Genomic DNA, 144,179 nt, shown 5'->3' on the forward strand with positions numbered 1-144,179 from the left:
CCGACAGCTTGTTTTGTGGTTGCTAAGTAGAAGGCTCTCCTGGTTATATTTAAACTGAATCACAGAACTGTAATGTTAAGAAAAATATAGGGGAGTTTCTTCAGTGTGCAATAAATTACAAGTTTCTAAAAATAAAAGCACTTTATTGTTACAGTGGTTCTTGCTAAACCTCTACATCTAAATAGGACATGGTGTGTAAATGGTAGTGGAAACCTCTCTTTAGTTCTTTTGATCATGAAAAACTTTGAATGTTAAAAACAATCTGAAACATCGTGTTTTCAAAATACTCCCCAGAATCTCTGCTAAAACCAGTATGGTGTTTAGAGTGATAGAGTTATACCTGTAAACTAGAATTCTGAATGCATAAGAATTATTTTATCCTGAATTAGCGTATTTTTGGAGTATAAGACACATCTTTTTCCCCCCAAAAGAGGGTGAAAATCTGGGTGTTATTTATCCACTGAATACAGCATTTTTAGCTTCCTGAAACCTTGCTCCGTGCATCCCATTTTTAGTAAAAATGGAGGCGCAGAGGGTTTGGGAGGCCTGTAGAGTTAAGGGGACTGGGGAGGGCAAAAACGAGTGAAAAAGGACCCATTTTTCACAAAAACAGTGTTTTTGCCCTCCCCAGCCCACAAGTGTGCTGTAGAGCACTCTATAGGCTTCCCAAATCCTCTGCACACTCTGTTTGTGCGAAAAACAGGCCCATTTTTCACCTCCAAAACCCCCCACTGGAGCTTATTTTGGAAGCAAGGTGACAAATGGTTCATAGATTTTTCTGGGTCACACATTAACTCAGTTTTAAAAAATATATTATTTTGTATGGCTGGTCACACAGCCAGCCAGGTTTTTAGAATGGATGTAGCATTTTAATCCACCTTTCAAGTTGTTCCCCGGGATGTGGGATAGGCAGATGTTGTTTGATGGTATTAAAGGTATTGTTGCAGGATGCAAGCTGTTCCAAATAAGGAATTTCTCTGCTGCCTACAGATACTGCACCGTCTTTCTGATCCACAGTGTATGAGTTTGGGTTGTTAGTGCAGCAGGTGTTATCTGTTCAATTTCTAAAGTGGCAGAGACTTTTTAGCTTTTTCATTTTTTATTACTTTGCTTGCAAGCAATTGGTATTAACATGCAAATATTCCAATGCAACATTGTTACTACTTTGTCGTGCCATTGTTGTCTGTGCAATCTTCTTGAAGCAGCTAAATAGATGGTCAATTGTTTCTTCAAATTATTAACATTTCAGAAACAGAAGACAGATGAACAAAGGCATCTGCTACTGTAAGTGACCTAAGTCACTTAGTGTCTAAGCCATTACTGTCAATTAAAGGGAGAGAAACTAAGAAACCACCCATTAATTTAGAAGTATAATGTGAATTTGATTATATAACAAGTTTAGGGTGTTTATCACAGACTTAAGTGTGGTCCATGGTCAAAAGAAATTTGAGTTTCCTAAAGATAGATAAAGTGGAAATGTACCTTTATAATTTTCATCCAAGAGAAAGCCTACATCAGAGGTGTCAAACTCGATTTCATTGAGGGCCACATCAGGGTTGCGTTTGACCCTGGGGGGGCTGGGGTGAGCATGGCCAGCTCGATGTCACTTGTGTTGGGGGCGCCTGGTGGCCCAAGCGCTCTGCCAGCAAAAATGGGCTCCCAAGCTCTGTTTTTGACTGCCATGGCCTCCTGCAACCCTCTCTCAGCGAAGAGAGAGCTTGGGAGGGCCGCCCGCAGTCCTCCCAAGCTCCGTTTTCACTGGCAGAGGCACTGTGAGCCAGTCCTTCCAGGTTTCCAGGTTGGCCCCGCGGGCCAGATCTAAGCACCCCACGGGCCAGATCCTCCCCTGGGCTTTGAGTTTGACACCCCTGGCCTACATTATATGACAGATCCATGAATCTATCCTTAAGGTAAGAAATGTAACCAAAATTGATATAAAGTGAAATGTCCTGATGTAAACCTGGACTCAGTTTAATGTAAATTGGAAAGCCTAAGCTGATTGTTGCCACCTAGTGGGAAGTTAAACTACATGATCTGCAGTTCCTCTCCTTATAAAGTTGGGGAAAAGAAAATAAGATTATATTACAATACATATTATAATTTTTATAAGGTTTTTTTTAAAATAAAACCCAGGTTAAAGAGTTAATCACTTCTGCTCTATCTGGCCTATAACCCACTGAGCTAAAAGACTGTTGACTGGTATGTTACTGAATGAACCTAGACCAGGGGTCTCCAGCCTTGGCAACTTTAACAATTGTGGACTTCAACTCCCAGAATTCCTTAGCCAGCAAAGCTGGCTTGAAGAATTGAACACAAGTATTAAAGCTGCCACAGTTGGAGACCCCTGACCTCAGGGCCGGATTTAGATGAAAAGAGGCCCTAGGATATTCCACTTATGGGGCCCTTTCACCTCCCATTTTTAAGTTTGTAAATTACATGAGAGATAATAAAATACATCATTACTGTGATATATATCAATATATTAAATGAAACATGTTGTAATTGGTACTAACCTTTATAAAAAATGTGGCACGGATAATAAATAAAAATAAAAGGCCCCTCTTGATCTTGAGGCCCGCCTAGGCTGAAGCCTAGTTAGCCTATAGGAAAATCTGGCCCTGCCTGACCTAGACAATTAATTTGCTAAACTTGATCAGAAGGTAGCATATTGTGAAAATCCACCATGACCTCAGAACAAGGATAAAATTCAGCAGGTTCTGACAGGTTCTGGAGAACTGGTAGCGGACATTTTGAGTAGTTTGGAGAACTGGCCAATACCATCTCTGGTTGGCCCCAGAGTGGGGAGGGAATGGAGATTTTGCGGTATCCTTCCCCTGCCACGCCCACCAAGCCAAGCCCACAGAACTAGTAGTAAAAAAAATTGAATTTCACCACTGCCTCAGAGACAAATGGAAGCTTAAAGGTTAGAATGCCTCCCATGAAAATACGTAGTAACAATTTTACTGATAGAGGGGGAGGAAAGTAAGAAAAAGCCAAATACCGTATTCTTCCTGGTGACTAATTGTCTTTGTGCAAAGAATTTACAACATGATGAAATGACGTGAATGCCACATCATTTCAATCAGTGTTTGAGATTCATGGTTTTTATCAGTGCTGTGGACTTCTTTTATTTATTAAATACTTAGTAAATTCAACTGACCTTGGGCTGTGCTTGAATTTTCTACCCTTTTTTTGTGATCTTTTAAGAAACCCAACAAAGTTCTTTCAACTGCTTCCTAAGCAAATTGCTGTTCATGATAAATTTTTCATACATGGCAATATAGGAACCTTCAACATAAATAAATATCTATATCACATGAAAAGATTTGATGGGAGATCTTTGCAGCAGTATGTGTCTTTCAGAAGGTAAAAAGAAACACAATGAATTCAAAAAGGAGTTCCAATCAAATCAAGTTGTGTTTTTTTTTTTTTTGAGTATTTTCTTCTGCTCAATAGCAGCACAGGAATATCTTTGTTCATACTGATTTAAAGTCTAGTTCTTTAAGTTGATAAAAATTTGATCACTTACCAATCAAATCTACAAAGAGTTAGCTCTCCCTCAACTAGTTGGTGCTTATTATGAGCCGAGGTGGCACAGTGGTTAGAGTGCAGTATGGCAGCCTACTTCAGCTGACTGCTAACTGCAGTTTGGCAGTTCAAATCTCACTGGCTCAAGGTTGACTCAGCCTTCCATCCAGGGGTGAAATGCTACTGGTTCAGACTGGTTCGCCCGAACCAGTAGTAAAAAATGCTACCAGTTCGCCCAGATCAGTAGTAAAAAAAATGCTGCTGGTTCAGGCAAATTGGTATTTCCAACAATCAGCTGTGATGCATGATTTGTATTAGAAAGAATCATAAGATTTCCTGCTTTCTAGCTAATCTAGATTGCATGGCACAGCAGATTTTCCCACCCCCCTCGCTGTTCTATTTACCTTTGCAGACTCAGAAGGCTTGAAAATGTTCCTTTTGCACCTCAGGCGCACGCTCAGTAGCAGATTCCGAACCGGTAGCAGACTTCAGAGGATTTCACCGCTGCTTCCATCCTTCTGAGGTGGGTAAAATGAGGACCCAGATTGTTGGGGACAATATGCTGACTCTGCAAACCCCTTAGATCAGGGGTGTCCAAACTTGGGAACTTTAAGACTTATGGACTTCAACTCCCAGAATTCCCCAGCCAGCATGTTCCCAAGTTTGGACACCCCTGCCTTAGATAGTGCTATAAAAGCACTATGAAGAGGTATAGAAGTCTGCTATTACTATTAGAAATGTTGGAATGGCTACTTAAAGAATTCCAAATCAGAATTCTGAAAGCTCAACCAACACATCTAGAGGGTCAGATTAGTGAACCATTGTTGCAATAGCCCCACAGTCACTTGATCAAGATTTGGGTGCCTGCCAATTGGATTGTCTTTACGATGGTTGCAGCATCCTGGGGTCACATGATCTGCAACCATGCTGTTATAAGTGGGACCACTACAGTCTTGTGGAATCTAGATAATCTGGCTTTTAAACCGTGAAGAAAGCTCTTTAGACTGTCATGCTCCTGGGCAATTTATTATTATATGGCATATATTAAATAATATACCCAAGTACATTGACAGTGGACATTCTTATGAGCAAGTCTGTAATATTGGATAGACTCAAGATCTTTTATATCATGAGGAACTGAGCACAGGTAGCCCTCGAGCTATGACCATAATTGAGCTCAAAAATTCTGTTAAGCGAGGTGTTTGTTGAGTTTTGTTCATTTTACGACCTTTCTTGCCACAGTATATAAGTGAATCACTGCAGTTGCAAAGTTAGTACTACCTGATTGTAAAGTGAACCTGGCTTCCCCATTGACTTTGCTTGTCAGAAGGTCATGAAAGGGTCACCTGACCTTGGGACACAGTAGCAGTCATAAATATGAACCAGTCGCCCAGCATCTGAATTTTGTTCACATGATCAGGAGGATGCTGTAAAGGTAACTGAAAAAGGGACATAAGTCACCTTTTTCAGTGCCATTGTAACTTTGGAAGCTACTAAACAAACAGTTGTAAGTCGAGGACTACCTGTAATATTTTCTGCCTCTTCTTACCTGGCTTAGGCTTCTTTTAATGTGGAAAACTGATTCTCCCCCCCCCCCCACTACATTGTAGGAAATCTCAGGAGCTGGGTCATCCTATTTGAAACAATAAACTTCATCCACCATAAATGCAACGGCGATGTTTCTTTGTAATCCTGTCCTTGCATAAGTGGATGGGAGATTCAAATGCAGACAATTGGAGCTGTGAAATCAGGGGGATAAAATGATACCCAAACAACAGCCCACGTTTTCCTGCTTCATTGAGATTAACATGCAAGACCTATCGTTTAATATCTTTTCCAGCTGTTAATGCAAAGCTTGCAATAATTCAGAAAGGATTGTGTGGGGCATGCCTGTGCATTCATAAACACATACACACAGGTGTCTGTTGAAATATATATAAACACCTTCCAATGCCCGCACACATATATAAACACTCCAACAGATACCCTTGTGTGTCTCGCCGTGTGCTGTGCAGGGGGAGTGTGTGTGGGGGGAGGCCATTCTTAGGCCATTGAATGAATGCCTCTGCTTAGCAGCTATTTCAGCACGCAGCAAGTTGGCTGACTTCATGTGAAAGGAAACTTTGGCTACTTTTCACGTCTTTGAAACCAGCGGGGACCAGAAGAAGCTCAGCATGGAAGCAGGGACTGGAGGAAAGATAAAGGGATGTGGGAGAAAGCAGAGGCATTGATGTTTCAGCCCCAGGACAGCCCAGTGAACAGTAGATCACTGGCAAGCTAAATGTTTAACTGAAGAACAGTAGGTAAAAACTGCAGGGGGACTTAATTCTTGCCTTCAGCCCCCTCTTTTAAAGCAGAAGCAATAGAGTCTTCCTTATCCTTTCAGATCGCTAGTTGCTACAATTCCAGCGTCCTGGAACAGGGTTACAACCCCCTGCTCTTGGGTCCGTGTGACCAATGGTGGGCACAACATCTGTTTTGTATGCACAGCTGCCAAACAGTTGGTGATATGCTCATTATTTGCTACATGCTTGCGTGGGGAAGCTTCCTGTGTGCATCTCCTAAATGTGTGCATTAAAAGCAGTTGCATTTTTTGCCTTGGTATATTTTTCTCTCATACGGGGAGCTAATTAATTAATTCAGTCTATACCACAGAACTTAATAAATGAACATAGGTCTTTATAATCTGTTGCAAGAGTGCTAGTTTCTGATTTCTGTCTTCTCCAATAAATGTGACAGCACAACGCAATTAAGACACCTCCAATGAACATAAACCTGTTGTGCTTATTTCAGCAAACTACATTTAAAGAATCTCTGTCTTATTACAAAATGTGAATTAAACTCACAGGTTATTTTACAAGTGGTTATTCTGACAGGAAGAACTTTAGAGAAGAGAAGTAATAGTAGGAATGAAGTTAGTGATACATTTGCAAGGTCAGTGTGGGTCTGAATTGCTGTAGAGCAGTGTTTCAATTTTAGCCATTTTAAGATGTGTGGACTTCAATTCTCCAGCCAGAATTGGCAAAGATTGAGAAAGACCCTGTGGAGGCAGAGTTGGCCAGAAGTTATTATCCCAAGAAAATACATTAAGAATTTTATCTAATATTCCATCTCAAAGTTTAAGTTTCTTTTTTAATAACAGAAATAAAATCCATGAACAGAGATATAGAATCCATTAACAGAGGGGTAGAATTACAACTTTATAATGCCTTGGTACTAAGGCTACACTTGGAATATTGCATCTAATTTTGGCCACCACGATGTAACAAAGATGTTGAGACTCTAGAAAGAGTGCAGAAAAGAGCAACAAAGATGATTTGAGGATTGGAGGCTGAAACATACAAAGAACAGTTGTTGGAACTGAGCTTGTTAGTTTAATGAAAAGAAGGACTAGGGGAGACATGATAGCAGTGTTCCAATATCTCAGGGGTTGCCACAAAGAAGAGGGAGTCAAACTATTCTCCAAAGCACTTGAGGGTAGAACAAGAAGCAATGGGGGAAACTAATCAAGGAGAGAAGCAACTTAGAACCATGGAGAAATTTCCTGACAGTTAGAACAATCAATCTGTGGAACAACTTGCTTCCCAAACTTGTGATTAGCTCCAACACTGTAAGTTTCTAAGAAGTGATTGGACAATCATTTGTCTGAAATGGTATAGGGCTTCCTGCCTGAGCAGAGGATTGGATTAGGAAGACCTCCAAGGTCCCTTCCAACTCTGCTATTCTATTCTATTCTGTTCTGTTCTGTCCTGTCCTGTCCTATCCTATCCTATCCTATCCTATCCTATCCTATCCTATCCTATTCTAATAACTACAATGTTGGAGCATTATTTCAGAGGCATTTTAAGTGTGTCAACCCCATTAGGCAGATGGGACCGAAACATAAACTCCACAGAAAGACTATAGTAATGGGAACTTGCAAATCTAATTTTGCTATACCTCCTCCTTCTTGTAGCTCAATGAATTAGGGAGGAGTCAGCCTGAAGCACATCCAAATGTTATCTCACTATTCTGGACTTTAAAATGCTTAGCTCATTAACCTACCACAGGAATACAGAATAACAGAGTTGTTATTATGTCATCTTTTACTGAGTTATTATTAGGTCATCTTTTACTGAGGGGTTTGGCTCATTGCCAGCAGGACACAGAAACTGTTCCTTGATCTGCTTTGCAACTTTGATGTTGGATATTCCTCCTTGTGGCTCCTATTGGAGATGTGTTCACAGATGCTATCCTCATTCTGGGGCAGTGCACAAATGCAGAGGCTCCGTGATGCCGACGAAGACCAAAAAGCAGCCATCTTGAACCTGTTTTGTGGCTCCAAGGATGCCAATTGCAGAGATGTTGCCCAACTTGGCTATTTCTTCTGTTCAGCTCAACTCTGCTTACTCTACTGCAGTCATCGCCTTTTTACAGCTTCCATGTCAAAAGTGGAGAGGACTGAAAAAACCAGAGGCTACAACTTAGCTTAGACACAGAAGTCCATCCAATGATGTAGCAAAATCCCAGGAAAGGGCGAGAAGGAACATCTTGTTTTTGGTCCTTTTGTTCTATTTTAAGAATGGAAACAGGAAGCCACCAGGAGGCAAGTACCTTTAACTTTTCATCTCTAGAAATATTGATATGATTTTGGATCATTTTGGGCTGCTAAGAGACAGAATTAACTTCAACCCCACTTTTCATTTTGATGTTTTCACAAAAAATGAAGCAGTTTTTGTATTACTGAAATGTGGCTTTTTTTACACAAATTTGAAGTGCAACAATGGAATTCTGGGAGGAGCACACACCCACCAATAAAAAAAGGAATGCACAACTGTTTCTAAGCCAAGGGCACACCCATATCTAGAGGGCACACATCTAAAAAACAGATTATGGCAAGAAAATGTATTTAGTTGCAGTTTTGTTCATATTTCATTTCAGATTGTCAGCAAAACCTGCCTCCAATAGACACATAGAGATAAACTATATTTACACACCATTCAAAAGAGACAACGCTGCTCAGATTCCCATTTAGTGAGATAGGCTGCTAGAAAAATTTGCTAAATAAACAATTTTAAAAGCTGGCAGGACAAGCTCACAGCAAACCCCATATTCACCTGCATTGACGATGCCACCAAATTGGGTACTGAAATGTCTACAACTAAATAACCAAGCTCAAAGTGTAGGATGGACTCCACAGTTCTACCCTCGGCTACAGATGTTTTCTATTGAAACCTTAAAAATTATCATAGGATAGTAACCTCCAAAGATCTTGAAGAGCTCTGCTCTGCATCTAGGCTCAATTTCAAGACTTCTGTTCTATAGAATGCACCTTGCATCTGGGCTCTGCTGCTTCCAGTAAGTTTACAGAACACAACTTGAGAAGGAAAAGAAATCAACCATCAGGCATTTGACAAAGTTTAATCAAAGGTTAATCACACCGGAACACAAGGATGGATAGGATCCCTTCCCCTTCTCTTTCCAAACATTTCTTGACTTTGCCCTCATGTCTACTCTTGTCCTAAAAAGGATTCCAGGTGGTGAAGCAGTCACTGATTTTCCTCAGAGGGCTGAAGTAAGTGAAGTAAGTAAGTGGGTTGTGCAGCCAGGTGGGAGCCTCCAGGGTTGAGAACATAAACATGAAAATGTGTTTGATCAGAGGAAGCTGTGTTAGCTAATACAGGGATCTAAAGTCTGCATCTGCTGCAGGGCGGTTGGACGACATCTTGCTCTTCCATCTTCTTCTGATTATTTACCAGTTGGATGGGACTTTAAAGAAGTCATTAAAAGAAAACTCACCATCCTCCCTTCTTGTGCATGCTTTTATGACTAATCAAAACCATTGTAAACACTATAATTGAAGAGAAACATAAGAGTTGGAATGATTTATTACTAGGAGTATCAAGATTACTGAAAAATTGGTCTTACATGGTGATTTCTATGGGAAATTAATCCGCTAGGCCCTCGTGTGAGATTCAAATCAATTATTACATTTAGTTATGGATTTGAATCAATATATAGATTAGCAAGCAAAATTATTTCCATATCTGTGTCTTATAAATATCAAATCTTTACATACACAGCCTCTGATTCCAGATGTTTTGTGTAACACATTATTAGTCTGTCTGTTATTGCCTACAAAATCATACTGGAAATTATATCTTGAATTTAATTGAAAATTAAATGAAAACTGAAAGTTAAATGAAAACCAAAAGAAACCCTAATCTACTTTATCTTTTTTATTTATCAATCATAGCAAATGAACAGGGCATTTATACACACACAACGGTATAAGAATTAAAAATGTACTGCAGTGTTAGTCACCGTAACATCTTGCATTCTTGATTCTTCTTAAATACCTCCATCACCATACTTCTGAGCTTGAAATTCTTGGAAATCTTCTGGGATTGTATCTGAAATCAAGAAAGGAGATAGAATCACTGCCCAATGTAGTTATGGAACTGGTGAGGTTTTTTGTTTATTTTTAAATTGCGGGTTATGAAATGGTAGAGATAGCTATAACACTTTTTAAAAAATTATATGACTAATCAAATATGAACGTAAGGATGTCATTCCTTGTCTTCCAAACTATAATTCTGCTAAAAAGAGAGAGCAAGCTTCAATTGGAAGCAGTGGAAACTTTCCCCAAGGCTACACTGATGATTTCTCAGATTAGAATAGTCAAAACCTCCATGTACTTATTCTATGATCCCATTGAAAATTAAGAGCAGAAATGCACCTCTAATTAAATACTAATTTGAAAAAGAATTAAATCAACAGAATAATACTTCTTTGCATTTATATCCTGCCTTTTGCTTTTCTCTGAGCAGTTAAGCTTTCCCTTAATTTTATCCTCCAGTTTATTTGACCTGGGAAAATGATTGACCCAAAGTCACTTGATCATCCACAATGGTCAACTCAGACTTGAACTTTGGTTTTCCTGCTCCATGTTCAGTACCTGAATCACTCTGGTTCACCAGTTACAATGTGGTGAATGACAGACTTAGTTTAAGCCTCCAGCAATCATTTAGTACAGAGGTGGGTTCCTACCGGTTCGACCCAGTTCAGCCAAACCGGTAGTGGTATGGTGGCCTGGGTCACTGGAAACGGCAGCGACCCAGGCCTGCCACGCCCCCAAACCGGTTCCCTGGTCGCCGTCGCCACAATCTTGTTTTTGAGTTCTGCACATGCACCGAACAATTTTAATTAAACTGCGCATCCAGCACGCACGCGCAAAGCCCTCGTACGAGCAAACCGGCAGTAAAGCCGGCCAGAGCCCACCCTGATTTAGTGGCTATTGCAGCGTCCACACTATATACTCACTTCTAGGAAAGGCCAATGAGAAACAGAGTTGGCAGAGGTTGTCCTTTGAATCTATATGGAAAGCTTTGAACCAATAATGACCCATCTGCCTTCCTCTTTCCAAAGAAAGAAAGACACTGTTGCTTGGCCTGTTTGCTGCCAAAGAATCCCAACTTTGGAGCTGAGGAGTTGGGCAATATCGCTATGCAACTGCAAGATTGATCTGCTGTTTCAGGACTGGAAAGTGTTTTTTTTTAAAGATTATTTTAATTAAAATAAATAAAGCATCTTTTTTTAAAAAAAATAAGGAAACTCCTGGAACTCACAATGGCACCATATGCATTTTTACAAATAAAAAACAGTGGGTTGGTGTAGTCCAGTGTTAGTGTAAAAGGGTGACTAAAGATGTAGTTATTTGTGTAACCATACTAAAGGAGTTAGCCTTTGTTCAGTTGGTTTCTGATTATGTAAGAAAACGGATGGAAGAAAAATGCTACCGTTACAACGATATTTCAGATTGGACCAAATAATATTTTCCTGAGAGAAGCAGAAAACACCAAGTCTTCCTCCACGCATGGTTGTGTCTATGGTTACTCCAGAATCTGCTACCAGTTCAGATCCTTCATAAAATCTTGCCCTTTTGAAATAGAAACAAAATTAAGTTTAAAATGTCAGCGACTTTATTCTCTGTGCAGCAAGTGTCATTATATCAATAGCACTTCAACTTATATACCCCTCCATAATGCTTTATAGCACTGTCTGAGCAGTTTACAAATATCAGGACCTGGGTATGTTTAGCTTAAGAGAAAGAAGGACTAGGGGAGACATGATAGCAGCGTTCCAATATCTCAGGGGTTGCCACAAAGAAGAAGGAGTCAAACTATTCTCCAAGGCACCTGAGGGTAGAACAAGAAGCAATGGGTGGAAACTAATCAAGGAGAGAAGCAACTTAGAACTGAGGAGAAATTTCCTGACAGTTAGAACAATTAATCAATGGAACAGCTTGCCTCCAGAAGTTGTAAATGCCCCAACACTGGAGGTCTTTAAGAAGATGTTGGATAGCCATTTGTCTGAAACAGTATAGGGTTTCCTGCCTAGGCAGGGGGTTGGACTAGAAGACTTCCAAGGTCCCTTCCAACTCTACTATTGTATTGTATTGTATTATATCAGCGTATTGCCCCCAATAATCTGGATCCTCATTTTACCAACTTTGTTCATTATGTTCAATGAAGCTTAACACACAGGACGTTATATCTAAATTTTAATTTATGCACCTTTTTTGTTATTATATCTATGAGAGGGTTATAAATCAAGCACACTTCAAATTAGTTTAATCCCTTCAATTTTGTAATTTGCTTCAAAATATTGAATTGATTCAGCATAATCAATTTAAGCTAAAGAGAGATTTTCTGACCCTCAGAATAAGAGAAATTCACTTGTTAAATCAACATTCTTTCTAGATGGGCTTTTTACATAAAACAGAAAAAAATAAGATATATAGTTTTGATGATTAGACAGGCTAGATTATAGAAAGAAGTGAGTCATGGTGTAACTTTAAAGAAAGAGGTAAATTTATAAGTGTACATGTAACTGCTGAAAAGAAGAATGGAAGCCATCTCTTTGTATCTTCTTTCTTTTCTATTTTTCTTTTTCTTTTTTTGTTGAACGTTAAAGGTTTCTCTTTTATATATTTTTTCCTCCCATAGTTTATATTAGTTTGTTTTTTGTTTTTACCTCTGCTTTAAAAACTTTTAATAAAACTACAAAAAAAACCCACCGCAAAATATTGAATTGATTGAAATCTTTCAAACTTTGAAGATTACATTTGATTAAAGTGTATGCAGGCATGTGCAAAAGGTCCCCTCGCCTACCAGTTTAGTAGTACGAAGACCTATATTCAATTCAGCAAATCTAACCCAGCTGTTGGTATGTGTATGGGTACTAATACTAATGGGTACTAATACATGGGTACTAATTTGTGGATGGGTAAATATAAACACTGTACATGTTAGTCAATACCATGAAAATGGATATAAAACAATAAGGCCCTTCTTGCTCAAAGCTTTACCTAATATATCCAACCTGAGGTCTGTGTTGTAGGAACCAGCGATAGGAAACTTTATCTTTCCAGCCAACATTTCGTGGATCTTTCCATAGCAATCGGACTTGATCATTAGTGTCTCCAGTGTGCCAAAGTGAATTTCTGAGGTGTTCTCCAGGCCCAGTCTTTGACTTAACAGCCTACACATAGACAAGTTAAAAAGAAGAAATTTCCATCAACCCTTTTTCTTCCATATTCTAAGGAATGCCAACATCTGTAATGGCCTTTCCAGTCTGTAAAACACTCCCAATAAAGTAATGTTATACAACACAGATGTCGGCAATTCTCTCTGAACATATTGTTAGATGAAAGCCTTTATCATTTTGCTTAAGCCGGTACCTTCAGCTGAATCCCAGGTTCTGCAACTGCTCGAAATGGAGTGGCTTGCCAATAGGTTTGCTCCGTCTGTTTCCACATTACCACATAAAAACTGGAGCTGTCTTGATAACCAAAAATGAAGCCTGCATAGTCATCATCTGTTACTGTGTTCACATGGAAAGTGCCTTCAAAATCAACTCCATTGAAAGCTGTATAACCTATTCAATAGATGTAAACGGATGCATGAAATCCAAACCATCTGCAATTACCGAATCTGATTCACTGATAAGATGAATTCCCCCAATCTGGAGTTTTCCAACATGCCTTGGGACAATTCCCAGAATTGTTCGCTGGTGTGGACGATAGATGGAAAACTATGGGAATTACAATTCTAAACATATGAAGAACATCCCCACTGGAAATACCATTGCAAGTGACTGCTGGGTCTTTTGGATCCAAGAGCCCCAATCCACCAGCACCAGGAAGACTTATCAACAAATACCAACTGTTTTATGCTGAGTCTCATGGTTGGCAATCACATCCACCACTGTCCACTTTTATTGACAATAGCAATAGCACTTAGATTTATATACCGCTTCACAGTGCTTTCACAGCCCTCTCTAAGCAGTTTACAGAGTCAGCCTATTGCCCCCCAACAATGTGGGTCCTCATTTTACCAACCTTGGAAGGATGGAAGGCTGAGTCAACCTTGAGCCAGTGAGACTCAAACTGCCAAATTGCAGGCAGCTGGCAGTCAGCAGAAGTAGGCTGTGGTACTACATTCAATCACTGTCCCACCGCGGCTCAGTGAGGCTCAATAGCACTTCAAAGCGCAAACAAGGATTTTTCCAAGTCCTGGTTTTCTTAGCCTTTAACCAGATGTGAAAGAATTAAAGTTTTCCCTTTATATATGCTTTACAAGAGACTGGTGCTCCTGCCTCTTATTCATTCTTCATTAGACTTTCTGTGATGAGCACTTCCTGTTAAGTAGAGTGACGAAAGATGGGAAGGAGAGACGCAATGAACATTCCTATGGTAAATTCAGCTGGCTGAAGAATGGGGAGTGAATTGCATTGTGTAAATTGATTATTCCAAAATATTTGTATGTGTATGGATTTGCAGAGAAATGGGGTACATACCTACAGCAAGTCCAGGATCACTGTTCATAGTTTGCACAATCTCCATACCCTGCAAAATGTAGGTAACACAATGTAGTGAAACAAAGAACAGAAGAAGTTAGATTCTGCTTCCTACAGTAAAATACAAAAATAGCAAACCACTAAGTTCAGAAAGATCTCTTTTGTAAACATACATACACATAATTTTTTGTATGTGTCTTCTAGACCATTTTTTTAAATTTCGGAGAAGTGCCCGGACAAGGTCCTGTAGCAGTGGTGGGTTTTGGATCCTGTTGCAACCGGTACGGTGCAACGGGGCCGGGCGCCCACGCGTGCAGCATGCGTGCATGCATACTTACAGCCCGTGATGCTCCACGATGCCTCCGCAATGCACCAGCTGCTCAGCGGAGCATCGCGCAGGTGCCGTACTCTCCGTGCGTGTATGCGGAAGCCCTGAAAACTTCAAATACCGCTAAGGAGAGCAGGCAGGCGGGTGGGCCCTCCAGAGCACCGTACCGGAATGGTACCTGGTGCTTCCGGCAAGCACCGGTACGCTCGTACTGGGGCGTACCGATCATAATCCACTACTGTCCTGTAGACAAGATTTTCAGAAATGGTTTGCTGTTGCCTCCTTTCACGGGCTGACAGAGAATGACCAACCCAAAGTCACGTGCCTAAACCAGGACTAGAACTCACACTCTCCTGATTTCTAGCCTCATGCCTTAACTACTACACCAAATTGGCTCTCTACACACATACAAGCCTATCATATTATTCCAAATTCTTATTCAGCTTTGCGCCATTTATTTCTAATTATTTAAGTTTTGAAGCTTGTGGTTAAATGAAAAATTCACTGGTCCTTTGGTTTTATTCACAGTCATTGTCTCCACTCACTATCCCCCACTTGGAAGCTTTGGAAAAGTATACTCTCTACCATATTTCAATTCTTATTTATTTGTATTTTATTCTTTTATCTTTCATATTTCTCTGTGTTTTAAAGATATTTAATTAACAGTGTCAACAAAGTGAAAATAAGAATGGTGTGCAAAGATAGAGATTGGTATAAACTAGTCTTGGCACTGAATGGCATTGGTATAAGATAGTATAGTGTTTGTGTAAACTAAATTGAATTAGAATTCAAATTTTTCTCTTATATTCTGCCTTCATTTTGTCTACTTCTATTTTTCTGTGCTTTGCATAATATTACAACTCAAAAGTGAATAATGTGACAAATCTGTGCCTATACTGTACATGCATGAATGTAAAATCAGGAATTCCAGTGTTACATGGTCATTTTTTCTCAATTTCTTCATTTTTTTCCTGTACTACTAATTCTTCAACCGAGTCTTTTCTATAGAATATTATCAAGTCAAGGACAGTTGATCCTCTTGTACTTCCTTCCATTCTCTAAAGAAAAAGTTATTACCAGGACAGATTAGAAATGGAAAGGCCACGATAGAATTTATCTCCCAGCAGATGTTTGGTAATTTAAGTCTCTCACTATGATTCCGTGCCTCTTTGAAAGATTTGCATTTTTAGAAGGCATCATCCACTTTTTTCTGTTTGGTCAGCCAGGCAATAGCAGACACCAACAACAATATCGCTTTTATTTGTTCCTCTCTTTTTTCTTAAGCCAGATGCTTCTAGAGCATTAGCAAGTTCATTCATTTAAGCTTGCATATTCTTAACAGTGTGATTTCTCCTTTTCAATGGATAAGTTCTATCTCATCTACATAAACTGTACCCTTTGGTTCAGGGGTGTCAAACTCGTGTCATCATGTGACGTGACATGACTTTTCCCCCCTTTGCTAAACCGGGCATGGGTGTGGCCATCGCATGACGCATCTGGCCCATAGGCCGCGAGTTTGACAACCCTGTTTTAGTTGTTATATGGGAAGCATCCTAGCATCTCCATTGTATCAGTGAAATAATATTTGTTATTTTGTATTATGAGTTGAACGAGCTCTAAACATTAGTGATCAGAGAACAAAGTTCAAACCCTTTGTAAGCCAATGTTTTGATTTTATTTTGTTATGGCTTAAGGATCTCATTTGTAGTATTCTTGGCTTCAACAATTGTTCTTCCCTTCTGCACTTTAGGAATCCACCACCTGGCAGTTAGAAAAAACACCTGACATCAAAATGGATTGTTATCGTAACAAAGGCTAGTTGCCAACTGTTACTCTTGTCCCAAGCAAAGAATTCTTAGTCTGTAATATAATGCTGGCAGTAGAAAGAGGTACACAAACGTAAACTTGTTTTTTGCAATAAATATGGCCTGTGTTTTATTCTTGGCAGTTGTTAGATTTCTTTTTCAATGGCTTTTCTAGTGCTTGCAATAAACAGACTCTATCATCTGTTCTGAATCATTGACTTTCGGTGTTGGCTAGGTAAAGCCTAACACGTCCTGTAGTTTATTTTTTCTCCCTTGGCCACTCCTGTTTTATCTGCAAAGGCTTGACAGTTGTTTTTGGGTTCCTGCAGGGCCCAGGGTTTTCTAAATCTCTTCTTTCTGGTTATGATTCTCAGCCACTGGGCCTTGCTCTTCTCTTATTCCACAGAGTTGCTTCTAAAGTCAGTTTCTGCTTCTGTGCCTTTTTTTTTAACTTGATTTTTGCCACCAGCTGAACTATGGCCATTGGCTACTTAAATCTTTTAATTTTTTTCAAAGACAGCCACAAGCTTGGTTTTGATACAGATATATGCCTGTTGTTTTTGGGCAGGAAAAGAAACATGCCAGGAGCATTGTATGCTGCAGCTGCAGACTCTTGTACATTGATTTGGATGTTTCAATCTTAGAGCACCCTGAGTAGAATGGCTCTTACTGCTTTTCTTTAAGGTTCTTGTGTTAACTAAGTACTATCTCTTGACTTAGAAGGCAAATTTATTACGGGCTCCCTCCTAACTCTCAAAGCAAATTTCTGCTTAGGTGATTTACTTCTAGCTTGTTTGTAGACAACTCTGAGGTTTTTTTGCTAAACAACAAAGAGTCAGATTGTCCAACTGTTCATTCCTGCCTGCTTTTAGATTTCAAAAAGTATTTACCTGATTCAAAACCACCCAGTTTGGATCAATCTGAGCATCACCTTCTGGATCCAGGACAACAGTCTGATATGCTCTGAAATCAGTCAGGGTGACCTCTGCATTCTCAGGACAAACGTCAATCCGGTCAATCACTGTATCTTGATCATAGTCCGATTCACAAATGTCACCAATCCCATCACCTGCAAACCAAACTTCAGTGTTTCAGGAGCGTCATTTGACAGCTGGAGTTTAAATCGATGCTTGAAATAAGTTCATTTGCCAAAGGATAAGATGCAAAGTGATATGCAAAAAATTACTGATTTGGGAATGGAATGATTCAGAAAATCCAGAATGGTCCTACTGAACCTTCTCCAAGCCAAAGCATTTGATGGTGCCCCAAACAGGACAATCTGGATAAAACAGCCTGTTTCAGAGCTAGACCACAACTGGGACACATCAAACTGCTTCCTATTGGAAAGATCTACTTCCCGAATGGTTAAACTGCCCTGGAACTACAAAGTGTAGAGGAGATTTGGCATGATCTGGAGGGGAGATGGTGAGTTTTGTACCTTCCTTACGTAAAGGAATTAGATGAGAAAATTATGACAAGGACTCATTTTTAATGCCACCTACAGCAAAGAGATGAGGGACACAGTGGCTCAGGGGCTAAGACGCTGTGCTTGTTGATCAGAAGGTCAGCAGAACAGCAGTTCCAATCCCTAGCACCGTGTAATGGAGTGAGCTCCCGTTACTTGTCCCAGCTTCTGCCAACCTAGCAGTTCGAACACACATAAAAAATGCAAGTAGAAAAATAGGAACCATCTTTGGTGGGAAGGTAACAGTGTTTAGTCATGCCGGCCACATGACCACAGAGATGACTTTGGACAGCGCTGGCTCTTCAGCTTTGAAACAGAGATGAGCACTGCCCCCTAGAGTCGGGAACGACTAGCACATATGTGCATGGGGAACCTTTACCTTTACTTTTACAGTAAAGAAGACGACTAGAGAAACCCACGAAAGCCAGAAAAACTCAGGGGAAAGAAGCACTAGGTCACCAATAGTAAATTCAAAAACAAAATCATAAATGAGGACTGAAAAGAAAGAGAATGGCCTTACTGTTCTCATCTTCCTGTCCTGGATTAGGAACCAGCCGGCAATTATCAGGCCCTGGAGGGACGTGGTCAGGAATTCCATCATCATCATCATCGTCATCACACTCATCTCCCAAACCATCTTTATCAGTGTCAAGCTGGGAGCTGTTAATGACTGTGGGGCAGTTATCAGTGCTGTCTTGGTGTCCATCCCCATCACTAGGGTACAGCAAGGTAAGAAAAAAACACACGTACACAATATGCTAATTCCTAGGTCTATGTTCCCAAGCAATCTCTTCCAATCCTTTACTCCCAATTTATTTATCTTGTATCCCACCATCCTAACCAAGGCAGTTGAGATAATACTCCATCCAAGAACTTTGTGAGGTGGGTGAACCAAGAGAGTGTGACTGGCCTAAAGTCACTCCATAATCTTCCCTGACTGAAGAAGGCCTGAGCCTGGTGTTCCAGTCCTAGTGCAACACCTTAATTGCTATACTGCATTGGCTCTTAAACATAATAGGACTACAATTTCCATCATTCCAGCCAGCTCGATTAATAGTGAAGCTGAGTGAAACTAATAGTGAAGCTAAGTCAGAAGGAAGTTATATTATGTCACCAAATGTGGGAAGTCTGTCCCCAAATGTAAGGATATGGGTTATATTCTTATATGAGTAAAAACCATGGCATTGTGTCATCTCACAGAGTGCTAGATACATCTCCATTCATGGTATGCTTGATGATATAGACAGCAGGAGGAATGGCCTGAAGACAAAAGAAAGAGCCACTCCCAAGACTGTTAGGGATGTAACCCTAGGCTTGGCTTGCCAATATATGTAAGCTATGATTACTTTACTGTTACTTTAAATGATTCAGAGATGTAATTGGGTTTATTACCTCAAGCAGCCATAAAAGGGAGCCAGAATGACTGTTAGTCTCTCTCTCTCTTTTGTTAGAAGCTAGTTGGTGTATAGTGAGGTATTGTGGTTTGCAACTGTTATCTACTTTGTGTGTTAAACTGAGACTATTTGATAACTGAATTACTGAACCGTGTATGACTTGGACTGTTAACCGAACTCTGGATATTTCTATATTTCTACATAGTAAACGACTATATTTTTATACTATTCAGTGTCTCTGTATGCTGGTTGGTGCGTGTTATTCCATATCACTCTCATTACGCTTCTCTGCATACTCGCTCTTCTAACAGGGAGCTTAATTACTTAACAAAGACAACAGATAGATAACAGGGATCTGAGTCCAGAACAAGAAAGAAAATATTGTAGATAAGCTCCTCCCTAGTTCACACGAAGATAAAGGGAGGGAAGCACATTCAGACTTGCAAATTTCTGTTACGTAGCTCTATAATAAAAGTAGAACAGAGCCACATGGCATTGGTTTCCTAGTGTGGTCTACCTTAAAGGACTGACAGATGTCAGTAGTAATTGAAGCCACACATGAAGATAATTGCCAGTAAAGTTTAAAACTTTACTTTAAAACTGGGATTCGTTTCTTTAATGCCTTCCATAAACGCCCTTGATAATTACATCATTGTAAATGACATAAATAATGCAAATGCCATAAATTGATACAAGTAAAAAACTGAAACAAAAGGGATAAAGAATAATTTATGTTAGCTGTTGTGGCCCAGCAGGAGCCGTTGGAGCTGCAACCAGACTCCGACAGCGAGGGGCCTTATGAGTCGGCTCTGGAAGATGTGGAGGACCCTGGACAGGGTTCCGACTCCGAGCAGGGATCAAAGAGGCTGGTTGGCCCCCAGGAGGCGCCTGAGGCATGGAGCAGTGGTGAAAGTGTGCTCCTGAAGTCATGCCTTGGAGCAGTGGGGAGGAGACAAGGGAGTTGGTCCTGGACGCCTGGCAACAGAGGGCTGATAGATGTAGAGAACAACTACACAAATACAGAAGATAATTGGACCCAGGTGGTTGTAATTAGGCTCCTCTCAAGATAGTATATAAGGAGTGACTTTCCTGGAGGCTGGTTGCAGGATTCAACTTAATTACCAACGCTGGAGAAGCTCTCGTGTCTGTTTCTTATCTTGGAAGTCTGGATTGCTGCCAAGGTCTAGTCAGTGTGTTAATTTACTGTGAATAAATCGTCTAGCAGTATTCTTGTCTTGGAGTGCTTTGGTGTACGAAGAGGGGGGCAGAACAATTATCTATTGACATAATTATTCAAATGGTGCAGATGATGAGTGAGAACTCTCTAATTTAATAATATAGGTTAATTTATACACTCCTTCCTTCCATTTAGTCATTAACTAACCCTACTTTAACTTGAGGCATCCACAAAAGAAGGAGTGCCAGGGCAGTTATATAAACACTGAACGAGAAGAAGGGTGAGAAAGTTAATCATCTTGAGTCTCTTTGGTATAAGAGGGAAGAGCAAAATACTCTGTCAGACTTTCAAGATTCAGTTATTATACAATGCAACAATAGAATTTTAATAGGTTTTAAAGGAGACTGTTTCCTGACCAGGCTAACCTTGAAAGGCTGACACACAGCAAGCCTTCTGTCCAGCTCCACCCATTTCATACCGGTACTTGTGTGCAACATAACACAAGTACAAAAAAGGCAGTGTTTACACAACAACATGGTGATGCACATTTAGAATAAAATAACAGAGTTGGAAGGGACCTTGAAGGTCTTCTCGTCCAACCCCCTGCTTAGACAGGAAACTCTACACCACTTCAGACAAATGGTTATCCAACATCTTCTTAAAAATGTCTAATGTTGGAGCATTCACAACTTCTGGAGGCAAGTTGTTCCACTGATTAATTGTTTTAACTGTCAAGAAATTTGTCCTTAGTTCTAAGTGGCTTCTCTCCTTGATTAGTTTCCCCCCCATTGCTTCTTGTCCTACCCTCAGGTCCTTTGGAGAATAGCTTGACTCCCTCTTCTTTGTGGCAGCCCCTGAGATATTGGAACACTGCTATCATGTCATCCCTAGTCCTTCTTTTCATCAGACTAGACATACCCAGTTCCTGCAACCGTTCTTCATATGTTTTAGCCTCCAGTCCCCTAATCATCTTTGTTGCTCTTCTCTGCACTCTTTCTAGAGTTTCCACATCTTTCTTACATCGTGGTGACCAAAACTGGATGCAGTATTCCAAGTGTGGCTTTATCAAGGCATTATAAAATGCTATTAACACTTCACGTGATCTTGATTCTATCCCTTTGTTTATGTAGCCTAGAAGTGTGTTGGCTGTTTTGGCAGCTGCTGCACACTGCTGGCTCATATTTAATATTTCATTATCTGCTCCTCTGCCCTCTCAGATGCTCATGACTTTAGTATCCTTTTTTATTTTACTTTTTGCACAAAATTAAAGCAGAGTGGTTTTTGTGTTCTGTTTGCTTCCTTCTTTTTTGGCATCTTCTTAGTGGGTGATTCTATTTTCTACATGAAGCAGAACAAATAGTATGCTTCTTCCACTGAAAAAAATATTGAAAATGTTTGTTGCTGTTCTGAGCCCTCAGAAGCTTCCCCTAACATGAATCCAGAATCTGCTTTCCTGAATCATAATTCTGCATTGTATATTCTGTGATGAGAGAAAAAAATATCCCTAAAGTACTACCTTATCCTTCTTCAATAGATTTCCGGCATGGCTAAACCACCCAATTTCTATTTATTTCCCTGTAGAATTTATTTTCCAGTCCCCAATTGTCTCAGATGCCCTACATTGGGCCCTTTTCAGTTTAGGAACCCTTCTTAAAATGTAGTCAAGTGAAGAAGAGACATGACTTAGAGTGGGTTGTGACCAATGCTAAGTAGAGCAGAAATGTTATTTCCTGTAATTGTAATTATACTTGAATATTTGTCCCATTGGGAAACCTTTAAAAAAAAATCAAAGAGATAACAATTCCAGTCATGGATTTGGACAACTTCATTTCACTTTGCTCGAAGACAAACATTTTGTAGGAAAAAATGTTAATGTACATTCCAAGAACAGTTCATACAACAGAACCAATTAGACATACATAGAGCGGATGTCTCTTTATTGGGTTTGTTCAAATGGAAACTAGACAGTCGTCTTCTGGGAATTTTAATTTGTTTTCCTGCTCTGAGTGAAGTAGATTCAGTGATTTGCATGGCTCCTTCCAACTCCCTGATTTTGTGATTCAAAATTGTGATTCTGGGATTTGAAGTTCACACATCTTAAATTTGCTGAGGTTGAGAAACACAATACTTATGCATAGTAAACTTTAACTTACCTGTCTTGGTTGGTGTCACAGGAATCTCCAACCAGATCATTGTCAGAGTCTGACTGTAAAACCCAATAATAATAATAATAATTAAAAAATTACATTATATAAGATGAAAGGTTATGAATACTGTATACTACCTTGTAGAAAAAACTGCCATATAGTTCTTCGAATAATATATATGTGTATAGAATTAAGAAAACTCAAAAGAATATGAAAGAAGCTATGTACTCAAGATGCCATTTTCATTTAAAGCTCTCAGGTAGAAATTCTAAGAAAGATTGAAAAACTTGAAATATGTTTGTTTGTTTGTTTATTGGATTTATATGCCGCCCTTCTCCCAAAGGACTCAGGGCGGCGTACATTAAAAAAAAACACATATTACAAAAGTTAAAAAGGAAATTAGATAGAGTATCCAAAAACAAACCCAATTAATATTAACAATAACATTTTAAAAATTAGATTAAAATTAACAATTAAATCAATCATTTATTTTATTTTGTTCTGGCCAGGCCGGCTTGCTGGAAAAGCCAACTTTTTAGGGTGCGTCGGAAGGACCGGAGGTCAGGGATTATGCGGAGCGCCGGTGGCAGCTCATTCCAGAGGGAAGGCGCTCCCACAGAGAAGGCTCTCCCCCTGGGGGTCACCAGCCGACACTGTCTGGCTGATGGCACCCTGAGGAGGCCAACTCTGTGGGATCGCACTGGACGGTGGGAGGCTACTGGTGGCAGTAGGTGGTCTCGCAGGTACCCTGGGCCTAAGCCATGGAGCGCTTTAAAGATCATAATTAGTACCTTGAATCGCACCCGGAAAACAACCGTCAACCAGTGCAGGCCACCTAAAAGGGGTGTAACATGGGAGCACCTAGGTACCCCCCATGATAACCCGCGCGGCCGCATTCTGGACCAGCTAAAGCCTCCGGGTGCTCTTCAAGGGCAGCCCCATGTAGAGAGCGTTGCAGTAGTCCAGGCGAGAAAGGACGAGGGCATGAGTGACTGTATAACATACTAAATATGTTACCATTTAAATTAATTCCTATTGAACCACATAGATTCAAAATGGAGTTAATTAGGTAGTTAAAGATTATATTACTATTGTTGCAGTACCCATACCTATATATTGTTTCAAGCTGGTTTTTATATAGTTTTACTGGTGGTGAGCTGCCCAGAGTTATTTTAAGATGGGCAGCCACAGAAATGTTACAATAGCATAACAGAGTTGGAAGGGACCTTGGAGGTCTTCTAGTCCAACCACCTGCTTAGGCAGGAAACCCTATACCATTTCAGACATATGGTTGTCCAATCTCCTCTTAAAAACTTCCAGTGTTGGAGCATTTACAACTCAGCTCCCCTTGAGATGCACCCGAAGACTACAGCTAGTTCAGAATGTGGCCGCGCGGGCCATCATGGGAGGAACAAGATACTCCCATATAACACCACTCCTGCGCGAGCTGCACTGGCTACCTGTGGTTTTTCGGGTGCGTTTCAAGGTGTTGGTTACTATCTTTAAAGCGCTCCATGGCATGGGACCTAGTTACCTGCGGGATCGCATCTCACCTCACACATCTCTACGACCTATCCGCTCTCACAGGGAGGGACTCCTCCAGGTGCCATCCGCCAAGCAGTGCCAACTGGTGGCGCCTAGGAGTAGAGCCTTCTCTGTGATGGGCCCAACCCTCTGGAATGACCTCCCCTCCGATATTAGAACTATTAACGACCTCCGCTCCTTCCGACAGAAGCTTAAGACCCACCTGTTCCAATTAGCTGGCTTAGCCGATTTATAGCTCCATCTTTCACCTCCTGGCAAACATCTTATCGTGGAATTTTTAAGGGAATTTTAATCTTATTTGTATTTTAATTAAATATGGTACAGTATATTTTCTACCTCCTCCGTCTATGTCTATGTTTATCTATATGTATTCTATTTTGATATGTATATGGTTTTTAATAATGACTGTACACCGCCCCGAGTCCTGTTTAGGAAAGGGCGCGGTTTATAAATAAAAGTTTGATTGATTGATTGATTGATTTGAATGCAATTGTAAGATGAAGCAGCAATGGCTTTGAATACATTTTGTAAAATGCTTTTTACAAGCCTGAAGTTATGACTAATCAACATGAAACCTTCTAGCAATTTGCAATTCTCATTTTTAATTCCACTGAAGACCGATGTCTTTGCAGATACACCAGCTATCTGCTCACCTGATTGGGATTGCTGATATCGGGGCAGCTGTCGCATGCATCGCCAACACCATCGTTGTCTTTATCTTTCTGCTCCCAGTTGGCTACTTTCTGACAGTTGTCCAAAACATTCTTAATCCCTGAATAAAATTGCACACATAATTAATGTTACCTTATGATCACCGAAACACCAGAATGGTGGGTCCGGGGGGGGGGAATGTCTCCAAGTGTATTCCCAGACCAGATCACAGAAATTCAAGCGCAATGACCAATTTTTGGCATCATAACTTGGGCTCGGGGTTTCTTTTTCCCCTTGGCGGCAGGGCAAAAATAAGGAAAGATTTTCTTATACCACTGTGATGAGTACTATTTGAATCCATCCATGTAAAAAGAAGGTCGATGGTTTTTTCAGTTTCTGACATGGATAAGTTTTCCCATGGCTGGGAGGGGGCGGGGAGGAAAAATAAATATTGGACATTGCCATAAAAAGATTGTTCACCACTGCTCTACCACATCTTAACGGTTAGGATAGCCTGTTAGATAGAATATAGAATGAATTGACTAGGCAGACGTCTTTCAAATTACTTGACTTGCTTTTTATGTATGTTTATATGCAATGTTATTTTAAATAGAAAGATGGAAAGATATCACTTGTGGATTAGTCTTGGTAGGATCAGTATAAAGGTGGTGTATCCATCCTGGCCCTACTCAGTTTTTGTTACCATCCTTAGGAAAGACCAAATGGTCATGGGTTTTATGTCCTCCTAGATTTAGAACATAAAGCTTCCATTGTTGGTACTGGATGCAATGGCAATTCCCCCAATGGATCCTCATAGTCACAATGACCACCTACTCTTTGAGCAGGAATTAAGAATCTAGGACTCCCAGGTTGGCATGTATCATGTGAAAGAGTATCAATAGAATAGAATAGAATAGAATAGAATAGAATAGAATAGAATAGAATAGAATAGAACAGAATTCTTTATTGGCCAAGTGTGATTGGACACACAAGGAATTTATCTGGTGCATATGCTCTTAGTGTACATAGGAGAATAAAATACATTCATAAAGAATAAAAAGATACAACACTTAGTGATAGTCAAGGTTACTAATAGGCTATCAAATTGTACTAGGAAACAAATAAAAACAACATAAATTGAAAGATACAAGCAACATGGTTATAGTCATAAGTGTGGAGAGATAGATACTAGGAAGGAAGAGAAGAATAATAGTAATATATTCTTAGAAAATTATTGGCAGTGTTGTGGGAATTTGTTGTTAAGCAGTGTGATGGCATTCGGGGGAAAAACTGTCCTTGTGTATCCATCCATCTATCCATGCTTTATATGTCAAAGTATATGCCTGACTCAAAATATATAATAAAATATTCAATAAATATTTAAAATATACGTCAGCATAAAAATAAAAATCAGCAAAAGACATTGCCTACAAACATCTATTTCTGGGAAGATATTTCAGGGGTCACAGGATAATTCAGAGTGCACTTTCTGAAGAAGAAATAAGGAACATCAACCAGAAATCAACCAGAAATCTGATGCCGAAAATCCCCTGCTGCGCACTGACACTGTTTCCAGACATCTGTTCAATATCAAGAAATAGGGAAGCAGAAACATGATGGGGTTTAGGTGAAGGTGTGCTGGAAGAGAGTTTGAATCCAAAGCCTTGCCAACTCTCAATCATGGTTCCAGCCCAAGAGGCAAGGATGAGGTGAAGGCAATTGAACAGGGATGCTTGCAAGCATCAGGAAGAAATTGTTTTTTGTTAGTTAACTGAGTAAAAAAAGAATCTGTCATCTGTGCACCTTCAGTTTTCTGCTGTTGATCTGTCATAGGCATGACTTTATACATTTCAGTGCCTCCAATATCAGAGCAAAGAATGAATGTTGATGGCTCTGCCTGATTTTCAATCTAAGGCTGTGTTCCCATCTTCGGACCATGATGTGGCAATGAGATCACTGCCTATCTGACTCAAAAGTAGCTTTCTGATAAACTGATAGGAGAAAGTAGGTCTGAAATACTTGAAAGCATACAATACAATACAGTTGCCTAAGTGTGATTGTTGATATGCAAACTACAAAGCCCTAAATGCTACATGTAGTTGCCTACATGATTTTTCAATATCTCAGAAATGAAGATTGACCCACCATCTCCATCTATATCTTCATCACAGGCATCTCCTTTGCCGTCTCCATCAGTGTCCCGCTGGTCATTGTTTAATACCATTCGACAGTTATCACAAACATCACCAAAAATATCTTGGTCACTATTCTTCTGGTTAACATTAGAAGTCAAGACACAATTGTCCTGAAATGGAGAGTTAGATAAATCTTTCTTAGAGGTTTAGCCTTAGCCATTGCTTTTGCAAGGTTTTACTCTATCCCCTCTCCCACCTCATCTCTGTGTGAAGCCACTGGCTGAGTCATCTAATGGCCCAGGATTAGATATCATCAGTCCTTACTCCAGGCCAACCAAGTGTTGTTAAGTGAAAGTTGCTAAGTAAAATTACGACTTGCTTGTGAACTTACTTCAGCTTTCCTTTGTTTTCAGGCCTGTAAAAGTTATAATTCCAAATGCAATGAAGCCTTCATGAGACAGGGCCAGATTATTTAGAGGACTGTCCAACTCCAATTATTTCTGCCCCTTCTATGGAGTCCAAAGGAAGGATATACTCTGGGCCCCCTTGATTAAACAATCTCGTCTAATGGAACCTAGGACAGATTCTTTGTCACTTCCCCTGACAGATCCCATTAAAATATGATGGTTCTTTGCAAGCTGTAAAGATTTGCAAATATGTAAACATATTTATGCTCGCTGCAGCCTCCTATATGAATGGATAAGAAAATAAACAAATGATCTGCACCAATTTTGAGTATAGTTGGGAGGCAGGATATTGGTCATCTGAAGCTAAAAAGTATACAAACAGATAAATGGATAAGAGAAATGCACTAAAAAGATGCCATGTTTGTAGGCATTCAGTAGAGCTATGGTGCCATCATAACATCATACAAATGTTGTGAATTATAATTTTTTGTGATTGATGCATATTGCATAATTTGTACAATACAATAATGTATGTGACATCACTTGTCCCCCTTGGCTTTCCTGTGTCAGAGTTTCTCCTTTGTTTGAGAAAACAAGGCTAAATATCAAGAGCATTACCTGTTACCCCGAGCATGGACAGCTGCAGAAGCTTTTACAATTACTGGAAAGTCGAATCTAACACATGTAAATCCTTCCCATCTTATAGCCTCTGAAGATTTTGCATAGTGCTAACTGCAAAAGAATAGGCCCACTGAGAATCGTTCACTTTCTTTAATCAGATTCTTGTGGCCCAATTTTTGTAGCTGCGGGTACCCCACCAAAGAAAAAGTAACGTTTAGTTAAAAAAAATACATTGTGATTTCAGAATAGAAATGCCCTTTTCAAACTTCTTCTTTTTTATTGCAACTTCGGGGGGACAAAATGCTCACTCATCCTCAATTACTCTTACCATGTTTATTAGCTGACATGGTCCATTTATACTATTGCATAAAATGTACTTTTAATCTCCAGAAGTGCCAAAATTGCTGGTACCACAATGATAAAAATCAACATAGAGGTGGACTAATGTTTTGAGACAATGGCCAGTGGTGCAGATTGGTAGCAGTATGGCTTTATTATAGAAAACACGCCAATTGCTAACCAGTACCTGATCATTAGGAATATCATCCCCGTCTGCATCATCATCACAGGCGTCTCCCACACCATCTCCATCAGCATCTTCTTGTCCAGAGTTTGGAACAAACATGCAGTTGTCCTACAAAGTAAACACAATAGAGCATCCTTTTCCAACCAGTGCCATCAGATGAGATGGATTGCAGTGTTGGTAATCACCAAGTAGCACCAATAGGAGGAATACATAGTGCATTTCACTATATCACAAAAGTTTTTCAATTCTCTCTTTTTTTTCCAGCAAGTCTTTGATAAAATTTTGAAACATGAAACAAGCATGAAACATACTCATCTTGTCACCCAGGCCTCTGTCAAACTGCTAACCTTTTTGCAGCTGTCAGCCGAGCACGGAAGCTTTTCATCTGGATAGCCATCAATATCAACATCTTTTCCACACAGAAAGCCATCACCAGCCCAGCCAATGCCACACTGTGAGCAAAAGTATTACAAAATGAAAACAACATTGGAGATGTCTTTGTGGGCACAGTCCTTCCTAGTCTTCCTTTTTTAACCAAAATTCAAAAAGAATTTGATTCCTGTCCTTGTATGTCAGACTTCGCTTTCTGGTGTCTTCTGAATGAGTTTGTAGGCCCTGGAATTTCTACATGCATAGGTAAAGGTAAAGGTTCCCCTCGGACATATGTGCTAATCATTCCCGACTCTAGGAGGTGGTGCTTATCTCTGTTTCAAAGCCGAAGAGCCAGCACTGTCCGAAGACATCTCCATGGTCATGTGGCCAGCATGACTAAATGCTGAAGGCACACGAAGTGCTGTTACCTTCCCATCAAAGGTGATTCCTATTTTTCGACTTGCATTTTTACATGCTTTCGAACTGCTAGGTTGGCAGAATCTGGGATAAGTAACGGGAGCTCACTCCGTTGCATAGTGCTAGTGATTCGAACCGCTGAACTGTCGACCTTCTGATCGACAAGCTCAGAGTCTTAGCCATTGAGCCACCGTGTCTCAATTTCTACATGCATAGTCAATGAATTTCAGGAGCTATATTCCCATAATATCTAAGAATACTAAATTGAGCAAGCTTAGGATCACATTTAGAACATATTCTAGACCTTCTATACACATGCATCTACAGCGTTCCCAGTTCTGAGTTGATTAAAATGAGATATGTCTGAAACTTCCAAAATTCTTAAGCAGGATGAGATGATGACTGATTATATGGCTGACATTCTGCAGCCCCAACGCATCCAAAACAGAGGTTTGTTACTGAACCGGTAGTGGCAGTGGTGGGAGGCTCTGCCCACCCAGATGCTTCTGTGCATGCGGAGAAGTGTTGCGTGTGCGCGCAAGCACTCACACGAGCAAACCGGTAGTAAACCGAGAAAGGTAAACAGACTAAGGCACTTTTTAAAAAAGGTATTAATGTAGAAATCTTTTTGTAAATGTCAAAATTCCAAACAAAACATAGATACAGATCTGCTTCCAAAATACTACTATAGCATATTTAAAAAATAAATTATAAAATATGATTTCTCAAATATATTTTTCTTTTGCTTGCTTTTCTTTTCTTCTTTATCCCTGCTCTAAATTAAGTTTCATATATATTTAATAATGATGGGAAGCGCACGGACTTACAACACACAAAATGTCCCCTTGTCTTATTTCTGAACAATGGGCATGGATGCTACAAGGATTGAGAACACGATTTCTACAGCTTCGTTCAGCCTTGCATCCTCTGACTTGGTCTCCAGTAAATCCTGGTTTGCAAGCACTACAGTGGTAAGAACCCTAAGGAAAAACACATAAATCCGTAAACTAAATCTTGCAACTAAAAGAATGAGTAACTATAAACAACCGCTGTCTAGGTAAGTGGTCCCATTGCTGACTTCTAATGCTCAGTTGGAATCTGTCTTCCTTTATCTTAAAATCATTAATTTGCTGTTATCCAGTCCACCCTTATTAACTTGCTACTAAAAAATTCATAGTTGCTTTGTTGAAATCCATATACATATTAGATCTACAGCATTTCCACAATTTACCAAAGAAGATCTAACAAAAAAATATGAGACTACATTGGGAAGACTTGATCTTTGCCAAATCCATGCTGACTTCTAATTATTGTATTGAGTTCAAGATATTTAACAGATCAATCTTTTTATGATCTGCTTTGGGGTTTTGTGGACATTTTGTCAGACGAAGTGCTCTTATAGTTGCTTGGATTTTCCTTTTACTCCTTTTTGAAGATTAGGCTCAATTTGTGTTCTTCAATCATTTGGCATTTTACTCATTTATCTAAGAAGTCTTAAAGATAATACTTATACATCCAGTTAAACCGGTGTTTCTCAACCTTGGCAAGTTTAAGATGGATGAACTTCAACTCCCAGAATTCTGGATGTTGAAGTCCACCCATCTTAAACTTAGCAAGATAAAGATAATACTTATACATTCAGTTATTAAACTATCAACAACTTCTTTCGATCTTATAAAGCTATTATGAAATAAAATGATACTGTATGCCGCCCAGAGTCCCTCCTTGAGGGAGCTGGGTGATCTAGAAATGAAAAATAGAAATAAATATATCTATAAATAAATGCACACATGCTTGTTTCATGATGGAAATCCCAGCCTTACAGTACATACTTTACAGGCTTCCCAACAGCTGATGCAAGTATAGAACTCCTGGCATTTTTATCAAGATGTACATGTCAACATTTAACACCTCTCCCTACTCAGAAACAAATGTCCATGTCTTGGATGCAATTCATCTAGCCTTGGAGGTCAAAACTTATTCAAAGGAAGGAAGTACTTTGTGGTCATGCTTCCATCAATATCAAGCTTCCATGTTTTTATGATTTTAGCCATTAATTAGTGACAAGTCAAGGATATAAGAGCCATGGTGGCACAGTGGTTAGAATGCAGTACTGTAGGCTAATTCTGCCGACTTCCAGCAGTTCGATTCTCACTGGCTCACGGTTGACTCAGTCTTCCACCCTTCTGAGGTCGATAAAATGAGGACCCAGATTGTTGGGGGCAATATGCTGACTCTGTAAACCTCTAAGAGAAGGCTGTAAAGCACTTTGAAATGGTATATAAGTGCTATTGCTATAATTAATATGTTTGGTCCTTCTTCTATTCACTGCAAAACAATAATCAGCAAGACAACTTTACTGTTATTTCTGAAACCTAAAGAATGAGTAAATTCAGACAATTGTAAGTAATGCTTACCATGGTGTTTATGCACTTGGAGTTTGGGACACAACCTCCATTTGCTGTATGCTGACATTCATCTATGTCCAAGCAAGCCTAATGTGATTTATAAAAAGCAAGTTGACTCTAACAGATCCACTATTTAAGAATAAAATGTTAACAGCAAGGAATATATATTTTAAAATATAGAAAAAGGAATATTTCGAAAGAATTATATTATTAAACTATAATTGAGTTTTAATGTAGAAGAAAAAGTCAAATCATTCTAATGCATCAGGTGTATTGAGACAATATAAATGAATATATATTTCAAAGGATGGATATATTGGATGAGGAGATACAAAAGAGAAAATTTAGCTATAACTGGGGAACAAATGAAAATGTGCTATTGCAAATAAGCAAAACATTTCACATGTAATTCACTTTAAGTCTATATTCAGTCTTTGTAGAGAAGTCTTTATTTTGAGCTGCTTTATTTTGTAGATAAAAATTATAGGCATTTATTTCCTTAATGTTACAAAAATTGTAAGATCATTTTTTAAAAATCCAATCAAACAAATCAATGTAAGGTCCCAAGATAATGAGTAAACTTTTGAGATATTTCGAACTCTTCATGAGGCAGGACAATAAACATAGCAAAACACAGAGAAAAAAAAAGAAAGAAAGGAAAGTTTAAATCCCAAAATTTCCATTTTGTTATAATCTGATCACAGAACATCAGAGAAAATTGCAGGTCTTTTCACTAAGTCACGGGTATCAAACTTGCCACATAATGTTGCCGTCACATGACATTTCGTGACATTTGCCCCATTCGCGGAGCTGGGGTGGGCATGGCCTGAACATGACATATTCAGCTCGTCAGCCGCCAGTTTGACACCCCTGCACTAAGTCTCAAAAAAAGGAAGGAGTAACTTGAAACCTCAAGGACAACAGCAGACGTCAAATCTCCTTTTTGCAGCTTTCACAGCCTTTTCTGGTCATAAATGCTGAATGGTCATGAATGCAAGCCTTTGAAGTGAGAAGCAGATGAAAATTAAATTAAAGGCAGTTCTTGACTTACAACCACAATTGGGACCGAAATCTCGGTTGTAGAGTGAAACAGTCATTAAGCAAGATGCCCATGACTACTTTACAATGGCCGAAATCCCAGCATTTTCATTGTAGCATTAAGCAATCTTACAACTGGACAGAATCGCAGGTAAAGCCTGAGGGTGCCTCAGAGGAAGTGGGGAGATCCTGTGAAGCTCAGCTCAAGAAAGGGCAAGGATGTAATGTGTCGCATTTCAACAAAGCCAACTAGGAAGAACCTAAGGATACGTGTATTGGACCAGAAAAAAAACAATGACAAAATACATTTTAACTATTACAAAGCCCTTGGAGGCCTTAAAATGAGTGGGCCATCAATTGAAATAAATACTGTAGACTATTAATACCATATTTTGCTGTATATACAGAAATGATGCAGGCATTTGTATAGAGATTATTATTGGATCTTGAAGAAAAATTAGTTCAGCTGTATGACGCAAAATATTTATAGGAACAAGACTGCATTTGGTTGCAAAGAACAGCAATGAGATGACAAACCTGTTTGTTATTTTTGGCAAAGTTTATTCCCATTCCTTGGATGATCTGCCCAACATATCCTGGTGGGCAGGCCTCACATCTGAAACCTGGAGCCATGTTCACACATTGCACTCCTGGGAAGCATGGTTTATATTGGCACTGAAAGACAAAGTTCCAATTTTTACTACATACTAATTATAAGGCATCCAGCCAACCAAGTTAAACATGCAGATATTTGTTAGATGCTCTATTTGACTCACATTCTGAATCCCTAAGTCTAACGTTAGAATTAAAAAGGAGCCCCACAATTTTTTCTTTTTGAAATATGGGTGTTCTAGACATTGAGAAATTATCTTTAGCCAGAGAATAAGACAGCTTGAATTGCATTGATCTTCAGTACTGCATGTTTTTTTCTATGCAGGACCAATTATGCCATTAGGTAAAGGGACACACCTATATGTAATCCTCGACTTTTTGAAGTTACAACAAAAGACCCATTACAACCTGGGTTTGAGGTTCTGACAGCCAGGCTCCCCGGTGGTTATATTACTGTGATTTGTTATGTTTTTGCCAGAAAGTGGCATTTACTTCTAGCTACCAGAAGTTTAAAAAAAAACAGCATAGCAAACAATGAGTTCATTAGCAACAACTGTGTTTGTTTAATGAGAAGAACATTCATTTACAACCACCAAATTTGCTTAAAAATCACCACATAAAAGACAAAAAGTTCAGCCACAGTCACATGGTCACTCACTTAATCATAATCACGACTTAAATTGTGGATTCAATGACAGTGGTAAGTTGAGGACTATCTGTATTATAGGGAAAAAATGCAAAGAGGCAGATGTAGTTATTCTCCTCTGTTTTTTCCCCTCACAGAACAAAGCTGTTTATGCCCGGATAACGAAGCCCCATAAAAATCAATCATCTCATGCCATCTAACTACATACTTAGCAGCTAAGCATAACAACAGATCTCTTTTGATTTAATTGTAAAGTTTTAAACTCACCTGCTACCTTTGGGTGTGCTAGAAAACATGGTTCTCTTTTAAGTTAGCTTCAGCTTCTGCTAACTCCATCTATATCTCTGATAGCAAAATACTGTACCTCAAGCTAGCCCTGAAAAGCACTCAAAGAATAACTCACCTCTTCAATATCTGTGCAAATAATTCCATCTCCAGTGAAGCCTTCAGGACAAGGACCACACTGGTACCCATCTGTTGTGTCTGTGCAGTGTACCCCAGGGAAACAAGTATCGGCTTCACACTTGGGTTTCGGGGGATGTGGGGAAGGAGTGGGGAAACCTCCGATTCCCAACCCTATGATGATAAAGTATAGCATTTTAAATCAAGTAAATCTTGAGAGAGCCAATGAGAATATTCCTGAGTAAGCGAGCAGGTTATTTCTCCCACTGAATGAGAGTAGCTCATTTCTGCAATTATTGTGTGAACAGCAGCATGCATAACACAATTACTGAGTTAGCATGCTTAGGGGGAGGCTATTAAATTAATTGTTACAGCTATCACTTAAGGCTATGTGCATAATTCCACCATTATTTAACGAAGCCCCATAAAAATCAATCATCTCATGCCATCTAACTACATACTTAGCAGCTAAGCATAACAACAGGTCTCTTTTGATTTAATTGTAAAGTTTATAAAAATCCTACTTAAACCCAGGAGATCAAAAGGACCTACCACATGCCTGGCATTCAGCTATAGTATTCCTCAGAAATGCTGTCTCCTTAACCTTGGTTGGACAAATAAAATGTATTAAACAGAGCCATCGACTTCAAATTATTCTGACTTCATTACTTTTTGTCAATAAAAGGCACATTATACAATTAATGCTATAACATAGCTTAGGTTTGCAAATCCTCAGGATGAGATTGATACTAGCGTATTTATTCATGCTGCAGCTGAACGTCTGACAAGTCTGGTCCAAGTAAACAGCCGCCCTTTCATATCTTAGCTCTCTGATGAATTTAGTAGAAGTACATAGAGTAGCTAACACTTAAATCTAAGCTTTAAAACCTACATCTCTCAACCAAAGTATTAATTTAAAATTTACACCTTATCATTTTCATGACTGTCACCTCTATTGAAAGTTCAGCTTGGTTGTTGAATTAAAATTCTGCTTCAGCATCTAAATCTAGTGGGAATTTAAATTCTTAAGTCAGGGGATCAGACATTTCAATACCGTTGGAGTGTAGCCTTAACTATGACACACATTTCTGGCATAATTTCCTTGCTTTCAGCCTAAATAGTCCTAATGTTCATAATTTTGGCAGGTCTAAAAGTGTTTGCATGAATGGGCTCTTTGCTGATAAATAGTATAATAAAATTAGACACAGCTTCCTATTCTGAAACATCATTTTCAATTTTGGGAACAGTAATCCAGCAAATCAAAGAACTGATAACTAAGTTGAAGAAGATTCAACTACCTTTTTGGCATTTTGAACACAATCACTTCCTTTCCTAAAATAATATTATCGTATATATATATTTTTAGCACAAAACAAAGAAGCTGTAACAGAAAGCTCAGAGATACCTGCTGTCTGAGGAGATCTTTCACTTCAACTAGTACCTGGTTCATTTGCAACATGTGACTTAATAATTGCCTGTTAACATCACCTGTAAGAGACATGTATGACAATCAAGCAACTAATAGAAAATAGAGTAAGATCAGAAATCTTAGCAATACAAGCAGTGACACAGTCCTTTCAAACACTAAATGTTTCATATACCGGTAGTTGAATTTGAGTGAAATTCTCATTTAACCATAAGATACTTAGGCATTTACAGGGAACTATTCTTTATTGGAAAGACATTCCAACCCAAGCATGGTTTAAAAATAAAGCAAAGGGAGCATCTCATTGGGGGCCCAAAAGACTCCCTCAGGCAATGATTTTTGAACGCTGGCAGCAGTTTCTGTTAATTAATCAATCAATTAATTAATTAATTCATTACAATGGCCACCCAGTTTAGGAGAGTGGGCAGCTTATAAAATTCAAAATTCAAATACACAATTAAAAGAGTTTAAAACATTTTTAAAAATATATTAAAACAAAACATGACAGCCTGAATTAAAAACAATCACAGCATTACAAGCACAAGAGTCCCACAAATACATTAATTCTGGATCTGGGAGCAAAGCCAAGTATTATGGGCTTCCCAGAACTGCTGGCAAGAAACTCCTGTCTGTATCTCGGAAATGGGGGGTGGGTGGGGAGAGAGGAACTGTTTCAGGGCCGAGACTGAAAAAAAGAAGGCATATTTCCTTGCTACCACAAGATGACAACATTTAACAGAGGGGGACCCAGAGCACATCCACTCCGCCCAAATGTACCAGGTAGGCAGAAACAATTGGAAATAGGCATCCCTCAGATTAAAAAAAGAAAGACAGCCCCCTAAATTTTCCCAACAGAGCCTCGCCCATGTTTCATTATGGTCCCACCCAATTGGCTTTGCTCAACTATTAACCACATGTTAAGGACCATCTTAATGTTGCCCATCCCTGAAATAAAAGGAATGCAAGAGCAGAAAGCCGTGACATTTCCAAGATCTAGAGAAGAAGAGGAGTAAGCAAACAAGCCGCAGTGGGAGTTGTATTGTTTGCTCCCTAATTTTTAGTGATTATTTTCAAATTTGCAGTTAAGCATATAAACTGATATTTTTCAAAAACAGTATTTATGAAAGACCCGTTTTTTTATATTTTACATAATACAGCTAGGGCGCAGGCTTTACGTGGCGTTATTTCTATTCTTTAATTTATCCCAGAAACCTTTGTTTATAGACAATTATGGCATCTGACTTGTATCTAAGTAAACAGAAGATATCAGTCATGTAAAAAACAAACCTGTTCTAATTTAAGGTACTATATAGAACCCTGCATTGAGAAACTGTTTGGTCTAATAATTAGAAGGTTAGAAACTGCGGGACTGTGAGTTTTAATCCCATTTTTGGCATGAAACCTGGCTGGGCGACTTTGGGACAGTCATTGACTTTCAGCCCAACCCACCTAACAGAGTCATTGCTGGGTAGGATATAAATAAATAAATAAACATATAATTATACTATACCTATTTATCATTTATTCCAATTGATACACAAAATATACTAATCTTAACATGTCCATATTCTTTTAGGTTTCATTTGCTAACAAAATAGTTAAAATTATTTTTGATCGTTAAGACTTGCTAAGTCAAGAAATATTAGGAAACATGTCCATTAAGCAAATACATTTCCAATAACATGAACATCTATTGTTAAAGAACTTCTTGAGTGATCCTGCTGCTCTGGAAGTGCATCCAGCAGATGGTCAGCAGATGGTTTGGAGTCTCAGATAAAAATACAGCTGTATGAAGGCTTTAAATAACAGTTTCATGTAGAGTTGTTTAATTTACCTACAATCAAGATATCAACCTTACCTGAATACTGAACTGGTGGCTCTGTCTGTGGGAGAAAACAGTCTTGTAGAGTTTCCACTTGGGACAAGGACCCCCTCACAATCAACTTCAAGTCATCTAAAGTCTCCTGGACAATAAAAAATAAGTTCTATTGCCTTCTTTTTATTGTTTTGATTTTCCCCTTGATTTTCTGACTATTGAGATGCAGTGAACACAGGCACTGAATATATACGAAGCAGCCAAACCTTTCCTTTAGAACCATATTAAATCTACATGGATCAGTGACGTGCAGTCAGGGGAGGCAGGGCCTCACCGCTCTCATCATGAAAATAAAAATAAAAATTGTGAAATTGGCTGGGAGAGGCGCGCGGCTTGGTTTAGCCTCCCTGGACATCTCAGCAGCAGCCCCAAGTGTGCCGATCTCGCCATTTTTTGCATCGAGTGAGCCCGGGATCCTTGCAAGGGGAATGGGACCACGTGTGCAGGCGGCTCCTCAATGCCAGCCTCATATCAGAGCAGCCGCAGTCCCCTTCATGTTGGTTTAGGAAGGAGAGGAATGGGACCACGTGTGCAGGGGAAGGGAATCGTGGCTGTGCTAATCTGAGGCTGTGCGCTGAGGAGCTGCCTGCACACGTGGTCCCATTCCCCTTGCAAGGATCCCGGGCTTGCCTGATGCAAAAAATGCCTAGGTAACATTATCAGTGCTAGAAGGTGGGGGGAAGGAGGAGAAAGGAGAAGTTTCTCTTCTCAGAAATGTCTTCTCAGTGGAGCTGCGGCAGCCTGTCCCTTTCTGACATTTCTGAGAAGAGAAACTTCTCCGTTTCGGCTGCGCCCCTGCGATCGGAGCAACCAAGCAGTTTGATGACGTCACCAGCCTCACCAGTCATAAACCTCACCGCACGTCACTGACATGGATATAGTTTCACCAATAAAATAATTCCATGCTAGGGGAAAACATCCAGCCCAGAAGAAGTTTAGCAACTTCATGAATAGATAATTTTTTTTCATGTAATCTCCGTAGAGTATGGGAGAATAATATAGCTGTTGTTTTTGCTTCTCATGCAGCCAGCATATCTCTGTGTTCCAGTGGTGGGTTTCAAAATTTTTTAGAATCTCTTCTGTAGGTGTGGCCTGCTTTGTGGGAGTGGCTTGCCGGCCATGTGACTGGGTAGGAGTGATTTGCCAGCCATGTGGCTGGATGGGCATAGCCAACTTGCAAAATGTGGTGAAACACACTTAACAACGCTCTTGCTTAGCAACCAAAATGTTGGCTCAGAAACTCTGGCATTTGAAGCACGCAAGTCTTAAAGCTGTCAAGTTACAACACCCTTGCACCCTTAATCCTTTTGGGGGGGGGGGGGGAAACCAGGAGTGTTCAAACTTGACAGCTTTAAGACTTGTGGAACTTCAACTCCCAGAATTCCTCCTCTCGCTCTTCATCTTGATGATGTGCGGACGGTCGGGGGGAGGGAGCTGGAACCGGTTCTAAATGGCACTGTAGATTTGTGGAACCTCTTCTATAGAAGAAGTTAGAACTGGCAGGAACCCACCCCTGCTGTGTTCTATTCTGCATGCTGTGTGCATACGTTCTTCTCCTATGAAAAGGGAACAGAAAAGAAGCAAGCAACGCAACAGAGCTCTTCCAGTTATGAGAGGGACTGCACCTTGCAAAGACCTCACTCAAGTATTATACCAAGGGAGTTGACCTAGTGGATTCCCTCTTCTTGCCTGTACACTCTTCCCATCCCATCCCACCTGTGGTGAGCACATGATCAGAACAAATGCTGTCAACATTTAGGACAGAAGCAGGGCAAAATACAGGTAGTTCTCGACTTACAACCACAACTGAGGTCAAAACCGCTGTGGCTAAACAAGACATGAGTTTTGCCCCATCTTACAACCTTTCTTGCCACAGTTGCTAAGTGAATCATTGGAGCTGTTAAGTGAGTAACACGGTTGTTAAGTGAATCTGGCCTTGCTTGTCAGAAGGCCGCAAAAGGTGATCATGTGATCCCAGGACACTGCAACCGTCATAAATGCATGCCAAATGCCCAAATTTTGATCTTGTGACCAGGGGGATGTTTCAACAGTCGTAAGTATAAAATAAAAGTTATAAGTTACTTTTTCAGTACTATTGTACTGAAAGGTCAATAAATGAATGGTTGCAAGTCAGGGACTGTTCTGACCTAGGCTTTCCAAGAGCATGAAACAAATCCCCTTGTCGGGTTTTGTCCCAACAAAAAACCCTTTTATTAATTGACTGTGAATTCTGCTCATTCAATACAGCCTTTCAAAGGAGGATTTACAGTCACAGACCTTATCTGGTATAGAGAGCTGAGAGGCCGACATCTAAAAAACTTGGCAAGGAGTCACAAGCCAATTAAGCGAACTAATTGTCTCCTGCAACTCCATTCCCCTTTCGCTCCTCTTTCATTTCCTTAGGGCCATTCATCATCCACCTCTGGCGTTACTCCCAGGTCGACCCCTGTTCCCTTCATCGGGCAACTCTGCGCATGCGCACACTGGGAACAGGCTTCAGCTGTTCGTCTGCCTCACTGCTGTCTGACTCTGAAAGCAGCTGATAACTGGCATACAGCTCTGGTCCCCTCTTTGCCTCCGACACAGAGCCCTCATCAGAAACTTCCCCAGACTCCAGGACTGGCCCACATTCCTCCCCAACCTCCTCACTGTCTGAATCTGCTGCCAGTTCCACTGGCCACTGGCAGGCCACAACAAGGACTACCTGTACAGCACAAAGGATAGGCCAAGGTTTAAGCTTAGAAGTTGAACTATTCTACTTTATTAGGGCACAGTAGGCTATTTGGTGGGTTCCTACTGGTTCAGACTGGTTCGGCCGAACCAGGAGTGGTTTGGTGCCTTGGATCACTGGAACCAGCAGCGACCCAGGCCTGCCATGCCCCGAACTGGTTCTCTGGGTGGCGCCCTAGGTGCTGCCATCTTGTTTTTCAGTTCTGTGCATGCGCAGAACAATTTTAATTGCACTGCGCGCACATGAGCGAAATGGCAGTAGTGCCTGCCGGAACCAACCCCTGCAGCAATGCAGTGATTTCACTGGAGGATATTCTCTTCTCTATTTAATGTTGGGGGAGCCAATAATGTTTCTTTTAAAACAAATGAAGCATGCTAAGATAGAAAAATCTTTGTTTTATTACAATAAAAACTCTGAAAATCATACTACTAAAAATTGCCATCTTGCTACCAGATTTCAGTGATGAATTTTGGGAGATTCCACGCATGCAAATATGGGTCAGGAATACATTAGCTCCTGAGCCATTAGCCCTTCCATCACAAACATTTTCCCCTTCCTTCAGTACTCACCTGTGATTTCTTCTGGAGTGTTCGTAATTCTATGGATTCTGAGCTTTGCAGCAGCTCCGAAAAGATTTTAGGCAAAATTTGAACAGAATCCACCTGCACACAGTCCACATACAGTTCAGCTTTACTGTTGCCATGCTGCACTCCACTTAACCGAAGGAGGACTGTATGGCGCTTTCCGTCAGCCAAAGGCACATTGGGGAAGATCACAGCACTTAATTTCCCATCGTTCCTCAAATATCTCAGAGAAACTAACAGAAAATAACATAATGGGAAAATATGAATACAATAAAATTGACAACATATAGTAGAAATAGCAGTCTGTTTGAGAAAGTGAATATAAAATTATAGCACTGTGTGCCTACACAGCTGTTCTTAAGTGAAAATCCTCTGTTGTAGCAATACAGTCCTCTACCTGACTTTACAACTGGATCTATATCTACATTTATATCATATGGAATTATGGTCACTTCCCAGGTGGACTACAGTAATGTGCTGTCCATGGGGCTCTCCTTAAGAATACCCAGAAGCTTCAGCTGGTGCAGAATATGGTGGCACAGATCTCCAGAATGGGGTACATGAGTTGCACAGGTTGCCAGTTTGCTTCCACATCCAATTCAAGGTGCTGATTCTGATCTTTAAATCCCTTCATAGCATGGGCCTGGGTGTAGGACAGAGGCTGGCTGGGCTGGGGAGGGAAGGAAGGAAGGAAGGAAGGAAGGAAGGAAGGAAGGAAGGAAGGAAGGAAGGAAGGAAGGAAGGAAAGAAATGACCTCAGGACTACCTTAAGCAGAGATAAAGTTTTGAGTAAAACTGTCCTCAGCTTTCTTCATGCCTTTTCGGGTATGATGGGGCTACAAGGCTGGATGGGAAGAAATGTACAGAAGAAACTGTTTTCTTGCTCACTGCATTGCAACTTTAGACAGATGAACGAATGCTGGCCTTTGAATCTGGCAGGTCTCCTGCATACGTAAGATCTGGAGCAGAACTACACAGAAAGTTAGCGAGCAAGAAAAAACAGAAAAAGGTAGAAGAGTTGGCAAAGGACCAAGAGACTGGAAAGCCTGAAGGCAGCAGGATTGGATGGAAGATCAAGGCTCATCTGAGGGGGAGGAATCTTGTTTTTGGAGAGAGCTGGAGGGAAATGCTGTCTAGGACCAAAGGCATAATTATATTTAAAACATCTGTGTTTCTGTCCCCTTGTGCTAACAAAAAAAAGAAAGAAAGAATTGCTGGTGCCAATAGACAATGAAGTTGTTTTCAATGTGGGGAACCCAAAAGTCCCTGTTCCGTTTCTGAGAAATAGTGTCATTTGTACAAAATGTAAGATACCAGATATCTCATCACACTGTTGAATGGGTTTCAAAGCATTGTGTTTAACTGAAGTCACATCATTTATAACCATTTTTAAAGGTAAGCCATTTTGTCTCAGGAAGAAGCTACAGATGGTGGTGATACTGAACGGATGGGGAAGCATCTGAAAATATTGCTGCCTACCCAAAAGGGAGCATTTCAATTCCCAGATGCTCCTCTGATTATTTGCTTCATTCATAGGAAATACATTTTACTGTTTTAATCCAGTCAGTTTTTTATGATCTGAAGAAAATGGAGAACTTTAAGACAAACTGCATTTCTCAACCAATTAGATGTTTAACCTATCCCACTTAAATCAATGTATTTTTAATACTGTTCAAAATATGTTGTATTTTGAATGTAACACCTCTAAAGAATAAGGATTTCACTAGGACAATAAAGATACAGGCCATGATGTTATCCCTAATGACTACAGTAGATAAAGCACCCTATCTTAATCTTAGGGTTATACAGGTGAATTCTGTATCAAGATGAGGGCATTATCCACATTCGGCTTCCTTAATTCATAATGTAGGCATACATAAAGGTAAAAGGTTCCTCTATCCCTATCCAGTCATGTCCAACTCTAGAGGGCAATGCTCATTTTTATTATTTTTTTAGCCAAGGGAGCCAGCGTGTCTAAAGACACTTCAATGGTCATGTGACCAGCATGACTATGTCGAGATGGATGGAATTCTGTTACCTTCTCACTGAAGTGGTACCTATTTATCTACTTGCATTTGCATGCTTTCAAAATGCTAGGTGAGCAGGAGCCAGGGCAAGTAACGGGAGCTCACCCCATCAAGCAGCGCTCATGTCCCAAACCTGAACTGTCAGCTTTCCAGCTGACAAGTTCAGTGCCTTTAACCGCAATACAGGTGTAACAGTAATCAATTCCCTAAATGTTGCTGTTCCTTTTATTAGTCAAATGAACAATGAAATAAATCACTGACAATTTTCTGCCTCTTGAAGCATTCTTGTAAGAAAAAAGCTTTTTTTTAAAAAAGAGAAAGAAATCAACCCCTTTTTAAATAAGAATGTTATATCAAGTCAAGCAGATCAGATTATAAGCAAGTTCTGCTTCATTTACATCCATTTAAAACATACAGAACATACGAACAAGAAAGGAAATTTTCTAGACTGGCCAAAATAAAAGAATCAAAAATCTTTTCTTGCAACTACCGTTGTACAGTAGCTATATTCATGTAGACTGCTTTATCCAGGTACAGATTGCTTGTTTAAAACAAATGTCAGATATTAAGTTTTACTTTCAACTTTTAGAGAAAATACAAGGGCTGACAAATTCCAAAAGAAATTCTAGACAAAGTGTTATCTCATAATTACTTGGTCTCATAACATTACGAAAAACAAGGATTGCATTTGCCACCTGTATTATGATTTTATTTATTTATTAAATTTATATGTTTCCTATCAATTTGAGGCAACCCTGACAGCTGTAGCTTTTTGCATTTTCCCACTTCTTTTTTATTTGCAAATAAAGTGTATCAAGGTGGAAAAAGACTGATAAACTATACAATTTTGATTGGTAGTATTAAGAACTAACTATCTCAAAAATATGAAGTTTCTAGAATATGTTTTAAACTGTTAATAACCTATAATTATTTTCTTAAAGCAGCACAATTCTAAGATAATTTATACGAAAATAATATTTTCTATATTTTGAAACTCTTTATCTACACCACCATAATTTGATATAGTTTAAAGCACTTTGTAAACTATATAAATTCCATAAAATATAAATAATATAACAGAGATATACTTGGAACATTGTAAAGAGATCATCTAAAATTATTAATCTAAGAAAACTAATTTTAAAAAGAATAAAAATTACTTGGCAATATGAAAAGAGCAAATATATATTTATAAAAATATATGTTCTGCTTTGTTATTAAATTAAAAGCAAATGCTAATTATTTTCAAGCATGCTCCCCTCTTTAATTCTTGTCCTTGACCTCTGAGAAGTTGTTTCTTTTTTTGATCAAGCAGGTATCTCTCATGATCAGATACCTGAATTTTAACAGTTATGGTTGTATGACTGGTATGATAATAGGCAATATGAGTTATCTTGCACTCAAGATAACAGAATAATTTAAAAAGTTTTGGTTACAAGTGCATCTATTTCAAAGCAGCTATAAAATCATTTAATAAGCAAAAACCCACTAATATCTTCACTACCACTTTTAGATCAACTGAAGAGTCAAAAGACTTTTCCAAGATAGTCTCACATAGAGTTAATTACAATAATCCAATCTAGAAATATTTATGTGGTTGATAGGATAGTGAAGGAGAAGGGATGTCAAAAAATAACGTCATGATAATGGCTACAGCTGCATGATCAAAGCCCTTTTTCTTTTACATGTGTAATGCCCCGGGCTTTGATCACAGTCATGATTACAACACACTCTAAATATAATGAATAAACATTTCCCATAATTCAGTTGAGGAATGATGTTACTTGGTTTGGGTAATGAAACAAAGAAAACAACCAAGCTCAGAGAGCACCAAGGACCCCTCATTTCAACTACAAATATTCTCCTTTATTGGTAAAATGCATCTCTCTCTGTGCACAAATGGCCAAGACTTTGTGTTGGGGTTAATTGACTCTACTTTGAGAATGACTTCCATTCTGATCAAAGGACATCAAAGAAGCTTTTCTCCAATATTAAGATAGATCAAAAGCAAAGGTAGATCAAAAGGTGCCCTTACTGAATCCTTGTTAAATCCCATGGTCTGGGGATTTACAGTAAAACAGTAATATTCCAAGGTTTTTTGGTTCTTCTTTGTTCTGTGGTTATAACAGACCATGATTTTCCCAAGAGATTCTAGAAATGTTTTCACAGATTTTAGAAGCAGGTGTTGTATTTTCATCACTCTTTGAAACCAGACCACATCGTATCTGTTTCTGATCAAAGCTAGGAAACTGGAAAATGTGAAGGCATGTAAATGATGTGGGAAATATACTGAGGGTAGTGAGGGGCACAAAGAAATTAGAAGATGTGAAACAGGAGAGGGAATGAAAGAGCAGCAAAAAAGACTAAAGAAGAGCGACCAAAAGAGAAAGAAACTGTGAGGAAATAGAGTGAAGTGGGCCAGAAGATACAAGTAGAAAAATGAATTGAGTGTCGTTCAAGCTAGAAAAAGAACCAGAAAGAAGAAAAATCTCATATGAGACAATAGGATGGGAAATTCATAGAGAAAGAGACAAGGAAGTCAGCCAGGAAAGCTGTAGATCAAAGGACTCCAAGAAATGCTTTCAGGATATATATATAGAGAAGCAGGAGTCAGTTTCAAGACTGGAGGAAAATAAGCTTAGAAAGCAAATTATACTGCCAAAGCAATCGCTGGAAGGAAAAACGGGAGTACAGAAAACATTTCACTGGAAAGCCTTAGACACAATAGAAAAAGACAAAAGGGAGGGTGGAAATGTGTTCTTCCAATCACATCCTCATGAGGAAATTGAAAAATCCACTGAAAAATCCAGCCAGAACTAAAAATGTTATTCTAATTTATTATTAATAAATTGCAGAAACTGGGTATGTCTAGTTTAATGAAAAGAAGGACTAGGGGAGACATGACAGCAGTGTTCCAATATCTCAGAGGTTGCCACAAAGAAGAGGGAGTCAAACTATTCTCCAAAGCACCTGAGGGTAGAACAAGAAGCAATGTGTGGAAACTAATCAAGGAGAGAAGCAACTTAGAACTGAGGAGAAATTTCCTGACAGTTAGAACAATTAATCAGTGGAACAGCTTGTCTCCAGAAGTTGTGAATGCCCCAACACTGGAAGTCTTTAAGAAGATGTTGGATAGCTATTTGTCTGAAACGGTATAGGGTTTCCTGCCTAGGCAGGGGGTTGGACTAGAAGACCTCCAAGGTCCCTTCCAACTCTACTATTGTATTGTATTGTATTGCATTGCATTGTATTGTATTGTGTTGTATTGTATTAGTTTATCAAAATAAACTAACTACAGAGAAAAATGAAGAGAGTGACAAAGTAGGGGAGGAAAAAGGGAAGAGGAAAAGGATGGAGGGAAAGGGGAAAAAGAAAGACAAGTATTGGCTTTAGCACAGTAGAATAAGATATTAGTATACAGCCCTCAACAATTTATTGTTACATAGAAATATAATGTATATTAGTCATTCCTATAATAAGAAACTTATCTAATCAGCAAAACCCAAGATTTTCATTTATTTCATTTCACCTCAAGCACAAGGTCCAGAAGCAGTTTCCAATTGGGAACAAAGTTAGTTGTATTCTTTTCTTTGATAAAGGCAATCAATTTAGTCTCTGCTAATTCCATCAGTTTCTCCAGCCAGTCATCCATTGTGGGAATTAAAGTCTCTTTCCATTTTTGTGCCTAAAGCATTCTTGCTACTGTCAGCATTTTTAACAAGAAAGTTCCACATTTAAAAATGTTGTTCTGTAACTAAATTCCAGCAACTAAGGTGGAAAAGGATATTTAAGTTCCAAAAGTAGCCTGGTGCCTTAAATGAAACAAGTCTACATGCAATTGTAAAAAGACAGTTATGAAGGCTATAAATGATACAACAAAAAGATTTCTAATCTGGCCTTTTTACTTTAATGCCTTTAGTCCAGTAGTCCCCAACTTTTCTGGCATCAAGGACCGGTTTTGTGAAAGACAACTTTTCCATGGACTTGGGGTTGTTTTAGTTTTGTTTGCTCATTGGTCACCTTCAACTGTGCAGCCAGGTTCAGGTGCTTTGGGGAGCCCTGCTTTAGAGCATAGCTACTATGTTGTCTCTCCCAATGGAAATGAATATCAGGCTATAGGTGTGTTCTCATATCTTTCAAAAATGAGTAGGTCACCCGAGTGGCAACAACTTCTCATTTTTTCTGAAGTAGGTTTTTTTTTTCATTATCACCATTGAATTAAAAAAAATAGATCCAAATGGCTGTCATGAAGTTTATTTTATATATTTTGTTTGCTTAATTTACTTTGGCTAAAATAGATTAAGACTTCCGGGTTGCTCGGAGGGTGGTTTTAAGCATTCCGAAGGCTTCAGGGAAGCCTCCGGACGGTCCCTGAAGCCTCCGGAGGGCCTCCGGGGGGGTGGAGGAGGCTCTTTTCGCCCTTCCCAGGTGACCCCCCTGCGCTCCCCCCACTTGTGGCACGTGAGCCAAAAAAGGTTCGCCATCGCTGGATTAAGCCTTTTCTTATCACATTTTTTTAAACCAAAAGTCAGAACAGGACTAATTTGAAACATTTAAACTGTACCTTCCACACCACTCTAAAATTCCAGTTTTTTAGTCATATGTTTTTATTTTGAAGAAACAGCTCACTAAAAATCCACACAATTCACATACCAATTCTTTATTTCACAGACTTGCCTATAATTTTATTTCATACCAAAACATCAACACAAAAGCTTTAATACCAAGATGTTTTTTCTTCCTTTAAATTTACTACTTTCTAATATGCTAAAATTGCAGGGGCTACTTACAAACCTCAAGCAAAAAAAAACTATTATTTAGTCTTATATGATATATGTCCAACTTATCAAAGCAAGCATCATCCTACTGAAGGCGTTATCTCCTGTTGAGAGAAAATGGTGTTTCATACTTGCATTTTTTTTACTAGTTTATATTCAAAGGAATAGGATAGGAGAGTGATGGTCAACCTTTTTGGCACCGAGTGCCCAAACCAGAACACATGCATGCCAGAAACCTGAAGACCAGCTAGCTGCTGCGCATGCATGCGCCAGCCAACTGGTCTTTGGATTTCCGGAACGCGCATGCACACCAGCCAGCTGGTCTTTGTGGGCACCAGAATGGCATGCGCACCTGGCCAGCTGGTCTTCAAGTTTCCAGTGCTCCGGCACCTGCAAAGACCAGCTGTCTGGCACGCATGTGGGCACCAGAAACCAAGAGAGGGCTCTGTGTGCCATCTCTGGCAGGAATGCTATGGGTTTGCCATCACGGCTATATGGTATAGGACAGTGGTGGTGAACCTTTTTGGCACCGAATGACCAAACTGGTATGTGTCTGTGTGCGCGAGCGAGCGCTGGAGCCCCAGAAACTCGAAGACCAGCTGGCCAGCATGCATGTGGACGTCGGTCAGATGGTCTTTGCACATGCCAGAGCCCTGGAAACCCAGCCACCTGGTCTTTGTGTTTCTACAGTTGGTCTTCAAGTTTCTGGGGCTCCGGCATGTGTGAAGGTCAGCTGGCCGGTGTGCATGCACATGCCAGAAGCCAGAAGAGCAGCTGGGGAGGGTGCGTCTGCCCACAGAGAGGTTCACCATCACGGCAATAGGATTAACATATTAAATTAATTGTATCTAATCCTAAGTGAAGATTATAATTTACATATTCATAAATCTGATCAAGCCTTGTTTTCTTGAATGAGGCTTACTTCTGAATACGTGGACACATAAAAGAGCATTGAATATACAACTCAACAATCATTCTTTAAAAATTAGCAAATATATTAAATATTGTGCGATGGATTTAAGTGCAGTTAAACGGAGTGGTCAGCTTGATTACAATACTAATTAGAAAGTTGATGCACGTTCCTCATTCACTTTCCTCTGGATAACAATTTGCACTTTTTCATATTGTCCATTCAAGAATTTCTATATTGCCATATAGACTCATACAAGAAATTACTTATTCACAAAGCACACAATTCATCTGTGGAATTAGTTATCGTAGGATGTGATGACTTAGATGGCTTTAAAAGCGAAGGAGACGGAGTCTATCTAGGGTTATTAATCTTGACTTGGTGTTACATCCGGTAGTAGTGTGCCTTCAAATGCCAGTTATAGGAAACAGTGGGATAGAAGGGGTATGTCTCCATCTCCTGCTTCCAAGCAACCTGGGAGGATTAGGTTGACAAAAAACTGCTAGGTAGAGATAAGCCTTGTTTGGTCCAGTAGAAGTGTACTTATGTTTCAGATCTGGGACATATCTCTAAAATTCAGTTTAACTAAGCACCCCTTTGCTCTATTGTCTGATTGTAGAAAGCATCTGCACTTTTTCAGTCAGAGCTAAACTCAGGGATCAACTATATCATTTTCTTTTCTTTCATATGCAGAATTCAGCATGTGCACACTATCTATCAAATTCTTCAGTAATTTGAAACAGGATTTTTCAACGGAAAAGAAGAAAAGGGTTTTACTTATTGTCTTTATTGAATTTTAACTGTTTCCATATTTATAATTGTTTTTATGTTCCCATTTTTATTGCATTGTAAGTTGTTTAGTGTCACTCTGGATAGGGAGATATGCATTTAATAAATAAATAATTAAATTGGGGTGGGGTGGAACTCACTTAGCTACTTGTTTGGGATATCTTGTTGGCAAACAGAAGGAATGAACCCTGATAAAGATTGTGTAAATATAGAAACAAAATTTTGCCCTAAACTAATCTCACATTTCCTTGAAAGTAAAAAGCAACGAATACCACAATGAACAATTCAACAAAATCAAAAAGAATTGTGTTCAGACGCCTTGTTTCTTAATCTTAGCCCTATTAAAATTTCTTTAGTCGCATTATAGTAACCCCTATTGATATCACTATTCAAGAAGAATGCCATCACATTTGAAAAAATTAAGAAAAGCTCTAAGGAGCTAACAAAATGAACCAGACATCAGATAACAAAATTATTTTATTTTTATTTTTCTCAATCAGTTCATTCATTTGGGAATGAAACGTTTATTTCTCCTGTGCGCTGCTTGGAGAGTCCAAGCATGGGTTAAATACAGTCTATCTGCCCTAGGACTGAGTAGATTTTTCCTTGACCACGCCTCCTTTGCCTCATTGAGTGCAGTTTAAGAACTCAGTCCGCCAGTCAGGACTAGTTTTGGGGAGCTCTTCAGTCCTTGATAGATAGACTGGAACTCTCCAAGCAATTCACAGTAGATTTAGTATTTTTTTATTTTCCTTAGTGTAGTTATTGAGTTAGAAAATGGTTAGAACCTTACTTTCCTCCCTTTCCCCCCAGATCTGAGATGCTGACATCTGAATAACAAAGAACAAAACAAAATCTCAGAATTTATGTTGTCCTAATTATGGTTTCAATCTCTGTTTAAATGAGCAGTGTCCCAGAGTCAAAGTAAGGAGAAGATTGAAAAGATTAGAAAACCTTCTGTAGCCCCCTCCACAGAACATCTGAATCTAATTGCGTTAATTGAGTCTACAAAAGCCACCCAGAACCTTATGAGTCTTTTTGCCAGAAAACTTGCTAAGCTATATCCTACATTTGTAGAATGGATCTCAAATCAGTTAGCAGATATAAAGTACATAAAATGTTTTCATTGCATACAACTTACCTTTATTTACTCGTCCCATTATTATGAACTCAAAATATTTTTTGTTTTCATTGGAGGAGTATAACCCAAATATAAGGGCTGTACTTTTTGGTTGCAGTCTGAATGTTGAGAGCACATATATTTCATTGACAGTAGGGTCAGCCAGTGCCTGTTGTAAGTAGGACTTTACTAATTTCTGGTTGGGTGTTGAGAGGACATCCAATACTATAAAGAGAGAAAAAGAAAGTTAAAAAGTTGGTGATTACAATTTCCAGAAAAAACCTCCAAGTGACTCATGAAAAAGTGCTTACATACAATTGTAGTATCATTTCAACTTATTTCACACACAGTTTCACATGGCCACCCATGATTCACAATTAAAATTTTAATTTCAATGCCACATTTTACATTTAAACAGCAAATAAACTGTTTATTTGCTGTTTGGCATCTCATCTCCAAAAACAAATGTTTTTGGAAATCTAGAAAAAATTAAATTTGATTAGATTACATTTAAATGCAAATAAAATAGTTAAAGATGACTAACTTCTAATTATATATTTAATATTAAATGTATATGTTTAATTATTTTCGCCTCTCCCACTGTAACTGGGTTACATTTTGAAAAAGATTTGTACTTTTGATTAAATGCACATAGGAAATCTCAATGCATCATGCCTAAATTTATTTCAAACTGTTCTTTCAAAAATAAATTCAACTGACTTTTATTAAGCAACATGAGAACATTTTAACTATTTAATATATCTTTCAAAAATCCTCATCAGTAAGAGGACTCTGGTCATTGTCCCTCAATGGGAATAATCAGATTTCACCTTAAGTTGACTTTGTAAGTCTTCCTCCACTTGGTGACTATATGTTTATCTTTATAGAATACAGTCCTCCCAAAAGTTAAAAATGAAGAGATAGGGGAAGAAATGAAGACTTGAAATTACCCTTCAACTTCAGCAGCAGCAGCAGACTGAGTACTCATAAATTATTTGATCACAGTCTTGCCCACTAACAGGAAACATATTAGATTTCGAGTTATGTTATAGTACTTTAGAGCATAAACAAATCTCTATCTGTTTTTGCCATTCAATCTTCTTCTTTTTTCAATATGTTTCCTCATTTTAGGTGATGTCTGGAAGAAGCAGTGAGAAGTTTTCCAGCAGACTCAAGATTCTATATCATTTTTGGCACCAGAAATACCTGTTTTCTTCAGTGGCTTTTAAGAAAATATGAAATTGATTTTGTTAAACCCTATTGGGTTTTGTCCCTCTTTTTATTTCTACTTTTTACCTCTTTATTCTATTGGATTTTTATTGCTTTGTAGTTCTAGCAAAGTGAGATCTTATTATTTTCTTTTTTTTGTTTTTGTTTTTAATAACAGATAGCACGGTATGATTTTAAATCAATTTGAGATAAACAATATTTTTTACATTTACCCAGAACAACATCACATTGTGATTAACAAGAGCATTCCTTAGTTAACAAATAATTATTTTTCTCATACTGCTTTACACATCATACTTACAAGGGATTAAGTCCCATTGGCACCTTTGACATAGGATGTGCTCTTTCACAGGACTGTCTAATAACAAATGTTTAAATTCTTTTTCTTAGCAATAACCTGAACATACTACTTGGAATCAGAAAAATACATGTATACTAATAGCATTCAAATGAGAGACCCTTGGCACAGAGATCTTTTAAATATATTATTGCTGGCTATTAATAAAAGAGAGAGGAAGATGCGGAGATTAAACAAAAGACAAACAAGTCTATAAGTCTATCTCAAAGTGTCAAACTATGGCAAAGTGTGGCAATCCATGCCCAAGGAACAGAGATCCACAAACCTATGGAAATGATTATTTACGATTTTTATTTAAAGAGAATTTTCTTCTTTAAAAAAACCCATGGAAGAAAAAAGCTGAGGAAGTATCAAAATCTGAATTCGAAAAACAGATTTCTGTAAGAACGCAATTTGAATTCCCCCTTCCCCAAGGTGTACTACTTAAAAACAGCAACTTTGGCACTGGTGATCTCTAAATTAGAATTCTTCCATATTTCCGCAGAACAGAGAGAAAGGAAGGAAAATTATTTAGAGGCTTTTTTTGGTGGTGGGGGGGGAGAATCCTGTAGCTGTCACGTATTGCCCATCAAACTGCCTGCTCAGCAGGAACTCGGGAGTCCAACCTGAACATAACTGCTACTCTGGCTTATCCTTCTCTCTTCCAAAGTCCAGCTGCAGCAACGAGGGGCAAAAACCGAAAACTCCCCTCCCCACGCCTATCCCCCCCCCGTCCCTCAAATCTTCAAGAGGGAGCGCCGTACCTTGAGGGGCGAGCTGAGCGCGAAAAGCGGGAGAAAAGTGCAGCAGAGTCTGCAGCAGGAGAAGGAAAGGACCCGTCCGCTGACTCCTCATCCCGCCCACAGCCCGCTTGCCGCCTCAGTTGCTTTTGCTCTCCTCGAGGCTCCGTTGATCTCTCTGCCTGTACACGTGCGCGGAATGGGGAGGCGAAGCGGCCGGTTCTCCCTTAAGAAAAGGAGAAGCTACCTGATGCCAGGCCCCTCCCTTCCCCCCCCACGCTCGCCCCCCCCCCCCACTCCAACAAGAGCTGGAGAATCGATTTAGCAAAAGGGGCGATCAAAAGGGACCGAGACTGGACTCCAGTGTGTTTCCCGCCGCCAACTACTACTGAAGGAATCTCCAGGCGGGATCTGGAAACTCAACCTCCGGATCATTAATATGTGCGAGTCAAATGAGGGATAAAAAAATGCCCCTAATTTTAGCACGTGTATAGAGTATTACAAAGCTGCCCAGAGCAGTGGTGATAACTTTACCTTTATATTTTTGCCGGTTTAAAATCTCGATTAAAACATGAAGCCAATGGGCTGTTTGTCCCAAATTGGCCTTCTCCACATGGGATGGGCTTTGATTCCCATTTCTGGAAAGCATGTGCATCTGGAAAATGGGAACAGGATGAATGGCTAGAGTTCATAAACAACATAGAGTACACAAAAAGCAATGCCATAGGGTTTTTTTAAATAATTTGTCATTTATGAGGATGTTCAGTTCAGATTTTGAACAATCCTATTTGACTGTGAAATGGAACTTTAATTCTTTATGGTGCAATCCTATGCAAACATAGGATTGCACATATTTTGGAGTAAGTCCCAGGGTTAGGGTTAAATATGCAAAGGATTTGGCATTTGGTTTTTAATTCTTCTTGTAATTTATTTTGTACATTTTATGTGTGAGTTTTATGATTGAATAATCAGCTCTGCACCTCTGAGTGATGTGTCTGTGTGTGTTGAGGTCTATTTCTCTCTGAAAATGCAATAAGAAATCCATCACTGTCTTTTGTAACTTGACATAAACATCCAGCACTCTTAGAAAACATCCATGTAGTTTTCATTAAATGCTATAAGGCTGAATTTTTGTTCAGGAATCATTTATTTTTTAAGGTTTCATAGTAAACTGTGCAGGATGCCATATGATAAGCAGCAGGTTTCAAAAGTTATTCCAAAAATTATGGCTTTGTTAAGAGCATTTTGAAATTCAAAATTACCATAATTAAATATGTGTGGCCCATAGTTCTAAGAATCTATTTCCTCATTTAGTGGGATTATTAGCCACATTATCAGAGCAACGGTATCCATATTCCATGGATGACAACCGACTCAAGCTCAACCCCTCCAAGACGGAGTGGCTGTGGGTACCAGCTCCCCGGTTCAGCCAATTAACTCCATCATTGGCCATTGGGGGCATTCAACTTGCCCCCGTGGAGCGGGTGCGCAATTTGGGCGTCCTCCTGGATGCCCGGCTGTCCATGGATGACCATGTGACAGCCGTGGCAAGGGGGGCGTTCCACCAGGTTCGCCTGGTGCGCCACTTGCGCCCCCTACTGGACCGGGACGCCTTACGCACAGTCACTCATGCGCTGGTGACGTCTCGCTTGGACTACTGTAACGCTCTCTACATGGGGCTTCCCTTGAAATGCACCCGGAGGCTACAGTTGGTCCAGAACGCAGCCGCGCGGGTAATTATGGGGAGTACTAGGTACTCCCATGTGACACCGTTCCTGCGCGAGCTGCACTGGCTTCCTGTGGTCTATCGGGTGCGTTTCAAGGTTTTGATAACAATCTTTAAAGCGCTCCATGGCTCAGGACCTAGTTACTTGCGGGATCGTATTCTGCCCCATACATCCCTGCGACCAATCCGCTCGTACAGAGAGGGCCTCCTCCAGGTGCCGTCCACTAGACAGTGTCGGGGGGCGGCGCCTAGGAGTAGAGCCTTCTCTGTGGCAGGCCCAGCCCTGTGGAATGACCTCCCTCCAGATATTAGGAATACCTCTGACCTCCGCTCCTTTCGTATTAAGCTTAAGACCCACCTATTCCAAGTAGCTGGCCTGGCTCAACTTTGATCTAACCATATCGCTCCTGACGGGTTTTTAATTGGGTATTTTAATTATATTTAATTATTTAGGGGTTTTTTAATCACTGTATTCTAATTGTTTTTTATTCATCAGCCGACCTCCTCCTTGTGTATGTCTCGGTATATGTCTCTGTTATATGTTTGTTTTGTCCACATATTTATTTCATATGTTTCATTGTACGCCGCCCTGAGTCCTTCGGGAGAGGGTGCGGCTAAAAATAAATATTTATTTATTTATTTATTTATTATTTATTTATTTATTCTAGGAAAGGTTTCTAATTGAGTTAATGTATAGGTAAGCAAGTGCTACCTGCTAAAAATGCTATTGGCTATCCAGTCTTTGCCTGTTCAGAATTCCAGCCAATCATTTCCTACAAGGAATATAATTCTATTCTCATCACCCATTTTTCCTGTATTTTTTCTCCTATTCTAAATATATTCCTGTATTTTTCTCATTCTAAACTTTTGGGCTACTGAGCACAGGGTTTTGGTTTTTTGAGAGTTTCTGGGAGTTTTCTTTGCCCCTTTGATTGATCTCAAATCCACTAAAATAAGCCAATTTAGGATTTGGAAAATCCTAAAGTACCCTGAGATTTAAGGAAAAGAAGAAGATAATGACCCTAATTTAAAAGGAATCCAGAATGTAATATTGTACTGTAAGAAGTTAGCACCCAGCCCTCTCCTAGAATAATGAAATATCCTAGGAAATATTAAAAAGGCAGAATATTATGTTTCCCTGGATGAGAAAAGGGAGAAAGATGCCTTAAAAACAAAGTCGCTCCCTGCAGCTTCCTGCCCCCCCCTTTTCAATGGGCTATTAAAGCCTAGGCCAGTCTATTCTATATAACGGAGATCTCTCCCCTTCAGTTCCAGGGTGATGGGATTAAGGCAGTGTTTCTCAAACTTGGCAACTTTAAGTCCTGTGGACTTCAACTCCCAGAATCCCCCAGGGGGAATTCTGGGAGTTGAAGTCCACAGGACTTAAAGTCGCCAAGTTTGAGAAACACTGGATTAAGGCATGATAGTATTAGCCCTTTACCCATCTCACCACAGGGCACCTGGGAAGAAGCAATGCTCAACCAAACTTGGACTTAAAACCCAGCCTACAGAGTTGCCCCTGCATGGGCCCATGGGAGTTTGACAACCAATCAGAATACAAGATCAAAGGCCAGAGAGGGCCTAAAACCAGGGACTTTAAACATCTCGGTCCTTTTTCTTCTTCACCCAACATCTTGAAGCATATGATCCCCCTTTTCTGTTCAGGAGCTCAAACCATGTGATCCTGTCCATCATTAAATCATCTCTCCAAAGCAGTCTCCATGTTTCCAGTATCTTTTTCCCCACTTGGAACTGAACCCAGATGGACGCTTCTCCCAACAGTACATACTAGGTTATTAGTATTTTATATCTATTTATAATGTTTATTTATTTATGCTGTCATAGAATATGATGGAAACAAATGTCTCAATCCATAGATGAATTTTAAAGAGCTTGTTTTAACACCTTGAAATATGAAATTCCACATTTGCATTTAGATATCCGTTTTAATAACTTAGATATTATTTCTACCAATAGGATTATCTGTTTCAAAATGATTTGAAAAAAGTGTTTTAGACCTTGGACAACTACAAACGTAGCATTATTTCCAATTCATTTACCTATCAACCATTTTTCAGGGTTTTGCTTGACCCTGAAAAAAAACAACCAATGCCCCTACTTTATGAGTCCCATGGAGTAAGTTCTTACAGAAGAGAAATCTGTTTAAAATTGGGCTTCTTTAATTTATGGCATAGATGCTATGCTTATGTGAAGTTTAAAGCACTTATTTCATCTGGTTTTAGAAGTGTGTACAACCTTAATGTCTAATATTTTATTTAATAAAGCTAAATTCTTGATACTTTAATCTGTTAATTTATGAAACTGCCAAAACTGAAGACAGATTGCTAATACTTATTAACATGGGGAACATATTTAAATTCATGTGCATTTGTATGTATTCCATTACCTCAATGAACATTCCGCAAATGCCTTGGTTGCAGTTCGTTTCAGGTATTGACTTATTCATTTAGTTCATTTAGTGACTGTTCAAAGTTACAACGGCACTGAAGTCATTTGACTTATGACTTTTTTTCAAACTAATGACCGTTCCAACATCCCCATGGTCATGTGATCAAAATTCAGATGCTTGGCAATTGATTCATATTTATAATAGTTGCAATGTCCCGTGATCATGTGATCACCTTTTGCAACTTTCTGACATACAAAGTCGATGTGAAAGTCATATTCAATTAACAACCGTGTTACTGACTTAACAACTGCAGTGATTTGCTTAACTACTGTGGCAATAAAGCTTATAAAATGGGGCAAAACCCACCTAACAACTGTCTCACTTAGCAACAGAAATTTTGAGCTTGATTATGGTCAGAAGTCGAGGACTACTTATCTTATTTATTTTATTTATATTTCATATTTAACCACCCATCTCCCTCTGAGAGGTTTTTGCTATTATTAAATCCTCATTATTGCTTTGTTCCATTTAAAGGGATTGTTGCCACCGAACTGATTCATGTTAAAATATACTGTATTGATCATCAATAGCAGGGGTAGGTTTTATATATGACTTCAAATTGTGTTTAAGGTTAAAAGGGGAAGATTTCCTGGCTAGACAGTAGACCAGAGTTTTCAACTCCTCAGAACTTGATGGTGATTCCTCAAGAGAATAAGGACAAAAAAACCTCCCCACCTAAATGTATCACTCAAGCAGTTAGTTTTGTATCACTAGATGCTGGCTGGGAAATTCTGGGAACTGAAGTTCACCCATCTTAAAGTTGCTAAGAGTGAGACTCACTGAACTAGAGCTTTACCTCTTGACTAAGAGTCAAAGGTTTTTTTTTAAAAAAAGTAATAGGTTCCACAGCCTGAAAACGTTTAAAAATCTGCTCTAGACAAATAGCCCTAACTAGATACTTGGGACAAGAAAATGTTTATTGTATTTTAAATCTTTAGCTTCTACATGTGAGCTAAAGTATGAGTTTCATCTCAACCTTTACAATGTTTCTTTCCCTTCTGTTAATATAATCGCAAATTTCTATGTGCCTCTTAGGCACATAGAAAATGGATCTGGTTGTGCTGGTTTTATTTAAGAAAATGTCAGTGTTATGAGAGCACTGAGTAATTGATTAAGACAAGTTCTAAATCTGATTCTTAGAATAGAACAAAAGAATCTTTATCTTTTCTTTCAAATGGTTCTGAGAAAAGTAGACATGTTATTCTCAAATTGCTTATTCTGGATCATATCCTGAGGAGCTTAATTTAATCTGTATGGATGTAAGAAGATACAGATCAATGTGACTTCATGCTTTATGGAATATTGTTGAAGACATGGCCTTTGAAAATGCTTCCTGCTGAATCAGACCATTGCTTCAGCCCAGGGTAGGTGTGGGCAATTTAGGGCTCTCCAGTTAATTTCATGCAGTCCTTGGCCTAATTTCAATCCCACCCCACCCTCCATTCCCCTATCTACCAGGTTTAGACTTCTGGTAAGAGCTACAGTATTTGCTCTTTACTGGAGGAGGGAACGGGATGTCAGAAAGAGCAAAAAGATGAGTATCCAAAGTAAGATACTTTGGATTGTGCCTCTATTCACTTCTTGCTGTAGGTTCATCCAACCTGCAGACTTCAAACAGATTATTAAGGAACTATGAGATTTAATATTTTTTGCCTAACTCTGGTTGAGTTAGTGTGGAATTAACTATTACAAGTGCCAGCTTCTTTTCAGGTCCTGCCTGGATAGGTGAGAATTGTGAGAAAAAAGTTTGTAAGTGAGCTAATTCTATTCCTCTGCCATCTTCAGGATTCAATTTCTGCATTAAAGTAGGACGTAAAGTGAGATTTGGACATTAAGAGTGAACATATGGGGTCAGGCTGGATAGCCTCTCGGGGCCCCTTTCATCTTGTTATTATAAAGTAAAAGACAGAGTTTGAAGCTTGCGGAGGAACAGGAAGTGTGAATGGCAAAACCGCAGAGTTCAGCTAAAGTTCTTACAAAGCCACCTAGCCATTATGAGACTAGAGCTCCATGCTCGAATACCTGCGGCCCAGACAAAAGGGAAAGCAAGACAGTAACCAATCAGAAATGGGTTAAGTATTTCCGTATTGTGCTGCTTTTGACAAAGTATAAGAATGCATGTTTCCTTCAGAACACTCTTCAGATTTTCAAATGGCTATCTTGGCTAAATTTTTCTGAACTTTTGGCTGCCAAATAAAGCTACTTCTCCTTGATCCTGAAATGTCCAAGTCCCATTATTTTCTGCAACAGCATTACAAATTAAAATTTGCTTATACCTTATTCAGTATGTGCCAAGGTATGCCAAAATATATGGTCTGGGACTGGGAGCCAATATACATAAGCTACTATTTTTCTCTAACTACTATGTGCTCAATAGTCACATGAATAAGCTCCAAATAGTTAATTTTGAAGAATAGTATTATTGCTTTGGCTTTTGTTTTTAAATGATATCACAACTGTTTAGCCATTAATAACCTAGAATCTAGGAGTTACACCAAATACAGAACTAATTGAGTTCCTATGCCATTATAATTATAGAGTAACTATTATGGTAACCTGAAAATCCTCGTGCAAGCTATAATAAGGATAATTTAATACTAAATTAAATAAATTTTCTCCAAAGACGGAAATCCATTTACATCCCTACTTATTTATTTATCATCTGCCCACACTTACATTTCATATTCCACAGAAAAATCTTAAATGTAGCCTCTGGCAATAAAAACACTTCTCACTGTTGATGTCTAGCAAACGTGAGGAGCTTGCAATCTCCAAATGAGCCTAAAGTAAACTTCCAGTAATCCCAGCCACCTAGGCAATAGTGACAGAAGTTGAGAGTGCTATGTCACCCCTATCTGGAGTGCCAGATCTATAGCTTATCTCACTCTCTATTACTTCTAGTAATACTAATAAATGTGTGTATACATAGTTCAGGGCTTCAGCCTTTGGTGCTGAGATAAAATGGATGGATGGAAAGAGGGAGATATAGATATCTAAATATCTCTATATGTCTCTGTCTCTCTACCATATCTGCAACCTGGTTAATGTGATAGAATCAAGAAGAACCCAGATTTAAGTTCATCCTAAGCATGGAAGCTCATTGGATGACTGAACCAAGGGCTGTTTGTCAGCTCCATTGACTCATTCATTGTGGTGAGCAAAGAGCACTCTGTATGTGACCTTGACTTCCTGGAGGAAAGGCAAGTTACACATCTAATGTACTGATCAATTCTTACATCAAACTTGTTGTTAAAGTAAAACATTTTAAAAAAGACTTTGGAAAAGAAAAAATAGAGACTGATAGCTTATTGGACACTAGTGATGACATTTTTAATGGATGTCTGGCAAAAAGGAAAATAGATGGGAGAAGAAAATGAAAGCAGTCTAATGCAGACATAAAAATAATAAACATGTAAATAAAAGAGGAAACTAACACATCCAACTGAGTTTAATAGAATGTATTCCTAAATAAAGCATAGGTTTACACTCTAAAAGGTAGAGTTTATATCTGAAATACCGAGATAACTCAAAAAGAATTATATAGAAAGTAATAAGTCAAGCTTCACAAAATCAGTTCCCTATCTTACCTGCCCTACATCGTGGCAATAGTATAAGGTTGGGGGGGTCAGAGGGACATTTTGCTGTACAACAGTCTTCCCAAAAATATTTTGTTGCCTTATTTATGTCTTTGTATAATCCATGTTTACTTGAAAGAATGGTTACTATGTGAATGCTTCACTAGAAGTTTCTCAGATGCACCCTGAAAAATGTCCACAAAATACATGCAAAGGTTAATTTGTAATTTTAAAACATGTGCACATTTAATTCACCAAAAATGTGAAAAACAGCCAAATGATTTTGTGTGTTCTTTACTTGCTTCACTACTGAGGTTGTGAATTTCTGTATCCATGGTGGAGAAAGTATAAACTAAAAAATAGCTTTAGGAACAAAGGATTTAGTGAAACCACAAAATATTTTAAGTCGTTTTACATAGACTGTAAACTTTCCATAAAACGTTTAACAGTAACACTGACTCAATAGGACAATTTGCAAAGAATACTGTATGTATTCCTTAGAATAGTTATTTTTCTTCTACTCCTAGAAATACCAAATATTTTCCCCAAGATCTTCTTTTAAAGTTGCAGAATATTTTCTCTGAAGAACTGCTTTTTTAAAACAATAGGTCTTGAAAACTTTACATGTTCATTTTACACAGAACTTGTGGAATGGTGTTCTAAAATTTGGGGTGTATACATCAAGAGCCAAAGTGGCACAGTGGTTAGAATGCAGTACTTTGGCAGTTTGGGTCTCACCAGGTTCAAGGTTGATTCAGTTTTCCATCCTTCTGAGGTCAGTAAAATGAGGGCCCAGATTGTTTGGGGGCAATATGCTAACCACTTAGAGAGGGCTGTAAAGTACTGTAAAGCGGTATGTAAGTCTAAATGCTATTGCTAAGGTAAAGGTAAGGGTTCCCTTCGCACATATGTGCTAGTCGTTCCCAACTCTAGGGGGCGGTGCTCATCTCCGTTTCAAAGCCAAAGGGCCAGCACTGTCCGAAGTCAACTCCGTGGTCATGTAGCCAGCATGAGTAAACACCAAAGGCACAGAACACTGTTATTTTATCCTATTTTTTCTACTTGCATTTTTACATACTTTCACACTAGTGATTTGAACCGCCGACCTTTCTGATAGACAAGTTCAGCATCTTAGCCACTGAGCCACTGCATCCCTTGTGCAATTGCTATCCCCACCCTAATGTGCTTTTGACTTAGTTGTACAATCCAGGATATTATAGTTTATAATATGTGAAACAAATTGTTTTTTTCAACAACCTGTTTAAACACTGAACATTTAAAACAATAATGGCTTAAAGGTTGAGATATGATCAGCAAATTTTGAAAATCCAAGTTAATTTTTCTTCTATGATCATTCTATGTAAAGAATGCCAGATAAATTTGGGAAAGAGTAAGCAAAGAGTTATGTTTAAGCATTGCCCTGACATTGGGATAAGCCGCCTGGGAAAGCCAAGGGAAATCATCAAAACCATTAAAAAGCGAAAGTTAGAATATTTCGGACATGTGATGCGACACCCGGAAAAATACGGCATACTTCACTTAATCCTCCAGGGAAAAATTGAAGGCAAATGAGGTCCAGTTAGAAGAACATTATGACTTCAAAATCTAAATGACTGGTTTAGACAAAACTCAGCAGCACTTTTTCGTGTGGCTATTGGTAAAAATATGATCACTAACGTTTGATGACAGATATCACATAAGAAGATGATGACTGATATTTGGAAGAGCCAGGGTCTACTCATTCTCAGACAAGGAATCTCAACGGACAAACCATTATCTCACAGTTGAATCCAGTATTTCTCAAGGTTGGCTGGAGAATTATGGGAGTGGAAGTCCATCCATCTTAAAGCTGCCTATATGTTTAACTTATATGAGGATAAAACTGAAAGAGGAAGTGATACATATTAACTTCAATGCCTGGGGAAAATAAAAATATCACCTATTTGTTGTCTTAGCCTTCTTGGGGAGCATAAATTAATAACAATCACATTCTTTAAAGCCAAATTATGACACTTGCAATAAAAGTAGAATTTTGCTTCAGTTAGGTATGTTGTAAGGTCAACTTTTTAAACAGTATTAAGAAATATCTGATTTGAATGTGTTTCTTGTGGGGAAACTATAAGTGGTCAGTGAATGTTAATTCAACATTTTTTTTAAAAAACCAAGTATTTTGCTGAGCGGTGTTGAATTGTATCATCAAGAAAGCTTTCACGTTAACTGCAGAAAATTGAACTTTGGGTGGAGATGGCCTTAGCTAAAAGTACCTTGTCAATCTATGCATGTTACAAGGGTGAGCCCTATTTTACTAACCTTATTTTGCACGTGAAATATGAATTTGTCGAAAATGAAGTTCCTATAAAGCAGAGGTCTCCAAACTTGGCAACTTTGACTTGTGGACTTCAAGTCCCAGAATTCCCAAGCCAGCATAGTTTAAGCATAGCTGGCTGGGGAATTCTGGGAGTTGAAGTCCACAAGACTTAAAAGTTCGCAGTTGGGACCAGGAGAACTGTCAAAGGGAGCTTTCCCCACCAACTACTTTTCACGTACGTTGAGAACACCCCATCATGCCCCACAAAAAGAAATGCTGGCTGGGGAGAGAAGAGAAAGTGAAAGCCAGCGTATTTCAGCGCGGTCTGATTTTGGAGAGCCAAGAAATCCGGTGATACGGCAGCAAAAGGATTCAAAGCACGACCTCACTGCTCCCATTTGTGGTCTCCCATATTTTGCACCTCAAAATTTAACGAGGAGCACCCAGGTTGGGGAAGGCGCCTGCCTTTCTACAACGTCTGATTGGGAGGTTCCCCCCCGCCCCTCCGCCACCCCTCGTGCAAGCCGTTGAGTCGGGCGCGCGCTTCGTTCGTCCCCGAGACCAACGGTCATACGCGCAAGCGGCAGCCTCAACCCCCAGCCTACGGGGAGGCGAAGACGACTCGCGGGGCGGGGCTTTGCGAGGCCAAAGGTGAACGGTGTCAACATGGCGTCTTCAATGGAGCTGAGTTGCTGGGGCGGCGACTGGGGGTTGCCCTCGGTGCACGCCGAGTGCCTCGTTGTCATGGTAACGGGGGGACTGGCCAGGTCACGCGAGCGAAAGCCTCTTTGTGGGGAGGAGAAACGAAAACTGCTGCTAGAGATTATAGAAGGCGACGACGTCCTACAAAAAGCGGGAGGGTGGTCCGGTTCTGGCCGCTGTAAGAACCGGCCTGGCGGGCACGGTCGCCCACCCTGGAGTAGTCGAACTGGGGAAACGGAACTTCCGCGTTTCTAGGCCCGTTGTTGGGCTGGCTTACCCATTAAGTTGAAACGAGTCTACATAAATGGGGCATCAGTTCTGAAGGGAAATAAAAATGGATTAAATATTGCGACGTTAGCTTTCAGGGTCTGTAGCTTGGTGCATCGCAAGGACGGGCAATATCTCCCATATTAAGTAATTAGGAATTGCCTTTAATACCGGTATTATTTTAATCCAATCACCATGTTTGACGATGATAGATGCTGTAATTCAACACATTTGAAAAACTGGTATAATTTGACACCTGCACCATATATTTACTGAGTTATTAGATTTATGCTTTCTGTCTTCAGAAGGCAAACTTCCTCTGGCGTGCGTGTGTATATATGTGTGTGTGTGTTGTATTTGTGCTGATAAATTTGGGCATACCAGGGGTTGTAACACACACACATACATACATACATACATACATATATACACATACACACACACACACACAGTGTGTGTACATATACATATATATGTGTGTAATATATATATTTGTTTTTGTAGATTTGCACGGGTGTAGGTATGCTGGTTTTGTTGTATTCGGGTCTTTTCCCGTGTAAGAAAACCAGCATATATATATATATATATATATATATATATGCTGGTTTTCTTACACGGGAAAAGACCCGAATATATATATATATATGGGATTTGAACCTGGGCTGTATTATATCTTAGGCAGAAGTCTTAGCCACTAAGCCACAGGATCGCCTCCTTATCAGTTGAGCCAGGGAAATAGGTATGTATTTGTGTTACAACCCCTGGTATGCCTAAATATGGGAGGAAGGTCACTACTCCCTCTTTCTGTCCTTCGGCTTATCACAGAAGACCATGCAGGCAGAAAAATATTTTTATTTTTAATGTTGCCTTTTTTACATTTGTGTTGTATTTGTACTGATAAATAAATAAAGGGAGACTAGTATAGATCTATTTCGAGCTAATTAGCTCTCATCAGCTAGCCATACCCTTACTGGGATTTGAACCTGGGCTGTATTATATCTTAGGCAGAAGTCTTAGCCACTAAGTGTGTATGTATGTGTGTGTATGTATGTATGTATGTGTGTGTGTGTGTATATATATATATGTATATATATATATGTATACACACACACACACACACACACACATATACACACACATATATACACACACACACACACATATATATATATACACACACACATACATACATACTTTGTGCGTGTGTGCGTGTGTGCGTGTGTGTGTGTATGAGAGATTTATTATCAGTCTGACTTCTGAGCGAACATACATGGTGCTAAACTGAAGAAGATATTTGCCTGGTCTCTGAAAATACGATATAGCAATAGCAACAGTCAGCATATTGCCCTCAACAATGTAACAACAACAGAGTTAAGCGGCTTTCTAATCTAACAGGATTGGTCAAATAGGAGACACTATACCATTTCAGACAATTGGTTGTCCAGTCTCTTCTTAAAAGCTACCAGTAATGTAGCACTTATAACTTCTGAAGACAAGCTGTTCCACTGATTAATTGTTGTTTGTTGCACAGGAATTAATGTTATTGACTAAAACTGCCATTCCCAAACTTGTGCCCTTCAAATACTTGTATTACAACTCTTAATATGCTGTATAACTGTGAACATTCTGAATGAGATTGATAAGACTTTAAAAAGTAGTATATTCAAGGGCATTTGGATTGGGGAAAGTTGTATTTCATTTGGAAGTCTGGTCTTCTTTCAGAACTGATTCTGAGGCTTTAGGCTAGTGAAATAATGACTTAAAAATATGTGTCAGCATTTGTAATTTCTATATTGTTTGTCTTAAGATAAATTAGATTCATATGTGGAAAAATTAAAAATGGATATTTAAATGGATATAGCTCTCTTCTAGTGGCCAATTAATATCCCACTGAAATTCATAGAATTAATGGATAATTTCCTATTGGTTACTATAGCCTTGATGTTTACTATGGCAAGAGCATAACACAAGCATAAACATTAAAAGAAATAAGCAGCTTCTGTTTTTCCAAGCTGAGCAGTCATTTGCTCTTTTTTTAAATTTCTAAATTGCACATTATTGAATTGTGTTTTTTTTAACTTTTATTACAGACTTATGCCAGGTTTTCAGGTGCACCATTGAAAATCAGTGTAATAGATCATGCATGGAATGCACCCAGAGGTATTACTTTAATTTTTTTAAAGTTTTATGACACATTTAAAGTCAGACCTGGGCATTTTATGGCCTATGCACTACATCTGGCCCTTTGACTGCCTCTGTCTGACCCATGGCTGTGGTGGGAGGGGGAGGCAACAAGGAGTATGTGGGCGTGGGTGCTGGCAGGGTGGTGGCAGTGGCGCCAGCCCTCCACAACTATCCCAATTTTTCACCCTGATTGTGTGTGTGTGTGTGTGTGTGTGTGTGTGTGTGTGTGTGTATGTATGTATATGTATATGTATACGTATACACACACACACACACACACACAGAACTCTTTAAATAAGAATTTGGTTTGGCTTGGCTTATAGTCCAGACTTGAAATACAAAGCAAATGGGATGGAATCAAAATAAAGTTTGTTTTATACCTACACTGTGTTGCAAGGCAAGTGCAGCAAAATATTGAATAACTTGTTTTGATGCAGTTCTGTTATTTAAAACAGTGATTCCCAACCTTTCTGGCACCAGGGACTGGCTTTGGAAGAAAAATTGTCTTCCACAGACTGAAGTGGTTTTGCGTGCAACCTAGATCCAATGCACGCCTGGATGGAACTTCACTTGCACAGCCCAGGTCCTAACAGACCATGGACTGGTACTGGCTGTGACCTGGGGGTTGGAGATCCCTGGTTTAAAACATACTTGCACAATGCAAGCTATGTGTGAATCATATAATAGGAATTAGGTAGGACAATACATTGTCAACATTTAGAGCTATAATATCTATCTAGTAACAGAATCAAAACCCATCCAAACTCACCTGGTATGCTGATAACTACAACATGTAAGCATTATTACAAAGACCTGACTTGAATATAAAAATTAAATGACAAGGTGGATTACAATCTGATATAACTCAAACTCTAGATAGTGAACTAATAATTATCTAATATAATCAAACTTTAGGGTCTGTTGAGTTACCAATGCAGTTCTTTTGTTTATATGATCTTATCTGATTTAATCTTTTTTAGGTAGTATACCATTATTAATATCAGATGATATTGTTATTTCTCAGCCAGCAAAAATACTAAACTTTTTAAGAAAACAGGTAGGTTTTATAATTACTATTACCTATTTCAGTATGTTTAAAGATTAAGGATGATATACCCTAGATTTGTTTATATTTGTTAGTACTGTATATAGTTTTGTCACAGGAATACTGGAAGAACTGGTGCCAGTTAGTTTAATTTTCTATACTAAAAGGACAGTACCAGCAGTAAGCTATTTGTACTTTCTCTGACATAGTTATATCAGGTTTAGATTACTACAAACCATAGATTATTAGTGGTATAATAGAGAAGTGGAATTTTTGAAACTGAAGATATAGCATATCCATTAGTTAGCATTGATATTAGCTACATAGTACAAATCCTTTTGCTTTGGCAATTGTAGGATATAGGCTGGCAGTGTCATTATCTTTGTTCTTTATATTGCTACCTGCTTAAATTAAGAAGTATTTTTTCTTTGAATGAGGGAGTTGTACCTTTACCTCTTAAGGGGGGGGGCTGGTTTACTCCCTTCTTAAAAAATCATTGCTGGATCCCACCATACGGGACAATTTTCAGCCAGTATCTAACTTAGCTTTTTTGCATAAGATGATTGAGACGGTAGTTGCATAACAGATTCAGAAGACATTGGAAGAAATAGATTATATGGATTCCTTTCAGGTAACATTCCAGGCCTGGGCTTGGGACAGAAATGGCACAGATCATGCTTTTCTATGATCTTTGATGAGGGCGGGATGGGGTTGTAATCTATCCGTTTCTACTTGAGCCCTCTGCAGCCTTCAACACCTTTGGCCATGGTATCCTTCTATATTGCCTTAGAGCAGTGATGGCGAACCTTTTTTGGCTCGCGTGCCAGAAGGGGGGGAGCTCAGGGGGGTCGTGTGCGGGCGTGCCACACCCATAATGCAACGCGCGACCCCCCCAGTGCGCATGCGTGCACAACGCGCAACCCCCCATTTTTACATGCTTTTTTTGCCCTCCCCAGGCTCCAGAGGCTTTATAGGAGCCTGAGGAGGGCGAAAAGAGCCTCCCCCGCCCCCCCGGAGGCCCTCCGGAGGCTTCAGGGACTGTCCGGAGGCTTCTCTGAAGCCTTCGGAAGGCTTAAAACCACCCTCCGAGCAACCCGGAAGTGACTTTCAGGGGGAGGACTTATTTTAGTACAGGCGTTCAAAAGTCTGGTTGGGCTTATTATCCCGGGAGGCCTTATTTTCTGGAAAACGGGGTATTTAAAACCGGTGTGCCAGGAGCTTTAAAAGGTCTGACTGAGGCTTTTTGAAATGCCTCAGCTTTCATTCCCCCCTAACAAACTTACCCCCCCAGAACAACTCGCAGCCTCAAAACATAAACGCGTCGTGCCAAATCGCATACGCACGCACACACCTCTCTACCCCATATTCTTCCACTAGCGTTCAAAATATTTCGTCTCTTGTCATCCCACCCCCACCCCCAACTCCATCTTCTGCCCAGCGGCATCTATCGCCGAGCTCCATCATCTTCATGGAAGACTTGGAATACGCCGAGAGCTGTTTCGCAAGCCATTAGCCAGGGCTGTATGTACCGCGCTGGTGCAATCCCTGTTTCGGCTTTATGAGAAGACGGAGGGGGGGGAGGACAGCGATCGGTGTCCGCCCCTCCCCTTTTGACGCCTTCATTCATTCTGCTGCACGAATTCCAGCACAAAAAAACGCCTCCAAGCAGAAGAGAAGGCGCTGGCTCTTTCGCCGCCGGCTTGTGCTTTGTATCTCTTCCCCTCCTTCCCTCGGCCCGTGGGCCCTCCCCTCCCCGCCCTCGTTTCTTCAATGCTCTGTTCTGGCTGGGTTATGCAGCTGTCGTCGCCGGCAGGAGCGGTATAGTTGAGCAAGGAGACCTTTTGACGGCCGTCCCCAGAGAATCCACAGCAGCTCCGCTTCGGTAATTGGGAGCGGAGGGACAGCAAGAAACTCCGCAAGAAACAGCCAGACGCGGGAAGCAAATGGGGTCTGTGCGTATATGCGAGCGCTTGCGCTTGGGTGGAATACGGACAAGCCGAAGTAAAATTGAGAAAGAAAGAGACGAACTTTCAGGGAGCAGGGAAGAGGCAGCTCACTAGCCAAATGAACAGGAAATGGGGCGAAAAAACAGAGCATTGCCCAGCAAAGCGCAGAGCTCAACGCTGAGTTTCTCCATTCGGCGGTGCGCCCCGGACGGCTTCGGATGTACCGTGCAAGGAGGGCTCCATGCCTTGTTGTAAGCATCCTGGGTGCTTTTCTCGGGACGTGGGAATTAGTGGCTTAGACCCCACCGCTTTTTCTGATCAACGGAGGCTGCGACATGAGGGATAAGTAGCGCCTAAAGTTCCTCCAGGCGGGGGAAGGCGAGGCTACCCGGGATCATGGCAAACCCTGCCGGCTTGGACTCCGCCACGGTGGAATGTTTCTTAGACAGACACTCGGAGCTGGTGGAGAAGTGGCTGAAGAGGAGAACCGCCTTCCTTAGTAGTAAAGAAGCTCCCGGGGGAGCGCCTGACTTCGGCAACGGCGGGGCGGCAAAGCAGCCGCCCCGCCGTGCTCGGAGGGTCGTTTTAAGCGCTCCGAAGGCATCAGGGAATGTCCGGAGGCTTCCCTGAAGCCTTCGGAACGCTTAAAACGACCCTCCGAGCAACCCGGAAGTCACTTCCGGTTTGCTCAGAGGGTGGTTTTAAGCGTTCCGAAGGCTTCAGGGAAGCCTCCGGACGGTCCCTGAAGCCTCCGGGGAGGGGGAGGGGGGCTCTTATAAAGGCTCCTATAAAGCCTCTGGAGCCTGGGGAAGGCGAAAAATAGCTTTTAAAAAGGTGAACTCAGCTGGCCAGCGCGCACATGTGCGCTGGCCAGCTGACGGAGCGCTTCGCGTGGCCTGACAAATGGCTCCGCGTTCCACTTGTGGCACGCGTGCCATAGGTTCGCCATCACAGCCGTAGAGGATTTAGAGTAGGCCACAAAGTGTTATGCTGGTTTGCTTACTTCCTCCAGAGTCAATTCCAGTTAGTGGTGATTTGGGAGGAGAGATCCTGCCCCCAGCCTTTACCGTGTGGGGTGCTGCAAGGTTTGGTGCTTTCTTCTCTTCTATTTAATATCTACATGAAGTCGTGTGAGAGAGCTTATTCCTCATCCTGATATGAGATATCATTGGTATACTGATATACCCAATTATATATCTCTGTCTCTGACAAATTAAGTGACGCTATAAATCTCTTATCCCAGTGCCTAGAGATTGTGAGGGTCTAGTTGGGGAACAACAGCTTCTGCCGAACCCTGCAAAATCTGAGTGGCTTTGGGGATTTACCAGTTCTAGGATTCTGTCATCTTTGGTGCTGGATGGGGTCACACTTCCCCAGATAGATACATTGTGCAATTTGGAAGCTGCCTGGATGCATAACTCTTGCTCAAGTAGCAAGTGGCAGTTGTGTCTAGAAGGGCCTTTACACTACATGTTGTGTGCCAGTTGCGCCCGTTCTTTGCAAAACTGCTCATGTCCTAATCACCTCCAGATTGGATTTCTGTAATGGGGCTGCTCTTCTGAGTATTCAGAAGCTTCAGGTGGTGCAGAAGGTATTGCAGTGGCATGGACAGTTATCTGCTTCCAGAACAGCACACCTCTGCTCCAGGAACTGCATTGGTTTCCTTCTGAGTCCAATTCAAGGTATTGGTTTTAACCTTTCAAGCTCTTCATGGCAGGAGACCAGGTTATCTGAAGGATTGCCTCTCGCCAATTACATCTGCCCATCCCATTAAGATATACTTTAGTTCATCTGTTAGGAACTTTAACATTTGGCAGTCTCTGGAGGTGGGCTTTTTCTCCTGTAGTGTAGTGATTGCCTGGAACATTCTCCCACCCCCACCCATATAAAGGAGTCAAGCAGAAATTAGAAACCTAGAAAACTGCTTATTACTGAATCATATTTATGTGAGTATTATTGACACTAACTGGTAGTTTTGTCAGACAGAGGTTTTTCTAATGCTCCTGAAGGTACATGAGACCTTCAGCATGCAAATGTGATGTCTAATATTGAGCTATGCCTTCCTTCTTTCCTGGTTACTGTTATATTAGACATTGTAGAATTCTAAAATGTTAAAGAGAAGACAGGCAGTAAAGTAAATAACTGTGAGTAGGAGGAATCCCAGGTGCTAGTAAAAAAAAAGGACTGTTTTTTAACTTGGCTCAAGATGTTTCAGAAAATGTGTTCTTTTTCAAGGGCATTCCTGGAACGTACATGAACAAATTGACAGAGTCAGTTCTTGGATATTCTAGAAATGTCTTTGAAAAAGAACACATTTTCTGAAACGCATCAGGGCAAATAAAAATCATGTTTTATTGGCACATAGAATTCCTCCTCTTTTTTTGTTTAACTCTTCTGCTAACAGAAACTGCTTACAAAAGAACCAGAGAAGATTAAGTATCTTGCTCAAATTACGGGCTTCTGCATAAAGTAAACTTCATGAATGGAGAAGCAGTTAAGAATGGCTGCAGATTGATTTCTACTATAGCATCTGGTCAGCAGAGGGAATTATATTTTGTTCTCTTAGGGAGCTACTCTGAAACTGGATATTGATATGCCTATTCACTGTAGAACCGAATTGCATCTCGTAAATCCATAATTTCATCAGAATATTCTGATAGAATGCAATTTGAAATGTTTTGAATATTTATCATAGAATAGAAACATCAACTGCTTTCTTCCTTTCTGTTGTTATAGACTCATGCAAATAATAATTCATCCTGTTATATACTATACTATATACTTTATACTCTGCCAAGAGCATAACTTTATAAAAGATATATTTCAAAGGTGTCCATTGAATCAATGTAAGCAACATTTATACATACTTTTTCGTGGGACAACATGGTGCTTATGATGGTCTGTGAGCTTTTTGGTGCTCACAGACTATAAAGCATATTTTCCAAGGCTATTGTAATTTTGAATAGTTGTATTTTAAGTTGAGGACTACCTGTAAAACAATTGACAAAATATAATTCAACCTGCTTCATTAACCGCAGTTCAAAACAAGCTTGTTTCAGCTCCAGTAATTTATTGGATTCATTTCAATAATGTGAAGCCCATCACCAGAGAGAACTGAATTGATTATTGATGACAAATGTATCCATATTCTGATGTTTTAAGAAGTAAGAAGGATTGAATGAGAGTAGATAATTCTGTTGGTTGTTTGGATCTAACAACCTGCCTTTAAAATTCAACAAACAGACAATGTAACATTGTTTCATGGATTTTATAGTCTGAAAGGATAGCAGCATAGCAACATAATTTAGGATGCATATGCACAGTATACACCTTGGAATTTTGTAACCTGCCTGAAAGATAAAACACCTAAAGACTCCATAGGAACAATAGTATTATGTTGCAACTCTTGCAGTTTAACTTCCTCAGAGAAAAACAAAAACCTAACACAACACACAACACAACAGTTATCAGCAGAGAGCAGTTCATGTTTAACTGATTCTCTCTTACCCCATGTCAGGCTTTCAAGATTAAGAAAGATACAGAGTAATTCTTCCAAGCAGATTTCTGTATTTTTCCACACCTATAGACAAAATCTTGCCAAACTGAAGCAAGCTACTACCTACATGAAGATATACTGTGGGAATTATTAGGGTGGGGCTGTCTTTATCCTCCTTTCACACAAATTATCTGAACTCACTTGTCTCTTCTCTGGAATATACTCCCTTCCTCCCTCCCTCCCAGATTACATGCCATCATATTTCCCTTCATTTAGCTCTATCCAGTGGCAATGGAGATGAAACCTTTCATTGGCCAATGCATTTAGCTTAAAGAATTTAAAAAAAATAGACACAAACCAGTTGTAGACATCAAGAACACCCCAAAAGCTCCATTGGTTGCAGTTTCAAAGCGAAAAAAGAAAACAGAATTTTCCATTTTCAGAACATTTCAAACAGGCATGTCAACTATGTAGAAGAAAGAAATGTTATTTTTTATTATACCATGTGCTTAGTGAAATATAAAATGTGTAATTAACTTCAGTTATTACATCTAGTTTCTTTTTAGAAAGTTTCATATAACTCTCCTCTGCCTTTTTTTGGCAGAAATATAATGCTGATTATGAATTGTCTTCAAAGGATGGAGCTGACACACTGGCATATATTGCATTGCTTGAAGAAAAATTACATCCTGCTATGGTAAGAACCAACTAGTCTCTCAACTTGCATTTAACCACAGCACAGTTATTTCCTCTCCGTCCTCAAATTATGGCCTTCATCTCCTTCCTGGTTCACAAGTGTGATTGACAGACTAAATTGTACATAGCTGTATCAATATTAAAATAATGTTTTTCCACTTACTGTGACTTAGCAAGGTCGTTATGTTTCACCACCCTTTATATTGGAGATGAAGTCAGGTGATTAGCAGTGGGCTTATTGGATGTTCCACAGCTCTCCCTCTTGGTTCCCAATAAGCCTCTTCTGTCACCATTCTGCTATTCATTTCCTGCTGAGCTTGAGAGAATTATTTTAATCAATTCCTCACTTTTATATTGATGCAAATATACTTATCAGGATGGGTGCTTCTGGTCAAATTCAGCCTAAAGAGAGCTTTGTGTTTTCATTGGATGGACACCTGGTGCTACTCAAGGAACCTGCAGGTGTGTCAGAACTTGGGTGAATTTGCATTATGGCACTAAAACGTTTAGTTCATATTTTTGTGAATACATTTTCTACTGTACCTCCTGGTTTCCTCAAGGCTATAGTAACATGACAGAGAAATGAAAGACCAGGAATTGTTCTCAGGGAACATGGAGCATGGGAATGAGTGGACACTTTATAAACATCTTATACCAGAGTGGTTTGTTGAAACAACAGCACACAAACTGGCCTAAATCCATCTGACAGAGCCCAGTGTTGCACTCTTTCCATTTCTGCTGCAGGAACACAATTGGCAGATGTTTCTCCTGACTTCATAACATGTTGAAAAATGAGGGCTGCAAAGAAGTAGTATTTAGCCAGTCTTTTTATGCAGCAGGCACTGAAGATACATAAGAAATACTAGAAATCACAAGAATTCACTAGTGATTTAGAAAAGCCAGGATAATGTTAGGCAATGGTAAGTAAATTTCATGTTTATATAGGGTTGCATAAGATAAGGATCAGTTATGAATACTTTTTAAAAGAGTCATAGACAGCTACTACATGTGTCAAAATTAATATTTTGTCATTTTCTCTTTGAAAGTATGTGCCATCAAGTTAGAGTTAACTTAGCAACTACATAAATTGATTTTCTCTATGACAATCTGCCCCTAAACTGGTCATTCAAGTCTTCTAGTGATGCATCAGTCTTACAGCTAATTATCCCTTTCTTCCATTTTGCTTAGCATTTTGCTTAGCATTAGCTCCTTTGCCAGAGTTAGGATTTTATATAATGTGTTTAAGATAGCATAATTTGAGCCCTGTCATTTATGTCTTGAGAGAGAACTCGGTGTTGATTTATTCAGTGATCTGTTTGTTTGTTTTCTTGACAGCGCATGGTATTCTCAGAATGCTTCTCCAATGCCAGAGTTCAAAATTGTCAATACGGTACTATTCCTATCCTGCTTCCATGAAGTGGCATAGGGAATACTACTGCTAGCATTATTTTGATTTTTGCAGTATAAACACATCATGGCATCTTTTCAAAGGCTGCCTTAGCCTTTCTACCAAATACTAATCTGTAGTGTATTTCTCGACTACGGTACTTGTTCTTTTACTGTGATCCTAAAAAGCAGACGCTACTTCAATATCTTCATTGTCAATTCTAAGCCTTGTTTCTATACCTGATGTTAGTAATTTGGTTTTCTTTTTATTTAATTTTAATTTTCACTATACTCTTTGACTTTTATTATTAGAGTTTGCAGATTCTTTTCATTTTCAGCTGTCAAGAATAATGTCATATCATAAGGCAGGTTATTGATGTTTCTTTCTCCATTTTTAAAATCACCCTCATCTCTTTCAGTCTGGGTTCCCTTAATATATCCAGCAAATAGGTTAAATAAATGAAAGGATACATCCTTGTTTCACTTCTTTGCCAATCTGGAGTCAATCTGTTTTGCTGTGTTCTGTCCCTACTGTGACTTCTTGACCCTGTATATAGGTTTTACATTAGGACAATAAGATATTCTGGAATCTCCATTTTTCTAAGCACGTTTTATAGGTTGACATGATTAACACAATCAAAGGCCTTTCTATAATCAATGGATCACATACTAATTTTTTGGTATTCTGTGGCTTTCTCAATTATCCAGCATGCATCAGCAAAATGTCTCATGTTCGTTAGCTTTTTCTAAAGCCAGCTTGAACATCTGGTGTTTGTTTTTCCATTTGGGATGTAATCTGTTCACCGATCTGAAGTATTATTTTGCTATGATGTGAAATTAAGGATATTGTATGATAGGTGTGTGCGCATTGTTAAGTTTCCTATTTTGGTATTGGAATGTAGATTAATCTCTTCAAATCTATTGGCAACTGTGTCATTTTCCAGATTTACTGGCATAGCCTGGTTAGAACTTTTACTGATTCTTTTTTTATTGTTTGCCATATTTCTGTGGATATTCCATCAGTTCCTATAGCCTTCTGACTTGATAATGACCAGGGTGCTGATCTACTATAATTTCATCTTCTAATACTAAGATTTATGTAAATAGTGAATGCGGTTTTTACCTTTCTTGGCTTTGGCTTCTCTTCTCTTCTTGGCAATTTTGATGTTTTTTTCCGTGACATCCAGTTTGTGTTCTTCTATTTCTTCATCTTTGGCAGTCTCTTTTCACTTTCCTCCTTAGCCAGTTCCTCTGGTTCTGTGTCAATGACTTCAGAACTTCAAAATGATTCCTGATGTTCTCTGAAAAAGGTAGATATATGTTCATATTGTGGAAACTGTCTGTCTTCTTCTTCTTTAGCCCAACTTAGAACCTGCACATGAGTATTGTAGTTTTTAATCTCTTACATAGTCAGCACCTGGCTTTCTGTTTGATACCATAAGTGAAATCTTCTAACCTATTTTAGCAATTGTAGTCAATTTGATTTCAATCTACTCCATGTGATGCTTCCACAGATACAGGTATCATTTTAGTTGTTTGAAGATAGTGTTAACTATAAAGAAATAATAGATTGGGAGAAATTGGTATGTTGATGTCCTCCTTCATTTTCGATTCTTAAAACCATGCAGTGTAACATTTTCTTTAATATTTCCAACTTTGGCAATCCATTCTCCAATCACAAGCAACAGGTTTTGCTTTCATGTTCTGATGGTTTTAAATCAAATTTGCTTGTATAACTTAAGAATCTCATATTTCTATCACTGAAATTAATGAAATTAATTAATGGGATTGGTGTTTGTATGAATGAGCTATGAAACACTTAAGGAAGTGTCTGTTTAAAATCAACATTTAAAGTTATAATCGAAAATGATTAATTTAGTCAACTAAATAGGAAACTTAATCAGTTTTGTAAGTTACACTTATGTGGCCTACTTCTTAAAAACAATAATTCAGCCTAAATCTGGACTGTGATACTTCACACTGTGAATGGAGATTTGATTAAAATATTTCAAAAGGAAAACTAGAAGGTAAAAAAGGTTCTATTATTAATTTTATTAAAATATTTATATGTTTTCTGTAGGCGAGTCATTTAAAACATAGAACTGCAAACGCAGAAAAGCAAATGAAATTAATCAAGAATCAGTAATATGCAATAGTTTATCATTAGTTTTCAAAATAAATGGATTTTATATTATATTTATATTGCAAAGTGGCACAAAGCAAAAAAAAAACACCTACAAATGTTCTTGACATTTTTATCATGTAGGTTTCTGTATCATGTAAAAACAAGGCCTGTGATATCACAATCATTAAGCTAATTGTGAGATTGTTTGAAATTTCAAAGTTACATTCACACACCATGCTAAACCATAATGTTACTTATTTTGATTTTAGTTAGCATTATTCATGAACCCTGGTATTATGATTTGCTGTGTTTGAACCAAATGTCTGTGGCTTGTTGAGCAACTGATCAAAACAAATCATATGTTGTTGTGATATGTGCTCAACTATTGTTACCATGTATGTTTCTCAATAGAGGTGGAGATGGCATTCATGCATGAGTTGACATTGTCCGCCTTCTGATTGGACTGAGTCTGATTAAAGATAGTAAAGACATGCCTCTTGTTGCTAGCCTTACCCAGTTTTTCGACTCAGTCCACTTTGAGGATGGTCGTGTCATCGTTAGCTCCTTGATAGGATTATTAATTGTACTGTAGGTTGAATAATTATTACATCTATTTGTTCTCATCTACCTTGCCTGGATTGAGGAAATAAGCCTGACCTTTTGGAACTGTCAGCCGGGCTAGAGGGGAGGGGCCTTGTGCCCATTGCTCGCACTGAGAAAACTCTAAGTGCTCATGTAACAAGGCGGAGAGAGTGGAGCACTCTTTGTCTGTGCCATTACATCAGCACAGATGCCCGCCTTTATCCAGGCTACTAGACGATTCATCCCTTATCGCTTCTGCGATCGCTGAGGCTGCCTCGCGAAGTTAGAATTTGACAGCTTGCCGAGGCTACCCCATGAAGTCGGAACTTTGACAGCTTGTGAGGGCGCTGCGGCTGAAGCGATCAAGGCTCGTGTGCTGTAGCGCTGCCTTTCAGGTTAGTTTCCCAACCAGCTCTCGGGCCGCAAGGAAGAGAGAGCCAGCCGGGTTGCTGGTTCTTTTTTTCTCACCGCTGGCGGAGCACATCCCTTTAGCCGCCTCAGGAATTCGTGCTTAAAGTGCAGCCGCAACACTTCCACCTCTAGCCCTTTGATCGCTCGCGGTTGGGCTTCATTTGCAGCACTTGTGTAGCGTTTTGGGAAGCGCTCAGGCAGGAAATGATCGGCGTGAGCGGATTAATAGCAACAGATGAGGCAGTGCTGGGCCTGCAGTGCTGGGCCAGATTGACAGCCATAAGGGAGAGGTTCTCCACAAAGTGTGAAGCACAGTGGGCTGTTAGAAAAAGCATGAGACATCATTTTGTTTGCCTTAGTGACACAAGATTGTGGAGGCTGCTGCTGCGATGGTTAATAAGGCCCTCGCTACTCCTGAAGGATTATTGAGCCCTGGCATGGAGGCAGCAGAGCAGGGGCTCCTTATAACGGTGGAAACACCCACCTCTCAGGCTGGTACTGACTCCAAGGGGCAAAAAAAGGCAGAAAAATCTGCTAGATATTCCAAGTCCAAGAAGGCCTCAAAATTGGCCTCCAGGGCGGAGAAGGGGCAGGACAAGCCAGCCACTAAGCAAGGGCCCTCTACATCTCATAGGCCCCAATCGTCCTCATCTAAAGGGGATCAAGCCTCTCACGTTAGCAGCAGATCTTTCCTCCTCTCTTCTATTGGACTTAAGCAGGACCCTGGCCCCTTCAGCCCACTATTCCCAATCAACACATCGGGCTTATGCAGGTCAGGCTCGGATCTCCAGGGCAATATATTGGCAGGGCAACAGATAGGATCTGGGAGTCATAGGCCTGCTGAGGCCACTTTTTCTCCTACAGCTGCGGGCCTCCGCTCTGGCTTAGAACTGAATTCTCTGGCCTTGCCCAATATTCAGGGCATTATTGCATCGGCCATTAGCCAGGGCATAGCAGCTGGGCTACTTCAAGGGGCAACAGCAATTCCGCCAGTAGTTCCGCCAGATCCGCCTGTGGCCTCACCGGTGGCCTCTCCCACTGCTGCTCCAACACCTGCTATGCAGGGGACCATATCTCCATCTCGTTCTCAGCATAGCCAGTCCCCAGTGTTGGAGGAAGGAGAGCTCAAAGATGCAGAGTTCTCTGAGGATGAAGAGGCAATACCTGAAAAAGCCTCGTTCTCAGGTTTGTTCCAACCAGCCCATTTCAAGACTCTGCTGACCAAGGCCAAAGCTTCAGCCAGCTTCGGGGCACAGGCATCACCTTCTGCACCCATTGCAACTTCCGCTTCAGTGGATTTCTTTTTTACGGAACAAACTGTTGAAATAGACACAGTTCCTGCTCCTAAGTTGTTCCTTGACGTGGTGCAGAGACAAAGTGCATCCCCAACATCAGGCCCTACACCTTCTGTAGACAAAAAATTCTACAATGTGGCCAATGACCTGGGTCAGCTCCTGCAGATCCCGACAATCGACACCCCGGTGGCCGTCCTCTACACAGCGACCACTATGCTGGGTTTGCAAGAGGAGGTCCTAAAGCCGGAGGACAGGAGAGCCGACCTCACGATGCATCATGAACATCAGGCGGCGGCTTGGGCGGTGCGTGCCTCAACGTCTGCATCCTTCTTGAGATCGTGCCTCTTCTGGCTTCAACAATTATAGCAGAGGATCCCGGCTACGGACTCAAGGGCTCATCAGGATCTGAATAAGATCATTGCTGCACTCCAGTTTACTGCCGATGCGATGCTTAATGCCACACAATTTGCATTCATTGCATTCTAGCAGGGGTGCGGGAAGGTGACCTCCTCACATCCATTGACTTGACGGAGGCTTACCTGCACATCCCTATTCTCCCTGAACACTGCAAATTTCTGAAGTTCTGTTACGGGGGGGTGGCACTATCAGTACAAGGCCCTCCCAATCGGCCTTTCCTCCGCTCCCCCTGGGCATTCACTAAGGTGCTGGTGGCATTGGCAGCACATCTGAGGCTTTGCCCGTGCGTGTCCAATGCTACCTCGATGATAAGTTGTTACAATCCAGGTCACTATCTGGAGCAAGGCAGGACTTAGAAATAACAATTCGCACCTTGGAGGCCCACAGGTTTTCTATAAACATAGATACAAATCACCTTGAACCCACCACCCGAATCTTACACCTGGGGACATGGATTGATTCCGCTTCCGGGCAGGTTTTCCTATCAGAGGATAGGTAAGCGAATATTAAACAACTGGTTGGGAAGGTATTGAGTCAGCGCAGGGTCTCCCTAGCCACCTTGTCCCGCTTGCTGGGGTAAATAGTGTCGGCTATCAACATCATGCCTTGGGCACGCCTACACATTAGGCACCTTCAGTGGTTTCTCTTACCCTTTCAGAAGGCACACATTCTGTGCAGATGAACTTTTCTCTATTTTAGATCTACAGAGATGCAAAAGAGTGTCTTAATCTGCTGTCAAATAGAATACTGGTGAAGGTCACTGTTCCTGTGGACGTCCTCCGCTCTCTCCCCTGGTTTATACCCAAGGTTTCCTCCTTGTTCCACCGGGCACAGGAGGTCGTTTTGCCCAACTTCTGCCCCTCACCTAGCCATCCCTTGGAGAGAAGGTGACACAAGTTGGATGTGTGATGTGCCCTTAAGGTCTACATCAGTCGCACTTCTGACTTTAGGTCGGAAACGCTGTTTGTGTCATTTCAGGCCGCAACTCTAGGGCAGAAGGTGTCTGCCTCAATCATCAGCAGGTGGCTGCGCAGTTGCATAGCTAGGGCATATAGTTCACAACATGAGCCAGTGCCTAGAGGCATAACTGCACACTCTGCGAGAAGTGCGGCTACTACCGCAGCCTGGGCTACACAAGCGTCTCTAGATGAGATCTGCAGTCTTCCACGTTCATTACCAACTATAAAATTGAAAAATTTGCGTCTGCGGAGGCGGCTTTTGGCCGCAGTCTTACAAGTGGTCCGTTTGGCCGCACCTGTTTCTGATCAGTCTGACTCCCGTCAGGACAATAAGACTTGGGTATGTCCCATGCATGGATGCTATCTCCACCTCTATTGAGAAAGGGCGTTGGTACTTACCTGATATGCTTCTTCTAGGGAGGGAGGCCACACCTTGGACCTTCTTTTTGTCTCTGGCCAGTGGTTGAGTGATCTGGGAGGAGGGAATTTAACCATCACTCCCCTGTCATGGTCAGATCACTCACTCCTCCGACTTGACTTCCCTGGTGCTACCCCCCGCTGCGGGGAGGCGGAACCGGAAAACACTAGATGGTTCCGCCCCAGGCGCCTGATGGAACCAGATAGGTTCCAGATGGAGCTTGGGGCCACCTCCTGTAGCCCTGACCCGCCCCCGGGTAGAGGACCTGGTGGTCGCGTGGAATAATACGACTACCGGGGCCTTGAACCGGGTGGCGCCTTTGCGGCCTCTCCGGCAGCAACGATCCACCCTGGCCCCTTGGTTTACCGAGGAGCTAAGGGTGATGAAGCGCCGCAAGAGATGCCTAGAGAGTCGTTGGAGATCCTCCCGTTCCGAATTTGACCGAACACAGGTACGAGCCCATTTAAGGACGTACCTTGTGGCATTGAGAGCGGCCAAACGTCAATATTGTGCCGCTCTCATTGCATCCACAGAGAACCGCCCTGCCGCCCTGTTTCGGGTGTCCCGCTCCCTCCTGTTTCAGAGGCTGCGGGAGGCCCCTTTACAGGGTAGGGCAGAGGAATTTGGGAAATATCTGCAGGATAAAATCGCTCAAATCCGGAAGGATTGGGTCCCTTTCAGTGGTCTAGTGGAGACGTCCGCGGCGAGTCTTGAGAGACCAGTCTGGGAGGAGTTTGACTTGGTTGCCATCGAGGATTTGGACAGAATGCGTGGACGACTGCGACCTACCAAATGTTTACTGGACCCGTGCCCCTCCTGGCTTGTACTGGCATCCTGGGAGGTTACACGTGACTGGCTCCTGGGCCTAGTGAACGCTTCGTTGGGTGAGGGGTCTCTTCTGGCCGCCTTGAAAGAGGCGGTGGTGAGACCCTTGCTCAAGAAGCCTTCCCTGGACCCTACGGAGCTGGCCAATTATCGTCCTGTCTTCAACCTTCCCTTTTTGGCGAAGGTTGTAGAGAGTGTGGTGGCTTATCAGTTTCCACGACATCTGGAGGAAAATGATTATCTAGACCCGCGCCAGTCCGGCTTTTGCCCCGGGCACAGCACGGAGACGGCCTTGGTCGCGTTGGTGGATGATCTCTGGAGGGCCAGAGATAGGGGTTGTTCCTCTATCCTGGTCCTATTAGATCTCTCGGCGGCTTTTGATGCCATCGACCATGGTATCCTGTTGCACCGACTGGAGGGGTTGGGGGTCTGGGGCACCGTTTTGCGGTGGTTTGGCTCCTACCTTTCCGGTCGGACGCAACGTGTGTTGGCAGGAGAGCAGAGGTCGACCCTAAGCCCCCTTACTTGTGGGGTGCCACAGGGGTCGGTCCTCTCGACACTCCTGTTCAACACATATATGAAGCCACTGGGTGAGATCATTCATGGTTTCGGGGTGGGATATCATCTGTACGCTGATGATACTCAGCTGTACATTTCCACCCCGAACCACCCCAACGAGGCCGTCGAAGTGATGTCCCGGTGTGTGGAAGCCGTACGGGTCTGGATGGATGACAACCGACTCAAGCTCAACCCCTCCAAGACGGAGTGGCTGTGGGTTCCGGCCCCCCGGTTCAACCAGTTAATTCCATCTCTGGCCATCGGGGGCGTACAACTTGCCCCCGTGGAGCGGGCGCGCAATTTGGGCGTCCTCCTGGATGCCCAGCTGTCCATGGACGACCATGTGACAGCCGTGACAAGGGGGGCGTTCCACCAGGTGCGCCAATTGCGCCCCCTATTGGACCGGGACGCCTTACGCACAGTCACTCATGCGCTGGTGACGTCTCGCCTGGACTACTGCAACGCTCTCTACATGGGGCTTCCCTTGAAATGCACTCGGAGACTACAGTTGGTCCAGAATGCGGCCGCGAGGGTGATTATGGGGAGTACAAGGTACTCCCATGTGACACCTCTCCTGCGCGAGCTGCACTGGCTTCCTGTGGTCTATCGGGTGCGTTTCAAGGTTTTGATAACGATCTTTAAAGCGCTCCATGGCACAGGACCTAGCTACTTGCGGGATCGTATCCTGCCCCATACATCCCTGCGACCAATTCGCTCGCACAGAGAAGGACTTCTCCAGGTGCCGTCCACCAGACAGTGCCGCGGAGCGGTGCCTAGGAGCAGAGCCTTCTCTGTGGCGGGCCCAGCCCTGTGGAATGACCTCCCCCCGGATATTAGGACTACCTTTGACCTCCGCTCCTTCCGTGCAAAGCTCAAGACCCACCTTTTCCAAGTAGCTGGCCTGGCTCAATCATAGTTTGATCATATCGCTCCTGACAGGTTTTTTAATTTCGTAATTTTACTTAGGGGATTTTAAATGGCTATTTTAATTGTTTCCATTTATCTGTCTACCTCCTCCACGTATACGTTTATATTTTTGTGTATGTACTGTCTATATTTGTATTTTATGTGTTTTTTATTGTACGCCGCCCCGAGTCCTTCGGGAGAGGGTGCGGCTAACAAATAAAATTTTATTATTATTATTAATAGGGTGGAGATAGCATCCATCCCCTCCCTACTATACGACTGATCTGTTTTATACACTGTTCCTTGGTATCAAGGGGTTGTAGATCTAACGATGGGTTATATTTCAGGTTGTTTGTTGTCAAGTACTGTTTGCCGATATTTGATTGATGATGAGTTATGGTTTATTAAAGTTATTGAGTGATGACATGTTGAGTGTGTCTAAGTTCTTTGCCGAAAAGCTGGGTAAGGCTAGCAACAAGGGGCATGTCTTAACTATCTTTTTTTTTTTTTATTAAAAGAGTTTTGTACAAACAAATTTTCCCCCTTTTCACCCCCCCTCCACACAATATAAATCTCATACAAATGCTATACCCCCCCAACCCCCCCGCAAAAATTCACATTCAAATATTATACCAAACACTTTACCCCCTCCCCTCCCCCCATCTTAAAATAGATTACTCATAACCCCTCTCCTCCCAACAAACACTATATAAATTTCTCTTAAATTAATAATAACACATTGATCATTTTCTAAGCTAATTTAACATCTATAACTCTTAATATAAATTTCTCCTAGCCTAACAATGTTTCATTAGTCCCATCTTCTAATTTATTCATACATATATATTGCCCCACCCTCCACCCTAACCCTCCCCCACCTCCCACACAAACCCACCCCCCTGACTTCCGCTGTATACCACTCTAACAATTCCAAACATCCCATATACTATTTACTCTGATCATCTATCGGTCTAAACATTCTTACCTAAAGGCTAGATAATAACTCCTAGTCTGGTATTTATTCTGTATATAATCAATCCATTTTGCCCATTCCTGTGTGTAATCCTCCTGTTTCTGAGCTTTTAAGAAAGCTGAAATTTTTGCCATTTCAGCGAATCCCGCCACCTTCTGAATCCATTGATCAATTGTCGGCAAAAAAATCTTTTTTCCAATGTTGCGCAATCAACAACCTAGCTGCTGTAACCATATACAAGGCCAATTTTGTTTCCCCTTTGGTAAAATCCTTAACTATACCCAATAAAAACATTTGTGGAGTGAATTGTATTCTTGTCTTAAATACATTCTGCATAACCCACCATATTTTTATCCAAAAAGCTTTAACCTTGTTACAAGTCCACCATACATGAAAAAAGGTAGCATCTAGACACCCGCATCTCCAACATTTTGGTTGAACATTTGGGTACATGCATGATAATTTTTTAGGATCTAAATACCATCTGTAAAACATTTTATAGAAATTCTCCCTTAAATTCTGTGACTGTGTAAATTTAACATTCTGAACCCATATTTTTTCCCACGTTTCCAACATAACCACTTCACCAAAATTCTGAGCCCATTTAATCATACAATCCTTAACCAATTCACTTTCTGAGTCTCTTTCTAACAGTACATTATATATTCTTTTAACTTGTTTTGGACCAGTCTCTTTTATCTGCTTAATCAGTTCCACTTCTTTATCCATAAAGCCGACCCTGCGATCTTCTTCCCATCTCTTCTGAAGCTGTATGTAATGTAACCAATTTAAAGTAATTCCTTCTTCCAACAGCTGTTCCAAAGTTTTTAACTTCCATTCGCCTCCATCAGCAATAAGCACATCTTTATATAAACAACCCCCGAGTGACTTAATATTCATAATCCCCATGGTGTCTGCAAGATCCAACCAAAGCGGTATTTTATAATCCCAATTGGGCCGGTGCTTCTTCCATATTCTCATCAAGGCACTACGGAGAACATGGTTGTTGAACACTTTATCCACCCTGTCTTCATAAAAAAGATATGCATGCCATCCCAGAACAAGATCATGGCCTTCTATATTGAGCAATTCCATTTTTGTTTTCCCGAACCAGTCTGCTACATGCGTTAATACCGCAGCTTCATAATACAATCGAAGGTTTGGGAGTCTGAGGCCGCCTCTTTCACGTGTATCTTGCATAATCTTCATCTTTACTCTCGGTTTTTTCTCCTTCCAAACAAATTTATTTAATGTTGTTTGCCAATTTAACAAGGTTTTATCTGACTTAAGCACCGGAATCATCTGGAATAGAAAGATAAATCTAGGTAGAATGTTCATTTTAATTGCTGAGATCCTTCCAAGCAAAGACAATTGTAACTTTTTCCACGCTTCAAGATCTTTCTGTATCTTTTGCCACAACACTTCATAGTTATTTGAGAAAAGTTTTGTGTTTGATTCTGAAATTTGTATTCCTAAATATTTAACTTTAGAAACTATTTCAAAACCTGCTAAACTTACAAGTCTCTTTCTTTGAGTCTCTGTCATGTTTTTAACCATCATTTTCGTTTTGTTTTGATTTAGTCTAAACCCAGACACCATGCCAAATTCTATTATGATATTTTTCATCTGGATTATTGATTTCAAAGGATGTGAAAGGGTAACAACCAGATCATCGGCGAATGCTCTAGTTCTGTATTCCTTTTGCCTGATAGCTATGCCATCTAAGGATTTTGAGTCCCGAATTGCGTTCAACAAGACTTCCAAAGTTAAAATAAATAACAATGGGGATAATGGGCAACCTTGTCTTGTGCCTTTTTGTATCTCGAAAGTTGTTGACAAATTTCCATTAATAATAAGTTGTGCATTTTGTTGCTGATAAATTGCTCCAATCGCCTGCCGCAATCGTGGTCCCATATCCATCTTTTCCAAAGTCTTGGTTAGAAAGTTCCAATTCACTCGATCGAAGGCCTTCTCTGCATCCAAGAAAACCAGCACTGCAGAGATCTGCTTATTCTTATCAAGATAGTCAATTAAATCTATGAGTTGCCTTACATTCTCCTTCATATGTCTGCCTTCAATAAATCCTGCTTGATCATGATGAATAATCTCTTGAATAACCGGCATCAATCTGTTGGCTAGTACCTTAGCAAATATTTTATAATCTGTGTTCAGAAGAGATATCGGCCTGTAATCCTCTGGTTTCTTAGGGCCCTCTTTATCTTTAGGTATCAATGAGATAAAAGCCGCTTTCCATGAGGGAGGTATTTTACCTCCTTGTTGTATATTACAAAATAGTTGTGTAAGATATTCAATCATTTCCAGTTGTAAAGTTTTATAATACATTGCAGTCAAACCATCAGTCCCTGGAGCCTTAGCTAATTTAAGTTGATTTATAACTAAAGTGATCTCATCAGCGGTTATAAGACGTTCCAAATTTGCCTTTTGAAGCACAGAAATTTTTGCAACCCTTTTTCCTTCCAAAAAATCATCTATTAACTTGTTCTGTATATTATCCTGTACATATAGCTTAGTATAATAGTCCACAAATGACTTAACTATCTTTAATCAGACTCAGTCCAATCAGAAGGCGGACAACGTCAACCCATGCATGGATGCTATCTCCACCCTATTAGAAGAGGCGTAACAGGTAAAGTACCAATGACCTTTTTCAAATTAATTACTTTTATTGCTTATTTACATAAATTATATTTCAGGAAGAATATGCCTTAGAGGAAGAAAAGTGTTATTTCTAGTCATTTCATTATAATAAATGTGCTGAATTTCCCTAGTCCTAAATCTGGGTTATCTATATGTATAAACTCTTATATTTCGAATTTAGAGATAAAAGCTTCAATAAAAAAATAATAATCTGCATGTAGTATTAAAATAAATTGTAATCTTTATAGAATGTGCCTTCATTCTTGAATATTAACATTCTTTATCTTCATGGTACAGCTGTATACTTTTTGGATTGAAGCTGATAATTACTATAATATGACAAAACCATGGTTTGCTTCAAGGATTCCATTTCCATTGAGTTGGTACCTACCTAGAAAGATGTCCAGAGATGCTCTTAATAGGATCTTGCTGACAAAGGGAGGGCCTCCGCTCTATAGCATCACTGAAATTGAAGTTCAGGTAAATTTCTTAGTCAATTAAAATTGATGCAGATGTACTATCACTCCATGAGAAATACAGTATTGTTTACTATTCTACTTTATAAAATGGTAGATGTTGAATCTTCAGAATGTAGTGGTGTCTTGTTTGATATTATTTACAGAATATTTACCTTTCTATCAAGGCAGAATATACAGTCTTGTGTTTACAGATAATACATTCCTTTGAGAAAGACCCTAATTTTGTGAACACCTTCATTTTTTCCAGAGCATTATGAAAAGATCCATTTGCTTTCTAAACCAAATCTCTCCTCCCCGCACTTTATTACTAACAAAAAAAAAAGATTGATCTAATACGGTGCTATACAAACTAAGAAAAAATGTAACTTTGAAGGCGTTCCAGACAAGTACTTTGTTTATACCTTTGTATATTCCCAAAGCATTATTTTGGAATCAAATCTGAAGCCCTGCACAGGTTTTTTTTTTCAAAACAGAAATTAAAACAATAAGGGAAAACAATTGTTTACCACACAGGAACATTTTCCAGAGCTTTTACATAACTTTCTTTGCAACCTTTGAAATCAGTATGGGAAAATTTTCACCACAAAAGTAGTGCTCAAAAAGTATCCACTGTTGTGAAAGCACTCCACAGACATAAGTATTGGGAACATTCTGTGCAGATGAACTTTTCTCCATTTTAGATCTACAGAGATGCAAAAGAGTGTCTTAATCTGCTGTCAAATAGACTAGGCTCATCTCCATTTTTCTTCGGAAATAAGTGAGTACAGAATGTTTATGGTGTTTGCAAGGCATTTTAATGCTACTACATTTTGTATTTAAAAATATGTTAAGACTTTGTTTGACTTGCCAGCTTTCAGTGTCAATACTTGTTCAACTACTGATCACCATAAACTAAATGATGACTAATTAAAAAGAACTTTAAAAAGAACTCAAGAACAGCTTCCTTCCGATTCTATATAACATGAATTACTTGTACATTGAATATCAGTGCCATAATTTTTCCACAATATTGAGTCAAAAACAAGAAAGTTACAACATACATTCTAAATCAGGCTTACCAATTATTTTTAAAAGCCAAGTTAATCACCAAGAGCCATATACATAGTTACTACACACCATATTTACTGCATGTCCTTTGATCATCAACAGGTTACTTAGACTAATGTAACCATTTCGTCCCTCTTTCAAGCAGGCAATTTAAACCTAAATTAAATTTCCATAACCCTCTCCAGTGTGTGGGTTTAAAAAAAATTAAATTGTAGATCTCAGAAGTTATTTCTCTGAATAATAATGCGGATTTCCTGCTAGGGCAGTATTGTATGGTGCTTTTGATAAAAGCTTTAAATTGCTAAAACTAAGACAATGATGTCCAGGTATTTTCAAGGGTCGAGCTTTCAGATCCTGCTCTACAAAAGGGCCTCACCATCTGTGTGTTTCCATTTTCAGTGGATTGTATGCTGAAGTGATGTTGATTTTTGTATAACATTCAGGATGCTGCTTTCCTTTAATGGTGGAAAATCATCTTTTTTCATAATTACATTCCTGTGGAGAAAAAAACACAGTCACATGTCTGAATCAATAATACGGCCAGGGAAGAGATTTATGTACCTTGTCTAAATTCCAATCTAGATTTTCTGGGGCCACATGATAAAAGATTTATCCTGAAGCCACTTTCATCTTTTTATATAAGGGATAGATTTAATTTGATGTCTGCTGATGAAATGTAGATTATATCCCAAACATCAAAATCTGGCTTAAAGCTATCCATTTATCAATTCCTTTATATGAAGACCATCTTCTGGCATTGACAGGCTACATTACTAATAATAGGCTTTACACTTCAGAAAAACTGCTGTTTTACATGTACAGCCTGCAGCTAATTACAATTGCTTAGTTGAATGTTGTAATTAATTAGTTTAAGCCCATTTGATGAAAACAAATCTTGACTGATCCTTCATATTTAGAAAAGATCATGAAGTAATTGGAAAAAATTGAAAACAAAGATTAGGAAAATCACAGGATGGGGAGCACAAGCATAAATACTGCATACAATGGTACAATCATGAATTTACTCTCATTGAATACTGCACGCCTGTATGGGGAAGAAGCTGTCATACCAACAAGATTGAAGTTTATCTTAATGATACAATAAGAATAACATTTGGAACCCTCAAATGTACACCAGTGTCCTGGTTCCATATTCTTTCTAACATTGCCCCCTCCCCCCCTTATCTCAGGTGAGAACAACAGACAGTTGGAGAGTGGAATAAGATAAACAATCCATGGACTCCTAGAGATCTACCAAAACATAAAATATTAGATTCCCTGTCTTGCACCAGGCTTAAGTCTAGGAAACCAATTTGGAATAACATACCGCAGTCTTACAATCTAGATGAAGAATGGTGATCAAAATGGATGACCCTTAATAACTATAACCAAACAGATCACGTATAGTCAATAAAACCATTTCCAGGAATGCAGCTGCCGTGAAAAATATGGAACCATCTGAATAGAATCAGGACAGGCGATGTCAGAAGTAAGGCAAAGCTTTTTAAGTGGGGAATGGCGGTGCATTGGAACAAATGATGATACATATAATCCAAGAAAGTCCCTTCAGGAAGTTTAAAGGAAACTGGGATGATCTCATCGCAGCAACAGTAGAAGCAGCTAGATGGGTTACTTCCTTAGATATTGAACTATAGCATCTATCCTATTGTGATTCTATGGGGCCATATTATAGTGATTTTATCATGTTTTTACCCTAATTCAATATTTTATTTTGTCTACGTATTGTCCACACACTTCAAATACCGTATTTATCAGCGTATAACACGCACAGGCGTATAACACGCACCTTCATTTTAAGAGGGAAATTTCAGGAAAAAAATTTAAATTTCAAATAAAGAACTTTGAAGCAAAATAAGGGTAGCTCAGAACTTTTTTTAAATTAACTTTTAGTCGGGAGTCCGGGGAGAGGAGAGACGGCTCATCCATTCTCTCCTCCTCTCACCCACACCCCGCTGTCTAAAGCGCTTCCTTTCGCCCGCCCGAGCTCTTCCGCGGGCGAAAGAAAGCATTTTAGTCGGGAGTCCGGGGAGAGGAGAGACGGCTCATCCATTCTCTCCTCCTCTCACCCACACCCCGCTGTCTAAAGCGCTTCCTTTCGCCCGCCCGAGCTCTTCCGCGGGCGAAAGAAAGCGTTTTAGTCGGGTGTCGGGGAGAGGAGAGACGGCTCATCCATTCTCTCCTCCTCTCACCCACACCCCGCTGAGTAAAGCGCTTCCTTTCGCCCGCCCGAGCTCTTCCGCGGGCGAAAGAAAGCATTTTAGTCGGGAGTCCGGGGAGAGGAGAGACGGCTCATCCATTCTCCTCCTCTCACCCACACCCCGCTGAGTAAAGCGCTTCCTTTCGCCCGCATGAGCTCTTCCACGGGCGAAAGAAAGCGTTTTAGTCGGGTGTCCGGGGAGAGGAAAGAATATTCAGCCAGTCTCTCCTCCTCACGTCACTGCGGTACTTGTTAATACTGTAAAAACATGGCTTCTTAACATTATATCGGTGTATAACACGCATACATCATTTGCCCCCTATTTTTCGGGGGGGAAAGTACGTGTTATACGCCGATAAATACGGTACATGCATTTGCTGATGCTTTATTCAAACTAACATTTGAGTTTGAATGTATATGGCAGTGATGACGAGCCTTTTTCTTACGGTGTGCCAAAATTGTGCTTGTGCCCACTATCGCGTGCACACATGTGCCCAACCAATCCTCCCTGTCTATCTGCGCATGCGCGCGCACCTCAAGTTCGGGACTTCTGGTTGGCCCGTTGGAGCTGTTTTCGTCCTCCCCAGCCTCCAGAGGCTTTCCTGAAGGTTGGGGAGGGGGAAAACGGCCTCCCCTGGACCTCCAGACAGGCGAAAAATCAGCTGGCCTGTGACTGCATGTGTGCCAGAGCTGACGGCTGGCGTGCCACCAAATATGTCTCGTGCACCGGAGCTGACGGCTGGCATGCCATACATTTGCCATCACGGGTATATGGTTTATTAGTGTTGTATATCAGCGATTGCATGACCTCTGTGGATGCCATATGCTAAATAAATAATAAATAATGAAGACAAATTAGCCATTTTCACAAAATGCAGTCTTATTAGATTATTAAACTACTATGAAATAGGGATACAATTTATTGACTATTTCTATAGTCGAGCATGTTACATTTTTATGAATTCAAAATGTTCAAACATAACATTTTACACATGTTTCTGAAAGTTTTTAAAGGGATTTGAGATAATAATGTCATGTATTTATTATATCTAGACCTACAACTCTTGATGCCTTCGTGTTTGGTTTTCTTGCACCTCTTTATAAAGCACCATTCCTTAAAGTCCAGTTACAAGAGCATCTGAAGCAGCTTCCTAACTTATGTCACTTCTGTGATGATATTCTGAGTTGCTACTTTAGACGAAACTTCTCAGGTAAATGTACACTTGTCCACATACACATATACATCTTAAAATCTACATATGCTTGTTTGCACTAAGTATATACTAGAAATAAATTCTTCACCAGAAATCTTGGAATCTGCCTTATAAATTTGTAAGGGCTTTAAAAATGGTAACAGTTTAGGACTCCATTAGCATATATTATATGATGCTTTCTCTGTGAAAATTCTTGAAATGTTTGTAGAGATTCTTGGTTCTTTCTAATTTTATCTTCTGTGTGTCTTGCCTATTTAGGGACCTCTCCGGAGGGACAAGATACAGTTGATGCGAATCTCCAGAAACTTACACAGCTTGTGAACAAGGAATCTAATTTGATTGAAAAGGTTCTTGTTCATTCTGATTTTCTAACTAATAGATAGGGGCCAGATAGTACTTTTGGCTTTAATCAGCTAGAAAGAGAAAGAGATTGACAGCCAGAATAGAAAAGAGCACCCAAGGAGAGCACAATCCATCCCAAGTTTTGGGATGCTTCCTACTGCAGTTGGTTTCAGCTGTTTTTATGTTATTCAATCTCTGATGTCTGAAGTGACCTTCACTGCAAAAAAACATATGGGCTGTTGGGGGGGGGGGGGGAATGAAGAGAAGAATGCATTTCTTCTGCATTTATCATCTTTATGTTGCTTTTAATGGTGCCTCATTCTTTAGCTTTAGCCCATTTCTCTGCCTTACTGAGGCAGTTCTGTTGCACGAATATATGAAACTGCCATTGTTCTGGATAACTGTGTATCAATAATTTAGGTTTTGAAATATCTGTTTGATAATATTCAGTATTAGATTATGTACAAATATTCTCCTTTATTGGTCAATTACGTTTGTTTAAAAATTCAGTATTTGCACTTGATTTTAAAAAGAAGTAGGCAGTACTTGAGTTGATTGTATTTTCTTCCATAGTAAATAAATATATAACTTGGGTACAGAATGGACAATTCACATAATACCACCATAAAATTCTTTAATGTATAAGATATATAAGCCACTTAAAGGAGCAGGCAGATTCATTATAATCTCTGGGTAGATTTTATTTAATTAGCACTTAGAATCTATACCTAACAATAACTAATGCTTATTTGATAAAGGAAAGAAAAAAGTCATCTGAGAATTAAGGAAGCTATTAAATAGGCCTTATGTATATTTTTATACACAAATGCAATATGGAAAATGTAGGCAATAATTTAAGCAATTCTAGAGTCTGAAGGACAAATGTGATCAAAAGGAATATTATTAAATCTAACAAAGCAGGTGGCCAGGCATTAGAACATACCCTAGAGTACTTTTCAGTATTTGGGGGTAGTAAAATCATAAGTCTGATTCAGCCTTCAACATTTGAAACCTTTGGATGTGTTTCAATTATTTTGATGTTCTACAAAGGATTCATTAGCCCTTTCATAGGCAATAGATAATAGGAATTCTGGCAAAAGGCATGAAAATAGATTCCCTAAAGAGACTGTCCAATTCAACTAAAAATTAACAGTAAATATTAAAAGAACTAGGACAAATTTGAATGTAATTAAATTTGAATGCACAAACTGTCTTTATTCCTCCTCAACAATATCATTTTAAATATAATTTTTATGAATTTATACACATTAATTGTATTTAGTCATTACCTAGCAACTCTAAATGGCTCAGAATAAAAATATACAAGATAATTTAAGGGCATGAAGGTCTTGTGACATAGTGACTAAACATAGGCTTCCCGGCAGTGGTGGATCCTTCCGGTTTAACAATTGGTTCGGTAATTGCATGTTTATGAAATCTGCTTTCTAATCATTTACATTTGTTATTTTTTTGTCCTGTTTTCTAAACAACTGAACATTTCACCCCATCTTCTGCATGAGAGCCTTTCAGATACCTAGAGATAATTATCATATTTCCTACAGCTTTTCCAGGCAAAACATATAGAAATCCTATAATTCTATAATTATTTCTCCTACATTTTTCCTTCCAGGCCCCTTATCATATTGGTTGCATTCCTCTGTACATCATCAAATTTATCAATGCCCTTTCTAAAACCCAGTACCAATAAAGGAAAAGATCAAGGAGAAAATGCAGTACCTGGAAAGAACTCAATGCAGTGTTCTAGGTGCATAAGAAAAATGAACACAGTGATCAGGGTTAAATTTCCTTTTGGGCATTTAGATCATTCTATATAATTCTATATAATTTAATGCTGGGGAAATTAGCAATGTATCTCCACAAATGTTTGACCTCTGAATGCATATATAAATTAATGAGCATGTGATGAAGTGTTTAAGCTTCAGCAGCATTGTGAGCATGAAACGGTGTCTTAATTATATCCACTTGAAATTAACAGCCTAAACTACCTCTGGGATTCAGTGGAGAACAGTGACGTGCGGTGAGGTTTATGACTGGTGAGGCACTGACACAGTGCTGCATTTCAAATATTTTTAGACTTGTGGACTTCAACTCCCAGAATTCCACAGCCAGGCATGCTCAGTTCCAATTTAAAGCAACAGCATTTGTTTTTCTCCTTTGCTCCTTCTTTCTTTTTCTTTTTCTTTTTCTTCTCCTTCCCCTCCTTCCTCCCTCTCTCCCTTCCTCCCCCTCTCTCAAACACACACACACACACACACACACACACACACACACACACACACACACACAGAAGTTGGACTGGACTATCTCTCCTACCCCTTCCCTCTCTCACTCACTCTCAAACAAACCCCCACACACACAAAAGTTGGATTGGATATCTTTTCCAGTGGCTTGAAAGCAGCTCCTCTGCCATCCCCCCCCCCATTCCCCTGCTGCCTTTCCCAAACACCTCCACCATTGCAAATGCAGCCTGCTGTCTGGGTGGGAAATGCCTGGAACACAATAAAGCCCACCCACCATCTCCTGCTGGCAGGCTGGGGTGAGAGGAGAGGCAGAGAAGCCGGAGGGGAGCCGAGCCTTCCAAAAGAAAGAGGCTGGGGGGAAGTGTGTGTACTACAGCATGGCTCTTTGCCTGGCTTCCTGCCTCCTCCTGTGGTCTCCTCAGTGCTCGCTTGTGCTCTCCCTCCCCAAGTGTAGTTTGATTGTAGGTGGAGCCACGTTGCCTTTTCAAACTTGTAATCAGTGAAGCTGGGCTAGATTTTTATATAGTTTTATCCAGCTGTGTGTGTGAGAGAGAGAAATGAATGGGGGCCTGGGGAGGAAGTCACTACACTTGGGGAGGGAGAGCACCAGTGAGGTTAAGCAGAGTGATCCACGGTGAGGCAGCAACTAGCTCAGCTTTTTCCTTTTACTTTTTTTTTCATGATGAGAGTGGTGAGGCTGTGCCTCACTTGCCTCACCTGACTGCACGTCACTGGTGGAGAAGTATAATTCAAATATATATGAGATAAAGGATAAATTCAAATATTCCATGAGATAAAGGAGTGGTTCCATAAATAGAATTACTATCAATCAAAATGATTAGAAGCAGTTATTTCTTAAGTTGTCAGATCATAATGTAAATTAAAGTGTTAATAGAGGGAGACACTAGAGATGCTTGATCAATCTTGGTTTCATTCTGGTTATTTATTCCAATTAAGTGATGTATTTTTCCTATAGAGTCTTTTATTACCGGTAGAACAAATTGAGACAGATAATCAAAAAGAGCAACAGAGAGCAAAAAGTACTATTGCTTTGGTAAATTAAGATAAATTAAATTATCTAGCCATTTGATGTCAGTACCCCTCCACTTGGTAATCATCTATAGATTGGTTTGGGCAGGAGGAAGTTGGCAACTAAGATAGAGGATTCAACTTTTGAGCATTTGTTTCTCTTTGCAGACACAATTTTTTTTAAGCATAACTTTAGACAGAAGATTTGTAGCTTCCTGTTTGGCAGAAACCAGAACTGTGTACTTTTATATAACAGTAGATATTCAGTGACTTGTCAGAATGAGTGGAGGGAACAAATTTTTTAAACGATTGGGTAATGCTCAAAATTGCTGTCTGACTCTAATTTTCTTGTTAAATAAATATTTATCAAGCTCATTTCCTATTTTGTTATTGGCAGATATTTTAACTTTATTAGTAGTACTTTTCCCTCTCCGTTGTTTGATCTTAAGGAAATAGTAGTATTAAACTTTGAATGATCAAGAATATTATCTCTCATTTTTCCACTTCTAAACTGCTTTCTTATTTGATGGGAAGCTGCATGATTTTACACTTAACTCCCTGTGAGAGGGGAAAAGAAATTTGTGCAGATAAATTGGAAAGCACGTTGTCATTCATGTGATGACATAAAATGAAGCATACAACAATGTTTAGTCACGTCAGCTGAATGAATCAGGCCCACAAAATCAGAACATGGTGAAAAAGAGGGATGAATTACAGAGAACTGGATAGGAAATACAAAGTGTTCCCCATACATAGATAATCTTTAAAGGACCACATCTCCATTTCTTTTAATGGATAAACAAGAAGTAACATACTTACTAGTCAGAGTTAAGCGGTTGAAGTATAAAAAATTATGCATGGCATTAATAAGGTAATTCATTTAACTCATCAGTTAATATGTTGTTTTTGAACTCAAGAAAATTGCCCTATTGTGTATATAATTAACATAAAATAAATGATTGGATGTTACAATGTGAGCAGTATTAAGCCTAATTTTATTCAAATATCCAAACTGGCTTTTATCTTGCTTTTGCAGATGGATGATAATCTTCGCAAGAGCCCTCAGCATCCTCCTCGTAAGCTGACAACTGTCAAACTTTCTACAGCTGAGGAAGGAAATAATTCACTGAATCGATTGTCACCCTTATAATTTTTTAATTTCATATTTATACATGTGTTCTAAGAAACTGTTCATCTGTAATCAATTTTTTGCACTAAATCTATGTATTCATGAATCTATGGCAAAGGATAACTTGACATGGGTGCAGGTCCATTCATTTAACCGATTTATTCTATGGTCATGTTAAAAATACTACACTTAAGTTAATATAGGAAAGATCACTAGGCAATTGTGAAATACGATGTTTAATGTCACCTTTAATGCTGCATAATGCTTGCCTTTTCAGGTCAATATGTCCTTTGACCAAAAGCTAGGATTTCACTTTTTTGGAATTCACTAGATTAAGTTTTCAGTTTTGACTGCAATCATGTTGAACCTCAACTTGTTGTATATCAGAATAGGTACTCGATCCCCACTTTTAGCATTTTTGTAGTTTTCTACAATAGCTCAAATACTGAAATTAAAATATCAGCCTATTAACACAGAACAGTGAATAGCGAATGGTATTTGCCATTTTGGAACATTTTGTGCAGGCAATGGTGAATATATGCAATGTATGCTATTTTTAAAAGAATATAGTTTTTTTTAAAAAAAAACTAGTCTTACTGCCATCAGCATCTTGTTTCATATTTAAATGTTTATTTAATCTAGTTTTACAAAGAACAGGCCTGGACAAGCCTGATTAACTGCCTGAAAAGTGTAGCCCATTTTTACTGAGTCCTGTTTTTCCTACTTTGTTCTCTCTTACTCATTGACACCTTTTTCATGTTTCTCCAGCAATTTCAAGTTCTCTGGAATAGGGAAAAACAAGATGAAGTGAAGAGAATGTCCTTCAAACTCCATTTCTGATTTCAACCATAACAATTGGCATTACTTTTATTTAACCTGTTTTGTGCTAGAGATGCAATTGATTTTTGCCTTAATGCAATGCATCAACACCAACCTGAATGACCTAGCCTTTTCTTGGGGTTAGAATGTTCCAGTTAATGAATTGACAGAATACTGAGCATGTGCAGTATGTTGATCTTTGCTGACAAGAGTTCCTGATAAGCATGGGCTTCCCTAAGTACTTGAACCAAGAATGGTAGGTAATACTGCACTGAGAACTGCTCTATATAGAGCTCTGTCCTTGACACTTTCTTGTTACAGTTCATTTATTTATTTATTTTATAGGATATAAAGGTCTAAAGCACACATGACAATATAATAAAAATAACAGTAGAGAGAAATATAATGCTATAGCAGCACATTGGCATTCATTATAGGGATAGAGCTTTGCATTTCCTGAAAGTCTCTAAATCGGGCTCATTTTGTAACATCTGTCAATAATGGTACCGAGAAACATTTCAGTTTAGCAGTAGTTTTGCCACAATTAATATAACAACATTAATAGTCCAAATCAAAACTGGACAGTTGCTAATAGGAGGGGCTGGGTTGTTTAAAAGTCAGATGGTTAGGGATTGGCTTGCAAAAGGAAGGAATAAAGTAAGTTTTATAAGAAAGGGGATATTGAAATATTTAAGTCTTGAGATCTTTGAATAGTATGGAGTTTTGAAGGCATATTTTACAGAGAGGTACTATGAACCTTTTTGTGCCTGCTTGAAGTAGCTCCCTGGGCCTCTGTAACCTAGCTAGTGCCACAAAATAAAAGGGTACACTACCGTGGAAATCTGTAAAACACTGATGAAATAAAATATGGAAAGTTGCATAAATTTGGGGTGTGATCTCGGCAAGGGCTTTCATTGACTCAACATTTAATCCTGAATTAAATCAACATAATATTTTTTAGAAAAGGACTTAATCAAAATGGCATTTTCCTTTAATCAACTCATTTTTGGTGGGTATCGTAATTCTACATTTTTCATATGTAAACAAACATCTTTCTTTTTGTTTGACTTTATTTTGCCAAATCAAACAAATCAACTTTTCTCTAAGTTACTTAGAGTATTCTGTAAATGTAGAGACATAGTTGTCTGAATAAGTTTGTAAATTTTGTATATAAATGTACTTACAGAATATTACTTTGTAAAATAAAGAATGTAGCAATCTCTTCATGTATCTTGTATTTATAATAATATTTTGGGATGTCTAACAAATTAAATTAAAATTTCATGTTACTTCTGTAGGTGTTTCATTTGTTGTCTGAATCTGCAGATACCTATGCAAAAAAATACCTGTGAAAGGAAGTGTTAATTTTTTTTCTTGACAATGGTTTTCAAACAACGTAGGGCTTCTCTCCTCCCCCCACTCCCCAAGTGTTCATAATACAACTTGACAAAAGCAATTGGGTTCACCATGAAAAATTTCAAAATCCACCTAGAGAGAAATTGAAATGTAGAACTTCTGATTAAGCCCTTTGACATGCCTGTCACTCTACTAAATTTGATTTTGCTGCTTCTGCAAAAAATAATAGATTTCCTATGATTGCTCATCATAAAGAATTTAATAATGTTTCCTTTATGTAACATTTGAAGGTCCCTGAGGTCTTGCATGTGGCCCTGGGGCCTCAGGTTATGTCTCCCTACTATATTCACACAGGTTCAGGTTTACAAATAGAAGCCACCTTCAAGGCTATGAGAACTCTTCATCTAGGGAAAAAAAGAGTAAGTGATTGCTACTAGTTGATCTCAACAGGCCGCTGTGCATTTTTAATTAAATTATCAATACTCTTAAGTTTCTAGAAAAGTAGCCAAGCGTGCTGTAGCAATTCAGTGTAGAGGTTGGATCTGAGAAAAGTTCATTTTTTTTATTTCTGCCATGATTTTTTTTATATTGGATGTTTTGTATTATAACTTTTTTGTTGTTACTCTATTGTCATAATAAAGCAAGCCATGGAATCAAATATACTGGTACATTTTCTTCAGAGATTAATATGGTCTAGCAGTATGATGGTAGTGGTGGTGGTGATGATGACAGTAACTAACTACATTTCGACAATGTAGTTTATTGAGCTTTCTCGTCTTTTAAATAGAATTGTTCAATTCAGATAGTACACTCAATCAAGCTCAAACAACATAGCTTAGATGATATATGAACCTAGCTATTGTAGTTTATATGGCAAAAGCATGTTGTATGAACTCAACTAATTGTGGCTTCTAAAATGATTACACGAACTATAATTTAATAGGATATGTGAGCCAATGTATTTACTGTAGCTTGCCTTTTATCTCTTTCTCATTCTTAAAAATAATTCTATAGGATGTATTTTGGAATCAGATTGTAAATTCATGACTGATAACCCCAACATTCAGTAATGTAATTATGGTTCTGTAAGCAATTTTCACTTTGTATTATAATTCTTCCATATCTTATTTGCTACAGAGTGATGAGTCTAAAAAGCAGTTTTGGGGAAGTCAAAGATTAATGATGTCATTAACAGGATAAGCCTGTATATCTGCTTAAAAATAAATTCCATGTATTTTGGCGGTACTTAATTCTTATAGAATTAGAATTCCATCCTAACAGAAGTTACAATCAGCTTTATGGTCAGGTTTTGGGTTTAAATGCTGAACATTTGTGAAAATAAATTGCAGTTTTTACAACTGCTCTCTTGCCACAGGAAAAAACTGCTCTCTTGAGAAAAAAAATCCCTGAGGCATACAAAAAAGGGGTTTTTAGAGCAATGTTTGCTATTTTCGTACCAAATTGAATTTCCATGTTAAAAAAAATGGTTGTCATGCCCTTTGGCAAACTCTGGAAACCAGAGCTTTTTATTATTATTCTAAATGACACTATCGGTAAAAAGCAACACAAACGGTTATCAGAATCAAATTTACAGTTTTCCTGTAAATCATATTTATGATGCCACACATGTTTTATATTGCTATGGTTACATACCTATTCATGTTATGCTATTCCTCTTCCATTTTTCCAGACCAAGTTCTCTTGTGCTACAACAGCTGGAGAAAATAAAGTATTTATGTCCTGGCTTCATTCAAGTGGAAACATAGATGGATGGCAGGAAACATTAGCTAGTCAGCTGATACTGTACATACAATACTGAAAACTGTATCTGGGCCTCTTGTTACACAACATGTGTATGCAGAGCTTAAGAGCCTTGACAAGGCAACTTTTCAGAATTAGTTCCCAAAATGACTAATATCAAATTATTGCACAAAGCAGCTTTTTGGATACTGAAATTTTGATCAGTTCTTATTTGCTGGCTCTTGCTCTTCTTTTGTTCTGTGAGGTGCAAAATAATTACGCAACATTGTATGATATTCAATAAATAAAGACCAGAAATGATCAGGTCTGTTGTGTAGAATCTGAAATGATATCTTTGGGCCATAGAATAATTTCAAGGAAGAAGGCTGTGCCAGGACTATAGTGCAGAAGAAAAGGAATAATTCTTGCTTCTAGTGACAATTCAAGAGCAACTTGTTCAGAGGAGCAAAGGGATAGGTTGCCATGTTATGAAGACAGCAAGGATTTGAGTGCCTGTTAAATATTTATGCAAATATGCTTACAAGTATTTTATTTTCCATAATTGATGAAGTTGAATACTGTTCTTGCTCCAGAAAGCAAGTTTCTCTATAATTTATTTTCAAATCAAGAAATCATAACTTTAAAAAAAAAACCAGACAAGTTCCTTAGCAAGTAATTTGGATTGTGACTGTGCTGATGGATATAAACCTGTGCTGATGGATATAAACCTTTAATATAAACCTCCAAGTGAATGCAGAAGTGATGTGGGGAATAATAATTATTTGGGAAGAAATACACTTTATCCCTTGTTCCTTACAGCAAGGATACACTACACTAGTTTGGAGGTATGAGTCGTCAGCTCTTTCTGGAATAGCAACATCTTAATGTGTGAGGCAGGGATCAAAGTATGTGTCATATCACACATGAGGCAGAGCTTAAGATTCCTTTTTTTCTGAGTTTGGGGATTTTTGTGATTATTTACTTTAAAAATACAGTACAGAACATCTCTTAGAGTTTACAGTAGGCATACCTAGACCTTTTGTCCTTTCTATTATGTGTTTCTGTTTCTTACCTCAAAAGCACACGAAATGAATTTACCAAATTTTGGCAACTATATTTGGAGGGACTGGGTCACAGAAGAAAAACAATGGAGATACAGATCAACACCTCAATGTAGCAAAGAATTTATAGAAAGCTTTTTCACATTGCAAGATCTATATGTTTGAAATTACCATTTATTTATTTAATCTGCATGTTATTTGCCTCAGTGTTAAAGTAACTCTAGATGCAGACAGTAATAAATAATTAAAACAACAGAAACAAAGGTTCCTTGGTGCTCTCTGAGCTTGGTTATTTTCTTGCAGACATTTCATTACCCAAATGCCATAATATCATCAGTGCTGTCGGGAGTGGGGTTTGCTCTGATTTTATCTTCTAATGCCTTGCCCTGTCAGTGTTGTTAGGGATTATCCTGGTGGTTCTTTGATTAGCCTGTTTACTGTTAGCTTGTTTGGGGGTTCTTTGATTGGGGCATTGTTTACTTCTTGATTGTTGATCTGTTAATCTTGGTGTTAATCCCTGTTCATCTAGTTGTTTTGGCTTTTTATTCCTTTTTTTAAGTCATTGGTGTCTCTTGAATGGTATGTAGATGCTGTTTATGTGTACTTGCCTATTGATGGCCAATTTGTCAAAGTGCCAGATTTCCAGGAATTCTGGGCATCTAGTGTTTGACTTTATCTAGAATGATCAGTTTCCCAGTTAAAACTATGGTTAAGTCTATTCATGTGTTGTGCAATTAAGTTTTTATCATATCTTTTGACTGTTAGTTGGTGTTCATGGATGTGTTCTGCTAGTCTTCTGCTTGTTGTCTTACATAGTGGCTGTTGCAGTCCTTACATTAGAAGAGAAACATCTACAAAACTGGCTCTATCTAGATATCTGCCTTATGATCCTCAAACACTGTTCCTTAGGTTTGTTCAAAAAATAACATACAACTTTCTTCTCTTTGTGGTCTTCACATATTGTTAAATTAATTAATTCAGTTGCTGGTCCAGAGAAAACACAACAAAGATAAATGTGCTGCATTTCCTCTGAAACTGCAGGCAGATGCTTCTCAATTGGCAAGAGCTCCTGTCTTGTCCACTTTCTGGTTCCTGAATGGTTGTTTCCTGTATTGAAATTGCCATGCCAACATTCCTTCATTGTTTTTTCATCACTTTGACTTTGCCATGCCCACACACACAATGTTTTTCCTCCCCACAAAAATGTAGTGTGGGAAGACAAAGAAGTGAGTAGGTATTTTCATTGATTAAATTGTGGAGCACTGCAGAGATGGGGAAAAAATGCTGTTCGCAGGATGAAGCCAGTGGTCATGTGGAAAAGACATAACCCTCATTTTCTCTTCTTTTTTTTTTAATGGCAGGACAGCCAAGTTTGCACTTCCATTAGTATACCAGAAAAGGCATAGAACAGGGGTGTCCAAACTTGGGAACTTTAAGACTTGTGGACTTCAACTCCCAGAATTCCCCAGCCAGCCATGCTGGCTGGGGAATTCTGGGAGTTGAAGTTCACAAGTCTTAAAATTCCCAAGTTTGGACACCCCTGGCATAGAAGATAGACCACTGCCTTCTCAGCAGAGGCAGCCCTGACTATTGCAAGGGAAAAAAAGTCAACCTAATGATGTCTTGTCCAGACTCACTAACGTATATATTTTGTGATACACAAATTAACTGCCTCAAGGAAAAGAGTGTGAAATAGCTTGCTGGAAATCCCAGAAATTCTGTACATAATTAGTACTATTCAGCACATGGAATAGGATAGCTTTTGGCGGAAGTGGAGTGTTGGACATGGGAATAAAGAGGGGATGATTTAGCTAGGCTTGGTAGCTCCCACCCATCTTGGTGATTTTGATGACAATCCCCATTATCTAATTCTAATAAGAACCATAGTAAGGAGGACAATTGGGAGTCCAATACATCTTAAAGGTACCAGCTTGCAGGTTGGTGATCTTTTGGGAGCAGATCCTATTCCATTCTGACCACTGGATTTCATGAAGCACTGGACAATTTATATGAGAGGTATGCTTTCAAAAAATTGTAGTTATATCTAGACCAGTGTAAGTAAAGTCCCTGCCAGCTATAAAGGTCACCCATTTTACAAAATAACTTTCAGAAAACTGCCACAAAATAAAAATATGTCATTTTTCCATGTTTTCTTTTCATATTTATACCCAACACAAACACTCACATACACACACTCTATTTGCCTTAATGTCCTGTCAAGAAGTAAAACTAGTTGCACTTTGAGTTAGTTTTTAGATAGGAAGCTTTAATGTTGCTTAAAATTGGGAGTATACTATAAAATAGCCATTTTCACAAGGATTGTTAGTCTGTCTTAACTAGATAATTGTAGATATATATGTATAAAATAAGCCAGAGCATGTTGTTTTCAACTACTCTGACATCTAAAACTTCTGATCTAGTATATGTGTGTTTATGGCCAACATTTTGATAAAGTAAGATACAGACTAAGAAGAAAACATGGTAGTGATACATATGTTTCCCCAGTTTCCAAGAATCGATTTATTAAAGCAGGAACATTTATCTCAGTAAGGCTAGGTCCTCCTAGATTTCTAGACTTAAAAATAAAGGTTTGACAGACAGATAACTGCAAGCAGTTAGAAGGTGTATTGATCCATGAAATAAAAAATAACTGTGTAACTGTAAATAACTGCAATAATAATGCATAACTGTTTCATTTGAACCAGCAGAAGGAACATAAAAGGATGTTCTAGATCAGTGTTTCTCAAACTTGGCGACTTTAAGTCCTGTGGACTTCAACTCCCAGAATTCCCCAGCCAGCATAGCTGGCTGGGGGATTCTGGGAGTTGAAGTCCACAGGACTTAAAGTCGCCAAGTTTGAGAAACACTGTTCTAGATTATGAGTTCTTAAAAAAACATGTTATCTGGTAAAATGCTAAAAAAAAGGGGGATAGGAAAAAAGCAGAGAAATCCAAAACTTAGCAGATGTTTAAACTATGAGGTCAGCAGATCAGATGATTCCCAAAAAGGAGTTTGTGGATTGAATATAGAGTCAGATGTTGTTGTCTAGGTGTAAGTATTTGTGTATCACACATGCATAATATAGTAATTGTACAACTAGATGTTTGCCAGTTTACCTGCAAAGGCACTCAATGCTTTACTAGAGGAATTAATTGAACTGAAGCTTGGATATGGATGTTTCATACTAGAGCTTTTAGATTGAATGTAGTTTCCTGCTATATACCATTCTGATACCGGTAGTAGCAAACTCACAGAATTATAGACTTGTGGAGTTGGAAGGAATCACAGGTATTGTTTAGTATAATTTTATTCTTTATTGTGCAGGAAAATCAATTAAAATATGCACAATCCTGATCTTTGTAGGCATAGACATATCATGTCTTACATCTTTTCCAAAGCTTTCATTGCTACCCTACCAAGTGCCGCTTTGTGGCATATTTCTTGATTGCTAGTTCCTTTACTTTGACAGTTGATTCTAAGATACAGAAATCTATACTTCAATTATCAGTAACTTTATTTTGTATATATACATGTGGTTTTCTTGGTAAAATACAGGAGTAGCTATAGCAATAGCAATAATATTTATATACAACTTTATAGTGCTTTACAGTCTTCTCTAAGAGGTTTACAGAGCCAGCATATTGCATCCAATAATCTGAGTCCTCATTTTAATGACCTCAGAAGGATGGGAGGCTGAGTCAACCTTGAGCCAGTCAGGATTGAACTCCTGGCAGTCAGCAGAATTAACCTACAATACTGCATTCTAACTACTGCACCACCATGGAGTAGTTTGTAATTTGAGCCATTTCGTGGTCAGAACAAAATGCCTTTGCCCTGGTAAATAAAATGACCATTGTTTTCAGCATCTTCCTATATTGCTGTTGCCCGATGTAGGTGCATGTTTGCTTTACAGTAGCTAGGCAGCTAGAATGACCTTCACACCTTGGCTGACTCTGCTAGAAGTATATACTTCTCTGAGGATCAACCATCACTACTATCAAACTCTGCACCAAGTGGAAGATCCAACAGGTTCCTAACAAACCTAGCAGACAACTTTGTTTCCCAAAAGATAGAGAAGGGAACGAGGGGATTGGCCATATTGGACTTAATTCTCACTAACAGAGAAGAAATGATAGAAGGTGTTGAAGCTACAGGAACCTTGGGGGCAAGCAATCATGCAATACTGGAATTCAACATTATGCAAACACAAGTAGTAGAACAAAGTCAAACTAGAGTGTTGGACTTTAAGAGAGCTAATTTCAATAAACTTAGAGAGAGCTTGGGAAGGATTCCATGGATGAGAATCCTCAAGGGGAAAACAACTCAAGAAGCTTGGGAAATTTTGAAAAATGAGATTATAAAAGCCCAGTCTAGCACAATACCAATGAAGAAGAAAAATAACAGCTCCCAAAAGAAACCAGCATGGCTGCATAAAGAACTCTCTGACAAATTGAAAGACAAAAAGGATAAATATAAAAAGTGGAAAGGGGGGGACATAACTAAGGCAGAATATCAGCAAATAGCCCAAGCCTGTAAAGATGAAGTGAGGAAAGCTCACAATGAAGAAAGGCTTGCCACAAAAGTAAAAATAACAAAAAAAGCTTCTTCCAACATGTTAAAAACAAGAAAAAAGTTAAGGAAACAATTGGTCCATTGCTGGGAGAAAATGGCAAGAAGTGACAAGCAACAGGGAGAAAGCAGAACTATTTAACTCCTTTTTTGCATCTGTCTTTACACAAAGGGAAAAAAACAGTCCAATCTACCAAAAACAGCACCATAAAAATCAGATTAGGAACACAAGTTGAAATAGGGGAAAAAATGGTAAGTGAGCACCTGTCTACCCTAAACGAGTTCAAATCACCAGGACCAGATGGATTACACCCCAGGGTTCTGAAGGAACTGGCGGACGAGATCTCAGAACCACTGAACTATATCTTTCAGAGATCCTGGAGCACCGGGGAACTGCCAGAGGACTGGAAAAGAGCTGATGTGGTTCCCATCTTCAAAAAAGGAAAAAAATAGAGCCAGGAAACTATAGACCTATCAGCCTGACCTCAATTCCATGGAAGATTCTGGAAAAGATAATCAAGCAACGAATTAGTGAACACTAGAAGTAAACAAAGTAATAGCCAAAAGCCAACATGGGTTTGTCAAAAACAGATCATGCCAGACTAATCTTATTGCATTCTTCGACAAAGTGACAAAAAAATGTGGGTTAGACAGCATCACCACCAGATGGATTCGTAATTGGCTGACCAACCACACTCAACTCAATCAAAACTCTGGTCCACTCTATTCTTTGGGGAAGTCTCTACTAGCTGCAAATTTCAACAGGAAACACAGCTAATCTCTTTAGCAAAATTGATGTTGGTGTTCTTTCTGTGCTCGACTTACTCAATGTTATTCATTTTTTTAAAAAAATAAGTCCATGGTTTCTTTTGATTCTTTGAGACCTGATAGACATCATTTTGCCAGTATTGTCAGCAACTTCTTGAAGTTTTTGTGAGTTTACACTGATACCATCAATGATACATACTGTAGCTGTTTTTCTCTGTTCAGTTTCATTTTCAATTGCCTTTTCATTTTTCCAAGCATCAGGGTCATAAGTAACTCTTGCTTTCATGTTATGTCTCAAAAATAACAGATTTAGTTCCTTCATTAGGATTCTCAGTAAGCATTTTATTGCCAAATGAAGAATACTTGGAAATCCAGTGTATTCTTAACCATTTTCTTTAGCAACACAATTCAAAGTCATCATTTTTCTTTATTCGCCTTTCTGATACTTTTTACAGCCATATGTCACAAAAGTAAAAATCATAGCCTTGAGAAAAATGTACTATTCTTGTGTGTTATCTCTCTGCTAATGGTCCTGCATTGCAGAATTGATCAACCTGGCCCAGGTAGAGGATTAAGATCAGTTAAGTAGAACTATGTCTCAACCAGAGGTAGTATTCAGCTGATTCTTACCGGTTTGGGCAAACCGGTAGCGGTGGCAGCTGGAGGCTCCACCCACCAGCCCGAACATAATGTGCAACCTTCTGCGCGAGTGCGCTCATATTTGTGAACCAGTAGCAAAGGTAAGTGAATCCCACCACTGGCCTTAACTCTCTGCATTATAATTCTGTGCACAATTGTAGTGAGTTGCAGTGGCAGCCACTATAACAATTGCAAAAGCTCTTCAAGAGGGCTCTAATGGGACTGCTGGACTCCACAGGACTTGCTTAAGAGTGCCACGTTCATGCATATAATATTTAGCTTTTAATGTATGTTTTTGGAGCTACATTCCCTGGTTGCAGTTGAATATCCATTAGCTGATCCACTAACTCATATGAATACCACAGCATTTCTCCTCCTCCTTAGGCCAAGTAATTTAACAAGAGGATTGCTATTTTTTGCCTAAGATTCCTTGAATATTCTGCAGAGCAGTAGCTAAGGGGGAGGGAGGGAAGCATGTTTTTGTAAGTATGGGTCCAGCTGTGAGCTGGATTAACTGATACAGAGACTTCTGATCATGACCAGCTGTCTGTAAAGTATAAATTGCGGTTGGCATTTAAATGTGAAAAACAGTGAACGAAGAGAAAAGGAATAGTATATAAAATAGATTCCCTCCCCCCCTAATGTAAGAAGGCATTTCTATGCAGCATTTCTCTGCTTTAATGAGAAGCCTACATCTCATTTTAAGAAACCCATTGTTGTTCCAATGTTATATCTTTAAAAAATAAAGTACTTTTTAAGTTGAATCAATGTCATCATTTAAATTTTATGCTGTTCTAATCATCCTACACTACAGCAACAGTGATATTCTAATGACAGAGATTAGAAATAGGCATGCTGCAAAGCAGTGGCAATCTCTTAAAAATATTTCCAAGAAAGATTTTGGGTCACTATGCATTCTTGCAAAATAAAGATGGAAACCCAAACCTTTGGCACAGAGGTGGTATTCAACAGGTCCTGACCAATTCTGGAGAACTGGTAGCAGAAATTTTGAGTAGTTTGGAGAACCGGTAAATAACACCTCTGACTGGCTCCGCCCCCATCTATTCTCTGCCTCCTGAGTCCCATCTGATCGGGAGGAAATGGGGATTTTGCAGTAATCTTCCCCTGGAGTGGGGAAGGAATGGAGATTTTACAATATCCTTCCCCTACCATGCCCACCAAGCCACAGCCACTAAGCCTTACCATGCCATGCCCACCAAGCCATGCCCATAGAACCAGCAGTAATTTTTTTTGAATCCCACCAATGCTTTGGCAGTAGGTAAAGGTAAACTTTGAAGAGAACATCCCAAAACGTGGGAGGAGGGAGGGGATACTGAACAGCTTTCCAGTTTGCTTTCTTGTCAAATGGATGGCTCAGCTTGCCATAGGAACTATTTTGTCAGAGTGACCTTGCCAAGTTCTCAGCGATATCCCAATTAGTTCAACACTCATGTACAATATCAATAATTCTTTCTGTGCAAACTGCTTGTACAAAAGGGCACTTGAGAGTCGGACTCAGGCAGAGAGAAAAAAATCTGTCATCCTTTCTTGCTACTTAGTCCAATTGCTAGACAATTCATTTGTCCGTCCGTCCCCCCAACGGGGCGGACAGTGGTCAAGGAGATTTGCTAATAAAATTGCAAAAAAGCAAAAAAAAAGTTAAAGCAGTTATTTAATCTTAAAGAACATCTATTGCTTGGTAAAAGAAAATAATAAAATAAAATGTTGTGATAGTAAAAGGAGACAAACACACTCCAATCTATGATATCTTAATCAAATTTGGATTTGCTAATCAATACATGGAAATGACACAATAACACAATAACAAAGTGTTCTTGCTTAAAGCAAAATCAAAAGCCAAATGAAAGATGCTTTCTTTTTTCGTCTTCCTATTATAAACCAGTTCATTATGTAGAATGAAAAAAATTCTTATAAGCATATATATTTTTATAATGTAACTTATCCATATTATCTTCAAAGCAGAATAGATGCTTTAGATTTCTCTTAAAATCATGGTAATCCAATCAGCGCTGGAACCCGGAAGAGCAACGGGCGATGACTGGTGTGCCCAGAGAGATGATTCTGCATGGCATAGGTTCGCCATCACGGCTCTAGTATCTTAAGAACTAACAAGCCTATTGAACAAGGTTTTATGGGTTACATCTGTGGCTTAGTTAAGTTTCTTCAGAAACAGCCTTCAAAGATGCAATGAGGTGGATGACATACTAACCCGAGGCAACATATCTCAAATTCTAATTGGCACAGCATGGCCCTCAGGTTTCTTCAGGACACATTTTATTTCTGTCATTATTTCTCTGCCCCTGGTACGTCTGTTACAAATGGGAAAAGCAGATTTGAAAACAAAAGAGAATTACAGCATGTTCCTTTTGAGCAAGTCCTTAGATTTGTCTCTGTCCTTATTTCCAGATTGGTTTCAAGAATGTATAAAATCCAGAACAACATCTCTGGGTTGACTTGTAGACCTATGGGCAACTTTAAAAACTTTGACCTGTCTGTCAATACCCTTATGACACCTGTAAAAAGGGCAGCTCTTCATTCAGTGCTTCTTAAAGATCATTTATAAGATATCCCCATCCTTGCACTTTTGAGACATTTGAATCTGAGTTCCATAATCCCCAGTTATATGTGTTGGCTTCATTTCCTTTGACTAATATTGCTAGGAATCTTGGGAATTGAAAACAATACATCTGGAAGCCAGCAACCTGAGAAAGCTGCTTGAATTGTTCTTACTATTGGCAAAGGCTAAAGAGCAAACCATATGATATTGCCATAAACAGATTTCATCCAGATTATATCTGTGAAAGTCAGGACTCATTTATGACATTAAAAGACCCACACCCATTTGGAATCCACCCCTACATATGGCCTAGAATAACATTGCAAAATGAGGAATGCTCATAGGAATTCTGAACTAAAAGAAAAAGCTGTATTTAGAAAGAAAATATTGGATTCAAAAATTGCAATACAGTAAAATCCTAGCCCAAAAAATGACCTATTGGTCAACACATTAGCAAATGGAGAGGGGGGGGTCACAGTTGCTGACCTGAAAGTCCTAACAACTCAAAGTAGTTGAAAGCGCTTTCTCAGGAGTAGGACAATGGAGATAGCCACTATAGCCTCTTTTATATCATTGCTTGCCTAGAGCCTACTCATAAGGTTCCACATTCCGTTCCACATTTCTCTGGGCCCCCTGCTGCAATCCTCTGAAACTGGCTATGTTGAGGAGAAGGTTTTAGCTTTCCTTCCTTACTCATACCCTCTTTCACTTTGCCCCATTCTCCAGGGCTATTTTGCAGAAGATGGAAAACATATGTAACAGATGAGGTTGTATCAAATATGGGGCCATGTTGAACAGAGACTCAACAGTGACAGAAGGTATGTGTTTGGTGCAGGCAAGAGAAAGGTAACCATTGGAATTATTCAACCGAGGACTTAACATGTTAAGTACTGTTTTTCACTGAGACAAACAGGAGATCTATTATCTCAAAGGTGCTTTTTCAAGAGGCAACTGGACTTTCTGTTGTTGTTTTTCTTTGAAGTCGTTTCGCTTCTCATCCAAGAAGCTCAGAGCTGAAGAAGCTTCTTGGATGAGAAGCGAAACATCTTCAAAGAAAAAACAGAAAGTCCAGTTGTCTCTTGAAAAAGCACCCTTGGGACAACCATGACCTGGATGACTGAAAATCTCCATAAACAGACAATCCATCAGAATTTCTTACCCAACATCTACTATATTGGCAATGAGTGACTGGACAGAATGAAATAAGTTGAAATTGAATTCTAACAAATGTGTTGCTCTTTATCTATCTTTATCTATCTAGATGTCAAACTCATGTCGACATGGTGGCGTCACATGATGTATTGGGACTTTTTCCCCCTTTGCTAAACCGGGCATGGGCATGGCCAGCGTGTGAGGCATCCAGCCCATGGGCCAGGAGTTTAACAGCCCTGGTTTAGAAGCTTCTGTATTTGAAATGGCACAACCCTGGCTCTGAAGAAGATTGGATCTCTGAAAGAATTGGTCTTATTTGATCAACAAATCATTCTGATAAAAGCAACTTCCCAAAGCCATTCTTACTTCCACAGTATCCACCATACACATTTTCTTCATTGCCTTTTGTTTAACCTTTTCTCTCTTTTTGAAAATGTCATGAACTCTCTCTTTAGTCATATATTGATTATGCAATTCAATTCCCACTGATTGATACAAGCAGACCTCCAAGGACTTCTACTGTATATATAAGCCACAATCATTCAGTATCATTTCACTTTTGTTTTATTTTTTATTTTAGCATATACGCGTCTTAAGTAGCCCAGGGACCATTTCATTTGGTTTTCCTGGTATATCGAACTCTCACTTCTATATAATTGCGGGACACAATTAAAAATTTTATGCAGCTCTTTTCTTTTAACATTCTTTTTTTTTTTTTTGCAACAGATCAGATATATCCAGTATATTTCTACAGCAATCGTACATCTTCAATTTTCTCTACCCATTTTCCAATGTTGAGTTAGTGTAATACCAATGGAAACATATTTTTTCACTATGTAACTTGCAATTTATTTTCTCTGGCAAACACAGCTACATTGATACATTAATGCCTCATTGCAGTATGTAATCTCTTCAACGTTCTCTGCAAATAATCTAGCCTGGGTCAATAAACCCAATACCACCGACATACAAAATAATGCATGCCTTCACATTCCCAATCAACATACCTGTAGCACAGTGGTGGGATTCAAACTTTTTTACTGCTGGTTCTGTGGGCATGGCTTGGTGGGCGTGGCAGGGGAAGGATAATGTAAAATCTCCATTCCCTCCCCACTCCAGGGGAAGATTACTGCAAAATCCCCATTTCCTCCTGATCAGCTGGGACTCGGGAGGCAGAGAATAGATGGGAGGGGAGGCAGTCAGTGGTGGTATTTACTGGTTCTCCGAACTACTCAAAATTATCACTACTGGTTCTCCAGAACTGATCAGAACCTGCTGAATACCACCTCTGCTCTAGCACCATCATGTGCATCATAAATTACACATAGTTTTTGTATATTGTGTTCTGCTCAACTCTTAACCAGTTTATTATCTGCACAGGCTGTATTTCTTCATGCATTGTTTTTCTCACCTAAAATATCTAACCCTTAACTCTAAATTATTCAGTATCTGTCATAATTAATGTTATCCTGTTTTTTTCCAAATCAGCAAACATACAAAATACTTTCTTTTTCACATTCACCCATTTCTGAATAATTTGTTAAAATTCCCCCATGTGCTCATTGTCAACTCCTGAATCCTTTCTTTCACGTGTTGCTTCGTGGGTGGGGAGGTGTGGGTGTTTGGGTGTGAAAGAAAGCGAGAGGGGTACAGCCCACCTCCCAGGTTTCCCAGAGGCAATTTTTATGATTTTGAATTTTCACCTGCTATATGAAAACACTTAGAACTTAGTTGCAGACTGTTCCTGCGCCCCTCAGAGCCTAACAAGTATACATCCGTGTTTTCCATCTGAATTTTGACAAACAACATCCCAGGCACATTTAACTGCCCTAGTTTTTGCTGTCAGTTGCTGCTGCTGTCTTTCCAGTTATAAAGGAAAATGATAACAACCTACTTCCTGTTGTCATGTACAGCTGCAGCTTTCACACCTGCATTTAAAAAGCTGTTCAGCCACTCCATGAACAAACCACATTCATATTATCCCAGTTGCATTATCAACACATGCAACCCTCCCATTTAGCAAAGATATTGTTAGATCTGGGCAACGAGAGACAGACTGCGGACACGAAGTGACTTAACAGCTCTTTATTAGTAATAATAGTGATCCAGCTTGTTTGGTAGTCGGAGGGTTCCCCTTTTATAGGGATTGGGCACGCCCCTCGACCAATCAGAGGGATACCTGTTTCCCGCTGTAGGAGCGGACCAGAGGGAAGACTTATCCCGATATATGTTAATATCTAACACCCCTCCCCTCCTAGATGGGACGTTGCGGTAGGTAACATAATCTTTTAGGTAGGTGGGTGTTTGTCTTGCTCGGGAGGAACGTCGTAGTTCGGGTTGGCTTGAAGTGGTTGCAGGACTGGGTGCGGGTTGGTTTGAAGTAGTTGCAGGATCGGGTGCTTTTTCTATTTCCCGTTCTGGAGGTCTTGTGCCTTCGTTGCTCGGGCGTTCAGGAGTTTGTTCGGCTGCGCTGTCTGGGGGTTTCTCTGTTACGTGTGTGTAGTCTTGTTCCACGCTTGGCTCGCCGGCGTCGTTGTTTCCTATGCTGGGGTTTTCTTGTGGCTGACTTTCCGCAGACAGGAAACTTTCGTCTTCATTTCTAAGGTTGGAGTGTGCTAGGCGACCCCGCAGTTGATCGATGTGCCTTTTCCAATTCCGCCCATCTTCTAGCTCTAGCAAATACGATCGTGGGCCCGTGATGCCTATGACCTTTGCCGGCATCCATAATGTTCCCCCCGTGTAGTTGTGAGCGTATACTGAATCCCCTACTCTGAAAGACCGGACCTTACTTGTAGAGTCTGGGGGAGCCGTGGCAGAGTAATTCGGATGGAGCCGGTCTAGGTGAGATCGTAGGCGACGGCCCATGAGTAGTTCAGCGGGGCTCCTACCCGTCGTTGCGCTCGGGGTAATGTGTTGAATGAGGAGGTAATGGTCAATGCGTGTTTGCCAATCACCTGGACCCATCCTGGCGAGGGCCTCTTTTGCGAATCGCACCATTCTCTCCGCCTGTCCGTTTGATGCTGGGTGGAATGGCGCGATGAGGGCATGCCGGATTCCCAACCCTGCTAAAAATGTTTCAAAGTGCATGGCCGTGAATTGGGGCCCGTTATCGGATACGAGGAGATCTGGCAGGCCATGGGTGGCGAAGAGTCGCCGTAGAACCTTTATGACTGCCTCTGCCGTGGTTGAAGTCATTAGGACTACATCTAGCCACTTTGAGTATGCATCCACAACTATAAGGAAAGTCTGACCTTGGAATGGCCCTGCGAAGTCGATGTGTATTCGCGACCAGGGTGCTTTGGGTTTCTCCCATTCTGTGGCGGGCGCTTCCGGGGGTGCTGGTCTCGATTCCTGGCATGGGTCACAAGTGGCCACCCACTCCTCTATTTCTTTGTCCATGTTTGGCCACCAAACGTAACTTCTTGCTAACGCCTTCATTCTAACAATCCCCGGATGACCCATATGTAAAGCATCTAATACATTTTTACGTAAAGCATGCGGAATAACAACTCGATCCCCCCACAACAAACATCCTTGTAGTACTGAGAGCTCGTCCCGTTTCGACCAAAACATTTTGAATTCCGGGCCCACATTTCCCTTTGGCCACCCCCTCCAAACCCAAGTTTGAACTTGTTTTATTAAATTGTCTTTAGAGGAGAACCTTGCAACATCGTAGGAAGAAACCGGTCCCGAATCCAAACAGTCAATGAGCAATACCGGTACTTCTGGAGTGGGGTCTGGCAGAATGTCAGGTAATGGGCAACGGCTGAGTGCGTCTGCGTGTCCAAGAGTGGAGCCCGGTCGATGTATCAATTTGTATGAATATGCAGCCAGGAAAACAGTCCACCTGGTCATGCGAGGAGAAAGGGAGACCGGAGTGGGGCGGTTTCCCGCCAAAAGTCCCAACAGCGGTTTATGATCTGTGATCAGTTCAAAATCGCGGCCGTAGAGGTATTCGTGGAAACGCTTTACTCCCGCGACGGCAGCCAGCGCTTCCCTGTCCATTTGGCTGTAATTTCTTTCGGCCGATGAAAGAGTTCTGGAGTAGAACGCGATGGGTGCTTCTTTTCCGTCGGGCATCCTGTGGCTGAGGACTGCTCCAACTCCGAAAGGTGATGCGTCGCAGGTCAATACCAGCGGTAGGGTCTGGCTGTATTGAACAAGCAATGAGTCAGTGGTGAGTAGACGCTTTACTCCGGCGAAAGCTGCAGCTTCGGATCGTCCCCATTTCCATGGTGCGTTCCTCTGGAGTAGACGGTGTAGTGGCTCAGCAACGGTCGCCTTCTGTCTCAGAAAAACGCTGTAGAAGTTAAGTAATCCGAGGAAGGCCTGCAACTCGGTCTGATTTCGTGGTGTGGGGGCGTCCTGGATCGCCTTAATTTTCTTTGAAGTGGGGTGTATTCCCTGACCATCGATTCTATAACCCAGGAATTCTACGCTAGGCACGTTAATTTGGCATTTTTCTTTTTTAAGGCGGAGACCCTTTTCTCTGATTCTGGCCAAAACAGATCTGACTCTTTTGTTTAATTGCTCCTCATTTGCAGCTGACACCAAGATGTCGTCAAAATAGGGGACGACTCCTGGTATCCCTTGCAACAGTCGTTCCATGACGCTCTGGAACAATCCTGGGGCAATGCTAACGCCGAATTGTAGCCGGTTGCATTTGAATGCTCCTCTATGCGTCACTATCGTTTGGGCCTCCGCTGTGGCGCTATCAACTGGCAGTTGCTGGTAAGCTTGTGCCATGTCTAACTTTGCGAATACCTTTCCTGGCCCCAACGAGTGCAATAAGTGCTGTACTACTGGCACAGGATATGCGCTCTGTTGTAGCGCAACATTAATTGTGCACTTATAGTCCGCGCAGATGCGGACTGATCCGTCTGGCTTGACTGGGGTCACGATGGGCGTTTCCCAGCGCGCATGATCTACCGGCTCAAGGATTCCTTGCTCCACTAACTTATCTATCTCTTTGTCTATTTTAGGGCGGAGTGCAAAAGGCACTCGTCTCGGTTTAAGTCGGATTGGCGCCACTTTAGGGTCTAAATTGAATGATATTGGTTTACCCACATACTTACCAAGACCGGGGCTGAACACATCCTCGAATTCCTTAAAAATCTGTTCAGCGCTGCTGTTTCTTACGGCGTTGATCCCGGTGACTTCTAACCCCAGGGCTTCAAACCAATCAAGCCCCAGAAGGTTCTGCAATGGCGCGCTGGCGATGGTCACGGGCAGCTGGGCTTCGATGTCCTTGAAACGGATGTGGAATGTGCCTTGGCCCACGATGGGGACTTGGTTCCCCTGGTAGTCTCGTAGCAGGACGTCTGGAGCGTGTAGTTGGCTCTTTCTGAGGCTAGGGATAGCCTGTTTCATGGATGCCCATGAAATGATCATCAGGGTCGATCCTGTGTCGACTTCTAGCTCGCAGGGTGAGCCCTCCAAGAGGACTGTGACTCTCAGCCTTTTGGGCCGCTTAGGGCGGACTTGATGTATTGTGGTGAGATACGTTCGCAACTCCTCTCTCTGGGTCAACTCTATCTCATCGTCTACATCCTGAAAATACTCTCGTTGAGCGTCTTGATAGAACGCTCGTTCAGCTCTTTGTGTGTATTCTCTCTGGGGATACGCTCGCTCAACTCCTTGTGAGTAATCTCTCTGGGGATACGCTCGTTCAGCTCTTTGGAAATGTTCTCTCTGGGTAAACACTTGTGGATTTCTCTCTGGGCGCCCTTTTTGATTTCGCCAAGCGCCTGGGTTGGGCTTCTGTTGGCGGTACATGGGTGGCTGCCGTGAGGCAGGGACTCCGCTCCGGCACACTCGTGCGATGTGCCCAAGTTTGTTGCAATGCGAACAAACAACGTTCCTGAACCTACAAGTAGACCTGGGGTGATTCCCTCCGCAACTTGCGCAGGGCGGCAAACGGGATCCGGGTCTCCCCCCAGGCCTCAAGTGACTGCTCTGCATCAGGTGACTGTCCTCGAACTCGGGATTCTCGTAGTCAGGGCTTGCGTCCTCGTAGTGCACTCTGGTTTGCCTTGCTGCTGGCTGGTTTATGTTGGCCCCTCGTTGTATGGTTACAGATGATTTCTCCGCTGATTCTGACGCTCTTGCTTCGTTTAACGCTGTCTGTAGGGTTAAATTCGGGTTTGCCAACAGCTTCTTTTGCAGCGAAATGTCTCTTAACCCACAGATGAGTTGCTCTAAGATGTGTTCTTCCAGATCCCTGTATTCGCAGTGAGCTGCTGCTTTTCGTAGGGCTGCAACATATTGATTAATGGATTCTCCCGCCTTCTGAGTCCTCATGTTGAATTCTTTGCGGCAGACATGGCGGGAAGGTTTTGGCGCGTAGTGAGTTTGCAGAGTCTGTTGCAACGTTGTCCACGATACTGCTTGTATTGGAGTAGGCGCGGTGAGGTCTCTGGCCGTATTGAAGACTTCTTTTCCGCAGTAGCCGAGGAAGATGTTTTTCTTCCTCGCATCGGTGATCCCCGTGTATTCGTTCGCTTCGAGGAAACACTCGAAACGAATCATGAAGGCTTCCCATTCGTCGTTTGCTGGGTCGAAAGGAGCGGGGGGAGCATGCATCGCCATCTTCTCTGTTTGAATTTGCCGCGCTGCGGTGATCTGAGATGGCTGTCGGAATTGCTGCCGAATTCCTGGGCTGGATCAAATCCGGAGATTCTGGAGGTAGCGTTCTTCGTCCTATCTGTCTCTCGATCCCACCCTCGTCGCCAATGTTAGATCTGGGCAACGAGAGACAGACTGCGGACACGAAGTGACTTAACAGCTCTTTATTAGTAATAATAGTGATCCAGCTTGTTTGGTAGTCGGAGGGTTCCCCTTTTATAGGGATTGGGCACGCCCCTCGACCAATCAGAGGGATACCTGTTTCCCGCTGTAGGAGCGGACCAGAGGGAAGACTTATCCCGATATATGTTAATATCTAACAGATATCAAAATATTTATGATTATCATTCTCTCTCTTTTTTCCAATGTGAACATTTATGGCAGGTATTTCTGTTCTATTCTTTGATACATCACTGTTATCCCCATACAAATATGTAAAGTATTTCTTGTAGCATTTCATTTCATTATTTCATCACTTCATTACATGATTTTTATTCAGAGGTGGGCTGCACCTACTTTAACAACCGGTTCGCCAAAAATATCAGCACGCACGCGTGCCCATTTCATACACACACGCTATGCGCACATGCCTTTTGCGCTTGCGTGCAACACCTAAAACAAGGCTTTTTCAATGGGGGAAGCTAGCGGTACACCTGCGACGACAGCAACAATTAGTAGAATGGGAGAGGCGCGCAGCTCAGCTGGGCTGTGGGGTGGAGAGAGTGAGCCGGAAAGTAAGATATCTAGTACCGAATAGCATCGGGGCGGGGGCAGCCACTGTTCGGAACTACAGGTTAGGGAGAACCAGTCTGAACCAGCAGTGGCCCACCTCTGTTTTTATTTATTGTCAAAAATAAAAGTGCAGTCATGTATTTCATCACTTTTATTTTTAATTTCATTGACTCTGCTGGGCTCTTTTGTTTAGCTGATTTCTACCCATTTTCAAACAGTTTTACTTGCTTCAAATTTTTCTTTTTCTCTTTTCATCTCCAACAGTTCTTTGCTTTCTTTCACTACTTTAATATTTGCATTATCCTTAAATGCTGCAACAATTGTTCTCTTAAAAGCATTGTTCTACTACAAACACTTTCATTTCATCATTCCACTAATTATATTCTTGCTAGAGTAATGCCATGTAACTTCTATGGCAATCTACCAGAATGGGAAGGCAGAGTATGTTATGGGTTCCTTCTCTTAAAGACCTCTATCGAGTGGGACCAAGAAGATATGCCTTCTCCATGGTGGCTTTCTCCCGGTGGAATGTCACCTCTTAAAGCAGGGGTGTTAAACTCAAAGCCCACAGGCTAGATCCAGCCCGAGGAGTGTTTAGATCTGGCTTGCGGGTCTGCCAAAGAAACAGAAAAGGACTGGCCCACAGTGCCTCTGCCAGTGAAAACAGAGCTCGGTGGGAGACTCTCCTCAGCTCTGTTTTCACTGGCAGAAGGCTGCAGGATGTTGAGCTGGCCACACCCACTCTGGCCACACCCACCCTGGCCATGCACACCTGATGCAAGGTCAAACCCAACCCTGATGCAGCCCTCAATAAAATCGAGTTTTACACCTCTGTCTTAGATTATAAGAGATAAGACTGGGTCCCACCTTGATATTCTTCTGAAAGATACTGAAGACAACATTTTGCCAGCAAGCCTGAGGACCTCAGAGACATAAGGACCCCACATCAAGTGTTTGTTTGACTGTTGTCACCAGAAAAGTGGGAGTTATTGGGTTTGTCATTTAGGACTTTATTTCTGTAAGCTGCCCAGAGTCAATGTGGGTGAATGGCCATATATATTTTATTGAATAAACAAATAAATGATAATATTTTCACTCTGAGCAGTTTCCGTCTCCTGTTTCCTTAGAACCATATTCCATGTTTTCCCATAGGTGTACTATTTTTTTTCTGCAGTTGTTCTACTTTAATTTTTCTTTCTTTAACTCTTTCCTTTTTTCCACGTCCATTTTCTCCAAGATGCACCTATGTTCAGAACCTTTCACTTTCCATATATCTTTCATTAATTCATTTAATCTTTCATCAAAAGCAATCAAATCAATCATGCTTCTACATTCATATAAACCTAATTCTTTGTTGTGTGTATATATGAATAAATTTACTCCGAAACTCTGTTTTTGGAATAAACACAACTTTTTCTAAACAGGAACTCATCAGCCATTCATTTATTCTTATGTCTCTGGATGGCTCAATTACTTTTTCTGTATTCTCTCATCTCATTCTCCTCTATTCATTCATGTCACCTACTGGAATAATTTTACTGCTGGCTCACATTCATTCAGAATGTTGCACACTTTTCCCCAAAAGTCATCTCTGATTCTTCCATTATTAGCATTCACTAGAGCATAAAAATGCAGTTGTCACTAGCCTCTGGGTTCCTTTTTCATGTTCACAACAACCTTGATAATACAAATCCATTCTGTTAGATACTAGCTTCAGTTATAGTGGTTTCCATCAAGGTCCTCTGTTCCGGTGAGAACAGAGGTTTAATCTCATTGGTCGAAGGGTCTGACAGCTCCCTATAAAAGGGCTGCTGTCAGACTCAACCTTCGCTGGATTGTTCTTACTTGTTGTGTTATAATAAACAGCTGTTGTTGCCTTTAGCCTTGTGTGCCTTTCCTTTACTCGATCTAACACATTCTAATATATATTTTAGCTTTTTCATTCACAATTAAACCTATACTTTCACTTTCCATTCCACTCCAAAAAATCAGATCCTTTTAGTTCCATAGATACTGCTTTACTGACTTTAATTTTCATTAGGAATTCATGCTCTTTACTCTTCTTGCATTCCAAATTACAATGTTCCCAATGATTGTTACCAATTGGACCCAAAGAAATGGATCTCCACAAGCAATCATGGTTGTTGTAGTAAAGACTTGTTTCTTAACAATATATTTAGTAAGAAAGATTATGCTAGGCTATTATCTTTAATTATACTACCTTGCATGCAGGATTACTTAATTATTGTAGAGTCAATATTAGCTAGTTTTAGTACCTTTTGCTTGTATCCTACCAATACACTCAAAATCCATAAGCACACTAATTCTCTTCTCTGAAAACTTGGATATCTAATGTAGACCCTACTAAACCAACATTATTTGCTTTCCACCAGTTAGGAAGTATATTCTTATTTTGGCACACTCAGAATGCAACAGATAATTTAGAAGAAAACAAGAAGAAAATAGCATATGGGGCGGACATCTCATATATGGGATTTTTCCCCCACTACATTGTCATTGGGTTAACTGAGAACTATAAATTATCAGTCATTATTCAACTAAGTTACCTGGGAAAGAGTTACTCTTCAGTGTATGCATTTAGGATTCTGACCTAAGATAGCAACCTTGTTTTTCCTGCCTGCAACTAAACATTACTAGCCTCGTTTCCGTGAAGAAAGAATACCCACCACCTTTTTAATCCAGTCATTTTCTGTAATATATTGAGGTCTGCAGGATATGACAGCTGAACCAAACATATGCTTTAAGAATACAGGGAGTAAGATCTACAACTTGAATCAAAACAATAATCTAATATATATACGATGCAGAACATGATAATAAATAGAGATTGGCACATAAGCAACTTCATGGAATGACAGAGAGCAAGTCAACAGTATTCCATTTTGAAGCCTGAAAGAACCTAAGTTAAGACATCTTCAGTTTTTCCCAATTAAAATGGTCAATTAAACCTTTGTCTCTAGCACCCCCACCTGACTATGGAGGAATACAGATCTCATCAAAATTCACAAAAGTAGAAGACACCACTAACAAGAATGATGTTGCCTTAATACATTACATTTGTATATTTGCTATTAAATTATGATTTCTTATATTCATGTGATATACTATATCAACTTGATAAAGAGAAGCAAATGTTATTGTCGTAGAACTAAAGCCTGTGCATTTTGATCCAGGTTCAGTAACTTTGTAAATTGATAATAGTTCTGACTCTTAAATAACATTCATAGTTTTGATGTCAGGTTTCCAAGTGATGAAACCCATTCAAAGAGGAAATGTACAAAGTCCATCTTTGAAAACAAATTTATTTTATTTAGGTAGACATCAAATTGGCAAAGTCTGCTGTAATTCCAGATGTGAATTAAGAATGTGGCAAGCCCGAAAAAAACCCTTACAAAGAGAAAGAAAAGGAATAAATGAGTATTTATAGAGAGCTAAATAAAATGGTTACACATATGTTAAATTTGGGCTCAGCATTTGATTAGCTTTGTAAATATCATCAATGACAATATATATTAGCTGATGATAGATTTAGTATAAATTTTAGAGGGACGCAGTGGCTCAGTGGCTAAGATGCTAAGCTTGTCGATCAGAAAGGTCGGCAGTTCAGCGGTTCGAATCCCTAGTGCACCCTAACAGAGTGAGCTCCTGTTACTTCTCCCAGCTTCTGCCAACCTAGCAGTTCAAAAGCATGTAAAAAATGCAAGTAGAAAAATAGGAATCACCTTTGGTGGGAAGGTAATAATATTCCATCCGCCTTCGGCATTTAGTCATGCCACAGAGATGTCTTCAGACAGCACTAGCTCTTCGGCTTTGAAACGGAGATGAGCACCGCCCCCTAGAGTCGGGAATGACTAGTACATATGTGCGAAAGGAACCTTTACCTTTACCTTTAGTATATATCTTTTAAAAAATAAGACTTATTTTTGTGTTATTTCATGGTTCAAACTTCTCTTCCGCAAGATGGAAAAGCAGGCTATTCTGTTCTTTGACTTTCCTTAACTAAGGGAAAGAATCATCCTTTACTTCCGTTCCTAGTTCTTTCATGCACTCTTGGCACTTTTATTTGAAGAACCCAAGTGACATTTAGGATTGTTGAGCTTTCCACTGCAGTGGTAAACATTTTCTTTTATGTTTGAATACCAGATTTCTTCTATTCTTTCAAAGAGGTTTATGCTTCAGTTGTGTCTATTTTTATATCCTTACCATGAGCATCATTTTTCCTGAATCACTGGGCAGGAACAGTCGTTACAGAATCATTATCCTCTTTGAATCCTCTTCTGTCTTTACTAAGATGCTTCCCTTTGGTCCTTAGGGGTTGACTCAGATAGAGATGTGTGGGATGAGATTATGAGTGAATCAGTGCCACATACTTATGTGAGAATAATAATTCAGCTTCCTTTCCCTGTACTGGGCATATATCAGTATAGGTTTCTCTGATAGGATAGCTGTTATTTTATCTCAAGAAGTCCCCCCCCCCTTTTTTTTTTACTTACTAGTCAAGACCAAATTCCTGGTGGTCTTTCATTTAAGTATGACCAGATCTTACTATGTTATTTTTTTTAATCAGCCAAGATCAGTTATTGCCTATTAACTTAGTCACAGGAACTTAAAAAAAAGTAACTGGTCCCATTGAATTTTGTGGAATTTAGTGTAAATAAGCATAGAAATGCATTATGTAACTTTAATCCTGTGCAGGGACCCCGGCACTGTTCTGAACAAAGAGATTTAGAGGACAAATTCCATTTTTAACGTATCTTACAGATTTAACTTTTTCCTTGATTTGAGAATAAATTATGATTAAGAACCTTTGCAATAGAAAATCTCAATGTTCTTTTTCAAATTATAGATACAAAATTGGGAGCAAAAATACAAATATACGCTGTTGTATATTTAAAGTGTGTACATAGTCTTAGAGTATCACAAACAAGTATTAGAATTAATGAAGCTACTAAGTGTATAAGTATACAGAGTGGAATTAATTCCAAGATCCTTGGTAATGTGGAAGAAAGGAAAGGTTTAGAACTCTGGTGATACAATGGCATGCGAGAATGACCCTGGGAGATACAGGAAGAGCCACAGCCAAGGGAATAGGCAGTTTAGGATTAGGGGCAAATTAAGAGGCATCTTAGCCCACAAAAGGATTGTGAGCATAGCAAACATCTCACAAGGGATTCTTGATCTTGCCAGTCTTGCCCAGATTGGAAGCATGCCCAGATGAATTTATTCTATTTTATTGTAAGGTTACATTAACAGAATTAAACCTATCAGAAGCCTGAAAGTATATTTCTCCCCTGTCGCTTTTACAGTCCAAGAAACTAGGGAAAGTCCCTCCTGAAATGTTTGCACGACCCAAGGAAACATTTTCCCAATACTCTAATTGAATTGGTACTAAGAATAATAGAATTCTAGAATAAAACAAATAATGTGTTGCTTCAATTTAGAATATTGGATGTTTTAATATTGGAGATTTTCAACAGAAACTATAAAGTGCTCCTTCAATTCTTTGACAAATTGCAATATAATAGCCAGATTGGTGCCATAGATAATCAGTTCTAGAGCCTAGAACTTTTATATTATGTTTGTCTTGGCAGCTCAAGGCTTCCTCAGAAGTGATTATCTGTGTCTAGGGGGAAAGTATCTCCAAGGGTTGGAGATGCCATTCACTAACACACTAGCTCTGTCTCTGATGACACCTCACTTCCTAGCAGCCATGTCACGATGTTAAAAGGTTTGCTAGGCCTGAACTGCCTAAACTGACATTCAAGAGTTAAACTAAGAAAGCTTTATTGCGCAGGTCATAAAACAAAATGTTATCTGAAAGTGATTTATTGCGCACGCGTTACACATTCCAAATTTTTCTTCTTCTTTGTTCGGCTGCCAGCTTGGCAGACGTAGCTTTCATTATCAAAATGTAACCAATTAGTTATTTCTGTTTCATTTACTTTTATTATTTTATTATTAAAGTTTGTTTATTAATTAGAATACTTTTAAAGACTTTTATTTTTCTCAATATCTCAAAAGATATGCGGAAGGGAATCAGCCACGGTCCATTGATCTCAGATTCCCCCAGGGCATTTTTTTTTCCCCCTGACAAGCCATACGCATGAACATTTCATTGCCTTCAGGGAGATAATAAACACATAAAAATAAATTTTATAGCGTTCACTGAATGAAGTTCTCCATGCATTCAGAGCTCCAGATGACCTAGGCTTGTAAAAGTGCTTCACCCTTGCAGATATCTTTATAGGCACCAAAATAAGCTAGTCATGTCATAACAAGGCAAGTAGAGAGTCTCCTCATAAATTAGTCTAAGATTAGCAATATCTTCTAAATAACAGAAGGAGACAACTTGAGGCACATTAGGTATTGCTAAACTATGACTACCAGGCAGTGACGTGCGGTGACGTTTATGACTGGTGAGGCTGGTGACGTCATCAAACCACGTGGTTGCTCCAATCGCAGGGGCGCAGCCCAAACGGAGAAATTTCTTCAGCTCCAGCCTCAATCAGCGCAGCCGCGGTCCCCTTCATCTTGCCTCAGGAAGGAGGGGAATGGGACCACGTGTGCAGGGGAAGGGGATTGCGGCTCTGCTAACCTGAGGCTGTGCGCTGAGGAGCCGCCTGCACACGTGGTCCCATTCCCCTTGCAAGGATCCCGGGCTCGCCCAATGCAAAAAATGCCTGGGTACCGTGTTTCCCCGAAAATACAACCTGTCCTGCGCTCACTGACCTAGCGTTATCCCGAAAGCGCCAAGTTACAGGAGCCGGGGGTGGGGGGAGCGCTCACGTTGCTTGCCGCCTTCGGTATACCGCTAGGTTGGGGAGTGGCGTTCTGTCCGGCCAGAGGGGAGAGTTGCCGGGAAACTCTCCAGCCGGGAAAAGCGCCATTCACTGACCTCAGCAGCCGCCCCGCAAATCCCCTCTCCAGCCGGGAAAAGCGCCATTCACTGACCTCAGCAGCCGCCCCGCAAATCCCCTCTCCAGCCGGGAAAAGCGCCATTCACTGACCTCAGCAGCCGCCCCGCAAATCCCCTCTCCAGCCGGGAAAAGCGCCATTCACTGACCTCAGCAGCCACCCCGCAAATCCCCTCTCCAGCCGGGAAAAGCGCCATTCACCAAGCCCTTGCGCAGCTGTCCCAGGCGACCGCTGCTGGCTGCTGCTGCCCGCCGCCGCCCTGCTCCGCTCCGTGCATAACTTCCAAACTCCAAAACTTCCAGCATCAGCTGCTCTAGGAGTGCTCTCTATTGTGGGCCGGCTGCTGGACAGAGAGTTTTCCGGACAGTCTTCCAGCAGCCGGCCCACCATAGAGAGCACTCCTAGAGCGGGCGATGCTGGAAGTTTTGGAGTTTGGAAGTTATGCACGGAGCGGAGCGGCGGGGCGGCGGGCGGCGGCGGGCAGCAGCAGCCAGGGGCGGTCACCTGGGAGAGCTGCGCAAGGGCTTGGTGAATGGCGCTTTTCCCGGCTGGAGAGGGGATTTGCTGGGCGGCTGCTCAGGTCAGTGAATGGCGCTTTTCCCGGCTAGAGAGGGGATTTTCCGGGCGGCTGCTCGTGAGCATAGTTACCTCATGGCTACTTCGCCCCTGAGGCTGTGCCCGGCTCTTCGGGAGCCAGTTCACAAGAGAGCAGCCGCCCGGCAACTCTCCCCTCTGGCCGGACAGAACGCCACTCCCCAACCTAGCGGTATATTGAAGGCGGCAAGCAACGTGAGCGCTCCCCCCACCCCCGGCTCCTGTAACTTGGTGCTTTCGGGATAACGCTAGGTCAGTGAGCGCAGGACAGGTTGTATTTTCAGGGAAACATGGTACCTGGGCATTTTTTGCATTGGGCGAGCCTGTGATCCTTGCAAGGGAAATGGGACCACGTGTGCAGGAGGCTCCTCAGCACACAGCCTAAGATTAGCAGAGCCGCGATCCCCTTCCCCTGCACACGTGGTCCCATTCCCCTCCTTCCTGAGGCAAGATGAAGGGGACCGCGGCTGCGCTGATTGAGGCTGGAGCTGAGGAGCCTCCTGCACACATGGTCCCATTCCCCTTGCAAGGATCCTGGGCTTGCCCGATGTAAAAAATGGCGAGATCGGCACACTTGGGGCTGCTGCTGAGATGTCCAGGGAGGCTAAACCAAGCCGCGCGCCTCTCCCAGCCACTTTCACGGCTTCCTGGAGTAATTCTTTTTTATTTTCATGACGAGAGTGGTGAGGCTCCGCCTCCCCTGCCTCCCCTGACTGCACGTCACTGCTACCAGGAATGTAAGCATGAACAATGGGATTTACAGACTCCAGAATACATAGAAACAATCTAGTAAAAAATCTGGGGGTTTGGATTCATCCACATAGGTGAGATATAAAGTATGTTGCTGTACATTTTCTCAATCCACATATCAGATCTCCATTCTGCCTCATTAACAAGACTGGTGAAGGGTGTTGGACTAACAATACACTGTTCAATTCAGTGATTCCTTCATGCCAGTGGGGAAAGACATCACCAGTTGATGTTTCTAAAGTGGTGTAGGGCTGGGTCCAGGAAAGGAAGCAGAAGTTGACTGAAAGCAGAGTGGTAAGTTTGGCCATCTGTCAGAAGATGATCTTTGGCCATGATGGTGTACCTATGACAAGTGTGCCAGAAGTGGCACACAGAGCCATCTCTCCTGGCATGCCAGCCGTTGCCCGTTGATCTTCTGGGTTCCAGCATGCACATGTATGCTGGCCAGCTGGTCTTCGCACACATGGGAGCAACGGAAACAGGAAGAGTAGCTTGCTGGGGAAGCTGAACTTCTGGGTTCTGGTGTGTGCATACCTGCTGGCCAGCTGGTCTTCATGTCCACATGTGTGCCAGACTCCAGAAGACCAGATGACCGGTGCACATGCACATGCTGGAAACCAGAAGCTCAAAACTTATGTGAGTCCCTTGGTGTGAGTCCCTTGGTGTGAACTGGGGCCCAGGGAGGCAGTGGGGCTTGCTGATTGTATACTTGGCTCCTCGCTATGCATCAGCAGCCCTGCCCGAGCTCCTCGAGCTAATCTCAGCGACGGCAGTTGAGACCCCCAGACTCTTGGTCATGGGGGACTTCAACTTGCCGTCGACGGGAGTGGCTTCCGAGGTGGCTCGGGAGTTCATGGCTTCCATGACGGCCATGGACCTGACCCAATTAGTTCAGGGCCCCACTCACAAAGGGGGCCACACACTGGACCTCATTTTTGTATCTGAACAGTGGACGAGTGATCTGGGAATAGGGGACTTAGTCATTACGCCCCGTCATGGTCAGATCACTCATCCCTCCGGCTGGACTTCCCTGGCGCTATCCCCCACCGCGAGCAGGTGGAACCAGACTCTACAAGCTGGTACCGCCCCAGGCACCTGATGGAATCGGATAGATTCCAGACGGAGCTTGGGCCAATACCTGTAGCCCTGTCCCGCTCCCGCTCCGAGGACCTAGTGACTGCCTGGAATAGGGCGACGACTGGGGCCTTGGACCGGGTTGCGCCTTTGCGACCTCTCCTGCGGCATCGACCCACCCGGGCTCCTTGGTTTACTGAGGAGCTAAGGGTGATGAAGCGCCACAGGAGACGTCTAGAGAGCAGGTGGAGGTCCTCACGCTCCGAATCTGACCGAACACAGGTAAGAGCCTATTTGCGGACTTACCTTGTGGCAATAAGAGCGGCCAAGCGTAGGCATTGTGCCGCCCTTATTGCGTCCGCGGATAACCGCCCTGCCGCCCTGTTTCGGGTGACCCGCTCCCTTTTATCGCAGGGGACGCGGGGGGCACCCTTACAGGGAAGAGCAGAGGAGTTTGGGGAATATCTGCAGGACAAAATTGCTCAGATCCGGAGCGGATGGACCTCCGTCAGTGGACCAGACGAGCCGTCAACAGCGAGTCTTGAGAGACCATTCTGGGAGGAGTTTGACTCTGTTGCCCCCGAGGATTTGGACAGGTTGCGTGGACGGCTGCGGCCCACTACATGTTCAATGGACCCGTGTCCCTCCTGGCTGGTACTGGCAGCCTGGGAGGTGACACGAGGCTGGCTTCTGGGCGTGGTGAACGCCTCACTGGGTGAGGGATACTTACCAACCACCTTGAAAGAGGCGGTGGTGAGACCCTTGCTCAAGAGGCCTTCGCTCGACCCAATGGAGCTAGCTAATTACCGTCCAGTCTCCAACCTCCCCTTTTTGGCGAAGGTTGTTGAGAATGTGGTGGCGCAGCAGTTTCCACGACACCTGGACGAATCCGATTATCTAGACCCACGCCAGTCCGGCTTCCGACCCGGGCACAGCACAGAGACAGCCTTGGTCGCGTTGGTCGATGATCTCTGGAGGGCCAGAGATAGGGGTTGCTCCTCTATCCTGGTCCTATTAGACCTCTCGGCGGCTTTTGATACCATCGACCATGGTATCCTATTGCGCCGGTTGGAGGGGATGGGAGTCGGAGGCACCGTTTTGCGGTGGTTCGGCTCCTACCTCTCCGACCGGAAGCAATGTGTGTTGACAGGGGGGCAGAGGTCGACCCTGAGGCCACTCACTTGTGGGGTGCCACAGGGGTCGGTCCTCTCGCCTCTCCTGTTCAACACATATGTGAAGCTGCTGGGTGAGATCATCCGTGGTTTTGGGGTTGAGTACCACCTGTACGCTGATGATACTCAGCTGTACATTTCAACCCCAAACCACCCCAACGAGGCTGTCGAAGTGATGTCCCGGTGTTTGGAAGCCGTCGGGGTCTGGATGGGGGACAACAGACTCAAACTCAACCCCTCCAAGACTGAGTGGCTGTGGCTACCGGCACCTCGGTTCAGCCAGCTGACACCTTCGCTGGCCATAGGGGGCGAACAACTGTCCCCTGTGGAACGGGCGTGCAATTTGGGCGTCCTCCTTGATGCCCGGCTGTCAATGGAGGACCATGTGGCAGCTGTGGCAAGGGGGGCGTTCCACCAGGTCCGCCTGGTGCGCCAATTGCACCCCCTACTGGACCGGAGTGCCCCGCGCACAGTCACTCATGCGCTGGTGACGTCTCGCCTGGACTACTGCAATGCCCTCTACATGGGTCTTCCCTTGGGACGCATCCGGAGACTGCAGCTAGTTCAGAACGCAGCCGCGCGGGTCATCATGGGGAGTACACGATACTCCCACGTAACACCCCTCCTGCGCGAGCTGCACTGGCTACCTGTGGCCTTTCGGGTGCTTTTCAAGGTATTGATTACCATCTTTAAAGCGCTCCATGGCATAGGACCTAGTTATCTGCAGGATCGCATCCTACCACACACGTCCCTACGACCAATCCGCTCACACAGGGAGGGACTCCTCCTGGTGCCGTCCGCTAGGCAATGCCAGCGGGCGACACCTAGGAGTAGGTCCTTCTCTGTGATGGGCCCAACCCTCTGGAATGACCTCCCCCCCGACATCAGAACCACCACCGACCTCCGCTCCTTCCGTCAAAAATTAAAAACTCACCTGTTTCAATCAGCTGGCCTGGCACTCTCTTAGTTTTGTCTCCCGGGGATATATTTTAACTGGGTTTGGGTATTTTAATTGGGGATGTTTTTTAGGGTTTCCATAGCATATTTATTTCTTGTACAGTCTCTTCTCCTCCATCTAAATGTTTAGTATTTAATTGTTTTTATACTATTTATATTGTTATTCATGTATTTTATCTGCATTTTATCTGACTGTACACCGCCCCGAGTCCCTTTTTGGGAGAGGGGGCAGTTTAGAAATCCAAGAATAAATAAATTATCTTCCGGTATCCAGCATTCCAGTGCATGCACACACTCCTGTTTCGGCACTTGGTGCCAAAATGTTTCGCCAACACTGATCGATGGAGTGGGTGAGGACTCCTGCTCCTACTTCTCCTGCTTTAGCATGAACTCCCTTGAATCAACTGCAGTCTCCATCATCCTATACCTCTGGGTTCCCAACTTATGGATCACCTGTATCATCTGAGCCACCTTATGCCCATGCATCAGGCACTGGAGGGCTGATAGGCAGGCTGTTCAGTCATATACTTTTGCTGCCAACAACGTAGATGGCACAACATAAATTGTTGTGAAGTAAAAATACATTGTGAATGACTTGTTGCCAAGTGGGGCATTTCCCGGTACATCTGTCAACCTGTACAGAAAAAAGGCTCCATCTGAAAAGCAGGTTACTTGAAGTTTCACAACCTGCTGAAACCATCCAATAGGAACTGCGCCAATTCCAGTCCCTTTTCCCCTGTCACTTTGGTAGCTGGTGAAGAACCACATTTTTAATATGCAGTAAGGTTTGTATTGGCTGAAGATGGAAAATACCATTTTCACTCCTGATCAAATCAGAAAATTCCAGGGTTGTGGATGAGAGAAAGGCTATGTTATGAAGATATGATTACTGAGACATTGCCAAGCTTAAATTAAAATTTTTGTGGACATGCCTCTGTCCTTCAAACATGCAGATTTGTCCTCTATTTCTGGAATTGCTGAGCTGCTTCTGATTGGCTGTATCCAATCTCACAGGATCCTAGATACCCAATGTAGATAGAGACAGTATTTACGGTTATTTCTGTCTTTATTATAGTCTTCATAGAGCCATAGGGTCTGCGGAAGCTCTAGTCCAAGTCAATACCTTTTCTTTCCATCACAAAATTACCCTGTTTCCCTGAAAATAAGTCCTCCTCAGATAATAAGCCCAATTGGGCTTTTTACCGCATGCACTAGAATAAGTCCTCCCCCAAAAATAAGCTTTCCCAGAAAATATTGCAACACAGCAGCAGCCATGAGGTGACCACGCTCGCCGCCTCCTGCACCTCAAAAATAATAAGACCTCCCTGAAAATAAGGCCAAGTGCTTATTTCGGGGGTCAAAAGAAAATAAGACAGGGTCTTATTTTTGGAGAAACACCGTAGAAGTATTTAGATCAAAAACACCCATTTTGGTATTCGATTTTTTGCAGACCCACCTCCCCCATACCTGGTTTGCTATTAGAATTAACAGTATTAAATACTTTTTTGAAGGAGATGATAGCAAACAATGGAAAATGGAGGTGGTTTTTTTTCATGTTTCCGGAAGTTGCTTATGGTTGCTAAGTAACTATGCAAGCAAGAGACTTGCACAGTTCCTTACTTGGTTTAGCCAAAATATTGCAGCATAATTTTTGCTATTATTCAACTGGATTTTTCTTTACTCACCATGGATTGAGAATGGTGTTTATAAGCAGGAGAATTCATATATGTTTGAAATTAAGTAGATTGACTCTCTGAGAAATACTGCAAGACAATACCTGTTTCTCCCTTGAAGTGAAGGATATGGAAGCACACTGGAGACTTGCTGTAATCCACAGATTTGGATGCTTGCGACTGTATGGAGATGAGTAGGACTTTCAGTGTGAGTCATAAGACACTGTAGTTCTGTTACGAATGTCCCAACCTAAATAGACCACAGAGTGATTGCTTTGGGGTGGAACTAATGAAAGTAACTACCTGACAGGTGCTCTACTAAAGTTGATTTCGCAAAGCAGAGCTGAACAATGAAAACTCTTCCTTTGAAATGATGACGCAGGCAAAAAAGAAGAAGACTGTAATAATAGTGCAATGTAAAATCTTATCTTCCTTGATGCAGCGATTCTGAATACTCTTTTATAAGTTTGGTAGTGGAAGTTTCCCAATCTAGTACTGTAAAGAAGTGCCAGGTTTTATATTCTGTAATTTGAGTGTATCTGAATGGCAACAACTTGGGAGAAGGTTTATAGTAGTATGCTGTTGAAGAGATCTTATTAGTGGTGGGTTCCTACCGGTTCGGCCAAACTGGTAGTGGTTTGGCGTCCTGGGTCACTGGAACCGGCAGCGACTGAGGTCTGCCATGCCCCTGAACCAATTTTCTGGGTGGCGCCATAGGTGCCGCCATCTTGTTTTTCAGTTCTGCTCATGCGCAGAACAATTTTAATAGCACTGCGCATGCGTGTGCGCACGGAACCCACCCCTGGATCTTATACCAAGGTGTGATCCTTTTATTCTTCTCAAAGGATTTATGACATATTAGATGTTAACCATTAAAATTCACTGATATTTGCATTATGGTTTAATAAATCAATGAATGTCAAGGTTAGATTTATTTACATACAATTACACTTTCAGCACTGGTCAAAGAGAGAAATTACAGGCAGACAAGTTACATCCATCCATCCAAGATGTATATTGTAGGACAAATGGCATAACCTATTCATTTTATGTTCCCAGAGTCTTCCAGAGCATGTGTCTATATTTAATTGTTATGTTTTATTGATTTTATTGTAACACTTTTGATTGTTATGAGCCACCCAGGATCACCAATTGTCAGGCAACATACAAGTATAATAAATATTATTATGGTTGATTGCACAGTCAGCCCAATCCTGTAACTGTTTGGATCTTTGCTGTTAATGAAATATTTTTATTCATTATCATCTTACTCATGTTTGTTTGTTTGTTTGTTTGTTTTGTTTTGTTTATTTGGATTTATATGCCTCCCTTCTCCAAAAGGACTCAGGGCGGCGTACAACATTAAAAAACACACATCCCAAAAGTTAAAAAAAAAAATCCATATCCAAAAAAAACAAACCGAATTTAAAAGACAATACATTTAAAATAAGTTAAAATTAACAGGCCAGGCCGGCTTGCTGGAAAAGCCAACTTTTTAGGGCGCGTCGGAAGGACCGGAGGTCAGGGATTATGCGAAGCTCCGGGGGCAGCTCATTCCAGAGGGAAGGCGCTCCCACAGAGAAGGCTCTCACCCCTGGGGGTCACCAGCCGACACTGTCTGGCCGACGGCACCCTGTGGAGGCCAACTCTGTGGGATCGTACTGGACGGTGGGAGGCTACTGGTGGCAGTAGGTGGTCTCGCAGGTACCCTGGGCCTAAGCCATGGAGTGCTTTAAAGGTCATAATTAATACCTTGAATCGCACCCGGAAAACAACCGGCAACCAGTGCAGGCCGCCTAAAAGAGGTGTAACAGGGAAGCACCTAGGTACCCCCATGACAACCTGCGCAGCCGCATTCTGGACCAGCTGAAGCCTCCGGGTGCTCTTCAAGGGCAGCCCCATGTAGAGAGCATTGCAGTAGTCCAGGCGAGAAAGGACGAGGGCATGAGTGACTGTGCACAGAGCATCCCGATCCAGGAAGGGGCGCAACTGACGTACCAGGTGAACCTGGTAAAGGGCCCCCCTGGTCACGGCCGTCAGGTGTTCTTCTAAACCAGTGTTTCTCAAACTTGGCAACTTTAAGTCCTGTGGACTTCAACTCCCAGAATCCCCCAGCCAGCATAGCTGGCTGGGGAATTCTGGGAGTTGAAGTCCACAGGACTTAAAGTCGCCAAGTTTGAGAAACACTGTTCTAAACTAAGCCGCGTATCCAGGAGGACTCCCAGATTGCGAGCCTTCCCTGAGGGGGCTAAAATTCCCCCCCCCCATCATCAAAGATGGGACAAGATGTACAAATCGGGATGACGGAAACCACAGCCACTCAGTCTTGGAGGGATTGAGCTTGAGCCTGTTCTTCCCCATCCAGATCCGCACAGCCTCCAGGCATCGGGACATCACGTCGAGGGCATCGTTTGGGTGGTTTGGGGTAGAGATGAAAAGTTGGGTATCATCAGCATATTGATGATACCGTACCCCAAAACCACGGATAATCTCACCCAGCGGTTTCATGTATATGTTGAACAGGAGGGGTGAGAGAACCAACCCCTGGGGCACCCCACAAGTGACGTGCCTGGGGGTCAATCTCTGCCCTCCAGTCAACACAAACTGCGACCGATCTGACAGGTAGGAGGAGAACCACCATAAAACGGTGCCCCCCACTCCCAACCCCCCAAGTCGTTGCAGTAGGATACCATGGTTGATCGTATCGAAAGCCGCCGAGAGGTCTAATAGGACCAGGACAGAGGAGCAGCCCCTGTCCCGGGCCCGCCAGAGATCATTGACCAATGCGACCAATGCCGTCTCCGTGCTGTACCCAGGCCTGAAACCCAACTGAAACGGATCCAGGTAGATAGCTTCATCCAGGTACTGGGGAAGCTGACGTGCTACCACACTCTCGACAACCTTTGCTACAAAGCGAAGGTTGGAGACCGGACAATAGTTGGCTAAAGAAGCTGGGTCCAGGGAAGGCTTCTTGAGGAGGGGCCTCACCACTGCCTCCTTCAAGGTGGTGGGAAAGAACCCCTCTCTCAATGAAGCGTTGGTAATCGCCTGGAGCCAGCCTCGTGTCACCTCCCGGGAAGCCGAAACTAACCAAGAGGGACACAGGTCCAGCACACAAGTGGCAGCACTGAGTCTCCCCATAATCCTGTCCATGCCTTCGGGGGTCACAGGGTCAAACCCATCCCAGATTGTCTCCTCAAGATTCATCCCCGTCGGCTCGCCCGAATCTACCCAGTCAGAGTCCAAGCCTGTCCGGATCTGAGCGATTTTATCCTGCAGATACTGAACAAATTCTTCAGCCCTACCCTGCAAGGGGTCTTCCCCAGTTCCTTGGTTAAGTAAGGAGCAGGTCACCCTAAACAAGGCGGCTGGGCGGTTATCTGCGGACGTGATAAGAGCGGAAAAATATTGCCATTTTGCCGCTTCTATCACCACTAAGTAGGATTTAATATGAATTCTTACTAGTGTTCGATCAGATTCGGACCGGCTGGCCCTCTAGGCGTCTTTTCCGGCGTTTAATCTCCCGGAGCTCCTTGGTAAACCAGGGAGCCATCCGGGATCGACACCGGGTCAGAGGCCGCAAAGGCACAACACGATCCAAGGCCCCAGCAGCAGCCCTATCCCAGGCTTCCACTAAGGCTTCGGTCGAGTTGTGAGTAAGGGATTCAGGAAAAGTCCCAAGCTCCATCAGGAACCTTTCGGGGTCCATCAGGTGCCTGGGTCAGAACCATCTAGTCGGTTCCGCCTCCCTGTGGCGAGGGGTAGCGGTATGGAAGTCAAGCCTGATGAGGAAATGATCAGACCATGACAAGGGTTGAATAGAAATATCCCCTAAATCTAGATCATTCATCCACTGCCCAGAGACAAAAATCAGGTCGAGCATGTGTCCCCCATTATGGGTGGGGTCTTGAATTAACTGAGTTAGGTCCATAGCTGTCATGGAAGCCATGAACTCCTGAGCTGACTCGGATGTCTCGCCAATGGAGGGCAGATTGAAATTCCCCAGGACCATGAGCCTGGGGAAATCAACCGCCAATCCAGCTAATACATGTAGCAGCTCCGGCAGGGCCGATGAAACATAGCAGGGAGACAGGTATGTAACAAAAAGGCCCACCTGAGCTCCAAGGCCCCACTTCACACAGAGGGACTCACACCCGCCTATCTGAGGCACAGTGACTTCCTGAGGTCTGAGACTTTCCCTGATAACCACCCCCACCCCACCCCCACCCCTGCCCTGGGCTCTCGGCTGGTGAAATGCCCGGAAGCCTGGTGGGCATAGTTCGCTAAGGGGCACCCCCCCTCATGGCCCAACCAGGTCTCCGTAATGCACGCCAGGTCCGCTCTACCCTCTTGTATGAGGTCGTAAATGAGGGGAGCCTTATGTACCACGGACCTGGCGTTAAGCGACACCAGCCGGAGACCAGGGTCCTGTAATCCCGAGCACCCGGGGGTGCGAGAAGGGTGATGAGGGTCGGAACGCGCGATCGCTCTTAAACAGCAAACCCGCGTCCTCCGAACATCATTTGGCCCTCGGCCCCCACCATATCTGCCTCTCCCACAAACAGTAGAGATGGTGAACCCCCAATGGAATGGCTTAGCGTCTCCCCCGGAATCCCAACCCTTCCTAGCCCTCCCAACCCGCGCCCATTAGTTAGCTCTGGCCTGTGCCCTGGCAGACTCCCCCCCCAAGCCTGTCTGAGCCATCCGAATCAACCCCCCTCCCCCCCTTAAAATTTGGTTTAAAAGCCCCTGTAAAAAAACCTTAAGAAATCTCTTCTTCGCATGCCACCTCTCGGGATCCCAAGATCTGTCATTAAGGAAGCGTCTTGATAGGTCTGAAGGCCATCCCCGGGAAAGGGGGAGTTCCCGGAGGGAATAAAGTTCTGTCGCAGTATAGCATAGAGGAGAGTGTGGCATCAACCAAATGGGATGACACCATGGGGAGATGGAACAAGGAGATGACATGTCCACGGGGGGGCAGCCGGCAGTGTTCAAGGGGGTAGCAGGAAGCTTATGTCCATCATAAAAATAGTTGATGTTGGGGACAATATGTAAGGGTAATGGACAGCTGTCCAAAATCGCAGCAGATGGTAGCTTGCGAGGTGGTGAAGTGGCCAGTGATGGCGGCAACGAGGCCAGCGGTGGCATCGGCAGCTGCTCCAACTCCAACTCCAACAGCTAAGCTCTTCCCATGCCAGCAGCTGTGAAGTGAGTATTTATTTTCAATCCCGGTTCCTAGCTTTCTACTGGTTTCTAAATAATTAGCAGTTTACTGCGTGGTTGTTTCATTAATTGTCAGCAGATGGGGCTAATACTTTAACAAAATCGATAAAAGCCTGATTGGCTGGCTGGGATTTACACATTTTATTCCTTACTATTAAACATGTTGCTTCCACCAATTGTGTGACCAAAAAGATGCTGCAGTATCAGCCTATTTTGAGTATGAGGGCAGAGCTTAATAATGTGTTAAATTGATTCTTGGCATGCATTGTTGTTTAAAAGCAGTAAGAAGAACCAGAAATCTAGAAGATGCTAGATGGTTCATCACTAGCTTGTAATCTGCTTTCTTCTGGTTTTTTCTTAAGGAACACTCAAATTACTAGCTCTAAAGCTAAGAAACGGATGGATTGTCATAGTGCTCTTAGACAAGATTTCCTTTGTGGGGTCCTTGGTGCTGGACTTTGTCAGCACCCCGAGTCCTTGGTGATGAAGACAATGACTTTGTGGAGTCCTTGTTTGCATATACACCTTTTGTTATCCAACTAGCTAACATTTTCAGTGCTGGATATGTTATGCCCGTAAAATAACCAAGCTCAGAGAGCACCAAGCACCCCACAGTTCAGCTCAGAGCTACATATATTCTTTTCTGTAAGATTTTATATGTCTGAGTGTATCCTGTCTGGGTAGATTAATGTGCTTCCTTGTGATCAAGATAAGCATGTTGTTGAATAGAAAGTAGCTTTGTATGGTGGCAGGAAATGTTTAGTATAATAAAGACAACATGAACTAATGTTACCTTTTCATATCGTACTTTCTTTCTTGGAACTCAAGGTGATGTATATGAGGATCTCTTCTAATTTGATTCCTATGATCCACTCTTTCATAGATATGCTATTAAATAATCCAAGGTCACCTGGTTACCTCCATCTCGGGTAGAGATGTGAACATGGTCCCAGTCTATCACAACCATTGCATTGCAGCGAAGGTTTTTAACTTTTATCCGTCTATTTCTGTTACTTGCTGTTAGAGGTTCCAAATAGCATCCAAAAGTAAATCAGAGTCCAAGGTAAAGTATTGCTCAAAGTTCCCATTTATTAAGAGAGCCATGTTGGCACATCTGGGAAAACCCGAATCTGAAAGCTTCCCAGTTTTCCCCACCCAGTTGAAAGTTCAAGATCTTGCCCCCACACCCATAAGTCCATCACATGGTCAAATCTTCCCCTGCCATGCTGGCAGTTCCACCCATTCAGTTCCGGTAAGGTGCAGAGATATAAAGACAAAGGATGATCTTGGCTTTCTAGAAAGAATTTTGTTATGGCTAGCCCTAAAGCTAAGAAAGGGATGGATTGTCATAGTGCTCTCAGACAAGATTTCCTTTGTGGGGTCCTTGGTGCTAGACTTTGTCAGCACCCCGAGTCCTTGGTGATGAAGACAATGACTTTGTGGAGTCCTTGTTTGCATACAGACCTTTTGTTATCCAACTCCATACAATCCCCCCTCCCATTTTGCCACAATAGAAAATGCATAGTAGAATAACAGAAAGTGTGGCAAGCCAAAGATCAAAAAGAAAAGATGGTTGCAGCCCTGACACTTGCAGTATTCCTTTCTTTGTTTTTATAGGCAGGGACAATCATTCACACAACCATCCTTCCTTTTTTCCCCTTAAACCAAAATGCCGCCATGCATTCAACCTCAATCAATAGGCCAGGTGACAACATATTGGCTTCTGACCCTTGCTTCCCCATCCCCATTGCCTGTTAGCAGGCAAATTAAAGCCTGAGCTTATTACAGTTTTACAAAACTGGACCATTGAAGCATGCAAAGTAACAACCTGTGGTTATTTATTGATTATGACTCTGCATGAACTGCATGGAGTAGAACGTTATCTTCTAAGACTTGTAAGGCATAGCAATAAATCCTGCTTCTCCAAACACTCAACCCTGTATGCCAGAATTTACAATAGTTGCTCATAGACAAAAATTCACAGGCTGGAAAAACTGCTTTATTGTAGATGGGAGAGAGAGAGAGAGAGAGAGAGAGAGAGAGAGGGAGGGAGGGAGGGAGGGAGGGAGGGAGAAGGGAGGGAGAGGGAGGGAGGGAGGGAGGGAGGGAGGGAGGGAGAGAGAGAGAGAGAGAGAGAGAGAGAGAGAGAGAGAGAAGAATGGTGGGACAAAGCCTTATATGTAAGTCTCCTTCAGGGTTTAATTTTAGACTTTTTCCTTCTGCCTTTTCAAGTCAATATGATAATTTTCTTACTGCCCTTGAAAATAGGAAAACGCCTGCAGAACTTTACATAGTAATTATGCTAGTTTTCACCTTGTCAGCTTCAGCTCTAATACTATCTTCTATGTTTTCTCTTTCCTCTTGCAATCATTTTTTATCAGCATCACCCAGGTATCTCTCTTCCTTGTAAGAGTGGCTTCAGTAAATATGTTCTGTTACCAGAGTCTAATAAGGGCCACGGTTACATTTCCAACCTAATCTGGATGTGGACAGAACAGGCAGAAATTATGATGCCAAGCTTCAGGTGGCTATATTTTATTTAATATCTAGATGTTGAAGACTCTAGCCCTTGGAGGGTCAAACTGATCCACTTCTCAATAGGCCAGAACTGGAGTATGTAAAGCATCTGATTGCAAAATATCCCCCTCCTCACAAGCACAATGCTTAGTTGAGGTTTCAGAAGACAGTATTAACAGGATGCTTACACATTCCACTCTGCTATCTATGAAGTTGAAGTCTCAGATGTGTGAGCAGAAGTGTAGGAGAGAGGGACTACAACAAAAATAATGGCATCTTCTCTTCACATCTGTCCCCTATCACAATTTCCTGATTTTCCATCTACCAGTCTTGGAATAATGTAGGCAAAATTGTTGGGATGCCCTGACACATGAGTTCAATCCATGTTAGACACGCCCACTTTAAACTGCCCATTCAAACCTTTTCATTCCAGCCCACATTCTGGGCCAATGGTTCCCTATCAATGGTATTACTCTTGTACTAGGTGCTTACCCTGTGAGCCACGATGCATTTTGCAGTTGGTGGTCTTGAGTTCTAACTGGATTGTTGGGAGATAGCCCCCAGCGTTTTCAGAAAATTGTCTGAACTATTCTGCTTCCAAAGGTGGGTTGCCCATTTTGCACCTCTGTTATTTGTTAGGAGATCTATAAATCCTATTCAAGTTCAGTTCGTAAGAAAACATTTACATCTGAGGCATCTGTATGATTCATATTGTTTGAGGAAGGTAATAACTTTGCTGGATTCTCAATGTTTTTGGCATGTCCTTGGAGGATTGTACTTGCTCCAAGTGTTCAAGCAGTGGCTGCCAGATCTTTGGCTGAGATTAGCAGGGATGTCAGACTGCGGCTGATTCTGCCTCACTTGTCAAATTAGCTGATTATCATGGGTTGCAACTTACTTTTGATGTTTGAGTAAGGCACTGGTGACCTGAATATTAGCAAGTTGGCAAGAGGAGCTGAAGCTATTGTTTAACTTTGAATTTTAGATAGAAAAAGGGCAGATCCTGCAATCAGATATCATGCCATTATATCTATTGTCTTCGAATACTTAACCTCATCTGAAAACTGTTTATAGCTGAAACATATAAACGCAATCCAGCTAAATGTTGTTTTGTTGCAGACAAGGTAGAAGCCCCGGGGCATAGAAGATATATCTCTCCCCCTCCCTCCCTCCCTTTTCTCCCCCCCCTGTGGAATTAAATTATAAGGTTGGGATTTTCAAGGTAATAGATATTAGGCTACTCTCTTCTCAGCCTTAAGTTTACGAAACATTTGCTCGGTCTTCAGATTGTGGTTCTGTCAAGCCTGAGAACCACCTTTCCAGTTTCTTTCACCAATAAGTTTGTCCTAAGAGTTATTGTTATTACATGGTGTAGATTATATAAAACAATTTAAGTGGTAAATAAATATTTAATGCCGGAGCAAAGGGGTTGAAAGTTTAATTTCAAAGAGGACTTTGAAAAGGGAGGGGATAGGAAAGCAAGTGCTATTGGCTGAAAAACAAACTTCCAGGTTTTTAAAAATGAAATTGTAGGGAGGGGTGGTTGATCAGGATTTATGAACTTTTTGTCTGGGTGTTTGTATCTTCAAATCAGTGTTGACTCCAGGCAATACCGGGACTAGTCCTTGCAGTTTTTGTGGCGAGATTTTCAGAAAGGGTTTGCCCTTGCCTTCTTCTTCAGGCTGAGAGATAACAACTGGGCCGAGATCGCACAGCTGGCTTTGTGGTTAAGATAGGACTAAAACTCACCATTTCCTAGTTTCTAGCCTGGTGCCTTAATGACTGTACCAAACTGGCTGGGGCACACAACTGCAGAAAGTTTGAGAAACACCGATGTAAAATGCAGTGATGGGATTCAACGCAGTGGTGGGCATGGCATGGCTTGGTGGGTGTGGCAGAAGAAGGATTATTGCAAAATCTCCATTTCATCCCAATCAGCTGGGACTCGGCAGGCAGAGAATAAATGGGGGGTGGGACCAGAGGTGAGTTGCTACCGGTTCGCATCAGTTCAGGCAAACTGGTAGTGGTATTTTAGCCTTGGTTGCAGAACCAGCAGTGACCCAGGCTGGCCACACCCCCGAACCGGTTCCCCAGTTGCCACTGCTGTTGCCAGCATGTATTTTTAGTAATTGTTTCATGTTCTGCGCATGTGCAGAACAATTTACAGTCAACTGCGCATGCATGCACGCATGTGTGAAGCAAACCGGCAGCAATGCTGGCGGCAACCCACCCCTGGGTGGGCCCAGACAGAGGTGGTATTTACTGGTTCTCCAAACTACTCAAAATTTCTGCTACTGGTTCTCCAGAACTGGTCAGAACCTGATGAATACTACCTCTGTCATAACACAATACTTGAAGCTTGTTCTTTGGTTCCTTCATTACAGGCAGTCCTTGTTTAATGAGAATTCACAGTCACAAGAATGATGAAAGTGCAATTTTTATGATCAATCATCATGTTCACAACTTTCACGGGTCTGTAAAGCGAAGGAAAGCCGAAGTCAGATCATAAGCAAAGTTGTGGGTTTTTTTTTTAGTGACCACTTCACTTAATGACTGAGTTGCTGGACCCAGTTATGGTGGCTAAATGACAACTGCAAAGGAAGTATCTGGAGAAACATTGGTGATATTGGGCATCATCCTGGCACTGCTGGCAGGAGACTTTGAAGTTTATGTAACAGCTGAATCACATTGTTCTGCTTCCACCCCCCCCCCTTTCCTTCTTTTCTTTGAAAAAAAATGCAATAAATACTTAGCTTAGTCACTGAGGGATAGGCTTACTTTTAAACTGACAAAAGATTTTCGCAGCCTGTTTAACATAAAATCAAAGAAATGCAGTCCTGCTTCGTGGGATTTCCCCAATTAATTGCAAACAGTTTTGTTGAAGCCACCATTCTCTGCATTTGTCTTATTTGACTCCTGGACATTTTGCAAAGGATAGATTGAGGAGAAGTAAAAAAATATTCAAAGAGGGGTGGTCCCAGGGTGTATTTCAAAAATTAAAGATGGCTATGGTGGTCCAATTGAAAGCCTGCCTATGTATTTTTAAGCGCACCACCATCCTATCTGCTGTTGTTTGGGCAGCTTTTTGGAAATGCAAATTTGGAACATAGAAACAGAAGACAGTCCTTTATCAGCACTGAAAATTAGCCTTAGTCAATGGGTGACGTGTGTGTGTGTGTGTGTGTGTGTGTGTGTGTGTAGACTCATTTAGAATTTAAAGTTTCAAAATCTTCTGCTCCAAATCCCAAAGCTCTGAGCAGGGCCAAATGGCGTTATATAAAAAGCATGGGTGTATTTAATGTGCCCATTTTGTTTCCATTTTAAATAGCAGCTGCAGGGGCCTGTCTCAAGAATTGCAGGAGTCAAGGAAGGGTGGCTGTAAAGAAAATGAAAAGCTCTGATCTCTACATTTGCAAGAATATCATTCATACCCCAGGGTGTGAAGCTGGAATTGAGCCAAACTCTTCCCCCCTCCCTCCCCCACTCCCGGGACAAAAACCAGTACACCTGATTTGGATATCAATACCATTTAAAGGAGTGGAATTCTGGTTCTGCTCTTTCTTGACAGTGGAAATTAGTGTTTATCTTTGATAGACATTCATTATTTTTTTCCAGCTCAGGCTCCAAGGATTAAAGCGGATAAGCTATGCTGTACCTAGGAAACATCCGACTTCTCCCCAAAGCTTTTAAATTTAGCCTTACGTGTTACAAAAAAATTAAAAAGCAGAAATATAGAGTTGGAAGGGTTTTTTCCCCCCTTTCTTTTGGTTTCTAAGTTTTTTTTTACTTTTAAGGTTGTTTTGTTAATTATATATGTTAAGAATGTTTTTTTAATACATTTTTTTATTTTTTATTTTCAAAACAAACACAACACATAAAATCTTCCTTCTTTACATACTGTAGAAAGTGTATCGGTTGGTTACAAAAAGGCTTACGTGCATCTCTTCCACAGTCAACAAACATAATTCATATTAACTCAAGTATTTTAACTCAGATATTTATACATGTTACCATCATCATACCTCCATTTTCATTTGACTATAATTGTTTAAACGTCCTTCATCATAAAATATACCAAGATTTTATACATAACCGCATACATATGGCACTTCAAGGTCTTATTGCTTGTTTATAGAGAATGATAAGAGGAAAAGCACACAGATGTCCCTTTGAAGTATATTTTTAACCAGAGAAAGATGAAAATGAAATGTTATTGTGAATCTATGCTTAATCTTGTTCAAACCTTCTAAGCTAGAGCAGCAGTGTTTGTTAGCTGGAGATAATGGCACAATTTCAACAGCAGAAAGAAGTTTTAAGTCTTCAAAAGATATTCTCAGAAATACAGAAATTATCAAATACACGTGAGAGGATAGAGAAGAAGTTGGAAGACTTAGTGCATCTAACAGCAAAATATGATGAAGAAGTTGAAGATGTTTATCAAATAGAAAAAGTGGCGGTTAAAATCCTAAAAATCGAAGAGGAAAATGAATATAAAGAAATTAAACTTGCTGATATTTCTGGTGATTGGTTTGTCTCTGAAAATGGAAACAGTGGAATACTGAAAGAGGAATTAAATGGAGGGGAAAT

General features: G+C 40.9%; 2 protein-coding genes across 5 annotated transcripts; one reads left to right on the forward strand and one right to left on the reverse strand.

Moving 5' to 3' along the window:
• Window positions 1-8,918: 8,918 nt before the first annotated feature.
• On the reverse strand, window positions 8,919-53,179 carry THBS4 (thrombospondin 4). 2 transcript variants are annotated; one of them, XM_081939979.1, is made up of 23 exons: window positions 53,036-53,179; window positions 50,726-50,929; window positions 41,066-41,313; window positions 37,748-37,853; window positions 35,869-35,951; window positions 35,016-35,067; window positions 34,465-34,637; window positions 33,341-33,478; window positions 31,775-31,852; window positions 30,185-30,337; window positions 28,916-29,020; window positions 28,569-28,676; window positions 27,025-27,184; window positions 24,882-25,000; window positions 22,690-22,742; window positions 18,486-18,679; window positions 17,391-17,569; window positions 14,368-14,416; window positions 13,250-13,446; window positions 12,878-13,050; window positions 11,307-11,446; window positions 9,832-9,920; window positions 8,919-9,358 (listed from the first exon to the last, which is right to left on the reverse strand). In XM_081939979.1, the coding sequence occupies exons 1-22, from the start codon at window positions 53,124-53,126 to the stop codon at window positions 9,859-9,861; spliced, it is 2,865 nt and encodes a 954-aa protein (XP_081796105.1). In that variant the 5' UTR covers window positions 53,127-53,179; the 3' UTR covers window positions 8,919-9,358; window positions 9,832-9,858. The 2 variants fall into 2 exon arrangements, with proteins under 2 accessions (XP_081796105.1, XP_081796104.1); XM_081939978.1 differs by lacking the exon at window positions 8,919-9,358 and having other exon boundaries at window positions 9,732-9,920.
• A 10,497-nt stretch (window positions 53,180-63,676) lies between these two features.
• MTX3 (metaxin 3) lies at window positions 63,677-98,698 on the forward strand. 3 transcript variants are annotated; one of them, XM_081943334.1, is made up of 9 exons: window positions 63,677-63,837; window positions 66,150-66,219; window positions 67,224-67,300; window positions 73,335-73,427; window positions 87,237-87,419; window positions 88,099-88,175; window positions 91,737-91,894; window positions 92,156-92,244; window positions 96,566-98,698. In XM_081943334.1, the coding sequence occupies exons 1-9, from the start codon at window positions 63,757-63,759 to the stop codon at window positions 96,677-96,679; spliced, it is 942 nt and encodes a 313-aa protein (XP_081799460.1). In that variant the 5' UTR covers window positions 63,677-63,756; the 3' UTR covers window positions 96,680-98,698. The 3 variants fall into 3 exon arrangements, with proteins under 3 accessions (XP_081799460.1, XP_081799461.1, XP_081799462.1); XM_081943335.1 differs by having other exon boundaries at window positions 73,368-73,427; XM_081943336.1 differs by lacking the exon at window positions 92,156-92,244.
• The last annotated feature ends 45,481 nt before the right edge of the window (window positions 98,699-144,179 follow it).

Source organism: Natrix helvetica (genome assembly GCF_964273705.1).
Source record: "Natrix helvetica genome assembly, chromosome: 2".
NCBI lineage: Eukaryota > Metazoa > Chordata > Lepidosauria > Squamata > Natricidae > Natrix > Natrix helvetica.

Bases quoted from the DNA above. Each gene is read 5' to 3' on its own strand.
- THBS4 (XM_081939979.1), bottom strand. From the start codon at position 53,126: ATGAGGAGTCAGCGGACGGGTCCTTTCCTTCTCCTGCTGCAGACTCTG. The intron at 34,638-35,015 runs GTAGGTCCTTTT...TTATCATCATAG, and splicing joins AGCTGAATGCCAGGCATGTG to GGTTGGGAATCGGAGGTTTC. The intron at 33,479-34,464 runs GTGAGTTATTCT...TTTGTCTTTCAG, and splicing joins TTTGCACAGATATTGAAGAG to TGCCAATATAAACCATGCTT.
- MTX3 (XM_081943334.1), top strand. From the start codon at position 63,757: ATGGCGTCTTCAATGGAGCTGAGTTGCTGGGGCGGCGACTGGGGGTTG. The intron at 66,220-67,223 runs GTATTACTTTAA...AATCTTTTTTAG, and splicing joins TGCATGGAATGCACCCAGAG to GTAGTATACCATTATTAATA. The intron at 92,245-96,565 runs GTTCTTGTTCAT...TTGCTTTTGCAG, and splicing joins AATCTAATTTGATTGAAAAG to ATGGATGATAATCTTCGCAA.